This window comes from Sebastes umbrosus, chromosome 5 (assembly GCF_015220745.1).
Source record: "Sebastes umbrosus isolate fSebUmb1 chromosome 5, fSebUmb1.pri, whole genome shotgun sequence".
In the NCBI taxonomy this organism is placed as follows: domain Eukaryota; kingdom Metazoa; phylum Chordata; class Actinopteri; order Perciformes; family Sebastidae; genus Sebastes; species Sebastes umbrosus.
In genome coordinates this window covers 27,730,378-27,851,043 of record NC_051273.1, presented here as the reverse complement: position 1 = coordinate 27,851,043, position 120,666 = coordinate 27,730,378, and the positions used below count along the sequence as shown (strand labels likewise).

The following is a 120,666-nucleotide window of genomic DNA, read 5'->3' as shown; positions in this document are numbered from 1 at the left end:
TAGCAAAAAACAGCGATGGAAATCACCATGGCAACAGAATTTCTACCTGAAAGCAAGGCTGTGGAGAAGCTGGAGGAGGACGGATGGCGAGTCAGAGGGAGAGAGAATTAAAAAGAGTCTGGGCCTCTCATAACACAGCAATGATTTATAGAGGTCTGGGAAGGAACATTTACAACACATCCCCTTCACACACTGAAAGAAAAGAATCTGAGGCATTAAAGGCCAGGCAGCCATTCATCAAGATGCATTCAGTGTCTTCGCCCTTTCTTTCTGTCTCTGTCTTCCACTCTTCCACACAATTTCTCTTTTTTTCCCTCGTTGTAAAAATGTATCAAATGTTTCTTCTTCTCGGTCGCCCTGCTGTTGATGTCAGTTTTATATGTGCTGCTGACAAACTGGTCCAAATGACAAAAGACATATTATACAATGGCTTTATTCAATCTGAATTTAATCCTTTCTTATCTGATAATGTGAATAAATTACCTCCCTTATTGACGACCTCTGGGAAGCATCATTCCAGAGCAGTGGTTCCCAGACTTTTTTCTGCCATGCCCCTCTTTGGAAACCACCCCCAAAAAAACATATATTCTCATATTATTTGAACTTTAATGCCTGCAAAGTTGAAATAGACAATGTTTTTAACCTAACCACACCCCTACTCCAATGCCTAACCTCAACCCTACCCTTACCCACTGTGCCTTACCCCAACCCCACCCAAATCCCAATGCCTTACTCCAACCACAGTTTTCCATCCCATGTATTGAGCCCTGACTTGTTTAAAAAGCTAAGGAGGGTTGAACCTAATCACAGCCTGGATGGGAGTGTGATAGACCATTGTTTTATTCCTCCCCAACTAAGGCATAACTGGTATCTTTTAAATATTTTATAATTAATTTGCACCACGAAATACATCCTTGGTACGTATAGTTAAATGACTGTTGCTTGTAAGAAAAGAACAAAAAGAAGACAAAACAGGCAACTGGGTGGCTAGTTAATTTATCAACCATTAACATTAGCATGGACGTTACTCTCTGTGTCTGCTAAATAAACAGTAGCTCGGGAGCCCGGTCTCACCAAATGGCGTATGAATGACACGGATATTTGCGAGCCATTTTGTCTGCAATAACAACACTTTTGTTGCTTCTGGCGTATCATGTGTACGCCATGCAGTCTGTCTGTACTGACTGCAATGCAAACGCATCCATGTGAATTTGCTGTTGATATATTTGGAAGTTACGTTACTGAAGTTTGTAACGTGTATCCCAAAATTGTTACGTTGTTTACATACAGTACATATTTTACTTAGTTTACGTAGTTATTTCAAGCCCAACAATGATGTTTTTCCCAAACCTAACTAGGTGGTTTTGTTGCCTAAACCTAACTGTGGTTGCTACGGTAGTTTTGTTACCTAAATATAACCGCGACTGTTTCACAGTAACGATGTGGCGTATAATTGAGGAATTATTATTACTGAGGAAAAGCTGTTTCACAACGTTAAGCCCATGGGAATGTGTTATCGTGACACATGGAATGTCCTTAAAATGTCGTGCTATGTTCCATGAGGTCGGGTTGAGCTTGGTTGAACAGGCAATCTTTATAAAATGTCACGACTGCCTCAACAACTTGTCCTGCATTAAAGCCTTTGATTCTTTAGCATGTGTCCATGTTACAACAGTAGTAATGTCCTTTAAGGTGTCCTGATACAATAAAACAATTGATTCATTGGAGAGAACTCCTATGGTCAGTTATGGTAATCTTTGATTTGGCCTTAGCAATTATTTTCCTATGTTATAAATTATTATAGTGCAATACATATTATTGCTTGCCAACACTTTGTCTGCCTAAACAACATCAATTGCCATTCTAACTTTACAGGGGCTAACAGTCCCGGAGTCAACTGATACTATGTCAGAGGACTTGGGCAATGAAATCCTTACTGCAAAGAAGATGGCTGACAAGAGAGCAATGAGTGATTGATGGATTGTTCACAAAATGGCCCTTCCGTCTGATTATCAGGCTATTTCTTAGTCGGGCCCTCATTGACAAATCGGTGATTCAAAGGGTGAATAGGTCAAGGCTGTCTTTAAAAAGATCCTGGCTCTGAACTGTCCTTATATCCTCTCACCACTCTGTGTTCTTGTTTTCTTTGTTGAGTGAGTGAATCATCCTCTTCAGCTACAGTGTCGTCCAGATCAATGGAGATCTCCGCATGGTTCCTCACAAACCTCCACGCTCTTCCTCCCCGCTCTGCCATTGCCATGGAGACTCTAGCGAGTGGCCTCGCTACGTGGCGGGATCTGTCAGAGACACGCAATGCTTCCTAGTGGTCCCACAGGCACACATGGGTAGATACACTGACAGTTCTTCAATTAAGGAAATGAAAGAAATAAATTCTTCTTTTCCCTGACTGTCCAGCTCTTTGCCTCCTCTCCTTTCAGCTGCTCATCCACGTCTTTACGGTTCAACCTTTATTTTCTTGGCTTTCTGAAAGGCGCCGTGTTACAGACAGCTTTAGATTTCCCCAGTGTCTGGTGGGTAACAGGTTTTGGACAAGTTCGGACAATGACAGTGAAGTCTAGAGGCAAATAGAGGACCAGGGTGACTGCACACAAAGAGTAAGACGACCACAATAACAAAAGAATGTGACGAGGCACTGGGGAAATAACACAAGCAAACCGCGTAATTCAAAGGTCCAGGAGTAATAATTAATGCTCTGTTGTGAAGGTGTACTTTTGCGACTATTGTAGCCTCTTGAAATTCAATTATAAAGGGTAAAAACTGTGAAAAGAATGGAGGCAATTAATATTGAGGTGAAGTGAATCCAACAGATTTCAGCAGATTGTCCCAAAAGACAAATCAGTAAACACAACGCAAGAGTATGCAAGGTCAAAACGAGTCTCATAGTCCCTGCACTCATGCACCACAACCAACACATTCAGGAATTATGATTAGATCTCAAATTCTTAACTTTGGCTCTCATCTAAATCAAACGTATTTGATTTAGTTTTACCTATCTTGCAGGAAAGGATAGATATGTACTCCTCGTCTGAAATATCCTCGCTGGGACTACGGACAAACATGTTATGGCCAAAAGTATGTGGACACAGCAGTCCACACACTTTTGTGTACTTTTGGTCTGGGGCTGTTTTCCTGGTTTGGTCCTACCCTGTCTCCAAAAAAATTAGGTTCCCATACAATTAAATTGCATTCTCAATTATGTTTGGAGGGAAACGTATTTTGTCGCGGATTATGTTTGTCTTCGATGCATCACAATTCTGTTTGTAATGATGTGACGTAGTACAACAAGCAGGTAACGTAGTATACCGAGCGACTGTTATTGAAAGTTACGTGGTATAATAACAGGTATAAAAAGCAAGAAAGTCCATAAGGGGCGGGTGGGAGTGGTGGTGTATGGGTCAAACAAACATAGGACTATCCCCCAGGAGACCGCTGTTCGTGTCCCTTGTGAAACTTAAAATGTTGCGTTCACTTATTTCTGTTGCCTAAACCTAATGAAGTAGTTTTGTTGCATTTTTGTTTTGTTTCGTTTTAATATCGTAGTAATTTTTAAGCCAAACCATGATGTTTTTTTTCTACTAAACCTAATCAATTAGTTTTGTTGCCTAAACCTAACGAAGTAGTTTTGTTGCATTTTTTGTTTTGTTTCGTTTCAATTTACAATGTTAACCACGAGTTTAAAACTGTTCAAAACTGCGACCGTATTCCAGAAGAAAATATGTTTCTTTCGAAACGCAATTGAGAATGCAGTTTACTTGTATGGGAATTTTGTAGGAGACAGGGTTATTTGGTCAGTTTCAGTGCACAAAGCCAGCTCCATAAAAAAATGGTTTCCCCAGTTTGGTTTGGAAGAACTTGACTGGTCTGCACTGAGCCCTGATCTCAACCCCATCCAACACCTTTGGGATGAACTGGAATACCAACTGTGAGCCAGACTTTATTAACACCCAACATCAATGTTGGACTTCACTAATGCTCTTGTGTCTGAATTTGAGCAAATCCCTGCAGCAGGTTCTACAATCTGGTGGAAAGACTGAAACCAGAAGAGTGTAGGCTGTTAGCAGCAGGTCAATGTCTGTGTTTTGGATGCAGTGTTCAACAGTTGCATGTGTCCACATACTTTTGGCCACATAGTATACCACGACTACAAAAACTTTGATTGGTTAGCTTTGTTGCTTGTGTTTTCTCCAAATATGCTGGAATAGATTGTTGATATTACAGGCCACATTAATCAGTTTGACAAAATGCTGATTTTCTCCCTTTTAGTAACACCAGACACATTTCTATATTGTCATCAAGCAAAGAAATTTCCATGAAAGCTTTCTTCTCGCAGCAATCATCCATCTTTATCTGGTAAATATAAACTTTTTGTGATTACTTTGGGTAAATAATGACACAGTGATGGTCTCTATTTTTTCCACAAGGCAAGACAAGTTTATTAATATTGCACGTTTCATACACATTCAGGCAATTTAAAGTGTGTTACATAATGCATTAAAAACATTAAACAGGAAACGCAGCATAAACCATTGAAGCACATTTGATAGAAACCATGTTGAGTGTTTGCTTGAGGTTTAGTCCAAAGCAGCAGAGAATATAGCAGTTCTTAACCTGGGTTTAAAGGATGTCAATGTTGAAACATCTCAACAACTATTGGATGGTTTGCCATGCAAATCTCAACCCAATTTCATGGGAAGGCATGTAATAGCATGACATTTTAAGAACATTACGCGTGTCATGAGAACGCATTTTAGCCTTTTTGAGTGCCATTTTCACACCACGCAACAAAACTACGGTAACTGTTAATGGTGTACTAATGTAATCAGAATGTAATTGTTAACGTCTCTTTTCAGCTATGATACAATATATAATTTAAAAAGTAATTATTTCTTATTACACAAACTAATTATAAAATAACAAAAATGATACCATCACTAATAATTAGTAAATATTATTGATTATCATGTCATTGTTTGTTAACAGTAAAATAATTATTAACTAAGTTTAATTACTATCAATTTACCATTTATAAATGATGGTTATTATAAAGTGTTCTCGACAACTATTGGATGGATTGTTACAAAATTTGAAACAGACATTCATGTTCCCCACAGGAGGAACCATAATAACGTGATTCCTTCACTTTTCCTCTAGCACCATTACCAGGTCAACATTGAACTTTACCCAATAGTTTGGTTTATGACCAAAGACGTATTAAATGAATGACATTCCCATCTCTTTTTCTGATAATAACGAATCAATCAGCAAAACTTCTCGTTAGCAGTCCCGTGGTAACACTGACACTGTATGTCACTTCATTATAAGCGTGCTGTGCCTCTTTTGCCCCTGCCTTTGTGAGCAATTATCTCTTGTAAGATCGCCTCGTCGGGCTACTGCGATGGAGACACACCAAGCCCCAACATGACAGCGTAGTGTGTGTTAGCGCACAAATGTGTTGTGACAGCTAGTTACTCAGAGCTCTGTGACCCGGACATCCAGCAGACAGAAGAGACCATCTATACCCAGAGTTAAATGGTGCATCTACAGCATGAACATTCCCCAAACATGCTGCTGCTGCAATGTGATCCGACCCAACAGAGAAAACTACTTCTTAACTGGAGAGAGAGAGCCATAAATGGAGAGAAAAAAGGCGAGAAAAAAACTTTGACAGACATCTTCAGAGACAAGCAGAGCGCAGAGTTAAACATTAGCAGTCCAAACAATACGAGGAACAACGCTCTCTTGATAAATAAAACATTCAGCAGTTCCATTAAAGCTGATCTACAGAGGGCTCGACGGGCCAGGGTGAGAAACGACGAGTGCACTGCAGCAGAGTTCATTTCTCAGAGTCTACATGCAGTGTGTGTGTATGTGTTTGCCTGCTCTTTCTTCCCACAATAGAGTAATTTGCTAATTCTCAGAGGATGGAGGTTATAAACTATTTATTTATTTTTTTACGACTGTCACGAAACCCCCCTATTAAGAGTTTGTTTTTTTCCTGTCAGTATGCAATTGCGTTGCATTGCATGAAAAATGCGTCAACTGTCACTCAATCAGGATCTGTGATGGCAGAATATCCGGACCTCAGTAGAAATAGACCAACAGAAATAACCAAAGCAAATGAGAAGCTGCAGAGATTATTCCAGCCCATCGAGCTGCGGTGGTAAATAAACCTCAGAGGATTCCTTAAAGCTCCGACCACAGTCTCTTCAAAACCAATTACTTTTAGTGATGTGAAATGTATTCTCCTTCAACTTTTCATAAGTTACACTAGTAACAACACACACACACACACACACACACACATACCATTCCCGCAAGTATTTCATCAGGGTTTTTTTTCCCATTTCTTGTTTTTGTTACTTCGACCATAATTAACGTAATTTCTTTGAGTTTTTTAGCCAGGCTGGTGGTACGGCTCTAGGGATGGCAATGTTGGTCTGCTCAACTTATCCTCATACAGCGTTCGTATGATATCTTACGAAAAGTTATTCCTCATTGTCTGTGCGTTTTCCTACGAATGTCTGGCAACTTGTGGCGCACGTGTCAATTTCCACTCCAGTCTTTTTAAAATAAGCTTCTGTTAGGCTTAGGCAATAAAACTACTTTCGTAGGTTTAGGAAAAGATCGTGGTTTGGGTTAAAATAACTCCGGAAGCGCCGTAACTTAAGTATGGAAGTTACGTGACAAATAAATCAACGCTGAATTCTGGTTTTATACTGTTCTGGGTACAAATACCGGTTTCCAGGGCGAAAGTCCGGTGTTTTTTGAACCAGCCTTCCGCCCCGACCTCTTCCCTATGTGGCGTTTGTCCAACCCGTTCTCATTCCCAGGGCGTCAAATACCGAGGTCTTGTCACGGCCGTAGGCGTTTCGGTACCGCCGCACAAGGCACCCTTGAGCGTCGGTATGAAACGCACCGGGAGTTCCATTAATTATAATTTAAACCCATCCACGGCAACAACAAACGCTCCGGGAAAGTGCACTGGGAGTGTGGTGAATCATTTTTGTAACAGTCAAATGCATTTTGGAAGGCAGCGACTAACGATTTCATAATGCTAATATGAGCATCAGATCAGAAAACAGCTTAATTTGTCATTTAGCTTGGAAGACTTGTAGGAAATCTCCCATGTGAAATAACCAGGGTGATCATTTAAAACCCCATCACCTACAATAAGATGCTGATTAAGAAGAGAGGTTTCCAGAGCCTTGAAGGTTCATGAACTCTGCAGTCCCAGCTGATTAGCTGTGGTATGGTTAGTGGTTAGGAGTTAATGGGTTGACTGGGATGCACTTAGCAGAAACCATATTCAACAAAAAAGCACAACCTCACAGAAAAGCGATGGGGGATGTTATGGAGCCGAGCATGTGTCACTGTGTTGAAACGTGCCTTTACATTAAGACTTCTGCATGGTGAGGTGCTCGAGGCTGCCACACACACACACACACACATACACAGCTCCTACCTACCACAATGAAATTACTGCCTTTATCAGAGTGTAATCATTGTTATTGTGCTGTCTGCCGTTGCACTACCACACAGTCTCTTGCATGGAATGGATTTAGACCTTTACACTGGTGTGGATAAAAAGCATTGTTTAATATCTTGCTAGCTGCCCTCCAGCTTCTCATTCTGAGATAAAGTCTACATTCCTTGCTGTCGTTTAATCTACAAATCAGACCTGAAAAACAAAGATCTCCAACCGCGTCTGTGCTGCTTCACACCGTTCCTTTCACCATTTGCCCTGCCACTGCTAAAGGTTATTGTCTTCACTCTAGAGGCGGAACACTGAAGGATGAGTTCTTTTTGCGAGGCAAAGCTTCTTTGGGGAGGGACGTGGGCTGCAGTTTATTTGAAATGTAGATTCTGCGCTGTCTGTAGCGCTTTCATCCTGTCCATGAAAAATGCATGCTGTGATCTCATTATCCTGCTCTCCTCGTGGAGCGCTACATAAAATCAATCCGGGGCAGAGGGAGGGTGAGAACACTACAGATTCTTCTTCTCTCTTCACAATGGGTGAGAAGAGGCCCTACAAGTGGGAGGAGAAGTGTAAAGGAGTGTGTGTGTTTGTGTGTGTGTGTGTGAAGCACTACTCTGGTGGTTTGGCTTGATTTAACGCATTAACTGCATGATTTCCTACCTTTCAGGCTGCTGCTCGTTTCCATTCAGCACGCTGAAAATACACAACAGTCAGTGGTGGAAGACGTACTCAGATCATTTACTTCATTGAAAGTAGCAGTACCACTGTGTAGAAATACTCTGTGACAAGTATTCTTCATTCAAAATGGTACTTTAAGCTACTACCAGAAACGTTCATTTTGTGTTGATTTTGGCGGTCCCTGTGGACAAAAGCGGTAGTGTTTCCGAGCACCAGAGTCCCTTTAGAAAACCTCTCATTTTACTGCAGCAGGGTCTGACAGTCTGCCTATGTCGCAGTCCTGGTTCTGGTTCTCCCGTGCCTCACATCCCTCCAGCGGGTCCAGCAATTCGGCCGGGGCCTCCAGCAGCGTGGTGTCGGTGTTGGCTCCCAGCGGGGACCAGCAGAGCAGCAAGGTGAAGCTCTGCTCCTGGCCAGAGGAGGAGCAGCAACTGTCGGGCAAGGAGCTCTCCTCCTCCCGCAGGAGCTCTGACTGTAGGTCGAAGGCGGCAGCGAAGCCGGATCTGGGTCTGTCCGTCGCGGGCTGGTCACTGCCGGAGGCCCCGCTGGAGTCTGAGCTGAAGGAGTTTCTGGTGAACCCCCATGATTTCATCTGATTTCACACAGAATCCAACCTGGTGGCACTGATGACAAGCATTAAGAATAACTATATAGAAATAGCCAATCCTGTCACTGGTGGTCTTGTTTACTTATTTAGGTCACATAGAGGCATCAGAATTAAACTGAGACTGTTTCATAGCCAGTTAAACATTCCTCACAGTAACTTTAAGTAAAAGTACAAAAAAAAGTACCAAAAGTGGAATAACACATTATGACGAATGGTCCATAGCAAAACCGGTAGAGGCCTGAAGAGCAAAGGTGAAGATGTTGTGCAATGACAATCCCAAAGGGAGGGGGGGGGGATGGATTGTTTAATTTGTTGTTTTGTACTGTAGGACAATTTCCATCCAGCGTTTTAACCATAAAAGTCTTCCCTTAACTGCGTACATTGGTTATAACCAGAAGACGACTACTAGAGGGAACAACTGCACCACTAGCCTCATACTGTAGGAGGATGATGGTCAAACCTCTCCCATATAAAAGTCACACGCTTTGTTGACCCAATCATTCACCCCGATCTCCTACCATCCCCCAGACGGTTCATGACGCCGTAACAATGTCACGCTAGAGACTCAGGAAGTTGCTTGTATGGAAAAAAAACAACCAACGCGGATGTTTTACAGAATGCTTGAATGGACCACCAAAGACTTTTGAAAATGGATGTAAATTTGCAGTACAACACATGATTTTTCATATTGTGCTTAAATCAATGGAAACCATTAATAGTTAAAAAAACATGCAAAACTAACAAAACTGTCCCTTAAGTGTGTTGTTTGTGCACAAACTGTCAGAGTGTGTCTGAGTCTGTCAGTGTAGGAGGAACATAAAAATATAAATATAACTGCTTATCTTCTCTTCCCAGGGGAAAACTCACCTGTCATCTTTATTTCAGCATTTTTTTTATTTATTTTTGTATCCTCTACCGGATGCTCTCATTGCTAAATTGGCAGCAGGTGTGGAGAAATACATGTAGCTGCAGTTTAACCAATTACAGTAATGATGGGTGAGGGCTGTGTCTCATTTCCCACTGTAATGGGCTAAAGTGAACCCACCTTGCCAAGCACACTGCATACCAATGGCACACCTGTACAGATATATGTTTGTGTGTGTGTGTGTGTGTGTGTGTGTGGATGCTTTGTAGGGAATCCCAATTTATTCCAGTTATGGTTGCCATGGGAACCATTGGCCAAAGGCTAAAGTGAGCAATGCCCTTGGCCCCCTCAGAGATTAATGGCCCGTTCAGTCTACTACTGTTCGATTTATGTCCTCTCTTCACATCAATAGCACAGCTGTCTTTACCATCTTCACAGTTAGATTAATGTAGTCTTCAGCGCTCAGTATCAGCATCGACAATCTGCTTCCAGGAAATAGCCACAGCCCCGCCACCAGACACTCAAAGAAATGCAAAGTAGAAAGAAAATGGAAGCACAACATCCTTAAACAGCGTCACAAACTCACTGGAGTACTGTGGATATATTTTAGCTTGGTTTAAGCAGTGCAGGTGGCCTTATTTACCATGGCTGTATATGTGCTCACTGCAAACACATATACACTCGACTCCCACTGACCGGACTCGACTCTCATACAGACTTACTGCTTTCAAGGTTAAAGGTTCAAGACTCAATTTATTCATCTATAGAAAACATGGAAGCAGTTCTCCCATTCCAACCAACCTATGTTGATTACCAAAACATAGGAAAAAAATACCCATAAAGTACAACCATAGATTAAAACAAAATGAAATGATACTCTATAATAAAACTGTTATGAATTGTTAAAAAAGTACCATCCAAACAACAACATATAAGCAGAGTGCTTGTTAGCTTGTGGATACCACTGCTGCCTGTCAACTTTGGTTAGAGTTAGTTAGTTAGACTACTTTCACATCTTAGTGTTAAAGATATCTTGTGCACTTTTTGATCACTTCTAGCACTACGGAGCGATGTTTTGTTTGAGCGGGTCCCTGTTTTGCTTGTATTGTGCACATGCACAATGACACCCATGCACACATACACTGCCTCTGGTTTCACGCTATTACACTGATCAACAGTTGGTGGTGGTAATGCGCAAGGAAACACGCTAATGTTCCCAAAAAGGCAGTGAAGTAGAATCAGTACCCGTTAACCGACGCTTAGTCGGGACGCCTGGGCATCACTTGGGTTGGTGCCACACAACAACTTGGTTAAGTTTAGTAAAAGATTGTGGTTTGGGTTAAAATAAGTATGTTTGTTGCATAACTTGTGTTACGTAGCCTACGTTACAGACATGACGCACTTGCTTTAAGTGACTAATATTATAGTATACATTGGAATTACTTGAAAGCCCGGTGCGACACTAAAGGGAGTCTTGTGCATCGGTATTAGATGCTGAGGGCCGTGACCATAGGCTGTCTATAAGAATTGGACATAGTCACCGTGATGTAACCCATTGGTTTGTGGACTGCCGTTTTGAAGCTTCTAGTTTGGCATTTTGGCTGTCGCCTATTTGGTATTTTGCCTTTGCCATGTTGGTCTTTTGTAACCAGAAATGACACGAGAGGGTGGAGCTAAGTACAACCGTATGCTGAATAAGACATTTTTAGGCGACCAAAATGTAACAATTAACTTTCATGAACTGAAAACACACTGTGAAAGGGTTAAAGTTGTAAGACGAAACACGGACAACTCCAAGACCGGACAACGCCGTGGTAGTGACCTGTCAATCACAAGGTAGCCACGCCCTAAAGCATATCCTGCTTTATGGTTTATTTGACTCTAAATGGGATCATAATTTAATAAATGAACATCATGCTGTATTGAAGAAGACTTGAAACTAGCGATTGAGACCATAAACTCATGTTTACAATGTTTACTGAGGTAATAAATCAAGTGAGAAGTAGGGTCATATTCTCATAGACTTCTATACAATCAGACTTCTTTTGCAACCAGAGGAGTCGCCCCCTGCTGGCTATTAGAAAGAATGTAAGTTTGAGGCACATTGGCTTCACCTCTCAAACCAATGCCTAATTGAAGATTGAAATTTTTTTTAAATTCATGATGTCTGTCCCTGTACAGTATAAACACAAGGCAACTGCCACAGTGTTATATTGCTTCCAAAGGAAGCACATTATGGAGAATGCACTGTGCATGGTTGCTGCCTGTACCGTCTTATATTGACTTTGTCTTTGCTGTAATCTCATTGGGATAATGGACTGTGCTGAATACTTTCTGTCTATTTTCATCCCGAGGCTTATTCAATCATTTTGCCCCGTAACTCGGTTAGAAGAGATTTGTTTTACATCACCGTTATGGGTCACTATCAATGGGATTAAACATGCAAAAGGTGTAACGGGATGAACTGATTCAACAGGACGCTGAGTGATGTTCATGTGGGAACTGTTTAATGAGGGAGTTTGAATTGAGCTCTAACATAAACATGAAACGGTTGACGAGAGTCGCGCCCGGTCGACGCAGGTGGAGGATGAACTCTCTCAGCTCTGAGAGCACTGAGGCTGTAAATCCACAATCTTTTCTTCTGGTGTCACCGAAGCCACTTCATGTGAAAGACGACACCACTGACGCTTCCACCCCGCAAGCTCTGACTATTGAACTGGCGGGTGGAAATGTCAGGTGATGCATGTTAACTTGCTGGCATTTCAATAAACAACAGGTCTGAAGAGGATCGTGGCTCGTCATGTTCCACGTCCTCAAAATGAGGTCTACACGGCACGCACCATCGCTACAGTACGTAATGAATTCATAATTATAATTGCAGCGTGTAGGAAGTCCTCTAAAACATCACTAATATGCTCTGTGAATCCACTGATGATGACATTTCTAATGATGATAATGTGGGTGAGCATACATCGAAGCAAAGGGTGTAATTTGTAGATGAGAGAACATGTAGCATGGACTAATAATGATTAGAGAATTAGATGATTCAGAATTACAATGAGCCTAATTTACACTGTTACACGAGAGGAGGCCGGCGTTTCATCTCGTCAGGTGGTTGAATCGGTATACGTTGGATTCCTCTGTTGAACCGAGCTATCTCCTCTCAACCAGGCACCTCTCAGCTGGTGTCATTTTCTGTCGGATTGTTTGACTAATTAAATTGGCCACGCTGTCTGTCGGCGGTGGCAGACAAAGATCAGAGCCCAGAGGCTCAGAACATGGAGTGCAGACATGAAGCTCCAACCTAAAGTGACTTTGGTGAGGATATAGAGAAGTGAAAGAAAGCTGAGGCGACGGGGACAAGCGGAAATTAAATTAAGAAGATGCTGCATCGGCGAGGCATTTTGTTGAAATACAATAAGGTGGGTAAGAGAGCGGTGGTGTGTGAGACATTTAATAACACATGTCCCAACAAAAACTATGAATATGAGCATTTTGCAGGTCTGGCTCCATCGGCATGGCAAATACACACAAACAGTAAGCAAGGACCAGAAGCATCTTCAATCCAAAAATATGTCTTTAAAAACTCAAATCAGTCAACCGCTAAACACCTCACAAACACACACACCCCTGTTACATCCCCCTTGAATAGAAGGAGCAGCATTGAGAAGTTGTTACGCAGAATAAAATCGTCTCTCTTTCATTTCAAGCCCCAGTGAAAACGTTTAACTGATGCTTCACGATCCCACTCCAGATGATGATGTGTCTGTCCAGCCTCGGGCTGCAGAGTTAGTCGACTGCTGCCGCTGCTGCTACTGTATGTGTCTCTGTGGGGCTTGTTCAAGCTGCAGGGGCGACTGTAACAGCAGCAGAGACAGGAGCTCCACTGAGATGCATCTCAATGAGAACAGGGGAGGATGTTCTTCTCACTTTTTCACTGCATACTCACACCGGCAGCTACATATTTACCTCTTCAATACAATGCATTTTCCCTGCAACACTATATAGAATGAAATATTCAAGACTAAAATCATCACCAACCAGACAGAAAAACTCAAGCATAGGTAGGACCATAGAAACAGAATAGGAGTAGAACGGACATTGAATGGTTTTCATGGATATTTGACTAGTAGCTTACAACAGAAAATGGCAATTGTTGTTTGTTGTTATGGTGACAGTGGAGCTACCCCGTGGCTACCTTGTGATTGACAGATCGCTACCACAGCGTTGTCCAGTCGGGGAGTTGTCCATGTTTTCATATCAGAATTTTAACCCTTTCACAGTGTGTTTTCAGTTCAGGAAAGTTAATTATAACCTTAATTATTTGGTCGCCTGATAATGTCTTATTCAGCGTTCGGTTGTACTTAGCTCCTCCCTCTCGTGTCACTTCTGGTTGCAAAAAAACGACATGGCGACGGCCAAATACCAAGATGGCAACGGTCAAAATGAACAAACTCAAGGCTTCAAAACAGCAGTCCACAAACCAATGGGTGACATCACGGTGACTATGTCCACTTCTTATATACAGTCTATGGGTACACATAAAAAAGGCTACCGCTCTGACCATCCTGCTACATTGATTTGAATGGGAATGTCCGTACTACTACCACTCTATTTCAGTAGGTAAGACTCTCAGCAGGTGGTGCTTTAAAGAGAGTAGGGGAAGCTTACCCTAAAGAAAAATTAATACAACATTTAAATTATATATATATTTTTAAATTAACCTTCAACAAAATGATATCATAATCACAATAAACCCAAAATATTTCACATTTTTCAACGGGTGGGGTCGTCGCAGTCTGCCCAGGGGAATCAACTCGGTTGGTCAAAGACGCTCGGTGTAGGTGGATCCCCTCTCTAGATCTAATTGGAGCCTGTAGACAAATTGTTGTTAACAATCAAACAAAGAAAGAAATAATGAAAATGATTGTGAATACTTTGAATACAACATGAATACTTTCCATAATTCCCGTCTGTGAATGTTTATCTTTAAACGTTGCTACAGTAACGTAGTAGCATTTCCAACTATGGAGGCTTAAACTTATTTAAACTAATCTGCTGTTATCTGTACCACAGGGACTGAAATGAGCTTAAACCTCTTTTCAAGTTATAAGCTGGTTCATACTTCCTAGCAGCAATAAAATCATCTGTACTGCCGACAGAAATCACATGAACGACACACATCTGAGCTGCACCTTTTCTTCGAATACCTCTTGAACTGAAAGGAACCGTGATCGCTAAACCCGTTTAAGGGCAGAGCAAAATGAACAACCAGACGTCGAGGTTTCTTAAGCCCAGAATCCCTCAGCAAATCAGACAGAGCTTTTGTTCCCATGACAGCAGCAGGAGGACTCAGTCTGACTCAGTCTATATACGATGTGTGCCACACAGATGCTCTTAAAGATCAGTTTATATTATGTCGTGCCCTGTTCATAAAATTAGCGCCTTCCACGAGAGCCAAATCAGGCATTTATTTATCAGCTACAGCTCGTAGAAATTATCAAGGCGATTAGCCGAATGTAATTCTGACTCAGTGATGTGATTGCACTGCCAGTTTAGAGGCGAAGAGGGAGAGAGAGAGAAAATCAACAGGGTGGGAGTCGAAGGGAGGGAAAACAAGGATTCTGGGCAGCAACATCCCAGGAGTCTGGTTGGTAGACAGACACTGATGTTGAAATTCAGATCACACACACGCCTGCAAACCATGTTGCTCACCAGGGAGGGGAAGGATGAGAGACAGAGGGGGAGAGAGAGCAGAGGGGGGGCGGGTTGGAGGGGTGGTAAGTAAAGGACAGAGGTAAACTGTATGAGCCTGTATGACAGCGTACAGAGGAGAAGGAGGAGGAGGAGGCTGGTCCTTGATGTACATGCATATCACATTGTAGTCGGACGACTTCCAGTGGAGCCTGCATCATCCAGCTGGATTCATGTTAATTAAAAAATATATATATAATTATATTATTATGTTATATTCACATATATCATTTCACATAGTCCAGCTCATTTTTAATGGTTGGATTTGCAGCTGTCTCTGAAGCAGAGGGACTCTCTTTAATGATGATGTCGCAAAGACAAATCATGGAGCTGCTCCACTTGATGACGACGGAGTGGTGATTCAACTGAGATACTGTATCGGGGATTTATTGTTCATATCCAAAGCTGTTACATTCGGATCAAGCCCCTTTGGATGCAAAGTCTAAAACAAAAATTGCATCAGCCCATGCATGTCTGTGTCAATAGACCAAGTTGTATAACAGCATAAGTTCAGTCTTCGATGCTTGAATTTTGAGTTTATGCGTCCCAACTGACCGGTCCAGGTTAGACTGAGCTCCTACAAAATGACTTTCCCATACAACTAAACTGCATTCTCAATTACATTTTGAGGGAAACATAATTCCTCCCGGATTACGGTCACAGTTTTATACAGTTTTAAAAAGGTTGTAAATTGAAACAACACATAACAAAAAACGCATCACAGCTACTGGGTTAGGTTTAGTATAAAAAATATCATGGTTTGGCTTAAAATGACCACGACATTGAACAAAACAAAACCAAAACGCAACAAAACTACATGGTTTTGGTTTAGGAAACAAAACTACTTGGTTAGGTTTAGTTAAAAAACGCTTAAAATGACTACATTTGTTACGTTGTTAAGCTACGGACATAAATTTAAATAAGTGAACGTTGACTTTTGGTTTCCCACGGGACACAAACAACAGCCTACTGGATGGAAATCCTAGGTTTGTTTGGCCCACCCATCCACCCCGCCCGCCACCCTACATGGACTTCCGCTGACTGTCATTAGAAACGTATTTGTGATAGGTGAAAAACAAACATATTCCATGACAAAATACATTTCCCTCAATTCACAATGCAGTTTTGTTGTATGGGAACATCATTTTTATGAAACGGGGTTGGCTGGTGTTGACAGTCTGGAGATACAGTCATGCAGGGTGAGTGATTAAAGAATAATTGGCCACTAAATCTACATTTCATCATACTATTATAATTGATTCTAATTGAGTCACCCAGCCGTGTTTTGATATGTCATCTGGATAAGGTAAAATGCATGTTAACGACAGGTGTAAATGCATGCAGAATGCGGTCGAATCAGGTCTGGTCTGGCTCTCATTGTGATCAGATCCTGGCCAGGTGTGAATGGAATTAGTCCAGTGTTACGACATTCACCCATAAAGTTGAAAGGTCACCTAACTCGAGCAAGCCTGGCAAAAAGCTACATGTAGCAGTCATCCCTCCCCAAAAGTAATTTAGAAATGAATGACTTCAGTCCATGGCAGTGCTTCCATGACCTGGGACGCACCATTGGTGCATTCCAATGCCCATACTACCATACTATTTAGTATGCCGGAAAAACGATTTAGTATGTCCCAATACATAGTATGTCAACTGCAGTATGCCCAAAATACCAGGATGTCCTACTGCAGAGGTTGTATTCTGCAGTATGCAAGCCAGCATGCTTTTCTGGCTATTCTGACCCACAATCCTCTGCGCAGCGGAACATACATCACATCAACTGAGCTGCTGAGAGCACAGACGGATGATAGCTTGATGACAGCTCATTGACAGCTCAAGTGACAGAGGCCAACGGCCATATGAGCAAGAGGGTCAAAGTTCAAGGCGCAATGTTATGACGAAGTAGTACGTCCAAATTGTATGCATACTGCATGCAACAGTACATAGCCTACTTTGCAAGGGCAGCTGTAATATGTATTAAAAGTAAAATGAAAAAAGTATGAGATTTGGAATGCAGTCTATTGACAAGTCAGCCAACCCAACCTATAACTAAAATTGAGATCACAATGTGGGCACAAACTTCATAAGCAATTGCCCTGTGTGTTCCACTCACCTGATTTCCACACCCACTTACACACCTGCTCCCCATCCCCTAACTAGTCTCTTAGTATATATACCAGCCCATCTCCAGCCTCTCCTGTCACATTGGCTTTTGAGCCTTTGTGCATGTTTCTTGCCATGTTTGTTTGTTTGTTTTAACTTGCCTTTTTTCACTTTTGTCTACCTTATGGTCTTGTTTGCCAGTTTTGATCATATACCTACTTCCAACCTCTGTCTTTTTGACACAGTAAAGAGTATTTTTGACTTACCTGCCTTGTTTTCTTCTGATCCAGTCGCTGCTGGTCATCCTCTTAAAATTATTTTCAACAAGGTCAGAACCATTGACATTGCATGGCAGAAGAAATAATGACCAAGAGAGTGTCTGAAAACAGCAAGCAAAATAGTGCATGGGCCACAAGTGAGACAAATCTTATAATACAGTTCATCAGTTTCAGAGCCGGAGCTCAGATGAAATTTGGTTCATAGTTTTTGAAGTTCACTCACCTTCCGTAAGAGTTAGTGTCCTTATGTCTCCTTCTGACATTTCACATTTCATTCAATTTCAATTCTCGTTTTCTCAGTTTCTTTGCCTTTTTTAGCATAAACAATCAAGACATACAGTTTCTGTTGGATGTCCATTTCTGTTTTAGTACAGTCAAATAAGAATTTGTGTTCTGAAAGGACTTTTGCGGTCGTCAAGAGCAGTGGTTCCCAAACTTTTTCATGTCAAGGACCCCTAAACTGACACAAACTAGACCACGGACATGATAAGATTTTGTCCCAAGGTCCCCTGTCTAATAAGATATTTGCTTTTAGACTTTTTAGTACAGAAAGTGCAAGAAACCCATGACCAAAATAGTCATACATTCTGTCACTGTTTTACTAGTGAAAATAAATGATTCCCCTTTTTGCTGGGTACCCGTTGGAACCCCCTTAAGGACCCCACTTTGAGAACCACTGGTCTAGTCACTTGTCATGACTCTATAGTTGTAGTCTAATTGTTGTCCAATTGTCTTTTATAATTCTTCAGGTGTTAAATATAGACTTGTTTCTTATTGTCAAGACCAAAAAATCCTCTACATTCTGTGGGATTTTCTTTTGGCAATTTTCTTTTATTCAATAGTGATAGTAGACATTCAGACAGGAAATGAAGGGAAAAGTTCTCTATACGATATACAGAGCATTAATATAGCAGCATACAACTATTTGCTATGTAAAGATATAGAGGAGTAATGTCTACCTGAGCAGAGAATTAAGTCGCTCTCCCTCTGTGTGTGTTGTAATCTGAGCGTCTCCTTTCTTTGTTGACATAGCCACGTATGCTTTTAGTGCATGTTCGTGCATGTGAGCGTGCCCCACTGGCTAGCTCACGGCCGCTGCTCTGCACTGCACTCATACGACGATTACAGCTGATTGTTGCAGAAGCATAGCACCCATCCTCCAGTTCACCCCATGGTTAGCAGTGTTAGCAGTGTTGCCGCTGTTTTCACTGTTAGCACCATTAGCTACAAGCGGCCAGCTCAGCCGTCGCCATGTTGAGAGCTGTACAGAGGCAATAGCAGTGCTCCCAATCTCGCGTTTAGCACCTTTAATAATCTAAAAGTTTGTTCACAGCTTTAGGGAGACAGTCGTCTGTCTTTGAAAAAGAGCCATGTCCCTTTCTAAAATCATTGGAAGTGCTCTTACATGTCAAGACATTTCAGTTATTCCGTGTCACATTTTTATAATGTGGTATGTTGACAAACGTGCACATGGTGAAGGTTAAGAGCACACAAACACAGACAGGTGAGAGAATAGGGAGGCCGGCATGAATGACAGTGAGCCGGATGAAGAGACGGAGACAGAGCCTCGCGCTTCTGCTGTGCTCACTTGTTTACACACTGAGGAAAGCAGATGGGTAAATGAGTTTGGTAGTGCAAACACAAACACAGTACATACACACATGAACACACACAGGGTAGAGTTATTGGATCACCTTTTATACATACACAACATAGCACAGCAGATTACCAGCACAGTATTACCACACCTGCTTTACTGCCAAGTCAGATATATTCAAGGGTGTAATTTCCACTACCAAGGGCTGAAAAAAGTCCCCCAACTCTCATTTTCAGGTTAAAAAAACCCATCATTGAGCTGTTTTTATTTACAGATTATATTTCTAAAAGGATGCTACAACTGATTATCCATCAATGATAATTCAATACACAACAGGGCTCTTTGTAGTAAAGATAGAAATACAAACTTTTATTGAGTTTAAAGGTTCATTGTTGATATAAAAATAGATTTATTTTGTCCAACAGGCTGTTCTCATACACTGTTCGTAACTATAACTATGAAAAGTAATGCACTGTAGTTAGTATACAGTATATCCCACGGAATCTATTTGTGTGTAATCCATGTAATCGTGAACCAGGAAGTATAAAGAGTGACAAACACCACATAGAGAGAAGATTGGGGTAGATGGGGGGGTCAAAAAACACTGGACTTTCACCCAGGAGACCGGTGTTTGTATCCTGTGTGAAAGTACATGTCAACGTTGATTTATTTGTCACGTAACTTCCGTACTTAAGTTACACTACTTTCGTTGTTATCTTAACTCAAACCACGATCTTTTCCTAAACCTAACTAAGTAGTTTTGTTGCCTAAACCTAACCAAGTTGTTTCCTGTGAAGATGGAAGTTTATTTTGAAAAGACTGTAAGGATGGAATGACTGTAAATTGACACTTGCATCACGTGTTGCTGGACATTCGTAGGAAAACGCACAAAAATTGAGGTATAACTTTTTGTAAAATATTATACGAACCGTTGTACTGTATAGAGTGCTCCAGGGATGACGTATTTTTGTAGACCAACCAGGAAGTTAGCATCACAATGGTTTCGTCGACAAAAAGTCAAGGAGATTTTTCAGTTGGATTATGGATTATTGCAGAAAATCAGCTCTGTGGCAAACACAAGTTTATGATACTTGAACACCACTTTTATGATTTTTGAATTTGAACTTGTTTAAGACTTTTTTTAAGAAACATTATGGCTTCAAAATTCACAGGTGGGGTATTTACTGACGCATTTTCTCAGAACAAAACGTTAAAATCCTTTCATTTTGTGTTAACCACAGACCTTATTTCAGGCATAGAACTAAAAACCCATTGACTTCCAGACGGTGGAACTGCGTCAAGTGCTAAAATGTTAACTAATTTCTGGATTTTAGGACTCATTCCTGTAGCAGGTATGAGGATACATTAAGATATATATATACTACCATTACAATAATAAAGCATGATAACTAATTTAATTTAATTCGATTATAGAGATTTATATAAATGAAGAAAATAATATTCTGTAGGCTATTTATTTACCAAGTACTACTTTACTTTGTTTAACCAAACCTACACCCTTGCAGATATCATCTCTACTTTGATCATTCACAAAATTTGTATCCTATGATCTGTTTTTCTCACTCTTTTTGCATTTTAATATTTGTATCTATTTCCTGTCTCCTCCCCCCCCCCGTATCTCTCTGTCCATCGTTCATTCTCCAGACGCAGCAAAGCTACATGACGCTGATTGCGTCTAATCAGGCGCTCCCACCAGTCAGCATTCACACAGCGCAATAACTCAGCAGAAAAGACAGAGAATGATGGGAAGGGGAGGAAAGAAAGAAAAAGGGGAAGAGAAGGATTGTACCACACTGGCATGAGGTAGACTTTGCTATAGTTACCCACTATAGATACCATTTTGGCCTCATCCCTCACCCGCTCCTCCCAGCTCTTGTTTTTGCTTGTGCTTGTTCATTCCAATTAACAAACAGGAGGCTCCACTCAGAGCAACACTCAATGCCCTCCATTGATCTGCAAACGTGAGCAGGGGGCCAAAACACTTTTAGCCCTTCTGTCCGGAAGAACAACAAAGTTTCGAGCGCGGTTATTTGTTTACTGTCATGCAATATATGACTCTTCCTCTGTGCCATGTGTGTTTGGGCCTACATGAGATGCAGGGGCCCGGAATAAAGATGATGTAGCTATAAACAGAGCAGGGAGACGGAAGGGAGAGGGAGGTACAGTAATGAATTTCGCAAAGAGAGGCAGAATAGAAGGAGAGCGGAGGAAGAGATGATTCGTAGGTGAAAAAATAAAGAAAGAACTTGAAGTAGTAAGTTCGACTAACTGTTTCAGTTGGGCCGAACCAATATGATTTAGTTAGAGAACTAGACAAAGTGGAAAGAGGTTTAACTGTTACAGAGAGGAGCAGATACTCTGGGTCTATATGCTGCGGCTTTTAATCTGAAAGTGGCAAAAAAAAAAAAATGTAAATATTCAATTGGTGATGATCGGTTTGAATCTCAAAATTCTCAGTTCATTTTCATGACAACACTTTTTGAATTTAGGAGGAAATTCAAATAATTTTGTTCAGTTCAAGAAGTGTAGTTAAAGGCAGGGTCGCTGATCTTGAGAAACTAGCAAAAGTATACTAGATCTCTAAAAAAAGATCCAACCAAAAAACTCCCAGCCCAGTGTTGCCATCTCTTTCCCAATGAAAGTAGCTAGCAGCACTAGCTCCAAAAGTCAATAAATCTAGCAAGAAAGTCGCCAAGTATGCAACACTGACAGTCCGTCCCTTCAGGTCTCCCTCCAAAGCCACTGCCCCTATATAATGTGAATTTCAACAAATATAACAAAAATGTTTCAAACATCTTTACCAACCCGATATATTTTGTTGAATTATTTTAAGCTAATATCTCTGTTCAAACTTATGTCCGGTACAAAGCTCCTTATATAAGCACTGGTTATAAGGTTATTGACTCAATATCAACAATATGCATTCTACAAAAGAGTTTATAACCGTGAAAAGCAAATATTTGGCCTGTGGGCCAAATCAGGCCCTGCAACAAGAATATGTGCCCCCCTGATGAAAGCGGATGTTTTCCCTTTCATTGTTTACATTAAATCTTTTGCATATTTGTGATTAATCTACTATAAATAACAATGTTAATGCTCATGTAAAAGCCAATACAAATGGCCTCGTGCCATAATTCTTCCCCCCACCGCCACTATTTATCATGTGTGGATCTTTGATCTAGCAGTGCAGCACAAAACATGTGTATGCATATGATTTACTCATTTGACAAATGATTAGTAAAGGAACGATGTAGCATTTAGGGGGATCTATTGGCAGAAATGGAATATGATATTAATAAGTATGTTTTCTTATATATTGTATATCAGGTGTATGATCACCTGAAAATAAGAATCATTGTGTTTTTGTTACCATAGAGTGAGCAGTTTATATCTACAAATGGAGCGGGTCCTCTTCATGGGGTCTGCTATGCTGCACCGCCATGTTTCTACAAACCAAACACTGGCTATGAATAGGCCATTCATGTTTTCAAGTTTTTGCGTCAGCCACCGTAGGTCTCCCGGGGGAAGTTTCAGTTGGTTGCAATCTGCAACCGCCAGATCCTACACACTAGACTTTTAACATAAGCTACTTTAACTCTGTTCTGCTCTGTACAATACCCAGAGCATGAATATAGCAGCAAACAACTGTTTGCTATGTAAAGATATTGAGGAGTAATGTCTACCAGGTTACCACTGTTAGCTCTGTCAGCAGTGTTGCCATTGTTTTCACTGTTAGTACCAAGCCCCCAGGAAGTGCGCCGGTCGTTCGTAGTGGCCAAACGGCGGTACTGCAACTTCAGTGTCAGTCACGTGATGCCATTGGGCCCAAAAATACTTTTCCCCATAGACTTACATTGGGAAAGAGACGTCTGTAACTCAGTGGATACATTTTTTTTTTAGGTGAATCAACTTCCCAGTACGAACACCTAAATAGCCCTCATTTAAAAAATTAAGTTTTTAAAGTTGTAAAAAGCACTAATAGCCGAATCCAGAGTTATTTCCCTTCCTCTGTTCATTTGAGTGAGACCCAGAGCGAGGCTGGAGCGAAAGCCGTGATGACGGCGTGACGATGGCGTGACGACGGCGTGACGAGCGGACGCTACTCCGCCAATCATCTCAGACGCTATACTCCGCCAAGATCCAGGTACTTTTCCAGACGGAAGTCAAGCCATTTAGGCTTCATGCGCCAATGAGCAACTCTCATAGGAATGAACGGCTCCCCGCCTCCAACGCTGTATCCAGTTCTTTTAATACATCCATGGTTAGCACCATTAGTTGGCTCAGGCGTCGCCATGTTGAGAGCCGTGCAGAGGCAATAGAAATGCTCCCAATCTTGCATTTAGCACCTTTAAATATAGATTTGTCTCAACTAGTCATGACCCACACCAAAGAAAACTGTGGTCCAAACTGTTCCCACCGGTGGACTAATTAACACGACACATCTGGGTCGGACTGATGAGTATAAAGGTGTTGGTTTGTAAGTCAGGAACCCCTGTAGCAGAGGAGAGAAGCTGGGTCAGGCAGACTGAAAGAGGCCGGAGCAGAAGGCTCCATGTGCAAAACACACAACTCAGATCAGCTGTTAGATCTGACCAGTGGGAGTAACTCTGTTAGATCTGAGCCACACACACACACCCACACATGTAAGCACACAAACTGCTGCAGCAAAGACATAATTATAATCATTGAGAATTGTATTGTTGAAATTTAAAATACGACTGTGATTTAAAGCATTGCGTATTTTACTTGAATTTAAAAATTTTGCATTATTAGTTGCAATTAATTTAAAAAATATAATGACTATTATTTGCTCATGTACAAACACACACATGTGCGCTGCTCCACAAACACACACTTGAACATACCGTCCCCTGCAGCACCTACAGTTCACTAATCACTATGGCAACCGACCAGGTCCACATTTCCCTCTCAACCGTCTCACCTCGTTTTAGAATAACAATAATTTCACAGCATCATGTACTCCCTCTTTCTCGCTGTGTGTCTCTCTGTCACACATTATAGCATTTTTTCTGCTGCATGAATAGAGTGCTGTTGGTGTCTATACTGGTATTTGTGCTGCTCCGCGTCTGTCATCTAGCAAAGTGTAGCTATTCATAGAGGCAATCAATGCCAACCAGCGGGAAGAGTGACAAAACAAAGCTTAATGACGTGTGAGGCTGCTTTTGATAGCATGTATAAATAAACTGTACACTGCTGCTCACCAGTGAGTCTGTTCAAAACAATTAAAGAATGAGCCGTTTGAAAGGGACATGCCTCCCTGTCTGTCAACGCTGTGTTTATTGTTGTAAATGCTCAGGGGGGAGAAAATCATATTTTATTTAAAGTGTAAAAGAAAGAGGGTCATCAGATTAATGTGTACGCATTAATAAAATTCACATCGATTACAGAATATCAGTGCGAAAGATTTTATCTCAGATGAGGCTCAGAGTTGCATTCATCTTCTTTGCCACTGGGGCAGAGAAACAAAAAAAAAAAGCTGACAGATATGATTATTTTCATTATTAGTAAATTGTTCGGTCTATATAATGTCAGTCTGCAAATAGCAAAAAACGCAAGTTAACAAGAACCATCTTTATATCTTCTTTTATCAGCTGGTTAAACTGTTATCAGGTCATTAAATGGGCATTATCAGTGGTTATAAGCCTCATAGATGTGGGTCAGAAGGGGCCTATTACACCCACTAGTAAGTTTTATCATAGATTCATATGGTCGATAACCAAAAGAAGGTATAAAAGAACACAACAGTGACCTCTAGCGATGATAGTAATTATGACAGGAGCAAAAATGGAAGTCAGGCACTGTAGTATAGACATATTGAAACTCCATATAGGGTGGAGGTTGGGTGTGATGGATGGGACACAAAACACAGGGTTTTCACCCAGTTGAGGAGGGATCTCTTTCCCTAAACTTCACTAAGTGGTTGTGTTGCCTAAACCTAGAAAAAAATGTAGTTTTGTTGCCTAAATCTAATGAAGCCTTTTTGTTTGTGTTCAAAACGTAATGTTTTATTCTGTTTTACAACATGTTAGAACGTGTTGCTTCTAAGTTTTGCTTTCACTTTTACAACGTGGTAGGTGTAGCAGGCCCCTACTGACCCACATCTATGGTGCTTTTAGCGACCGAAAAACGTCTATATAATGAGCTGATAATAGTGGAATTGCATTCATCTGGTCAGTAGCCCAAAACCACCAAAAAATTAAATTTACTCATATAGGACTCATACATTATAATTATAAAAGATCAAGAAAAAAATATTTACATTTGAGAAGCTGTAACCAGTTGATTTTTGCCATTTCTGCTTAAAATGCCTTAAATGATTAAGTGATTATCACAGATACATTTTCAGTCAATCAACTAATTGATAATCAACTAATCGACTTATCATTATCAGTTTTCATCACATCTTTTATAATAATCACTCAAAATGTAAAAACTTAAAAAAGGTTTATTACAGGTTGTGGCATATAGGAAAAAAAAGCCAAAAACAAAAACAAAATGTTCTAATTCCAACTAATTTGTCCTTTTTGGGGACATTTTTCATCTTTAGATTTTGTTGGCTGCAGGCTGATAAAGTGCTGTGCAGTTTGAGACTTGCTTTGGTTCAATGCCCTCAGAGTGCACAAACAATTAAACAAATACTGTGGGGAAATAATGGCCGTATGTCCTCCCAGCGGGTGCTCACTGTACAGTACATGTGGAGGAGATGAGAAGGGCTGACGCATAGTGTTTCCTCAGGTTGAAGAAGAGTTTTAGACTCAGGGCAGGCAGACACAGAGCCACAATCATATCTGTCTGGATCTTTCTGCAGAAACAGGCTGACTGAAGTCCTTGTTTCTGTGTCTGTAATGATGATCACTTCCCATGATGTGTGTATGCCAGATCCTAATACAACGTCATTTCACTAAAACACAGTTACATCCAACACTCTCTTTTGCCCCAAGGAGGATAATGTGTCAACCACAACAACCATCGACTCACCCACACAAACACACACACACACAGTGAGCAGTCATAGCCAGTCTGCAGTCCCCAGGCTGGCAAAGTAAATGAGGTGGAAATGTATGAAGCCTAAAACATCCCCAGGGAGACATTATGTGAAAGAGACACCATTTCACTAAGGAGAGAAGCCACACGGGGCCAACAGAGACGAGGAGGAGAAACAAAGCTGAGAGGCAAACAGAGGCTACTTATGTTAAAGAAGAACTGAGGATTTACCATGTATGTGAACATTTAAGGCTGATATGAAAACCGCAAAAAAAATGTCACTGCTTTTGCCCTTAGAAGCTCAGATTTGACTTCAACCCTGTTGCCAGCAAAATTCATTTATATACTTTATACCTGGATTGGATTTTTCCAGTCCAGGAAATAAAGTTACCCAATTAAAGCTGGGGTAGGTAACATTGGAGAAACCAGCAAGAGTACAATAGATTTTAAAGATTATCCAAATGAGATACCCAGCCCAGTGTTGCCAGCACTAGCTCCAAAAGTCCCTAAATCTAGCGACAAAGTCACCAAGTCGGCAACACTGACAGCCCGTCTATTCAGGCCTCCCTCCAAAGCCACTCCCCCAAAATTATCATTATAAACAAGAATAAATCATAATGAATGTTAATAGTGAACATGGCTAATGTCAGTACTCACAACTGTCAAGAAGACAGTTAACACGTCCAATGAAATTATTGGACAGGCTTATTACAGTCCTGTGACAGCCACAGATGCCGGATTATTTTTTTTTCTCTTGTCAAAGCTTTTTATTGATTGATTGCTGTCAGGATGTAAAGCGCATTTCAACAAATATAACAAAAACAAATCTAAAATGCATCACCCATCCTAGCTTTAAGGTTAGGAAAAGATTGTGGTTTTGCATAGTAAAAAAAAGTTAAAAAAAAAAAGATTTGTCCGGTCTCGTGCTTCAAGTGAGCTTTGACTTTTTCAATAGTCTAATTAACCAAGACCACGATCTTCCCCAGCTATGCAACCCTGCAAATTACCTTCATAGTGGATGATTATGCTTCTCGCCTAACGCCAGCGTTCAGAGCCAATGCAGGAAATAGAATGACACACCTCGTAACCACAATGTCTCCCTAATCTTAACCAAGTGTTTAAGTTGCCTAACCTTAACCATATATCTTAAAGGGGAACACCACCTAAATTAAGAATCCCAATATGTTATTTCCATGGCCTAGGAAAGTTCAATAAATATTTGTGTGCATGAGCTCCTCTCTCTCAAAGCCAGGAACCAGAGGATTAAGTCTCAAACTTGTGATGTCATAGGGTATAAAGTCAGGAGTTGCTCCATGGACAATGAATTGGAGACTGATTTTATGGACCCACAGAATGTTAGTTTCCTTTTTTATACCCAAATGAGCTTTATTCTATTGTAGTTTTCTCAGTTGTGAAACAGAAAATGTTCCCACATACTCAGAACATTCCCCTGGGTGCTCTCAGTGTCATCTAGAACATCTCTCCCAATTCATTGTCTGTGTAGTAGCTCCACACTTTATACCCTATGACATCACAAAATTGAGTTTTTGACTCTAGTTTTTGGATTTGGGAAAGAGTCCATCATGTTTACTAATACTTTTGGATTGTCTTAGACCATAGGAATAACATGTATGAATTTTGAAAAAATGTATCTGTATTTAGCTGTATTTAACCAACCAGACATGTAAAATAAACATTTACAGCCTCACTGGAATCTATAAAACAATAGCCACCCCTGGACATCGGACAGAATTTCAATGCTCAACCCTGCAGCCATCTGCGGATGTATTTCTCTGCTTCCTCTGACAGTAATAAGATTATGTATTCCCGCAGGCTTTGTGAACAACATGCTTACTGTCTAACCCCTGACCCCGGTTTCCAAGGTGCTTCTATTTCACTGTCACTCATCCCCACAGAGCCTACGGGGGCAGCTGTACCTGCCAGAGCCCCATCAACCCCCCTGCTGCCCGACAGCCTGCACCTCTCACCCCCCAGCAACACCTTCCACCACCTGCTGGCATCCTGCAGCTACAGCCAAGATATTTAGGGCAGACAGAGCTGGGAAAGGGAAAAGAGGAGTGTTTGTGTGTCGCTGTGTGTGTGCGTGTGTGTGTGTGTGTGTGTGTGTGTGTGTGTGTGTGCAGTTTGTCTTACACTCATAAGTTTTAATGCCAAACCGGGAAAATAAATGTATTTATCCTCAAATGCATATAATAAGTGTGTCCTAGATGTCTTTCATAGCAATAACATGTTGTTGGAGCGAGATGAGATGGAGTAAAGCCCTCAGAGAAGGTATCCATGGCAACACTTGGTGTCAAGCATCACTTCTCGGAAGCTGTGAGCTTTTCAGCTTCACTCAGCTCGACATGAGCATCCTTCCAACACAAGACGGTTCTCGAGTTCAGTGGCATTTCCAACCTTCTCCTGACCAATCAGCTCCACATGTATCCACAGCGAGCCAATCAGATCACAGAGGGACCTGTGTTAATAATTTAAAAAATAATTAACAAGCACTCAGCAGCTGTTAATGCACCTCCTTAGCAAGCTATCCGTGGCGTTGTCTACTGGTGATGGCCTGTTCATTCTTGTTACATTATAGGACGCTACACACAGAGAGAGTTAATCAGCGCAGCTTCTCCAGAATAGTCATGGTAACACAGTTTGGCATGGATTGCACCTGCTTTCTTTCTAAAGGAGCTCTCTGCAACAACTGAGTCAGAGTCTGAGAAAAGAAGCAAAAGGAGGGTTGATATGTTGCTCAATTCACTTCTCAAACTGATTCTCCATGTTGTTCACATCATCAGGAGCCTCTTAAAGCAGAGTTTGTAGAGAGGCAGCTATGTTTTAATGAAGTATTACATCAGTAAGAGCACTTCAGAGCAGTGACTTCCAACCTCGGGGGTCGGCCCGGGACATCCCAAATTAGAGTTCTGCACAGGCCCAACACTGAGACCAAAACCCAGCCAGTACCCATATCACATAAGTCATCTTCAGCTTATAAAATGTGTTGTATGTCCGACTGAAGGAGAAGGAGTTAGTTGGTTGCCCCAAATCATTTTTGCCTTTTTGTGTGTCATTTGTATACCACGTAACAAAACTACGGTAATGGCCGAACTTAGGTTTAGACAACAAAACCACTTAGTTAAGTTTAGGAAAAACAAAAGAAGTGGACGTAATCACCGTGATGTCACCCATTGTGTAATACCGTTTTGAAGGATCAAGTTTGGCATTTTGACCGCCGCTATCTTGTTTTTTTGCAACCACAAGTGACTCGAGAGGGTGGGGTAGTACAGCCGAACGCTGAATAAGACATTTTAGGCGACCAAAATGTTACAATTAAATTTTCTGAACTGAAAACACAATGTGAAAGGGTTAAAGTTCTAAGACGAAAACACAGACAACTCCCAGACTGGACAACATCGTGGTAGAGACCTGTCAATCACAAGGTGGCCACTCCCTAAAGCATCCCCTGCTTTATGGACTATCTGACTCTAAATGGGACCATAATTTATTAAATGAACGTCATGCTGTATTGAGGCAGACTTGAAACTAGCGATTGAGCGAAATGTATAATATAACAATTAGAACCCCTTCCTATTATTGCCTTGTTTGGATTGAGACAGCGGGAGCAGTGTGGCCAGCCGAAACGCGCAATGTGGTTGCCTTTACTACTGCTGTACCAGCATCCTTAGTTGGAGGAGATCGTTGCCACGTCTCATATAAGATGGCTAGAGAGAGATTATGTTTTACTTGAAGCTTGAAAAAAAATTACATTAATAAATCTGAAAGAGTCTGGAGGCCTTTTCTTACAGATGCAGCCAGCCAGTTCCCAGCCAACTTTCGGCCGCTGGAAGAACCCCACAGGGTGTGTCTAGATTCCACCGTTCACTTGTCTGTAAATCTTTTAGATTTATGGCGACACTGTCTCTTTACCTCTCTTCCTACTGGGAATTACATAAATACTTTCAATAAAGCTATATAATAACATCTTATATATCAATCCAATCTCTATAATAACACGACATTACAAGGACATTCCACGTGTCATGAGAACACATTTTAGTCGTTTTGCGTCATTTGCATGCCTCTTTTTGCGTTTACATCACACAACAAAACTACGGTAACAGCCGCAGTTAGGTTTAGGAAACAAAATCAATCATGGTTTGGGCTTAAAAATAAGTACCTAAACATACATATTTACAATAAAGTAAAATAGGTATGGAAACAGCGTAACGTATTTATGGAAAACACGTCACGAACGTAACTTCAAATATAACTCAACAACACTTTGGTACAGAAACACTGGTTTACTGCTTGAAAATCCTGTGTTTGTTGGACCCGTCCACCTCCCCTTCCACCAGCCATAAGCAGTCTTTCACACTTTTTATTTTACGTTACTAGCTCTCAGCGTACCATATTTATTTTTTTGCATTGCAGTAAGTACAGACTATATAGTGTATAAAGGACACACTAAAAGCAAGAACGGTGTTCTTATTGCACATGAAACGACAATCGAACTCCTTCTGATTATTACCTTGTTTGGATTGAGACCGGGAGACGCAGTGTGGCCGGCCGAAATGTGTAATGTGGTTTCCTTTACTACTCTGTTATAGCTTGACGCCTCCTCCATTGGAGGAGATCGGTGCCACCATCTCATACAAGATGGCTTAGAGAGATTATGTTTAACTTGAAGATTAAAAAAAATTAAATACAAATTGAAGCGGAACGCTAATAAATCTGAAAAAGTCTGGGGGCCTTTTCTTACAGATGCAGCCAGCCAATTCCCAGCCAACTTTCAGCCGCTGGGAGTCTCCCCCCTCCCTTCCTGTTTCCTGACAGGGTATGTCTACATTCACCGTATCAAATCAAAAATGTAACTATTGTTTATTGTATTTTTCAATTTCTTAGTTTTCCTTTTACAGCAGGGCAACATTTCCCATTTTTCACAAGTTTGGCCTTTTTCTGCCTTTTATTGGTTTCTGGGCCCCATACTACCAGAAAAATAGATGAAGATATAGAAGCCCGTTATCCCTGCACTAGCTGATGTGTAATACATTGTTATACATACATTGGTTAACTGCTGCAAAACAATCTGGGCATAAAGTGATGCTGAAATAGGCTTTGGAGAGTTGAGACACTCTGCATCGATACTTGTGAAAGAGTGACAGAGGGAAGGAAAGACAGACAAACAGATACAAGTAAAGACAGACAAACAAGAGGTGTAGAACAGAATAGAGAAATGAGGAGAATGAAAACAAGCAGCCTGTCCTGTTGGGTCGCCATGGTGAGCATCACGACAGCTTGCGAGCTCCCGCTGTAACTCCTTAGAGGAGCAACACACCTCCTTTCTGACAGCAGCACATTTAGTTCACTCCTGCACACTCGGTCCCCGCTGATGTCTTATTCTTGTGTTCGTATGTCACCTCCTGTTTGTATACCGTGTTTAGAGCGAGGTGCATCAAATCTGCTATACCGTATGTGTGTGTGTGTTAGCTGCCGTCATGTCTGCAGTGGAAATCTAGGCAGGCAGGCAGGTCAGCAGGCAGATGGCCAAACAAACAGGCAGACAATCGGTGGTGGGGATTGGATTAACATGAGGATCTAATTGCATTTGAGAAACCAGAGAAAGCACATAAGGAAAAATTAAAAGTGGCATCCAAATGACGGCTCAGTTACATAGCAACACGGGCACAAACGACTTTACGACAAATTTCCTTTGTAGGTTATTACAGTAATTAGGCCTCATAATGCAAATGAAAGTCATTCTGGCCCTTTCAGGTCTTCTGCAAGGAAAACTGCACATCCATAAATAGGGGAAATTAGTTTACTGAAAATAAACTGGAGAAAACAAGTTTAAATAATCATTTCTCTAGAAAATGTTCAGAAAATCTCATAAAGCCGAGGGGCTGAGACTGCTCTCCAGGCCAAAAATGTCCCTCGTGTCCCTCCATGAAAAATTCACTTAATTTTATTAAGTATTACCTATTCATTAGATGGGGGCAGTAGCTCAGTCCGTGGGGACTTGGCTTGGGAACCGGAGGGTTGCCGATTAAAGTCCCCGTAGGGACCAAGAATAGAGTGCGGCCTGGTAAGGCACTGTCGAGGTGTCCTTGAGCAAAGCACTGACCCCCCAAAATCTGCTACAGGGCAGCCATACTATGGCTGACCCCTCCGAAAATGCATGTTGCATGTTGACAAATAAAGCGTCTTCTTCTAAAACTCCATTACAAACATGTTAGATAGGAGAGAACGGGGTTGGTTGTCACATTCATTAGATCTCGCTCCCTAAAAGGTGCTGTTAAAAAATGTTGGGACTGAAATTTTCAGAATAAGACACTTGACATTGAGGTGAGAGGACTTTTTGTGTTTTTCAAGTCAATATGTAAATATCCAGCTCTTCTGTGTTTCTCTTCTGGGCTTTTACACATTGGGTTTACAATAAAACAATTATTAACATTCAAAATTATGAAGGAAGAGCTATAGCTCAGATTTTTTCTTAGCTAGGTTACAACATGTGGTTGTTGGCTTAGTCGCTAGCAAAAAATCCCAGCTGGGGATGCTGGTCACATTCTCTCCGGGGTTGGTTGTCACATGTAACTGATGGTGAGTGATTGACCTAAGGATGATTTGATTATTTTTAGGGCTGTCAAAGATTAACGCGATAATAACACATTTACACAAATTAGTTTTAACGCCACTCATTTCTTTAACGCATTAACGCAACTTGCGATTTTTAGGTAGTACGAGGCTCAGTATTAAAGCCAGAGTGAAAATACTGGTATCATATGAAACTAGAAAACCTAAGGAATCCATTGGTGCCAACCATGTCATGACCATTTTCAAAGGAGTCCCTTGACCTCTGACCTCAAGATATGTGAATGTAAATAGGTTCTATAGGTTCCCACGAGTCTCCCCTTTACAGACATGCTCACTTTATGATAATCACATGCAGTTTTGCCTCATAGTCATAGTCATAGTCAAGTCAGCACACTGACACACTGACAGCTGTTGTTGCCTGTTGGGCTTGAGTTGGCCATGTTATGATTTGAGCATATTGTTTTATGCTAAATGCAGTACCTGTGAGGGTTTCTGGACAATATTTGACATTGTTTTGTGTTGTTAATTGATTTCTAATAATAAATACATACATGTGTTTGCATAAGGCAGATTTGCCCACTCCCATGTTGATAAGAATATTAAATACTTGACAAATCTCCCTATAAGGTACATTTTGAACAGATCAAAAATGTGCCATTAATTTGCAATTAATCTAACTATAGACTATCATGCAATTAATCATGATTAAATATTTTTTAACAGCCCATATATTATTATTGGACAAAAAATTGCACTTATAGGAATGATTTTTTCTGTTTATGTTCTCACGATGCATGAGATTTGTTTGATTGTTGCATTTCAGTGAAATTAAACTTTTTAAAATTCATTTTTAAGATTGCCTCCATTTTTTTATTGTTCCCCATTAAAATAACAAAGGGACAACCAACCCCGTAGTGTGTGACTACCTACCCCCCGATGGGGATGGTTGTCACAAGGGCACAAGACGTATTTGACAGTCCATATCTTTTGGACAGAATAAGTTTAAGGAGAGTAAGGTCACTCCATTCCTACCTGACACGTTAGGCTCCCATTACACATTGAAAGGGAATCTATAATAGATACAGAACAACCCCGTTCTCCCCTACTTGAAGGAACAAGAGGAACACCTCAACTAACAGCCTGACTACACGTTTTTTAAAGTTGAAATTAAGGTTGTAAATTTTAGAAGCAATTATGATATCAAATTGAAACCATTATTCAACCTTGTGTCTCAACAGTTTCTGTCCCTCTCTTTTTCTTTTTTTTATTTAGCCACATATAGATATGTGCCCAATGTTTTTCATCTAATCATTATTTATTGTTCTGTCCACTTTAAAAAGTGTTTTCTGTTTTTCTTTTCTCTTGTATCCTTTATCTTTTTCTTAATTTCTGTAGTCCATACATCTCGTTAGACTACAACATCCTTGAGTGTAAGGTCTTGTGTCAGGGATACACAGATGTGTTGCATTTGGGCTAATTACTGCTCTGTCTATATATGAAGCTAATTGTTCCTTGAGTCTGATTTTGCTCTGTGTGTCTGAGGACAGCCTGTGACTGAAAGCTTGTATGTAATTAAACAAAGAGAGCAAATAGAGACCTTAGTGTGTGGAGGCTCTCCTATTTGCATACTACAAAATCACATCCTGTGCAACAGACGTTATTGGAATTTTCAACCACAAATTAAAGGAAAACGTTAGTAAGTAGGTAAAGGTCCTCACAGTAACAGAGGGCCAAGAGCCTCTGCCTCTTAAAGTGTTGATTTCACGACAGGCATTTTAGGCCCTGTCCACATTTATACAGATAATTTAAAAAAAAGGATATTTTCCTCTATGTTTTGGCCTCTCGTCCACACGCAAACAGAGTTTTGGGTCACAAAAACGGATACTTTAGAAAACACCTTCTAAAGCGCAAATTTTTAAAAACTTTGTATCTGCGTGGACGTGTAAAACGAAGCGTTTGGGAAAAGATAACGTCCTCTCCTCATTTTGTGCGTGACCATGGTTGCTTTGTGTAATGGGCATGTGCAGGAAACAATAACAAAGATGACAAACTACCGTCTTTTTTACGTTTTGTTAGCACTGCTAGGACTAATTTAAAAAATATTACAGTCACAGGGGGCCAAAGCAGGGAACACATTAAACATGCCAAGGCCGAATGGTGATTGAATGTGCTTTTGGCCGATTGAAGGCGAGGTTTGGAGCACTCAGAAGGGCAATGGACATAAACTTGAATGACCTCCCTTTCATCATTTATGCATGTAAAGAGACAGCTGATGACAGCAGAGTGATGACAGTCATGCAGTTCGTCCAGGAATCCCAGCCCCTAGCCGACAATAACGATATCTGTAATGACTGTTGACCGTTATCTAAACTGACTGTAATGAAGCCGAAGGAAAGGGAGTGGGAGGGCTAGTGACAAAAATCCTTGACCTTTAACTTGTGATCTCACTTGTGGTGACGTAAATATTACGGCAAGTGCTTGGAGTCATTTTTGCGCTTTAATGTGGACGGAGAAATTTTGTAAAACGAAGGTCGTGTGGACAGATTTTTTTTTTTTTTTTAAATATCCATTTTAAAAAATATCTGTTTATGTGTAGACAGGGCCTTAATCATCAGTGCAGATCCACCTGCGTTATACCTCCTATATGTTTACTGCCCCTCCTCCCATGTATTGGTGGAGTTGAACCTTATGAGTGTTTATTTCCTGCCTTGGTTTTTTCTCCTGTAAAGCTGCTGATTCTGCGTTTCTGTGAAGCCTCGGTAATAATGCTGTGGTTTCCCTCTGCCTCCTGCAGTGGAGCACCCTGAGCTGAGCGGTGGAGGCTGGATGGATGGAGACGGGGGGAGGGGGTAGGCGGGAGTGGATTGTGGGGCTTTGCTTTTGAGGAATGAGCCCTCTCACTCTTTCTCTCCCTGGAGCAACTGGGGTGGAATAATTACATAGCATGTGCAAAATTGAACTCGAAAGGATAGGATGGTGAAAGGATAGAGAGAGTGAGTGATGAGAGAGAAATGAAGCAGGGGGGAAAAAAGGAAAGATGGCCGCCAATTCCTGTGGATAACGCTGAGCCCCGCACAGGAGTTATCACATTATTTACAGCCGAGGATTTAATGCATTGTTCGGTAATGAGCAGCCAGCCAATGGCCTGTGATCTGAAGCTCACTCATTCACTCGCTGTGCTGGACTGCAGGCAGCTAAAGGCTGGAGGAGTCCCCCCAGATGGAAACAAAGCCAGCTGCCATTTTTCACTTTTTCTTTCTTTTGCACTCAGGTCATATATCACGTGTGTGTGTGTGTGTGTGTGTGTGTGTGTGTGTGTGTGTGCATGTGCGTGTGCGTGTGTGTGTGTGTGTGTGTGTGTGTGTATTACTCATGTTGTGGGGACATAAATCTGTTTACTGACTTTCCTTTAGGGGACAAAATGCAAATCCCCATAACGTAAATCATTTCATTTTAGGGTGAAGACTTGGTTTAGGTTTAGGTTTAAGTTAAGGTTAGGGTAAGGGTTAGGATTAGGCATGTAGCAGTTATGTTCAGGGTTAGGGTAAGTCTCCAGGAGATGAATGTAAGTCAATGGAATGTCCTCTAAAGTGATGGAAACACAACGTGTGTGTGTGTGTGTGTATGTGTGCGTGCGTGTATTTCTCATGTTGTGGGGACCTAAATCTGTTTACACAGTCACATTATGGGGACTCGCCTTCCTTTTGGGGACAAAATGCAAGTCCCCACAATGTAAATCGTTACATTTTAGGGTGAAGACTTGGCTTAAGTTTAGGGCAAGGTTAGGTTTAATTGAATCAAATTTCAAACCTGCAGGATCAGTGTAATTTTTTCGGTCATCTGGCTGAAGTTTCGCTACATACTGAATTAAGCTGGAAAGTCCACAGTCATGTGCAGCTCCATACAACTGATTTGATGCATGAAATACACTTTTTTTATGTTCAGAACACATGCAAGTCTATATGGATGTTGCCCCCTCCTCTTCTCTCATCAGGGAACCAAACCAGCCGCCTTCAGTCACATCTGTTCATCGACTGCAAAAGCTAACACTGACACCTTGTGGTCACCCACTGAAAATACACCCCCTCCAGTTCCTACAGCATTGGACTGTTCTGGAGTTAATGTTAGGAAGCTCCACTTATTTTACACATCAAGAGCTGTCTACAGGTGTCACTTGAGTTAGCATCGGGGACTGAAGACCATTAAGTTTGAAAATCAAAACAATCTGGAGGTGTAGAGTAAAGAAGTGAGCTTACTAGACCCCTGTAGCTCCTCATATCTCTGCTGCAGGATAGAGGCTCCAGGCTACATCAGCTGTTACTAGCATAACACATCTCAATCCCTGACCAAACTGACAAGGAAAAAAAGACAATATCTCTGCTGCATCAATTTTTACCCCCTTTTTTAACTGTCTAAAGCAATGTTTCCCAAACTTTTTTTCTGGGGACCCACTTTTTTAAAATGACAAACTATCGTGACCCAATTCACATTAGGCCTTGTCTATAAATTGTGAGAAGAGCGAATTTGTGCGTAAAGGAACGTTCCTGACCAGTTTTACTGCCATTTCCGCATCACCCATATTTTTTTGAATAGGTAAACCAGCCATTTCGAAGAGATATACCTTTGATAAATCACAAATTTGTTTTTTTGCATGTGTTAATGAAAACATATTAATGTTAAATATTTTATAAATGTGACCAAGTAAATGCATTTAAGCAGAGTTAACAGGCTCTCTTTCCATTGACTACAATATGAATCCATCCATAGCTACAGTAACTGGAGTGGCTGTGGTGATGTAGTTTTAAGAGTGAAACAACGATGGGTCAAACAATCGTCTTCGGCTTTCATCCAGGAGACCGCTGTTTGTGTCTGTGCTTTATGTTTCACTTTCACGTTACAATCAGATGTTTGTTCGTGTCCCGTGTTCACAACGTCCAGTTTCATTTTCACTGTACAAACATAGTAGTTCTAAGCCCAACCATGTAGTTCTTTCCTAAACCTAACTATAGTCGTTTTGATGCCAAAATAATATGATGCCAATGGACATGACAAAACAGCTGTATGTGACAAGTTGGGATGAGAAAGTGTTGGGAGGTCTGGTTATGTGAGACTACTTGCATTCTAAAAATAAAACTGAAAGACAAGTGAGACATTCTGTAGTTGATGAAATGGATTTATTGCATAGCTCCAAGTCTTCAGTTCCTCAGCATCGTCTGAAAGATTAAAAAAAAAAAAAAAAAAAGAGAGAGTAAGAAATATTGACAAGCCACATAAAAATAGCAAATAAACAGATTTCCTCTGCGGGCCTCATGACTTGACTGATCTTTCATTCTCTCCAATACAGACTTGGAATACTGAGGCTGTTTTGGACTCTTTAAAACACGTTTTATGTTGTTTTTTTCTTTCATTTGTTACCCATCTGTACGTCACATGGAACTGTGCTTTTTCTGGAAACTTACATCACTGATCCACTTGGTGAAGGAAGAGGTGCGAGTGAACACGGTGGGCTTCCTGAGAGTGTTGCATCCCCGAGATGAGACGAAGCTGGTCACCCCCTGCACATACCACCTGCCATCAACGCCCCTGCAGTTCAGAGGACCTCCTGAATCCCCCTGCAGAGAAAAAAAAGACAGAAGACAAGTGAAGGCGACAGAACAATACAGTGTGAACCTGCAGTTATTATCGTGTTGTGATGAAGGGAGCGTTGCATACATGGCAGCCAGAGCGGATGTCACCACCACCACAGATCATTGTGGGTTTCACAGTGCCCCCCCACCAACTGCTGCCGCTGCAAACGCTGTGGCCGACCACAGGAAGGATAGCCTGCTGGAGCTTAGAGGCCAGGGGACCGCCACCTGCAGGAATACAAATTAAAAACCTAGATCATCGTCAAGGTGGTGTTACATGATGCAACCAGATGGCTGCTGCTCTAAGAGACACCATCACGTTAGTTTACAAAAAATATTTGTTTACAGCCTGTGGACTTTCCCATAGTTCTGCTGTTAAAGTAACTTTGTAAACTGAGATGACAGGGGAGTTAATAAAAAATGATTTTGCCATCAGGATTTTTATTGTTCTCATTATTGTAATGTTTACTATGCATGGCTGTTCACATCTAACTCTCTGCAAAAAGCAAATGAGCGTATGTCCCAGAATTTCAAACTATTCCTTTAAAGCATCCTGTGACACAGTGCAATATGATTCCTCTTTAATATGATCAATATGTTCAATACTACAATCCCAAAAAGTAACTGTAAGATATAAAAGCCTTGACGGTGAAAAGATGCTGCATTGGGGACAAATGTGTTTAATTTGAATGTAAGAACACAGGGAAATCAGGCAAAAGTATGTTTTAATCAAATTTTGTTTGAATATTTACAGTTAATATTATTCTGAAAATTTGGTTCCAGTGTGTCATAGAGCCACGATTTCAGGCCCGCCCAAAATATACTGAACACAAAAATGGAAAAAAACAGTTTAACGGTCTAACTCCACAACTCAGTATTCTATAGTTCAGTCTTTTCAAATTATTTCAGCAATTATTTTCTCAGATTTGACTTTACCCCGACTTTAAGTGGCTGAGATTAAGCAAAGTTTATTAACCACTGCTAAACTACATAACCATTCATTTTATTGGATCAGTAGAGTCACATGGTAGCATTGAGAATGGGTTATAGATCAGCATCGGTGTGCTGTGACATTACAAACACTCACTGTAGATTCTTCCCCAGCCGGTGATGTAGCAGGGGTCGTTGTGAGGAGCGATCTCTCCACTCTCTGGAATACAGGCGGGCTGTACTTTGTCGTCCAGAAGAGCAGGTGAGGACAGTTTGATCATCGCAATGTCGTTACTGAACAACAAGAAAAAAATTACGTTGAAACACAGAACTCTAACTTTCCATGATGAATTTAATCACAAACTTGAAAACCTTTTCCCCAAACGGCGGCGTGTCCAGAGTTTTTTGGCTGGGGTGTCCGAAGTGGGGGTCACACTGTGGCATGAAATACGTGCGCTACTCTTATCTACTTTAATTACTAACATTGCAGTGTTTTACAGTTACTTATATTGCTCTGTTTAAATTTTTAATCTTAAAGATAAATAGACCTGGGGCGCCTGGTTAGCTCAGTTGGTAGAGCGGGCGCCCATGTAACAGGCTTCAGTCCTGACCACGGTGGCCCGGGTTCGAATCCGGCCTGTGGCCCTTTCCTCATCCACTCTCTCTCTCTCCCCCTTTCCAAGACTCTATCCACTGTCAATAAAATGCTTAAAAAATGCCCCCAAAAAAATAAGTTTAAAAAGATAAATAGACCTACCATTCACAACAAAACAAAGTATCGCTCCAAATCAGACTAAAATCGTGCTCTTATATTCTTATTCTTGTTTTTTGGCAGGATAGGTGCATACTCAGGTGCACTGCTGCCTCTCAGGTTCAAGACTGAATTGCACATATAAACATATGAAGTCAGGTTTATTGGCAGATAGCCAATCATAGCTTAGGATAATGGGGTGGCATCAGGGGTAGCCAATCAGATTTAAGGTGTTTTTTATCCATTCCGACCTCCGCCCTAAGTGGCATTTGTTGCTTTTTATACTTTGTGGTTCACGATTACATGGAATACATACAAATTGATTTTGTGGGATATACAGTATATACAAATTACAGTACATTACAACAAGACCTAACAGCCTGCCCCAAAAACAACTCAGCTCAATAAGTTATATTATAAGTATTAGACAAGGGCACCAAACTTAAGTCCATTTGCCTCCAAGTAACCAAAACATCAATCAATTCAACTTCAAATTTGAAACACAGGAGGAAAACAGCTGTATGGAGGAGTTATTATACACATACCCACAAGACAGGCAGTTATCATCCCAGTTAGGGTGAACCACGATCTTCTCCACACCTTTAATCTGCTCATAGATCTCCTGTCTGGTGAGGTCATACTCGCCCACCACGACACGGTAGGTGCGAGATCTAAAACACAGATATGTTTGACGGACACAAATACACGGTTTAGATTAAACCTTCATTTCACATCATGTGATAAAACAATACAGAGAGTGAGAGTAAACTGTGATCTACCCAATGCAGTGACCAGCAGTCATGACCCAGTTGGGAGCGATCAGAGTGCCTCCACAGGTGTGATGGTACCTGGAGCCGCTGCGATACTGCAGAGAGATCTGAGAAACACACAGAGAGACGGCTTTAGTGCCAGCAGAGTTTATGCATCACTATAATAAGTAACCAACTAAATACATTTACTCAAGTACTGTACTTAAGTACAATTTTGAGATGCTTATTTGAGATAGAAGGATAGCTACTTTAAGAGATGTGATAGAGTAAAATGTGAAGCAGTTGGCAGATCTTTATCACCTCATGGTGTGTATTATCTGCCATACTGCCAAATTATCAATTATTATTATTATCAACTCACCTGCCAGGGCCAGCTGTAAGGTTGAGCATCTTCCCCGTTCACAACACGGCTCACAATGGGTGGATAGGTGGGCCTGCCGCACCCGTGAGCTGGGCCACAGAAAGAACGGGAGATTACAAAGGCTGACACAGCTCAGCTCTGATCCTGAAAGTTGTTACTCTGCAGCACTGCGTACATTTCTCAGTTTTTCTATGCAAACTTTCAATTTGCAGTAGGAAGTTGCATATTCAGAGGTATTGCGAAGGTCTGAAAGATTAACACTGTCTGCCTGGAATGATAAAATGTTTGCTCGAGGCGAAACCCAGCTTTGGCAGTCCGGTGCAGTTTGAGGATATTGGTTTCTGGGCAGAGAGCAAACATCTGTAAGATCACAAAAACATTTTCAAAGATGCAACTCTATGCTGGATACAAGTTAGAGAGGGCTGAGGTCACACATGGGGCTCATTTTGGCTCAATCCCACACAAACCATCCTGCCAAATACTCGCTAAAGCACCAAATGTGGATTCATACGCCGCTGAAAATAGGGCGGAACAAATGCGCTATTTCCTCCTTTTTAAGTAACATTTGCTAAAAAGTACATTAACCAGCTAATTTAGGTAATTAAAGAGCCTTTTCTTTTTTTTTTTCTTTTTTTTTTTTATTTAAGGTTAAAGGAATACATGCACATACTTGTAAAAGGGACATACAGACAGCAGCAACAACATATATAAAACAAAAAAAGAAACATAAGAAAAAGAAAAATAATTTTAAAAAATACTACCCGTTGTAATTTTCTTTTTTAAATTAAACTATGTTTATTTTTATTTTTCAGAATTTGTGTCTTTAGTAGGAACCAATAGGCTTAGGGCTGAGTGCCACAGACAGGGTCGGGTAGTCAGAAAGTACGAACAAACACATTGTAGATGTTGGTCTTTTCATGGGATATGTTGATAGTAAGAAAAATACAGAATAACTCTATCTAATCCTTTAGCTCTAACCCTTCTCGAGGTAGAGATGCCCCTCTTTAAATCAGGTAGACTCACCGTAGGCAGCAAACAGCAGGACAAGGGCCGCTTTCATCATGATTCCTCAGATTGGACTGTCAGCGTGTCGTATGGCTTTTATACTCTCAAAACTGAATCGTAATCAGACACAAACACACACGCACACACACACACACACACACACACACACACACACACACACACACACACACAAATACACTCAAATAAACACACGTAAGGCCAGTCTTTGACTTGGGAATCTATGTTCCCTGCTGCATCTGTTTCGATTGTCCTTACATAACCCCTCCAGAGCCAGGGCAAGAACAAGTCAGCACATGTGTACAGAAATATAACAAAATATTTGACTTTAACATTAACAGGGGGTAATTTATACTTGTACTACAGGGATGGTAGGAGTGTAATATATGATAATTAATGGAGCATTTAATCAATCAATCCACTAATTTTTGGTCTTCCAGTTAACTTGTATCCTCCAACACAGACTGTAACAATGTATTTACTCTCTTGGGAGACTCAGATCATCTGAAGCAAACACACTGATTCTGTTATTTTTCCAATCTACAATACAAAGTGTTAGTATGGACTCAGCAGTGGTGGACTGTAACTAGTAGCCTACATTTAATCGAGTACCGTACTTACGTACAAATTTGAGGTACTTGTAGTAAATTCAATTTTAAATTTAATTTTAAGCATTGTGCAATGCAATATGAAATGTTTTTTCACAGTGTGGTATTAGTACTTTTACTTAAGTAAATCTGAATAATTCTTCCACCACTGGTAATGTCTGATGTGTTAATATACTGCATGTTTGTAGTATGTGTTTTGGTGTGTAGACTATGTGAAACAGCCTTGAGACGCAAGACACATTTCAGAAAAATATCCTGATAATAAAGTGAAATCAAATCAAACATCATTAATAATTCAAAGATCCTTTATTGATTGCGTCTGTTGTACTTTTACAAAAACTCAAAAAGTGTCATTAGATGGCTTACATCTTTTAATTCACAGGGTTATTATATAGTAAGTGTGTGAAGGAGCGCTATCGCAGGTCCTTCCTTCCTGCAGCTGTCAGACTCCACAACCAGCACTGCTCCCGGTAGACCACTTACACACCAAAAACTGACAATAACCTGATATTTTCAGGTGGAAGTTCATTTCATTCTCACTGTGCAATATCATTTTCCACTTGTGCAATTTTGTTAATGGTCTGTTTATTGTCAATACTGTATATACTGTTCCTATTTTTATACTTCCTTCTATTTAAACGGTTCATATTTTGTTACACTTTGTTTAGCTCTTTTTTACTGTGTTAGCTGATGCATCTTGTTTTTTTGCACTATCCCCTTTGCTGCTGTACACTGCAAATTTCCCCCTGCGGGACTAATAAAGGAATATCTTATTTGATCTTATCTTATCTTAGTATCAAAGTACATTTTAGTCTTTGCAGGATCAAGAAACAAGTTATTCATTATACTGACAATTTCAATTTAAAACTTTCACAAGACAAAACACGTCAACCATGTTTTGGTAATTTTCTACAGAGTCTGTGTCCTTGACACTTCTGTCAGGGAAATCTGTCCAGCAGGCGCAGGTGGAAAGAGCGAATTCGTGCCAAGATCTCCTCCAGGGTGGCAGGAGGAGCCAAAACACACAGCCTGTGAGGGGAAAAAAATATAATCAAAAACAACAAAATCATAATATGGCAAACTGCAGCCCAACAGTCAACAACAGCTGTCAGTGTGTCAGTGTGCTGACTTGACTATGACTTGCCTCAAACTGCTTGTGATTATCATAAAGTGGACATGTCTGTAAAGGGGAGACTCATGGGTACCCATAGAACCCATTTACATTCACATATCTTGAGGTCAGAGGTCAAAGGACCCCTTTGAAAATGTATTCTCCTTTGCAACAAACTAGTATGACATGGTTGGTACCAATGGATTTAGGTCTTCTAGTTTCAAAAGATACAAGTATCTTTACTCTAGCTTTAAAACAGAGCCTGTTACCACCTAAAAATCACAAGATGCGTTAAAGAAATTAGTGATGTTAAAACAAATTTGCGTTAACGCGTCATTATTGCGTTAACTTTGACAGCCCTAGAAAAAGTAGAAATAAAATAAATGTCAAATTTGAGTAAAAACAGATAAAAATGCAACAAAGGCTCTTAAGTACCCTGCTCAGCGAAACGTGTGTTTTCAGTTATTCCCTGCTTTACAAAACGTCTTGATTTTCATCGACTGAACTCTTTCCAAAAGAGTCCTCGAATTCCCCACCTTCCTAAAGTTACATGTTTCCCAAATATCCTCACTTTCCGAAAGTGTCCTCTCATATCAAAAATGCTGTAAAATTTCCTGATTTCCCAAAAATGTTCTTGCGTTCCTAAAGATCCTGATCTTCCTAAATCCTTTCATAAAGTGACCCTTTTCCAAAATGTACTTGTTTTCCCAAAATATCCTCTTTCCAAAAATGTCCTCATTATCCAAAAATGACTCAGTTTAAAAAATGTCCTCTCTTTCCAAGAAAAAATGATGTCCTCTCTTTCCAAAAATGTCCTCACTCTGAAGGTCTAAAACTCAAATTTCTTACCTGATGTGGTAGTTTGGTTCTTCTTGTCCGTTCTCACAGCCGGCTCCCAAACACACACCTTCCTCCTCCAGTAACCTCTGACAGTAAAGCACATCGGCCTCCACTCCTAACATCTGAAGTTAATAACAGTGCCCAATTCAAATTACTGCTAAAACTACAGCTTTGCATGCATAAGATGAGATTTGAGACACAACAGTAATCAATGTTAAATTGTTTCTAATCACCAATGACATCTGCGACTTTAGAAATTTAGAATGAAATAAAGCCCTAATTGTTTAGCTTTTTAACTATTACACTGCCTGTTTGTTAACACATATTACTGATGTAAATAACATCAGAAAACATTTATGATACAATGATTATTTTGTTGACCCTGTAAATGACGCATATATTCACACTTTCTGTGTTTTTTCAACTGATCATAACTGAAAATATTTGCTTTTTTACTTTTGGTTTACAAACATTATTGATGTAAACAAATACATTACAGCATCAGAAAATATTAATGAGTTACATTAAAAGCACCACATCCATAAATTGTAGTAAAGCTTGAGAACTTAAGGCCCAGTGGAGATGGTTTCTCACCTTGGCCTCTTCTATCATCTGCGGTGGTAAATGCAGACAGGGATAAAGAAAGACACCCCCCATCCCTGGTTGGCAGTTGATACCTGGTAGATCATTCAGGATCTCACAAGCACGCTGGGCATTCTGGGACAGAGTTGACTGCGAGTGAAGAATCTCCTTGAATTGAGAAAAAAGGACAAACACTGGTTACCAGTTGTAAAAGCACACAAGCCATAAAATAAAAAATAAAATACATAAAATTCCAAACTTGCACAAAATTTTGGTGAGGAAAAACTGTCATGGCCATATTCAGAAGGGTTTCATGACCTCTGACCTCAAGATATGTGAATGTGAATGGGTTCTATGGGTACCCACGAGTCTCCTCTTTACAGACAAGCCCACTTTATGATAATCACATGCAGTTTGGGGCAAGTCATAGTCAAGTCAGCACACTGACACACTGACAGCTGTTGTTGCCTGTTGGGCTGCAGTTTGCCATATTATGATTTTGTTGTTTTTGATTATATGTATATATATATATAGGAGGCAGACATCTGCAAAGGCAGAGCTATTTTTTGAATTAGTTTGATTAATTAGTTAATAATAGGAAATACTTCTAATCTGGATCAGGATTTGCATCAAAATACACGCAGTAATAAACAATGATGGAATTAGTATGCCAGAATTTTTTATTTAATTATTGGAAGTGCAGTAATTAATGGGAAAGTTGTAGAAACATTCAAAACTAAAAACAAATCCATCTAAATAATAATAAGTGATAAAACATTAATAAAATCTGTTTTCCAGTTTTTTTAAATACTGAGCACTGTTCCCACTTGGCTAAAAATATAGTAGAAATACATAGAATTATTAATGTGGTGCAGTTATGTTACTGTTTACAAGCAGCAGTATGTAAGAGACTTGGTTTTCCAGTCATTCTTTTTGATGAAATGGTGATTTCCCTACCTGTGAGTATGTTTTATAGGAAGGATCTCCAGGCGTGGGTGGGTTGACCATGACCTCCAGAGCGAGCTGTGGTAAAACTGGAGGGCTAAAAGGGTCCTGAATATGTTTTAAATAATATTCCACTCCCGGGTCCAAGTTAACTAGCTCCATATATCCTCCTCTCTGACCACACCTAAACACAGGATGAGCACAATTCATCTACAGTCACCTGAAGGCTGATTGTTTTTATAGCCATATAACTAGGGCTATGTATTGGCAAGAATATGGCGATACGTTACATACCATGATACAGGGGTTACGATTTAATATATTGCGTTTTTTTTAAATTTAGTTTTAGGAAAACTGTCATAGTATAAAGAACACAAAGCCGTGTGCATAAAATCTGAGTAAAAACCAAGTTAACTTTGTTTATGCAATCAGAACAGGGAAATCTGCATTTGCATTTATCACAGTTCCTGTAACATCCAACATCATAGCACTACTGTTTGTGCAATCTGAGCCACAAATCATTGCATGTAAACTATTAATTAAAAATTGACACAGTGTTTTTGAGAATCGATACAGTATCACCTAACATAATACTCAAGTGTATCGATATTTTCCTATACACTCCATGTAACCGTGTTTATTTGATTCACTTGCAACATTTGATACACCTAACGTTTACATCTTTCAATGCCAAGAATATTATGTATTCGGCTTCTTAAAATGTCCTTGCAATTGCCATTAATGGGGAGCAATAGGCTATGTAGTGGAGTGTTGAGTTTACATATTTGGCAAAGGAGAGGTATGTTCTTAAAGATGCTAAACATGAAATTCAGAGCATATCGTTTGCCTCCACACGGCTCTTAACATGGCGATGGCTTTGAATATCTAACAGAGAGCCTTTAAAGAAGCAGTGATACTCACTCTCCCATGCAGGCGCCGGATAAAGAGTGGAAAGAGATCAACTCCACTGTCTCTGAGTACTCTTTGCCCATCTCAAACAGCACTCTCTTATAGGAAATAAACTCTTTCTCCTGTCCATACACGCTGTCCTGGTACACCTAGAAGGTTCAAGAAGACACGAAGAGAGGGAGCTTGTTTGAGACTGAACATTGATGAGAATAACTTTTAGATGCCGGTTTCTTCATGTAGCTTGTAATGACCTCTTCAGCCAACAGGACGAGGCCCTCGGTTGCAGCAAAATGAATCACTTCTTCTATTGATTTCCTGTCTTGCACATGACCTACAGAAGGACATATAATAGTGAGATTAGAATGGGGAGATCAGTTAATGTATAGCTACTGTATGTTGTTTACCTGTGGGGTTTCCTGGGTTGCTGATGTAAATGGCTCTGGGCTCGCAGCGTCCCTTAGCTGTCTTCAAAGCTCGGTGCAGCTCGTCCAGGTCTACAGCCCAGCCTCGGTCCTCCATCAGCTGGTACGGCACCGGTGTCACCCCGGCCTCATCCAGCAGCATTGGCAGGGTGTGTGGGCATGGCATCGGAGTCAACACGCCTGTCCGAGTCTCCCCCTCTCCGCTGGCCATCAGGTGCAAAAACAGCTTAACACAATGAATAACAACACAATTAAAGAACATGCAAAAATGCATGCTTTTATTCCACATTAAAGTACTTTTTGCATTGAGGATAAGAGCGTTGAACTCATTTTGTTAATCCCTACATCGACATGGCAACATTGAAACATACAGGTGTGACCCGACAAGCTACGACAAGACGATCACAATTTCTAAACCGCAAATAATGAAGGTGGATACATCAGTTGACAGTTCCTTATTAATAATTAACAGTTTGTGGTGAAGTAAAAATATGTTGCAAATCTTTTGCCAATAAAGATTTCGATGGAATTTGCTTTTGTTTGTTTTTTAAATGTAAGTGGTTGTTATGCTAACATGCTCATGGTGACAGTGTTTAACATGCTGATGATGTTCAGGTAATGTTTAGCATTGTTACGGTCTCAGAAGTGACCGTTCGTTATTGTTTGTATTGTTGTATGTTGCTGTGCGGCGCTCTCCCTGTGCTCTTTTCTTTTGGTGCGCTCTGCTGTCCCGTCGCTCCAAGACGACGTCACGTCGGAACACCCTCAGGTGGATGCCCTTCGTTTCCCGCCTTTTGTGGTCCTGCCTCTGACACGTCACATGTGATTAGCCAATCACCAGCCGGCTGGGGCGCGTGGAAAGAATTAAAGGCCAGCTGTGACTAGACCAAGGCGGGCAGTGATTTCAATTGATCTGTTCCCCGTGCCTCTCGATTGTTAGTGTTGCGTATAAGTTCTACTGGAGTCAGTGGACTTTAGATAGTGAAGAATTGTTAACCTGAATGTTAACTAGTTGAGGTACTCGTTTTGTTTGTATTTCAGTGTGCATAGAGCAGTGGCATAATTTGTCTGATTGTTAGGATTGTGCAGGGCTAGGGTGTGTGCCTTCGTTGTCTCCTTTTCGGCCACCCTAAACCCTCGTTTTCATTTAGTATTAATTCAACCCATTGTATGTTTTATTCAGCTTTAATTTCAATCACCCATCAATAAACAAGTGATTGCCTGATAACATCGGCTCAATGTTACTCCCTTTACCCATACACCAACTCCGGGTTGTAACAAGCATGTTCACCATCTTAGTCATCCTAGTTTAGCTTACTAACATGTTATGCACTCATCACAGAGAATGTATCTGAGCCTGATGGAAAATATCATTTTGGAAGTATTAGGCTAGATATTGATATTTCAACTTGGCAATGGCACTGGATAAAAAGTAAAGGGATGGCAAAAAGTTGTTACAATTGACCGTACGCTAAACTCCTCTTAGACAGTCTGTCAAGCTTTGGATGTGCATGCATAAGAGCAAAATGACATTATTATTGAGACAATACTGACATTTGCATGTCTAGACTCAGTTCCTATACAGATTAATGGATGTTTACTTGTAATACACAGTGCAGATGTGTGTTCTGTCTTACTTATCATACTCCAAACAAACATTTTCATCGTACCGACAAAAGGTTCTCAGAACCACTACTGATGATTATGTCTTCTGGGTGTGAACTCACTCCACCATCTCGCCTCATGATGAATTCTGCAACACTTTTGTGGACATATGGTATGCCACGGGAGGTAGAAGAGTATGAGCCTGTCATGGACAGAGTGGGCAGCAATTAGAGCAGAAGTGCCAGTCAAAGGAATTCTATGAACCATTTTGGGTCAAATGTTTTCAAATCTGTACAAATGAATGCATTTTATTCATTCTGACCTACGCTCCCTCCACTGCAGACCCCCAGAAGCTTCTGTGCCCTCTGCCTGACATCCAGAGGAAGGTTTTTTTCTTTGAGGAGCTCAGGGTAAATACACACTGCCAAGACCTGAGAAGACAAACAAACACAGACAGGTTCAGTTTGTAGCCGTCTGTCTTTTTATATGTCACTGATCCCCTTGGGGGCAGGAGAGCAGGTATGGCAGATAGACAAACACACACACACACACACATAAAATATTAAACACCAACCTGGCGAATAAATGAGATGGGTGCCATCCCTGCCCTTTGGGGATCCCCTGAACTGACATCAATCACCTGCTGGAAGGGTTTCTTCGCTCCCTGAGAAAAACAGCGTGGGTTAGACACACGCTCAGGTGGGTATGTATTTTTCAACCCTGACACCCAATTTCCGTCTTTTATGTTTTTTAAGGTTGTTATTAGGGCTGTCAAAGTTACCGCGATAATAATGCGTAAATGCTAATTTGTTTTAATGACACTAATTTCTTTAACACATCTTGCATTTTTTTAGGTTGTAGTGGGCTCTGTATTAAAGCTAGAGTGAAGATACTGGTATCATATGAAACTAGAAAACCTAAGGAATGTCATACTAGCTTGTTGAGAAGGAGGCTAAATAACGTTACAATCTTAAAGGAAAAATTGTCATGGCCATTTTGAAAGGGGTCCCTTGACCTCTGACCTCAAGACATGTGAATGAAAATGGGTTCTATGGGTACCCACGAGTCTCCTCTTTACAGACATGCCCACTTTATGATAATCACATGCAGTTTGGGGAAAGTCATAGTCAAGTCAGCACACTGACAGCTGTTGTTGCCTGTTGGCCAATGGCCCCTTAGCCCCCCCACTTCTGGCATCCATGATTTAATTCATGTCAACCAGTGCTGACCAGTGATCAGTGTTCATTGGAGTCATCATGCAACCAATGATACCGGTGAGGCATCAGTGAAACGTTGATGGTGTCAGCCTTAGCTAATGCTAACAGCCAAAAGTTACGGAATGCTCCCTGGGTCATTGTTAGGACACTTGTAATATAAATTAAGTCATATGCTATTAGCATTGGTGGAAGGAGTCTACTTAGATATTTTATTTTTAGTAAAATAAGTAATACCAATCATCATTTCGCTTAAAGGACCTGTGGCGGTACTGAGTTCCCCAGACTTTAGTTGTTCAGTCAGAAGACTGAAAAACAGTTCCCATCCACATAATAATATAAAATAAAATGCCTTCTTAATAATAATAATGAACAAATGCCTCTTCAATAATGAACCAATGCCTCTATATTAACAAACAATTAAGGAAACTGAAATATTGGTTTGTGTTTTTCCTTTTACCCTCCTTTAAAGTTTTCCCAAATAAAATACACTAAAAGAAATGGGTATAAAGGGTTTCATTGAAAATCAACAAATGAATAGAATACAAAAATACAGCCTGCAGGCGTTAGGCTATTGTAAGGCAAGCCAGATCGTTGCACAAATAGTACCTAAACGTCCCAGTGCAGGTAACCCAATTGGTTGGCACTTAACTTGTTTCCCCAACTAGGAGAGTCAACACTCTCAACAAACAAAACACAAAGATCACAGAATCCCAAAAGGGCCCAAAACAGACCAGAGTTTCTGATAAAACTGATAACACATGTTGCATTGAGTGAAGGAGAGATCAGAATGACACTGGGTGTGCAGTTTCCCTCCTCTTTTAAGCCCTACTGAAAGGGCGTCGTTACACCCTGATTGGCCAAGAGGGGAATGCACCAAGCTGCTCTCAACTATCATTTAAGAGCCAGTACCCACACCCTGCGCAACAGGTGAACTGAATAACCCTCTAATAACTCAGCAACTCAACCAAAAAAACACCAGGGAAAAGGGAAACAACAGCAAGCACCAGAGAATTGGCAGCTGCCACAGACCAGTGTGTATGATTTAGGGGGATTTATTGGCAGAAATTAAATTAAATCTAATATTCATAACTATGTCTTCATTGGTGTATATCCTAATCACCTGAAACTAAGAATTGTTGTGCTTAGTGGCCCAGAACGGACAAACCAAACACTGGCTCTAGAGAGGGCCTTTCACGTTTTACATTACCTGAAGGTCACCTTGGGTTCTCCGATATGCTTGGAAAGAGGGGAGGGGTGCACGTGATTTTGTGTATTTTATTTTATCTAGTTCTCACAGCATACCCTGTAGTTATCCTGTAACGCAATGAAACAACAGGGAATGAACAGTGCTTTATTACGGCCCTCATTCCCTTAACCTGTAACTTTGCAGTGCTTTATTTTGTTACAGGTTAACTACAGGGTGTGCAGGCTGTTCTTCTCTAAAGCACTGTTAGTTCCCTCCACTACAGAGAACAATATGAGAACTCTTTGTTTTGATTTCACTTGCCTCATAACATGGAAGAACAAACTAAATTAATTGCACAGTTTGCTGTCAAAAGAGTACATTAACCATATACACAGTGTGATTCATAGTTTGATCTATTCATTTTCTGGGATGAAAGGAGGCTGAGCACAGAGCTGAAAAAGGGTAAGCTTGCACCTTGAAGAGCCAATTGCCAGAAAGACTGGTTATTTTAAGTACCCCAAAATTATAAAGGAACAGTGTAGTTTGCCCATTTGTCTGTAATAAGGTAATTTTCTAAATAAAATCAAACCAGATGTACTGTATTAAGTGATGCAGAAGTCACCAGTCCATCTTCCCTGAAACGTCCAGATTTATGCTCAGTTTTATGGTCATACCACCCTGTCATAGTAGGTATCCAGTAGTTGAATAATAACTACAGTATAAATGATCTCGAAATTCTTGACAACCGTCCAGAGATCTTGCAGATGCCGTTAGAATCATAATTAATCATATTTGTTCCAATCTTGCCTACTTCAGCTTTAAAATGACTGTTTGTAACTTCTTACAGGTATAAATCTACCGGGTCGGGATTACCCGACGTTACATTATTCCGCACCCCCCGTCAATGGACAACAACAAATAAATGGAGTGCCCTCCTAAGCAGTAAACACAATATGAAACTGCCGTTTTTTCTGGCGCCATAGCCGAGCGAAACGTGCAATAAAAGTCGACATTAAGCGCAAAAGCAACGGATTCCCTAATGAAATCCCTGCAGCAGCTGGAGCCAGCAGGACTGATAAATCCAGTGATTGTGACTGTCTGAGAGAGTATTTCATAATCACCACACCTTCTCCCAGCCCTTTTGCACGTTGTGCTGCTGCACATACAGTACATGAACCAAAATAGAAGGCGCGCAGAGAGAGGCCCACACAGTCCGTGCGTCTGGAGCAAAATATTAAAACCGAGGGTGCAATGCCTCGTAGAACCGGTCCTGTTCATAAGAACAGGTAGACATGAAAACAATATGCAACAGCAAGACAAGCATCCGCCAGAAATGGTGACCTCATGTGTTGCTGGCTCTCTGCGGTCACAGATTTCGGTACAACACTAGCCCAGTATATATGTAGGCTCTGGGTAGGCCTACATACACTGTTACTGTAAAATTAACATTATTATACTGTCACTGAAATTTACAGCTTTGTACTGTTAATGAAAAATACAGTTTGAACTGTTTTTTTTTTATTAATTTCACAGTATTTTACAGTTAATTTACTGTTTAAAGATACATTGTATAGCTGTTTTTCACCTTTCTTTTACATTATCTTACTGATTTGTTTTAATGCACTATTTAGGTTTTTACATACATTTTAATAAACGTTATTTTTTGCCTAGATGAATAGACTTAGCAGGTTACAGACATAGGAATAGTCACACTAAATACAATGAAAGGCACTTGTTAGGAAAAAGGCTATAATAGACTTGTTGACACTTTTCCCAAAATATCTGTCTATAGCTGGCTACAAGCACAGAATGCAAACCATAACAACATGTGAGTGAAGAACAATAAAGCTAATTCACTGATTTTACAATCATGTACAATGTACAAGCCTCACATGTGCAGATCAGGTCCCAGAATTAAAAAAATATTGCATGTAACTGTTACTGATGATACTTTAGACAGTTGATCAGCAGTAAAGTGCTTTTTTTTAAGAATGCATTATAGTTCAGTTAAAAAACAGCCTATGAGCGTAATTTAACAGGTTTTCCTTTGTATTAACAGTAAAGCACTGTTTTTAGCAATAACAGGTAAATACTGTTGAAATCCTGCTGTAAATTAACAGCAATTGTTTACAGTGTACTGAACTGGTACACTGTTAGTAGGCTACAAAAGATTAAACCATAACGTGTAATTATGAGGTAGTTGCGTGCTGCAATCTAAAGCGTTATAAAAAACTTCCCCTTGGGAATAAGTCTGCTATATGTACAATGATATCACACTGACAGGTTCATACAGGAGCAAACTAAAACAGCCATGTCGCACAGATCAGTTCACCTGGGACTCACCTGTGTCATCTCCTGTGTGATGCGTGCAGCTAGACTCTGCAGGATCTTCGGGGCTCTGATCCCCCTCACCATGGGGTTAACCTCCTGCACAGAACTCATCTCTGTCTGACTGAAGATGTCTTAATCATAAGCCTTACCCCTGTGAAGTGAAACCTGTTTGATGGTGCGATAGTGGGAAGACCTGACCTCACACAACTCTTGTGACACACCCTAAGTGAAAGAAGTGCCAAATAAAGCCGGGCCTAATGGGAGATGTTAAACCTGCACTCATGTCATTTCATAATACAAGCTCTGATAGAATGTGTGAATATCGTGATGCATTGAGGAAACACAACAGCCTAGTAGAAACACATAAGTGGAAATATCAGTATATATGAGGGTTTTACTTTTGATTTATACTTTTAGGCAGCTTTGGCTGGGATTGTCCCAGAAAAAGTGCTTGAAGTAGATAAATAAGAGAATAAGAGAAACTAAATGTTGTTAGAACACCAACGAGGGATCTTTCTAACCGTAGTAAGGTAGACAACTGGTTCAGGAAGTGGTTCAGATCTTCACTGGTTGAACCAATGCCACTTTCCAGAAGGGACACAGAACACTAATATTACCCCTCCTGCCATTATTATATTATATTACACTACACTACAATACAATTACTGACCAAAGGATTGGTTTACACACATAAGATGCATTACTCATGAAACAATTACAGTTTATTATACATGTATGTTATATACTCGTAATATACTTACTAGAAAATAGACATTATATTATATATTATATAGATATAAATGGATTACATGGTAATATATATTTTTTTCATTGTTTATAGTCATTCCCAACAGCCTTTACTGGCGCAAAATACAATATATCACAGATCACATGGTTAAGATCATATCTGCCTGTTCTTTGAACATCAGGTGGTTTCGTGTGCACATGAAGCCTCGAGAAATGGACCCTTTTCCGAACCAATTTGCTGGAAAGTTTCAATGCTTCATGAAGCTTCAGCTCGCCATCACATTCACCAGGGTGTTAATTATCTCCTCATTATTTAGGATTGCTGATACTAGATTTCGTGCTGACTCGCTCATAGTGACACACACGTCTAGCAGCACCAAGATCTGCACGGATAATGACCTAAAACACAAGACGGCAGCAGCACCGGGATGAAGACAAATTTCATTCCATATTCTCAGAGTTTCCTTCAATATAGTCAGTGTTTCATTCAATATATTCATAGTTCATTCAATATATTCAGGATTTCATTCCATATATTCAGGATTTCATTTCATATATTCAGGATTTCATTCAATATATTCAGAGTTCATTCAATATATTCAGAGTTTCAGTCAATATATTCAGTGTTTCATTCAATATATTCATAGTTCATTCAATATATTCAGGATTTCATTCCATATATTCAGGATTTCATTTCATATATTCAGGATTTCATTCCATATATTCAGAGTTTCATTAAATATATTCAGAGTTCATTCAATATATTCAGGATTTTATTCCATATATTCAGGATTTCATTCAATATATTCAGAGTTTCATTCAATAGATTCAGAGTTTCATTCAATATATTCAGAGTTCATTCCATATATTCAGAGTTTCATTCAATATATTCAGAGTTCATTCCATATATTCAGAGTTTCATTCAATATATTCAGAGTTTCATTCAATATATTCAGAGTTCATTCCATATATTCAGGATTTCATTCCATATATTCAGAGTTTCATTCAATATATTCAGAGTTCATTCCATATATTCAGAGTTTCATTCAATATATTCAGAGTTCATTCCATATATTCAGGATTTCATTCCATATATTCAGAGTTTCATTCAATATATTCAGAGTTCATTCCATATATTCAGAGTTTCATTCAATATATTCAGAGTTTCATTCAATAGATTCAGAGTTTCATTCAATAGATTCAGAGTTCATTCAATATATTCAGAGTTTCATTCAATATATTCAGGATTTCATTCAATATTCTCAAATTTCACATTATATACTGTATATAATAATTTCCTGAACGGCATGCCATAATATGTGTATATATATATATATATATATATATATATATATATATATATATATATAAACAAGAAGGTTTTTTTTTCATTTATAAAGATTTGTATTTGCATTTTGCAGAAAAAGAAGAGGCTTTTGCATATTTCATGCCTAAAAGGAATACATTGGCCAGAGAAGCCTACAGTCAAAGTTTGTGGGGGAAAATGTGTATCAAACTGTGAAGCAAAGAAACAAAGCATGATCTGATCTGCAGGCTGCTTGAGCCTTTAATGCTCTCAATGTGTTTGACAAGTGGCCTTCCTAAGATTGGCACTTGAGTTGAGGATCTGTCCTTCTCCACAGAGGGCTACATGTTGGGTCACAAGATTTCCCCCTGCATGTCTCCGTCCTTCACACCTCTGTCAGGCTGAGGAAGTGTGTCCACGAAGGTGAAAGGAGCCCAGGCCATCCAGGACCTCCTCTAGGGTGTCAGGAGGAACAAGGATACATAACCTGAGAGAGAGAGAGAAAAAAAACACAAAACAGTCACTTTTTGAGGAAATAGAGCATACCTGACTAATGTGTAAAACTTCATGTCTCTCACCTCAGATAGTGGTTGCCAGTTGTTTCACCATGCTGACACCCTTCTCCTAGAAGCACACCCTCCTCTTCTAGTAACATCTGACGGTACAGAACATCTGCCTCCACCTCCAATATCTAAAAGCAGAATTGTGAATATTTTCAGCATCTTCATACTGATGTACAGAATAACTTCATAATATTTTGTTTTTAAATTTTCTCAGAGCTATACTGGTAGCTGGAAATACTGATGATATGTATGTTTTAGTGTAAAACAGCAATCAGTCTATGCATTGGGAAGAACAACAGGCTGTTGTTTGTTTATATAGTATCTTTATCATATCTGTTAACATTGCTGAAGAGTCATTCCAGTGTTTATGCATGGTTTAGCTCAGTTAACAAATTGTACAGTGAACACCTAACTCAGGCATGTTAAGACCGGAAACCCCCCCTTAAGGGGGTTTCCGGTCTGTTTAAACAGGACCCATATGTCCTGTTTAATTGCACCTATGGTGCACCTTAAGTGCAATTAAACAGGCTTTACTTACCACAACAGGTTTGGTACACAGGAAACCAGTCAGGTAATCAGGCAACCAAAGCTGGCAAGGAAACATTCGAAAAGAACGTTTGGAACGCTTGACTCAGAGGAGAAAAGATGAACCGGCACAGAGACAGGGAAATACACAGGTGAGGTGAAGACAATCAGGATGGGGTAGACAATCACACAGGCAAGGCCTATCGAAGGAGGCTGAGACAAGAGCAGACACGGGTCTTGGGGTATGGGGTACCTCACATGTGCAGTGTAACTGAAGCTGCGGTCGTTGCGATTGGCTCAATTTCGGCGAGTGTAGACCAGATTTTACTGTGCATGTATGATACCCCAAAGATATGACGCGTGACCCAGCCTCTTTCAATAGGCCTTGCACACAGGCAGGAAGCACACAAGGGCAGGAAGTGAAGTATCTGATACGAGAGGAGAGGTGAGTAACACAAAATAAGACAGGAATTGATAACTGAATACTTGAGTAAAACATAACACATAACCTAAGGAGCAGGACGAGACATGACAGTACCCTGAAACACAGCTGGAACGTTGGTGAGACCAAATGCTATGCGCTAGGGGTGTCTTCCATACATTCCCCTCCCTTATCCTTACCAAATGATGTGCATTTCTTCAGTCAAGTTTGGTAAAGGATCTTGCAATAATTCAAAAGCAGATGAAATAAGAGGGAGGTGGAGAGGTAGAGAAGTGGCACAGGCTTTGTTGAACACCTCCCTAATGTCGAGGTAACAGGAGGGAACACCAGAAAGATGCGGGAAGTCAGGATCCTCCGAGGCCGGAGGAGATGGAGAAGCAGGGAACTCAGGAAGTGCTGGAGACTCAGGCAGAGCAGGAAGCGGAGGATCCGGGGCTAAGAGTGCTCCTTGGCAGAAGCTGACAGAAGTCAGGTAGAAGAACAGTCTACTCCCAATCCCATTACTTCCCCAGTAGACCAGTCCATATGAGGATTGTGTTTCTTGAGCCAGGGAAAGCCCGAGATGAGCAAATGAAGTGGGGAGGAGAAGAAGTGAAAACTCAGTGTGATGTTTGGCAGCGATGAGTTTGACAGGTTGAGTGTGATGGGTGACAGCACACAACACAGGGATTAGCCTCAATCCCCTCAGCCCCAGAATCCACCAAAGCCGAGTGAGAGATAGTCAGGAGTGAGAAGACGAGAGGAGTAGGCGAATAAAGTGGTTTGGCTCACCAGCGCCCTCCTTCTCACTGGCGAGCCTTGTGTTTTATTGGACAGGATGACAGGAAGTGGCCCAACTGGGAGCAGTAGATGCACCTACCCTCCCGAAGGCGCCCGCTGTCGCCCCTCCGGAGTAAGCCTGGCTCTGCCTAACTGCATGGGCTCCTCGGATGCAGTAGGGGGCGCTGAGGAGTCAGTCGAAGAGGGGAAACAAGGAAGAGAGTACAAGGACAAAGGTCGGCTGGCCATACGCTGCCCCCTTTGATTGGGCGGACCCACTCCCACTCTGGCTCTCTCCTTTTCTCTTTCCAGCAGACGAATGTCCATTTTAATGACAAGAGCGATGAAGTGAAGGTCCGAGGGAAGCTCTAAGGGGGCCAATTGATCTTTGATGAACTCGTTTAGCCCACACCAAAAACACACCATCATCCTTCCCCATCGACCCCCCCACCTGCACTCAGGATCTGTGAAGAGGATATGTATCGGCACTTCAGAAGGAGCCCCCCTACACTGCCCCATCACCATTCCGAACAACACTGTGTCTACTGTGGAAGCCTTCAGGTTTCCGGGATCCATTTTTTCCCAGGACCTAAAGTGGACGTCCAACACTGACACCATCGGGAAAAGGCCCAGGAGAGGATATACTTCCTGCGCCAACTCAGGAAGTTCAACCTGGCTCAGAAGCTGCAGATCCAGTTCTGTACTGCAATAATCAAAGTCTGTTCTCTGCACATCCATCACTGTCTGGTTTGGATCAGCCACCAAACAGGACAGGATCAGACTACAACGCATAATCAGAACTGCAGAAAGAAAATCATTGGTGCCATCCTGCCTTCCATTTAAGACTTATATACAGGCTAGTAACATCACTGCAGACCTCAAACACCCCGGACACAACCTGTTCCAACTTCTCCCTTCTGATAGGTGGTGCAGAGCACTGTCCACCAAAACAACCAGACACAAGAACAGTTTCTTCCCACAGGCCGCCACTCTGATGAACAGTTGACATCAGTTAAATGACACTATGTATTTGATATTTTATCGTTTAAATATACAATGATTTTTGGTAGCATGTACATATCATTGTCAAACAGGCCTATAAATCTAAGCTGCTGTATATACTGTTAACTGACTGATACAGTACATGCATACACTGTATATATCTACCTAAATCATAAAGCAACCTGTTACATTAGTCATTGCAATATTTATTGCAGCATATTTGCACCATTGCACTACTGCATCATTGTTTACACTGTATGTATGTCTTGTTTCACCTACTGGTATATATATTTACTCTTGTTTAGCTTTGGTGTCCTTGTTTTTATCTGTATTTCTATTTCTGTGTTTGTACAATGAGAGCAAAATAACCTGAGTCAAATTCCTGGAATGTGTATTCAAATATAAAAATAAAAAAACAGTAAAAGTTAATTTTGCTGTGATGGATTACAGAGCTCAAGAAATTCTGTGCAAGTTGATTTTTATATTATATGGAAATGGATAGAAAATATGACATGGTAGGCTGCAGAGAAGGTCAAAGGAGGACCAAACTTCTACGCTTTAAAAAATAGTTGGCAGTAATAGGAATTACATTATATATAGTTCTTTGTGAAATTGCTAAAACATGCAAAACATTTGGGTGTAGTTCTCCACGTCACCACACTGCACAACATTTTGTTACATGAATATAAAGGTTCTTGTAATATTTTCCCACCTTGGCCTTCTCTGTAATCTCAGATGATAAATGCAGGTGGGGATACAGGTAGATTCCCCCCATCGCTGGCTGACAGCTCATCCCCGGTAGATCATTCAGGAACTCCTGAGCCCGCTGAGCATTCTTGGACAAAATGGTCCGAGTGAGGAGAATCTCCTTTGGAAAAAAAAGAAGAATAGAGAACAGAGATTTGATTGTAAGTAGTAATACAACACAGAACAGGGACCTATGCTGTAGGTATATATGAGCGTTGATGCAGGACTCTTTAATCAGACGTGTCACCTGTGTGTATGTGTCATAGGACGGGTCTCCAGGTTTTGGCGGGTTGACCATGAGATCCAGAGCAAGCTGTCCTGTGACTGGGGTACTGATATCAGTATCTAGCAGAATATCAAGAAAATGTATCACCTCTGGGTCCATGTTGACCAACTCCATGTATCCTGCCCTAAAACCACACCTGGGACACAGAAACAGAAATGTATTTGGTCACTTGTTGCTTGCTTCTGACTTTTGCGGAGGAGGTTTGCCGTTCAAGGCTCAGCCATGGTGCTGATGAGTGTTGGGCGATTTACTTTCTCTTGGTTCTAAATGCAAAATTAAGTGATTTTTGTTTGTGTGTTTGGCTATTATTGCTTCTGCAGCAGCATCTTGTTACTATTTTGTTCCATTTTCTTCATTGTTATGCAACATTTTTCATTTTAATTAACTATTATTCAAATTATGTTTTTCAAATATTAATACTTGTGTGTGACATGAGCTGTAGACAGGGTAGGTATGTCAGAAAGCATTGAGCGACGGACTAATGTATGGGTAGTTTTACTATTTTCATGGGAATTGTTAACATAAGAATAACGGTAAACTAGATTTACCGCCTCACAGTTGTATGCCTCCGCCTACCAGACAAGTTGCAGTTTACATCCATAAATATCATCACTTCATCATTTTATCCTATTAGACATTTGTTTAAAATTGTCGCAATTAGCATTTGTGAGTTATGGCCAAAAAATGTGTTTTGTAAGGCCACAGTGACCTTTGGCCACCAAAATCAGTTCCTCCATGGTACATGTCCACAGGGGCATTTTCTTATCGGGAGGGATCGCCTCGCTTCCCAGCATTGGACTCTTGATGGGCTGCCACTAGACACAGGGCACTCGGCACTCGATTATACGTACGCTTTCCCTCGTGGGCTGCTGTTCCCAGCTTTCAAACCGGAACTAACATGGCAGCTCGTTTGGAAACTTTCTTCTCTTATATCATGAAAATAGTTCATCCAAATACGTTTCTGAAAACATTTCATGCAAAAAATAAGCCACTCAGTTACTGAATCTGTTTTTATTTTGGATCGACAACGGTTACTTTAAAAGTTTTGAGTCGTGCAGGACGCCCCTGATTTGCATAAAGTAGCCTAGACCTTAACTTTATGCCAATGATGAGCGGCCAATCTGATGCTCCATCTCTCGAATTGCACCGTCACATTACAAGAATGCATTGCACGGCTGCTCACATAGACAATGAATGGGAAGCGTGGAAAGGACCGCGGCTGTAGACATGAACCATGAGTCTAAGTGGACGTTTGTGCCAAATTTGAAGAAATTCCCTTGAGGCGTTCTTGAGATACCACATTCACAAGAATGGACTGAACGGACTGGACGGACTGGACGGACTGGACGGACGGAGAGACAACCCGAAAACCACATCCAAACCTGTCGCCGGCACAGACGCATACAAATATTAGAACGCCAGCCTCATCCTATGGATCATTGGGATCCTTGTAGCAAACACTATCAAAATTAAAGATATGCAAGCACACAAAATGCAAGTATAAGAGACAGAACTCACTCTCCCATGCAGGTGCTGGATAAAGAGTGGAAGGAGACCAACTCCACCGCTTCAGAGTACTCTTTGCCCATCTCAAACAGGACTCTCTTATAGGAAATAAACTCTTTCTCCTCTCCATACACGCTGTCCTGGTACACCTGGTGTGCAGAGGAAAGGAACTGATAGATAATGAGAGAGTGTGAGCAAAAGGTTGCCAGTTACTGTATTAAATCCCAATCTAAAGATATACACTTTGTGATTACCTCATCAACCAATAGTAAGAGTCTTTCAGCTGCGGCAAACTGAATCACTTCCTCTATTGATTTCCAGTCCTGCACATGACCTAGGAGGACAAACAGCAGCGTACACACAATGGTAAAAGCAAGGAAGTTTAAACAAGTGGCTCTAATGTAGCTACTGTATGTTGTTTACCTGTGGGGTTTCCTGGGTTGCTGATGTAAATGGCTCTGGGCTCGCAGCGCCCCTTAGCTGTCTTCAAAGCTCGGTGCAGCTCGTCCAGGTCTACAGCCCAGCCTCGGTCCTCCATCAGCTGGTACGGCACTAGTGTCACCCCGGCCTCATCCAGTAGCATTGGCAGGGTGTGTGGGCATGGCATCGGAGTCAACACGCCTGTCCGAGTCTCCCCCTCTCCGCTGGCCAGCAGCTTCACAACCACCTTAGCACAACAGATCGATACACAACTTAACTTATTTTGGAGTTTTGGCAAATACGTCAGTTATGACGTTTTACACACGGCAATAAGGCTATACTGAGATCTGTGAATTCAGCGATATCACTGTCGGACAGGGCAAGAAACACAAGCAGTCAGATGATCATACTGTTCGTTGTAAACATCCATCACAGTGTAGTCTACAGCCTGACGTCCTGGTAAGTAAGGTAAGTGGTTTAGGTCAATCTTTTTGTGAAAGTCTTTGAAAGCTTTTACTGGTTGGGTTTGACTGACCGTTCGAGATTCAAATGCATAAGGCTAGTGAGCGATAAATAATAATAGTTATGATAAGAGTAAAAAAACAAAGATTATGGTCATGTAAAACAAGTGTAACATGCTGTAGTGTTTATTATCCAGTCATGTAGGTAGGCTGTACAATTTGTCAGCATATTGAAATTTTACTTTTTATTAAAGCAGCAATAGTTGAATAAAAAAGTTATTTTCATAAAACGGTCATTATATCCTGACAGTAGTGCATGAGACAGGTAATCTGAAAAAAATCATGTGTCTCTGAGTCTTCCGGTGTCCTCCGGTGATCCTAATGGCATCTGCAAGATTTCACAGACAGGAGGAAAACAACCAATCAGAGCCGAGAAAACTCTGCCGTCTCTGAGCAGCTGTCAATCACTCGCAAACTCCGATCAAACGGTCAAACTAGGCAGCGCTGATCAAATATGAATCAATATTCTGTTACTGTAATGCCTATTTCTCGCATCAAATGTTTTCAGAAACATCTTATAGTTTACTGTTTAGCTGTAAAATGAAAAAGTTTGTGACCTGGCAGCCATGTTGAGATCAGTTGAGGAAATACCAAGCACCGCCCACCAGCTGGAATAAACTTTCTCATGTTGTTACTGAAAACATTTTATGCAAGAAAGAGGCATTACAGTAAGAGAATATTTATTCATATTTGATCAGTGCTGCCTAGTTTGACCGTTTGATTGGAGTTTGCAAGTGATTGACAGCTGCCTCCGTTGAATGAACAGCCAATAGGAACGCTCTCTCTCCGAAATGACCTGTGATTTGCCAAAGTCTCCCGTCATGAGCTAGATTTTTTTAAAGCCTGAAAACAGAGCCATAAGGAGTTAAAGAAGTCTAGTTATGTCTCAGAACACTTGAATTACAACATGCTAAAAGGTTATTCTGGAAACTATATTGAAATATGCAGGATTCATAGAGGACAATATGCTAAGGCCAATGATCTACAGAGGTCAAGTTCACCCTGAGGAAAGAAGCTTTTTCGAAATCTCTCCGTGTTGGACATCACCAATTTTTCTTATCTTCCCTCTCAAAACTCTGTTCATTTATTATTGTCATTTTGCTGTCTGAGCAAATGTTGCTAACCTGATAACTTGTCAGAATCAGAGCACTTAAAATCAGTCTCATTGAGCTTAAGTTCTCGATGAGTACGATGTTACCAAATGTCCAGAATCGTCCATATGCCTGGGATATTATTTCAGAGTGTATCTGGACAATGAATAGTGGTGAATAGTGGTATAATAATGACAGTGTGTTTATACCATCAGGGCCCTTTGAGAACCAGCAGAAATGAAGATGTCTTTGGCGTATGAAGGCACTCCACCATCTCGTCTCATGATGAACTCAGCGATGCTTTGCTTGACATGATGTATGCCGGAGGCTGCTGAATAGGAACCTGCGGAGGGATCAATCATTGGATATGATACAATATTTACTGACATTTGTCAATTACAATGCCAGTTTGTATTTTTAAAAGTTGGACACATTATACAGAAAAGGCATTGTTTAATCAGTCCTCACCCACACTTCCTCCAGCGCAGACCTCCAGGAGCCTCTGAGCCCTCTGCCTGACATCCAGAGGAAGAGTTTTTTCTTCCAGCAGCTGAGGGTGCAGACATCCTGCCAAGACCTGAGGAGGCCGGATTTAGGACAATCAATAAACTACAGAATATTTATAAATCTTTGTTTAACCAGGAATGTGCCTTACTGCATTTTTTTTTTTTTACGAGTGTCCCAGTAAAGAAATCAGCAGCACAGAGAACATGGTTACAAAAAATACAACACAAACTTATTTATAACATACGTAGATAGAATAGAAGAGAGTAATCAAGCACAACAAAACGTGTGAGATCAGAAGCATAATGTAACATTTATAACCTAAAAGCAGTCAATATACCATTGCAGTGCAATGACAACAAAAAAAAGATATGCATGGATGTAATATAATTACAGATAGAATGGATCAATAAAATCATAACACAGATAGATCTGATGATCACCAAAATTATCCCCAAAAAAATATTCTAGAAATCCTGTGAGGAGAAAAAAAAAAAGCTCAAACGATAAAAACTAACCTGGCGAACAAATGTGATGGGTTTCATTCCTGCTTTGTGGGGATCACTTGAGCTGACATCGATCACCTCTTTGAAGGGTTTCTGAGCCCCCTGAGAACATTAATGCAGGAAAGGATCAGGTCCAGTCTGGATTGAAGACCAGATTGAACACCACCATAACTTTTACAGAAATGACTTTGTTACTTTGCTATGAATCGGATTTTAATGATAAACTAGATATTCGCGATGATAAACAGGTATTTCATTGGTTTGATAGAAGTTTCTTTGATGCCTGGACTCTTACCTTTATTAGGACCACAATGGAAGTAAAACTTGGACTTCCTTGCATTTGCAGATGCCCAAAAATCACTTTTCAAATTAAAAATACTATTTCTACAGAATATACACAGATTGAGTGTGAAGCTAGATGAATAAAGATAAATTACTTGCACTTACCAGTGTGATCTCTTGTGTGATGTGTGCAGCCAGACTCTGCAGTCCATTGAGTGGTGACACTCTGATCCCCCTCACCCTGGGATTCACATGTTGCAGGGAAGACATCGTCTTTTTGCTGGAATGGTTTTATTTGGATTTCCAAAATACTCACTTAAAACGACCTTCTATAATCTGAGGAGGTTGGTCAGATGGAGAGGTTTTAGTTTTAGAAATGCACCCTTCTGCAAAACTCTTCTTGCATGCACAAGAGAAAGGTGAATGGCTAACTGGTCTATCACTGCCCTGTCTGAAAATGTCTGTGTCACCCAGCTCCCTCGTTTGATGAGTAATCCACACAATGCTCATTTTCTGCTGCACTTCAGTACAAACATCTGATTTCTAAGGTGGACTTTGTACATGTGAAACCTCTTGCATTTCTCCAGAAACACAATGAGGGTGTCAAATGCTCCTCCACTGATTTTTTTTTCAGATGTGACATTATACAGAAAGGCTTTGATATGCAGGCATTTGTTGTGCTCCATCAGCAAATGTTAAACTTCACACGTTACTTTGGACATTTTGAAATAAATAGAAAGGACCTGTAATAAACTGTTGTGAAAATAAGCTGATTGTTATGATTATTTCATTTCATATTCTTTTTAGACAGAAATGAACTACTGAAAAAACAAGTAGATCATTAAAAGTGAAAATTGCAAACTAAATATTTTTATGGGGGAAAGGTGGGGGGGTCAAAGACATAAGGCAAACATATTAACATATAGGCATATATAAACAAACATACTGTGCAAGCGCGACACGGTGACGCCTCACAGCAAGACAGCAAGAGGGCCCTTCTGTGTGGAGTTTGCATGTTCTCCCGTGTTAGCATGGGGCCTCCCACAGTCCAAAGACATGCAGGGTAGGTTAATTGTTGACTCTAAATTGCCCGTAGGTTTTAATGTGAGCGTGAATGGTTGTCTGTCTCTGTGTGACAGCCCTGTGATAGTCTGGCGACCTGTCCAGAGTGTACCCCGCCTTCACCCAATGTCAGCTGGGATCAGCTCCAGCTGAAGTGAAATATATCTGTCACCACTTTAGATTTAATATGTGAGGGTTCAAGTCGTATCCACGCAGAACCTCCGTTGTTTTGTATTTTCTCGTTGCGGTCAGCTGCGGTTTGTTTTGGTTGACGGATACGGAACGGATATGACGTCATGTTACTCAGACAACAACAATAAAAGCGGTAACTTCCTTCTACCTCCGCATAGACTCAAATGAAGCAAATATTATTGTTTCTGGCATTAAATAAATTGATTTTGAAATCGTAAAAAAAAAATCACAATACATAGGTGAATCAATTTTTTTTTTCCCATCACTAAAAATCTGTAAATTGGCTGTTCATCTGTCTCTAAAAGTAATAATGGCTTTTAATCACTCTCCTTACTGTGTAATTTCCTACTTACTTGCTGAGGTTTTGCCTCTGGTTTTGCGTCACATGTTTAAAAAAGACAGTGCAGACAGGGGTACATAAAAGAGCTTTATTAAATGGAAACTTGCACAGGATTTGTAATGCAGAGTAATAATACTGGACAGTTAGCATAGATACGGAGAGAAAACAACTTGAGTCAAACCGCCTAATACACAATGGCTATAGGCCAAGAAGACGTCCTTTGCATAGAAGTCCCCACCCAGTGCAACTGCAGCGTAGGGAGAATGAGAGAGGCTTGTGTCTATGGGGACATTTAAAGGGACACAATATTAATTTCTACATAAAGTTACAGTATCTTCAATCTGAAGTCCATTATCATTCTCCTAGTATGTTCTGTCATCTATTAAAACAGGATCTACACCAGTTTGATAAATAAAAGTTATATACAATGAGAAATTTGACAGGGGGATGATGGGAAGGTAAAGTCACTACAGGGAGGGAGAGGGGCATTAATAGATATGAAGCCATGCAGTGGGTCCATTTGAAGCTGTTTTTTTTGGCAGATCCAGGATCAGTTGAGCCACATCTGTTGATTAGAGCCAGATGATGGGAACTGATCCTGGTCGGGTGGTTCAGATGTGAGGCGAGAAGTAAAAGAGTGCTTTGCCAGTTTTCTGTGATAGCCCTTGTTTGTCATGTGTGTGTGTGTGTGTGTGTGTGGCCGACTGTAACAAACACACCTGCGTAGTGTTTGTCACCTTGTCCCCTATGAAGGAAATATCCAGCGGGTGCTGTGAGAACTGTTCTCGTTGAAGTATAGATACATTTAGAGCCCTTTGAAGAAGTTTTAAAAATCTTGTCTGTGTGGTTTGGTGAGGAGTTGTTTGTCCACATTGTGCTCTCCTGTAGAACAGGAACATGTGTGTCAGGAGCCCCTCGCCACCTGGGGTGTAGAGTTCATGTGATCGCCCAAAAAAAAAGACTTGGTCTTGATTAGGAGGAACAGACTTCAGTTTTAAAATCCCTTTAAAACCCATTTCATGAGTAGTGGTCCGAGCCAAAACGAGTGGATTCCACCTCCAGTTTGTTAGTAGTTCTCCCTTAAAGGGACACTATTCCAGTTGTAGAGAAAGTTTCATTTTACTTTGTTAAACACTAGAGTAATTAAACTCTAAAAAGCACAACATCAAAGGCACATACGTGATATTAACTTGCTACGTGTGCACACTGCTCCCTTTTTTCCCATCCAAATAGTTTTTTTAATTCCATCCATTTGTGTAACCTGAGTTTTCTTCTCCCTTTTATATCCTGTATTTCTTACTAAAGACCAAAACACAGTAAGAGTGAACTTGATGAGCTTCAGTTCAGTTGTGTGTGGCATGTTATACCACCATCTACACTAAAAAGTTCCAGTTTCTAAAAGGTGGCATCTTTAAATAGCTTGTTCTTTCTGACAAACAGTCCAACATTTATGATCACATAACACAAAGAAAAGCAGCAAAAGTTTGGTATTTTTGCTTGTAAAAAAAATTGTTACAGGTAAATTTTCTGACTATCATGATAGTGAAATTCAGAATTCTGACCCTTCACCTCTCCTGTCTGTGTGAAAACATCAGAAGAAAGCCATCTCCAGTTTGCTCTTAATGTGTTTCAGCCGTAAGTCCATGATTATTTGTATAGCTTAGTTTTGTGAGGTTTTATTTTGAGTCCATGAGATGCTTCGCTCTGTAACTTTTTTGCTCTGCTGTTAGTCCAGCATGGTGCTATAAAGTCTCACATCTTATTGTGAAAGAACATGTTATTTCCAGTTATAAATGGATAGCATGTCGCTGCTGTAAAGAGCCTGCTGTCTTCTCAGGCTGTTGCTGTACAGCTCTGGTTTGTATCGGAGTGTAGCGCTCCCTGGTGAACGGGAGGATTAGCTGCGCTTTGCTGTCACCTGCTGCCTCAGCTTCTCCCTCCTCTTCTTCTCCATCAGCCTGGAAAAGCAGACAAAAAAATATATATTTCGTGTGTGAAAGGTTCTGTTGTATGTACGTGTGTGTTCTGCTGTCATACAATGTCATCCCAAGCCTGCATTTGTGGACATTTATCAGTCTTCAGATGAGAAAATTCTTGTTTTAGGATTACATGTCGATTGTTACAATGGAGTGTTTAAATCAAGTTTAAAGTTAAACCTGCAACAGGCGAGAGAGAGGTAAATTTAAAGGAGATGCAAATATTTGAAGCAGTGCTACTGTAATAATTAAATAATAATAATAAACAAAAAAGAATGAGAAATAACTAAAAATAAAATATTATATTATATAGATACATATGTATACTACTAGTAATGCAAAATTATAAAATAATTTAAAAGAGCTGAATCAAGCTCCAGAGCGTTGTAAAGTCCAAAAGTGAAAAATTATTGAAAAACAAAAGATGTAATCATTTCCAAAATTCACAAACAAAATATTCTGCTTAAATCCATATTTGTTGACCTTTCAAAAACGTTCCCACTGTGATACCGGTTTGCTCTCCCGCTTGCTGCACACAAAGGGAGGCAGGCACTGACAAATCATATTCAATAAAGGAATTTAATTTAATAAAAACATATTTAATCCGATCAATTATTTTATTCAAATTGAGGATTTTGTTTGAGCATTTTTTTAGGGTGATGACGTCTAAAAATGTCTAAAAAGTGAAGCCCTATGATTAATATTCTGGCACGACTAATTAATCTACTTATCGTTTCAGCATTAACAACAAATAACGTACTATAATAAATTAAACGTGGAATTTAAATGTCTGCCTACACAAATTAATCAATACATGCTTCTTTTCTAAATTTTTTTCCTCAGTGTGTGTGTTATGTGATCAGTGACCTGCGGTTTCGGGCCTCCACCAGCTCACTCAGCTGGTCCTGAGCCGCTCTGAGCTCCTCCAGACTCTGCTGGTAGCCGAGATCTCCTGAGCCCGACCTCTCCAGGAGGGAAACCTGGTTGGACAGCTCGCTGGTTCGATCCCGCAGCCGCTGGATGGACATGTACAGGTTCTCATCGTCTTCCTCCTGCAGCCACAGTGAGGAAGGGTGAACGGCAAGACAAATGTAAGTTATGATCATTTATTAACTTTCAGTAGAATTTCTCTGTATCTCTCCGTGTGTGTCCTCTTCCCTAAACACTGGTTTACCTTTGCATTGACGATCTCTATATGGACCAGAAGTGATGCCAACTCCAGCTCTTCACTGTAGCTGTTCTTCAGAGGGATGCTCCTGTAGCCTGACAACATAACATAGTATGGTATATACTGTAAGTATATGGTAGTTTTAGTCTTGGCCTCCTCCCTCAGACCAACAATTACTGTTGGCTTTTTTAAATACTTCACCATGACATTACATGTAAACAAGGATTTTGCAGAATCAGCCAAAATCAGTATGAGTTATTCCACATTCACCTGTTCGTAGCAGACGGACAGGGTAGGTCGCCTGTGCCAGGAAGTTAGGATCACTGAACATGTCCTCCTCATAGACAGTGAGGCGCAGAAAGGGGAAGGTGGGGTTGTGGATGTCAAACACAAACTGCTTCTGCACCCACACAGGATTCAGACCGTTATCAGCTGGGAGGGTCAGGAGGAGACAGTCAGTACACAGCCAGTGAGCACTGCACTCCCAGTGCACATATTACAGCATGAATGTTAAATCACAATGTGAGTCAAATCAATTGTGACCACGAGGCATCAGCTGTCTTACCCACAACATAATATAATACGATTTTTTATTACTTTTTCAGGACATTTCTATGACACTTTTTAAAGATTTTTTTGAAATGCTATACTATGACTTTCTGGCTTTTTAATTACATTTCTATGGCATACTATACTCAGACTTTTCGACATTTTTATGACACTTTATGACTATTTTTAAAGACTAGTATTTTTTTTTACTTTTTTGAAATACTATACTATGACTTTATGATTTTAGTTGTTTAGTTGTTTAGTTAGTTAATGACATTTTATGGCATACTATACAATAACTTTAATTATTTTTTAATTAAATTTTTTCGGCATACTGTACTATGACTTTTTTGACATTTTATGACACTTTTATAACTTTTTTCGACATACTATAATATGGCTTTTTTATGACTTTTCAACAGACTTTATGTTGTGACTTTTTAATGACATTTTTATAGCATACTATATTATGGCTTGCTGACTTTTTTTTATTTTTTCGACATATACTATGATTTTTTGTCATACTATACTATGACTTTTTTCCGAGATACTATACTATGACTTCTTTAAAAAATTTTCGACTTACTATACTATGACTTTCCATGACTCTTTTTATGGCATACTATATGTGTATAAAAATGTGAATCAAATCAATTTTGACCACAAGGCAGCAGCCGTCTTACCTACGACATCCGTCTTGCATTTGCAGCTGTCGTAATCAGCTCCACAGATATCCACCTCCACAAAGGGACAGACAATGCTGCGGCCATTTTTAGGCAGATGACGCGCTCCCAGCACCTTATCCAGGAACAATGGAAGAATGTGAAAAGCAGGTACAATACTGAAAATGTTTAAGTGTGACAAGACTGTCTACCAAAATGAATTTCACTAGTAGTTCAATACTTGTCCTTCTATGATCAATCTGACCTGTAACTGGATGGTGATTGGCTCCACATGTAAGGTGTCCTTGTCGAAAGGGTCAAAGGTGTCGTCTCTCATGACATCAGGCTGGGGAACAAAGCCGCTGGCACCTCCCAGCATGAACAAAGCCTGGTTCAGCTGCATGGGTTTATCTACACATACACACATAGTAACTTTCATATTCATTCGGTACAAATTTGTTTTTGTCTTACAACTGACATCCTCAGTGTTAAGAGCCTGTTGCTGCAACATGTGATGGATTTTGGTCCAGGGAACCTGGTTGTCCTCCCCAAAAGAGAGTTTAACCTCAGTAAGACAAAAACTGATGATGCGTTTGGGTACTCCTTGTCACCTTTTAACATTACATAACGTAAACATTTTAATGATTACCACCAGGAAATTGCTATTTTTTTTCTCTCACATTGTTTGATTTGAATTTGTTTTTTTCCCCCAAGTTTCTATTCTGTTAACCATCCCTTGATTGTTATTATACAATATAGTATATTGATCAGTCTTCCTGGTGGCTACTTTATTGTAGGCATTTGAAACTGGAGGGAAAATGTGATGATTAGGGTTAACTTAATCACCTAATCAGGAGATGGACACATTTTTAATATAACACTGTAAATGCATCTTTAAGTTACAAAGACAAGCAGAAAATGTTGTCAGTTTTGTGAATAAGTTAGCGCTACTTAACTAGTATTTAGCAACTTGCTTAGCTTCAACACTGCTAATTTCAAATTCTAATATTACAACAGTTTTATAGTATCTCTTTATTGGTTTATTTTTTCTCATTTCTGTCAGTTTTATGAATATGTATCTGAGATGAGTAAAATAAAATACCTGCTGAATCAACTTAACACCTTACCCTGGCTCTCTGTAAAAGCCTCTAAGCTCTATCTCTGTGTGAAATGACTCACTCTGTGCAGAGAAATGTTTATGTCTCTTTGTGTACCTGATTGCTACTATGTGTACTTCTCTTATTTGCTTTGACTTTCTCTAAAAGTGCACATATACTTGTACACTGACCTGGGGTCTGGAAATTGAGTGCAACCAGCTGGGAGCCACAGAGCCACATGGGGAGCGGATCGTAGTTGGACGAGTCCAGCCTCTGTCCTCGGGGATAAACTCTGGAAAGCTGACGGTGGTTGTACCGCAGGAAGCGTTTCCCTCTGCTGCGTGTCGCAAACTTCTCTGCCTTTGTCTCCGGGAAAGAGGACATGTCCCGGTAACATGCCCTCTCTGTCCCGATCTCTGGAAGTAGCAGCAAATAAAAAAAAAAAATTGAACACACAATTAATCACACCATTAAAGTGAGGCAAGAGGAGAAGAGAGAGCAGTTTGATGCTTACTGTCTTCATTGAAGGGGACGGGTCTGCAGTAGACCACGAGCTCAGACAGCTCCACCGCGATCTTCTTCCTCCTCTCCATTTGCTTCTCCTCCTGCATCTGTCACCATGGAGATAAGCCAATATACAACGTATGTTACAAATATTGGTTGAGAACGCACCAATAGTCACAAAATTAAATTTGGATTAAACTTTACATTGTCTTTAATAAAATGTTATAATAAATTAAAGTTAAAAAATTCAGATGGAAGTGTTGCTATCAGGAAAATTATTTTCAGGATTTAATTTGTATCACTTTGGTCGTACTGACCCGTGCATCAGCATTCTGTGTGGCCTCTCTGATCTTGCCAACCCAGGTGGTCACGTCTTCCATACTGTCGGCTGCCACATCCAGGGTCTGAACCGGTTGAGACGACAGCTGCTGGGACTGGATTGTGAACACGTAGGGACGAGAATTCTTCCCGTCCTTATGCACCACTGGACGGATGCAATACATGGAAGTCGAGATGATGGGAGGAAGAGGAAGGGTCAGAGAGAGTTTGATGTGAGAAGGCAGTTTTTGAGAATTGATAATTAGATGTTAGCCTTTAGGCAGTTTCCTACGAGGGCCAACGGATAACAACAAAACACTGTGTTGATCCACTAATAGAATTTAAATATAGTTTAGCCCAAAATAGTGAAGTTTGCAACATTTTGTATAACTGCAATAAATTAAAGTAGAGAGTCTGAGGGACAAATGTGAGTATTTAAAGTGAAAATATTGTACAGTTTACACAAAAATGGAGATAAATAAGTTTACAAATTTGTTATTATTCTTGAATTTTGTTAGATTGTAAGACATTGATAAAGAATTCCTATTTGCTTTTACATAATGTGCAGCTTTTGGTAAGATGTCTGGGTTAAATTGCATAATTTAAATAGGCTAGTCACACTTAAAAAAACATGATAATTGGCCTAAAGACAATCTGATCAGTCCCTCCCTAATCATCTGACAGAACATACCTCTGGTTCAGAAACAGGTTTGTTTATGGGACTCACCGACACTGCAGGTGGGTACATCAATGAAGCCCTTGAGGAATGTTCCAAGAGGACTGTTCTCTGTGGACTGAGACAACAGAATAATACAAAACAAGATTTATTATGATTGAAAAAGCAAGCTGATCATTTGACATTCTTACAGCTAGAATTAGAGCTCACTGCTTCATCCAGCTCTCTGGTGGGAGAACTGGGAACCTCCTCCACGTAGTTTGCAGGAAACCACAGCTGTTTCTTTCCTCCGTAGTCACCTCGCCACCTAAAGAGACAACACAAGGTTCATGACAAGCTGCTCTCAATGTGAAGGAGGTCACATGTACACTGAGATTCACTCACCAGCCGCCCTCCTGCTTGTCCACGTTGAGGATGAGCGCCTGTTTGGGGAAACAGAGCTCGTCTTCCCTCTGAGCTCGATAGTCATACAGAGCTTTGACCGTACACTGAAACACACAGCAGTAAAGGACACCATCAGTCCGTCTGCCATAGTGTAGTTTGAGATACGACCACTGGGGGGTGCCGAGGTCAGAAAGATTAAATGCTATACATGGAGGCTTTGAGGGTTTCCATTTCCACACTCAAAAACATCTCTTTCCTCATTCAATGTGTCTTTCCTCATTTCATTTTGTTCTCTTTTCCTTTAACTAATCTGAAAGCACAAAAATCTAATACCAATACTTATATTTTATAGTACAAAGTTGAATGCAAATATCTATTGTACTTTGTACTTGTACTGCAATGGATTGTGTAATTTATTGCTGATGATTATTTTAAAAAGTCTACCCATATTAACTTTCAGGGTAATTGAATCTGCTAATAATATACTAGATGATGAGATAGATAATTATTGAATAATCACTGATTAAAACTGGAGGTTCACAGTACAAAAAGTCTCACTTACCCGTGCTGTGGGCATCTTATTGGCCTCCACGTAGAAATGAGGAGTGCGGACCTCATACAGCGCGCCGTAGTCAAGCTCCTGAAAAATGAACAACAAATAATAGTTACTCCTGTAGTTTAATGCTGCTATTAAATTGCTAACTGGACATGTATGAAGGTTATACAACAGCAATCTTAAACATAACCAGTCGTGATATTTATGTGGTGCATGTAAGAATTACCCTTTACTGCTACATACATATTATTGTCATAGACAAAGTATAGTATTCCGAAAAAGTCAAACTATAGCGTGTCATAAAAATGACCTTGTAAGGTAGATCATAAAAAAGTCACAGTATAGTATGTAAAAAACATGTCTTGCAAAATGTCATCGTACAGTATGTCTAAAAAAAGAGTCATAAAAAAGGCACAGTATAATATGCCATTGAAAAAATAATAATATTTTATCTCTTAAAATAGCCTTAGTAGTATGCCGTTAAAAAAGTCATAGTATAGTATGCGATGAAAATTCATGACGTAGTGTATTGAAAAAAATCAATGTACAGTATGTGAGAAAAGTTCATATTGTCATGCGTCAAATTTTTTTTAAATGTCATTGTATATTATGTCAAAAAAGGTCATAGTACAGTATGTTGAAAAAAAACTCATAGAAAAGTATGTCGAAAAAAACTAAAATGTAATATAGTATGTCAAAAAAAGTCATACTATAGTCTGTCGGAAAAAAAACTTAAAAGTATAGAAGGTCGAAAAAAGAGTGAAAAAAAACACATATAGCATTCCGAAAAAAGTCAAAACAAGTCATAGTTTATTATGTCGAAAAAAAGGCATAGTATAGTATGTTGAAAAACAGTGATATTATAGTATGTTGAGAAAAAAGTCATGTATAGTATGTCAAAAAAATAAATGAGTACTAGTATAGTATGTTGAAAAAATAAAAAAGTCATAGTATACTATGTCGTAAAAAAAGTCATAGTATAGTATGTTGAAAAAATAAAAAAGTAAAAGTAGAGCATGTAAAAAAAAAGTCGTAGTATAGTATGTCGAAAAGAGAGAAAAAAAAATCATGGTATGGTATGTCGAAAAAAGTCCTGCTATAGTATGTCAAAAAAATTTAGAAAAGTTGTAGTATAGTATATCGAAAAAATTAAAAGTCATAGTAAAGTAACTGAGCCTGCTACAACCTCCAAAAGATCAATGGCAAAGAAATTAGTGCCGTTAAAAAGAATTTGCATTTGCGTTAACTTTGACAGCCCTATTGGAAACCACTGGATGTTTGTGAAACTGACAACAGTAATGTAGACTTGTAATATGTGAGTCTTGAGCTGCGTCAGACTCACCGTGGTGCCCATGCGGTCCAGAGTGTCCTCGTTGATGGGGTAACGGAGCCTCATCTTGCGATACAGAGGATGTTTCTCATAGTAGCTCACGAGATCGACGAGACTCTCAAACTCTGCCGAGCTGCCCAGCATGAAGAGACGGCCTTCCTGCTGAATACGACAGTGTTTGATCTTCCCCTCCGCCCTGCAGAGAGATGAACAGAGAAAGAGACATGATTTAGTTTTGGTGGGTTTTAAAATGAAACTTACAAAACAGATGAGTTAATGTTGTCGTCGTGTAATTGTCCCTCGGTGTGCGTTGGTTTTCTACCTGAAGGAGATGGCGAAGGAGTTGTTCTCGCTGCGTTTTCGCACCAAGAAAGCTCCATCTCTGGGGACACGCATCAGCATGTGTTCAGCCTGAACCCGGGACAGACTGGAGTGGTACCACCTGGAGAAAACAAAAACCATCTATTCAGCAACTGATGAAGTGTTTTCTCCTCCACTTTAACACAAATCAAAAGAGAGAGAGTGCGACATCTTTGCAGATATCGATCACTCACTCTCTGCTCTCGTGTGCGTTGGGCTGAGGCACGGGGCTGCCCAGCCTCATCTCAAACTCGTTGCAGCGCAGAGGCGTGTCTCTGTAGTGGCAGATGAGGCGGTAGAGGCTGTCAAACACCAGGTTGTCAGTTAGGTAGAAGCGGGTGGAGCCGGACTCCTGACGGGAATGGATCCTGCAGTGCTGGACTCGACCGGAGCGCCTGGAGGAGGAGGAGGAACAGGAGGCAGTTATCGAGATGATCTTAAGTCTGTCATAAAACTCTGTCAGGCTGGAGACAAGAACTGATTAAAACTTTCAATACTTCTATAATTTGCTCATATTTCACCCAAATTGCAACAAAAAAGGAAACAGCAGCTTTACAAATAAATTATCTCAAACTTACTTATTTTAAGTTACTTTTTTTAAACCAGAAGTGACACGAGAGGGTGGAGCTAAGTACAGCCAAACGCAGAATAAGACATTTTTAGGCAACCGAAATGTTACAATTACTGTGAAAGGTTTAAAGTTGTCAGATGAAAACACGAACAACTCCCAGACTGGATAACGCGAAGTAGCGACCTATAAATTACAAGGTAGCCACGCCCTAAAGCATACCCTGCTTTATTGTCTATTTGACTCTAAATGGGACCATAATTTACTAAATGAACATCATGCTGTATTGAAGAAGACTTGAAACTAGCGATTGAGACAATGTTTACTGAGGTAATAAATCAAATGAGAAGTAGGCTCATTTTCTCATAGACTTCTTTTTGCAACCAGAGGAGTCGCCCCCTGTTGGCTATTTGAAAGAATGCAAGTTTAAGGTACTTCTGCATTGGCTTCCCTTCTCAGAACCGGAGGTTGCCCACTGGTAACAACATGTAAATCTGACTGCTGAGAACATTTATGTCAAACATTTACCTTCATAATAATATCTAATCTGATTATTCTGATTCATTGTTGAAATAAAATGACAGCTGTAACCGATGACTTATGGTGCATTTAATCCATTTTTATATTGAAATTTACGATATTGGTTAGTACCGTATTGATTTCCTAATAAAAATGTGTACATTTTTCTTAATGAATTAAAAATAGAATTTTTTTTAATACTATGAATTGTGAATATTAGTTTTTACTTCTGATTTTATGGAAAATGATCAAATTTGTAAATTACCTTTATTTTCTCTATTTATTTCATGTGCAGTTCGCTTCAGATTGACTTTTCTAACAGAAAAATGTTAACAAATACTGAGACTTTTAAATCTCTTTTTCCTTTTATGATTGGAGCTGGGCTGCTGTACTGCTGGTTGCAGCTATGATCACACTTCTCTAATCTCTAACCTCTTCTCTAATTTCTTTTTTTTCCTTTCCTCTACTGAAAAAAAGCCCAAAGAGAGGTAGCTGAGATCACTTTTAATGCGTCGTCCTGTTAAGTGTTACTGACCAGAACGAGAGGGTGTAGTCTCCGACAAACGTCTCGCTCTCCCGAACCAGGAAGGTGCCGTCTTTGGCCCCGCCCTCGCAGTACTCCTGCAGGAGCTTCTCAGCCACCTGTCGGCCATCGCGACCTCCACCCAGCTTCCCGTGGAACCAGCGCTCCGCACAGTGCTGCTCGTTGTTGTTACACTCCTGAACAATCACAGGAAAGAGGGAGTGAGCATCTTTACCTGATTAATAATACCTCCTTTTTCCTTATTTATTTATAATCACCTCCCTACCTCTTTTCCTTCGTCGTCCTCCTCTTCCTCAGCTGTCTGGTAGTGAGACGTCTCCTCTGAGTAGTAAATCTTATTGCTGGTCAGGACGAAATAGTGTGGAGTCCAGGTCTGTGAATCACACACCAAAACAAATTTCAGTAACACTCTACACGTGACACTGACTGTATGTTTGAGGTATAAAAGCACTTAGACACGCACGTGGTCGACGGGGTCTTCCAGATAAAGGATGCCGTTCTTCAGAGAGTTGCTGATGTCGTTTTCAGAGTAGCTGGCTGACGTCACCTCTTCATAAAGCGTGCCTTCCACCAGCTTCTTGTGCTGTGACACAGTGATGAAACTTGAGACACACTGATCAACGTAGGAGCATTTCACTGCATGCATGCACCGTGTTGGGACTTCTGACCAACTTTCTCTCATCCAAAATGTTTTAAAAGGAGGTCAGGGGTCTTGCTCAAGGACATTGTAACTTGAACTTGTGTCAGCAGAGTGATGGCTAGTTGTAGACAGCCAAACCAGACAAGAGCTGCATCCTAATTCAGTGCCCAGTATGGCTGGGCATCGGTAAAATCTGTGTATTGCGCACAACGATTTGAGTCGAGCACTTTTGAGCTGGGGAGCGGAGGGAACGAACAGCCAGTGGGACACACTCATAGCCCACAGAAGTGGGTCCTTTGGGTGGCCTGGAATCTACGCTGAGCCTGCACCTCTTCTCCAAATCACATGCTCTAGCCCAGCGGTTCAGTGATGCTGGCTGTGGTCAGAGGCGCAACAGGGCTGAAACCTTCAACCAGAGAGGTCGGCATGTGTTTGCCTGTGTACCTTGATGAGGATCTTCCTGCGGAGCTGGTAGGGTGAGGGAAGCTCCTCTGCGTTGTTATCAACTGGCTTGGTGAGCAGCAGATCTCCAAACACCTTCTTAAAGTGCGTGGCCATGTTCCTCTGCTGGACCACGCTGCAGTGGTCCTCGATGGACAAGATCACAGGATACCTGCACAAACACAACAGCAGGGAGGTCAACCTGTTGCAAGTTGTGCCATTTCACTGTCACCCGGGAAGGAGTGATCTGACAAACCCAGTTAACATTTCTCAATACTATGAAAACCATCTCCAAACATACTCTGATGTGACGAAGGCGTGTTCTTTGATGGTGTGCAGCACATCCAGGAATTTGATCTTGGAAGTTAATGTGTGGCCGTGGTAGATGATCGGCAGGTCGTCAGGTCCGTCCCAGCAGTCCACTGAAGGCAGAAAACACAGATTTAGGTACAAACTCTGCTGAATCTTGAGGCTTTTACCTGTGCATACCCCTGACTGAAAACACCAAAACAGCACTGCCATTCCATATGTGGCCAGTATTTAAAGGAGTGTTTCAGAAGACATTTGAACGAGCAGAAAAATATCCACAATTTCACCAGCATTAAGCCACCGTTTCACTTTCTTGTGAGTTAGAATCAAATGCTGGAGACTCTTACGTTCGATGCAGCGGCAGCCCATCCTGAGGCAGCGGGCGTAGGCTTCTAGAGACGATTCACTGGAAAACTGGTCACCTGTCAGGTAGCTGAGAGAACAAGCACATGGAGACAAACTCAGAAAGTCATTAGAGGGAATCGGATTTTCTTGCTGTCTTACTGAGAGTAAAATTTTCATTTCATTTCCAGTTATGTGCATTTAAGAGCTGCAACAGACAGTTTCCACTACTGATTAAAAGGGACAGTGTGTAGGATTTGGCAACGTCTAGTGGTGTGGTTGCAGAATGCAACCAAATGAGTACCCCTCTGCTCACTCCTCCCTTTCCAAGATTTTGTTAACGTGAGCCACCGAGTGCAAAACCGTGGTGACGCCGTTCGCCTCGCTCAGAGGCCATCCTTACCATAATAACACTACTTTAGGAGCAACGGAAGTCAGACGGCGGATAGCGGTACCACGGTTTTGCACTCTGCGGCTCACGTTACCGCAGTTTCACAAGCGTGTCGGAGAACTACGGTGGCCTTCAGGTAATGTAAAAACATGAAAGGCTCTCTCTAAAGCCAGTGTTTGGTTTGTCGGTTCTGTGCTACTGTAGAAACATGGTGGAGTAACATGGCGGACTCTGTGAAGAGGACCTCCCTATGTAGATATAAACGGCTCATTCTAAACTAACGAAAACGCAACGATTCTTAGTTTCAGATGACTATACAATAATGAAAACACAGTTTTGAATATTATATTCCATTTCTGCTAATAGATCTCACGATAGTGAGTCACTGTAGCGTCCAGTCTGCCCTCAGTCCAGAGAATGGAGAAGTAGAGCTGCACCGAGGGATTGTCAATCACGTTGAAGGTACAGGGCCCGTGTACGTTTTGATAGTTTGTTTGCTGGATTGGTTCTGGGGTGGCGAAGGCGAGGGGGCGTGCCACCGGGAAGAGAGCAGGCACGGTTAGCAGCTGTGGTAACTTTAATTCAGCCAGCGCACACCCCAGCGCCGGGGGTTTAATCTCAGACCGGCCCGACTCCCCGTCGGATCAGCAACCTTTCCTGGCGCTGGGGTTTGCGCTGGCAGAATTTGAGTTGCTGCAACCGCTGACTGGGGTGTGTCTCCCGGAGCTGCGCCCGGTCTCCTCCCGGCAGGGTGGTCTACCGGCAGCAGGAAGGAAGGACGCGATGGGGGTGCGGCCAGATTTCTTGTTTTTGCTGCTTTGGATTTAGTCCAGTAGACAGCCCCCAGTTAGCGGCAGAGTAAACACAATATAGGCCGACGCCACAAGTGGAGATTAGAAGATAGCAGCGTTATTTTGACTAGCTCAGAGTTTCAGCAGTTTGGCGTAAATTTAGATTGTGTGGACCCAGTAGTAGAGGTGAAATACTGACCCATATTTGTTTAGAGCATATAGCCAGGTATTACACATTGCACCTTTAAATACAATAACACTTCTTATACAGTACGGGGACTCCTGGGACAAATAAAAGATATGTACATTTAGGAACATTTGAGACACAGATGTTGAGACCTACGTGTTGTGTGAAGAGGAGATCCAGTACTGAGACAGCGGCTTTTTCATGTCATCAGCAACGACAGGTGAAGGTCGAGGGTCACAGACAGAATTCTCTTTAGAGAACAGGAACGTCAGGAACTAGAAACGTAAAGAAACACAATCAGACTGTGAGGAAGAAAAAAAGCAAGGACAAATCTCCACAGTCTGTTTCAGCTGTGTCACCTCATCCAGTTGTAGCATGGGCTCAGGCTGCGGTCCGCCCCTCATGTACCCCGCGAGGAACTCTCTGACACGACTCAGATCCGACGCCCAGGACTCCTGAGACGAGCCGGATAAAGAAGTGAGCACAGAGCAGTTTTTTAAGAGAGCATTTTCTGTGTGCTGTGCCGACGGGCGCTGAATCTGCTCAGTACCTTCTGGTCCATCTGTAAAAACTTCTGGAAGTCGTAGAGGGAGATCTGACAAAGCTCCGGTCTGTCAACATTCCTACAAACACAACGGTTTTCAAGATGTCAGACAGCAGAGGAGTGAAAGGTAAAGAAAGGTTCAACTAAATGAGAGAGGAGTCACGATACAGTACATTAACATGGCAACTAACCTTATTACTCTACCTATGCCAATTCTAATTATGCCATTTTTAAAAGTTAATGTTCCATAACGTTTAGAAAATGTTTCACATCCACAGAGCCAAGGAAAAAACATTAAAGTGCCATTAAAATGGCAAAAACACATGGAAATGTTTCACTGTCCTGAAAGCCAAAACCTCCCTTAAGACACTGATAAATGAAGTGTGTGTTAAAGAAAAAACTGGACAGGTAGAAGGACAACAGCGGGGGGACAGGGGAGTGGACAGTGAGGAAGAGGAGGTGGTGGAGGTGGAGGTGGAGGGACTCACCGCAGAGGGAAGGAGAGCTCCAGCTGCTCAATAATCTGGGAACAAAAGGGGAGGAACCAGGTGACGGACAGGTGGGAGGGAGCCAGGTGAAGCATAAACAGTAAGTGAGCGTGGTGAGTGCAGAAGTACTCAAGTACAGTACTGAAGTGTGATTCTGATGTAAACAAACTTTACTTTTCCATTGTGGGAGACTTTAAACTCACATCCACGACTACATTTCAGAGGGAAGTGACTTCTATCAGATGGATGTTACTGGCTGTGTGGTGCAAATTCAGACTGTACAGTAAACATGAGACAAGATCCTATATATTGCTGTTGTTGGGTACAAGTCTTGTATCTCCAACATGAAATCTGAAAAAACAGCATGTTGTTGCAGCTCGATGGAGTATAAAGTTTTAGAGAATGTTTAGAAGAGCATGTAATGTTCCAGGTTCCAGCTGTATCTCCAATTTGGGGATTATATTTCATCATTATTTGTTAAAGGACCATTGTTTGTGGTTTCGCATGTTTTACCACAAATCCTGCGTACTTAAAATCACAGCTAAACAGTTTGAAACTTGCTTGAGTTGCATAAATCCAGCAGTGAACGTTAAGTCTGCATTCATTTCTGTCAAAGTTACATTATTGTTGCTCGGTAAAGCCGCTTGAAAGGCGCTAAATGCGAGATTGTAAGCATTTCTATTGCCTCCGCACGGCTCTCAACATGCCGACAGCTGAGCTGACGGCTCGTAGCTAGCGGTGCTAACAGCGCTAACAGTAAAAACAACGGCAAACACTGTTTACAGAGTTTGGGGGGGGGAGGAACGGGAGGGAGGGTGCTACGTTTCTGCAACGACGCTGTTGGTCGGGACGGCGTTATCAGCTGTAACCGCCGTATGAGAGCTAGTGGGGAACGCTCACATGCACTAAAAGCACGCCCGGCTATGTCAACAAAGCAAGGAGAAGTTCGGATTACAACACAGAGGGAGAGCGACTTCATTCTCTGCTCAGGTAGACATTACTCCTCTATATCTTTACATAGCAAACAGTTGTTTGCTGTTATATTTATGCTCTGGATATCAAGTTTAGCACTTTTAATTGCATATTGAGTTGCACTGTCACGTCTGCTCTGCTTTACTCTCAAAGAAAATGTTGGCAAAAAATGAATGCAGCCCTGTGAGGGTTCAGACAACTCTAACACTTTTCTAGAGTCTACCATTTGATTGTCATGACCTGTTGAACATAAATGGAAAGCAATGGCTGCTTGGAACAGAAGGAAAATACATTTGAAAATCTAAAATTACAAAGCACTTAAACCATAAATGTAAAGTGTACATGATAATTATGGAGCTAAATCTGGCAATAACAGGCGTATATGGTCCTACTCTTCCATTGTGATGCAACTACTTTTATGTAAGTAAAGGATTTGAGTACTTCTTCCCCATGTGTATGTGTGCAAACCCAAAACTGACACTCACACTCTTTTGTGCGTCAAACATCAGTGTTCTGTAGAGCTGTGAGAAGTTGGGGTACGACAGGTCGCTCCTGGCCTCCACCTCCTGTGTAAACAGGGAGGATAAGAGTTAGTGTGTTACTAAGCAGTGCTGTGGTCAAGTCCCAACATTCAGAAGAGGACATTCAAAAAGGCGCAAGAGCTGCAGGCGGAAAAACAAAAAATGTTAAAATAGGGCTGTCAATTGATTAAAATATGATTAATGATTTCAACCCTGGACCCAATCCAGCAAACATTTTCATTCACATATCTTGAGGTCAGAGGTCAAGGCACCCCTTGTGGACAGTTTTTCCTCGCCAAAATTTACCGTAAATTTGTAGCGTTATTTTACCTCCTTCCCCACAAGCTAGTATGACATGGTTGGTATCAATGGATTCCTTACGTTTTCTAGGTTCATATGATGCCAGTGTCTTCACTCTAGCTTTAAAACCCACTAAAGCCAGCTACAACCTAATGTGTTAACTTGGACAGCCCTACATTAAAATAAATCAGACTTATAATATTCTGCTCTGACCTGCAGCTTGTCTTTGAGAAAGCGCATGTTGGGGACTCTGTAGTTGACCTGAGGCAGCAGAGCTTTCACATCCTTCACTGTGATACTGAAAAAGACAACAAGAGAGGGAAGGTGCATTAGAAACATTAAAGGACCAGGAGATGGCGCTGTATGGTTTAAAGACTAGAGTCAGTGTCAGGGTTCTACATATCTTCAGGCTGAGAGTGAGGTTTTCATTGTTTAGGCTCAAAGGGGATGTCTAGAAGGTGACATGTCTTGTCGTGGACACAGAGGTTCAATTCAATTCAATTTATTTTTATATAGCGTCAAATCATAACAGAAGTTATCTCGAGACGCTTTATATATAGAGCAGGTCTTAGACAGTACACCATGATCTAAGGCTGAGGTAAGGCTGGGTACAGATTTATACACTTTTACTTTACTCTGTTTCATCGCTTAAAAGATAAACCTGGTGTTATTCTAGCACCAACTCCCCAGAATCAACTGCAATAAGTTATGTGCAAAAATACCTTTTCATTAAAAACTAAACACCAGTTTTTCAGGACTTCCAGGACATTTCAGGGCATCTATTAGCAGAAATGGAAGAAAATATTCATAACTATGTTTTCATTAGTGTATAATCACCTGAAACTAAGAATCATGTTTTCGTTAGCTTAGAATGAGCCCTTCATATCTACATAGGGAGCGCTGTCTGACTTCCGTTGCTCCTAAAGTAGTGTTATTATGGTAAGGATGGCCTCTCAGCGAGGCAACCAACGTTATCTGCGTCTTGGAAAGGGAGGAGTGCACCACTAGATGCCGCCAAATCCTACACACTGTACCTTTAAAAGTTATTGCCAAAATACTGTAACCTTTAAACCACAAGGTGCATTTAGTAGCCGTTCTGGAGCTATCGATCATATCACACACTTCTCAACGGCAAACAGAGTTTTCCCAGCTGTCAGGGAATTGAAAATGTTCAAATTTCCATTTTTTCCTGAGCACATACTCGTCCATGTTGGCTTAAAAAGTTTAGCTGTTTCCAAGGTAAAGAATGAACCTTTAAGCCAACACAGAGTCCTTGACAAGCTGGCAAACACCATCTGCTGATATGATGAAAAGCTCCAGAACAGCTAATAAATAAAAAAGAGCATTTTTGGTCTATTTGCACAGAAGTTGTTGCAGTTTCTTCTGTAGAGTTGCTGGTGTCTTTACCTCTACATCTTTTTTTCTCTTTGACAAACAGCACATGGATAATCACTTTTACTGATTAACAAAACACATGCAACCATCAGCCATCAGTGACAGAATGAGGAAGAAAGCGAGGTAGAAAGAGAATCCAGGTCAATGCCCTGAGAGGATCTTTTGGGGTCAATGACCGCCATCGCTGCCAGGTCTGATTCGTCCCTCCGCCTGCTTCCCTCTGTCTAGCTACTGTTACTATTTTCACAGGAGACAGGAAGTTGCCCTCTCCCAGCCCATCGCATCACTTCCTGCTCCTTATCAGGCGCTGGCAGGCTGTTTGTCCTGGAGCGGCTTCCACCCAAACAGAAGCCTGTACTTATTAAAGCGAGCACGAGAGAGAGACAGACAGAGAAAGTGTGTGTGTGTGTGTGTGTGTGTGTGATGTGTGGAGCCTCAGGGTGTGGATGTGTGTGGAGGTTAAGGTCAGAGGTGCAGCACGCTCTTTTGATGACATCTGGATCTGGTTTCACCTCCACGTTCCGCCTGCTGTGAGAGACCAGCCAATAAGCATCCATCACAGGCTGCTGTGAAGGCTCTGATTGGGTGTTGACGTGTTTGTGGCGAGTCACCCACCTGCCCTCGTGGCTCCTGTCCATGACTTCAAACTGTTTCCTCAGCCACCTACAGAGGGAGGGACGGAGAGAGACAACATGAGACTGAAAGAGTGATTATTACAAGAATCCTGCTGAAGAAAAAAAAAATAGAAGTCACACATGTTCCCTGAAGAAAATGCGAGCGATCACTTACAGCTGAGATACTAGCTGGAAACTAAAAGTAAAATACATGTCTGCTAAGAAATCTGAATAAATATTCTCAGTCTTCTTTTTGACTTCCTTTTGTACTTATTTGGTCAAAATTGTAATCACCAAAACAGAAGATTTTTTTCGTATTATTTACTTTTCTACAGGTCTAGCGCCCCCTACATTAATGTTCTCCAGTGGGCGTGAATTTTTGACAGTCAGTACTGTAGTTTGATTGGTGCACAATCTATGTGGGCGCCAGCCACCGAAAACAGTTTGTAATGTGACTCACCTGTTAAGCGATTCTGTTTTTGCGCTTACTGTATGCGGTTTACTGTGATAACAATAGCAGATTTACCACTTGAAATTCTTTGTAATTTTTTAAACAATTTGTCCCTGATTTCAGACAAAGGCATGCTTACCATTTCTAGCCACGAATTGTATATAAGAAGTGGACGTAGTCACCGTGACGTCACCTATTAGTTTGCGGACTGCCGTTTTGAAGCCTCGGCTCGAGTTCTTGTTTTTTTGCAACCAGAAGTGACAGGAGAGGTTTGAGCTAAGTACAACGCTAAATAAGACATTTTTAGGTTACCAAAATGTTACAATTAACTTTCATGAACTGAAAACACACTGTGAAAGGGTTAAAGTTGTAAGACGAAAACAGGAACAACTCCCAGACCGGACAACGCCGTGGTAGCGACCTGTCAATCACAAGGTAGCCACGCCCTAAAGCATACCCTGCTTTATGGTCTATTTGACTCTTAATGGGACCATAATTTACTAAATGAACATCATGCTGTATTGAAGAAGACTTGAAACTAGCGATTGAGACCATAAACTCATGTCTACAATATTTACTGAGGTAATAAATCAAGTGAGAAGTAGGGTCATTTTCTCATAGATTTCTATACAATCAGACTTCTTTTTGCAACCAGAGGAGTCGCCCCCTGCTGGCTGTTAGAAAGAATGCAAGTTTAAAGCACTTCCGCATTGGCTTCACTTTTCAGACCCGGAGGTAACCCACTGATTCTAGCCAGCAAACACTGAATTTGCTGACTGAAATGAAGACTGTCCCAAGATGATTTAATCAGATATAACTGTAGCTCACTTTTTAAGCCAACGTTGGGTCCATGAGTTTGTTGACAATGACGACGGCATTTCCAGTTGACTTTTAAAACTCTTAAAAATCTTTTAAAAAGGGTCCTAAATATGCACTTGCTAGCTACATACATGATATTGTTTAAGACTGAGGCTAACGCTAACAGATATCAGTCAAAGAGTCACCATCCTTCAGCTGTAGAAGACATGGATATAAAGAAACAGCGTTGTTCTTGTACTGCAGTGTAAAGCCAGTTAGTCCGAGCATTATTAGCATGATAACCCTGTTTGAATGCTTAGATTACATACTTGTTTGTATATTTTCAAATTGTTTATTTGTACTTTTAATGTTAAAGGTGCAGTGTGTAAGATCTGGTGCCATCTAGTGGTGAGGTTGCAGATTGCAACCAACTGAAACTCCCGTGTGCAAAGCGTGCAGGAGAACTACAGTGGCTGACGCAAAAACGTTAATGGCCCTCTCTAGAGCCAGTGTTTGGTTTGTCTGTTCTGGGCTACTGTAGAAACATGGCGGCTGGCTCCGTGAAGACGACCCGCTCCCTATGTAGATATAAACAGCTCATTCTGAGGTGATTTTCAGGTGATTATACACTAAAGAAAACACACTTATTGATAAAATATATTCCATTTCTGCCAATAGATCTCCCTAAATGTTACGCACTGTTCCTTTAAAAGAGTAAAGTCCTTTAGGATGAGGACTAACATGGAAGAATAACGTGGAAACATTGTTTTTATTTCCTTACACAAAAAGTGAGGAGGATTCAAATTACAGTTCAACTTTAAGCAACAGTTTGTAGTTTAGTTAGATACACAGTCTGTATTTGTCGTACCCAGTGAAAGCTAATGAATCTACAGTTTACACAACTGTCATCGACAGACAAAATTAGCCATTTCATTTCCTCTGACCATTTCCAAACATATACCGCTCACATTATGTCGACAGCCTCCGCCTGTTCTCCTGCTCGCACCACAGAAGCCAAAACCTGCCTCCGCATATTCATCTGGAGTAAATATTTTCATCCCAAAACAAATATTTGTCCTCTCCTCCGACCGGCACCTCCCTTTCCCGTCCAGGTCGCTGCTTCATTTGATGCAACCAGATATCATTTAATCACACATACAGGGGGTGTAGGTGCTTTATAAACACACAAATAAATAGTTCAGTGATGCATGTTTATGGCTTGGCCTGTAAAGCTAATCCCAAATTAAAGGAAAATCTATCTTTTCAGAATCAAAACACTAAAACACTAAGGAAGTTGTTTCCAATTAATTTTCTGTTGATCAACTACTCAAATAAATCCACTGTTTCAGTACCGGAAGTACTCTACAAACTACTCAGAGCCCGCTTCAAGCCTACCTGAGGTCAGTTTTTATTCTCAACATATTCAGTGGCGTATTCCTTTAAGTCGTGACTACATCCAACAGTCGGACACACACCTGTCTATCTGCTGTGGTGCGGGCGCTCTCTGAGTGTCGACCATCAGCCAGTTGAGACCAGTGATCCACATGTTGACCTCCTCTTCACTGAACGCTGCAAAGACACAAAGAAAGACAACACAAGAGAGACAAAACCGTGTAAAAGTGTCTGACTGGCGACCCCATAATCCTTCAAATCTCAGGGAACAAGTTAAGGGAACAAGCGGCTAAAATAAATGTTTATTTGAAAGCTTACTTAAATGCTAATTAAAATTTATTGGAACTTTATTTTTGAGGATTTGTCCATTACTTTTTATGCGTTGTGATAACGCTGAACTCACTAGAGTAACAAATGAGACCTGGAAACACGGAGACATCACTACAACGAAGTCAACAGGTTATCTGGATTATCTAAACCACTTTATTTGGACATAAATCCAAAATAAAGCTCATCTGAAATCATGGTAATAATCCCTCATTCCACACTACGACAGGGAATTTAGGGAATAATTGATCGTGCGACTGCTCGTTTTTCTCGAGATGTGTCTGTGTTCCATGTAGGGCTGGGCAATAAGATGATATATATCGTCAAAACGATACAAAAATATCTATTGTATGTATTTTTCTATATTTATTTCTTTTTTCTCTATAATTTAACTGAAAACTGTTCATGTGTCAATGTTCATTTTGCACTCAGGTTTTACCATATGGTTATTTCATATAGACTATTTATATATGAAAATTACCAGAAAACTATATTGTGATATATATCGTTATCAAGATATGAAATGTCCTATATAAGGAGATTTTGGCCATATCGCCCAGTCCTAGTTCCAAGATCTCAGAAATAAGCTTGACTACAATGTTATTGTAACTGAGAGAAATGACGGCCAAAGCTACAAACATGATACCCAAGGTGTATTATTTGTCCTTTAAGTACATTTTTGAGAATGAATAAAGTAACTCATAGACTGCGGAAACTCACATCTGGAATTTTCTACAAACTAAATCACATAATTTAACTCTTAGTGGAAATATGTTCTGAGAAAGTGATAGACGGAGAGAAACAGAATGACAAACTAGATGTTGGTAAAATGAAAAAGGGATGTAGTGTGACCTTTAACAGACGTGCCTGTGAAGGAAATCTCCAAATGTGACAAACAGTAACAGAGAAAGTACATTGGGAATCACACACACACACACACACACACGCACACACACACACACACACACACTGACCAGCCACACTGAGCGTCCTGAGGCGAAACTCCAGGCCGTAGAGCACGATGAAGCAGTGGGCGGCGTCCAGCTTACGGGCCTCCTCCGGGTAGCGCTCAAAATCACGGGAGCCCTTCCCCAACCGCAGCTCCCGGATCTCTCGGATGTCCACTGGAGGAGGGAGGGAGGGAGGAAGGAAGGAAGGATAGTGTTGCATGAACACAAATATGCACAACCATAAATCACAGTTTGGCACGTTGTTGGTTTCCCTGCCAAACACACAGAAATCTGCTGCCGGACAGCTTAACAAATGTACTTTGTGTGTGTGTGAGAGAGAGTCGACAGAGCCAAAAAACAGACATACAAACATTTCAGCTGTCGGTGGCAGGATGCTCCAAAAGTCTGCGGAGGTTTTTAGCCGCAGCAGCCAAACAAACAGACACTTTTTGTAACTTAGCCTTCACGTATTTTAGGAAAAAGAATCCCTAAACCTTATTCCATCCAGGTTTTAAGGGACTCCTGAGTCACTTTAAGTGATAAAACAACTGAATTTGACCCCCAAATAACCGTAGCGAAGCCCTAAAATGTTGCTTAAACTCCTCAGTCGGCTCTCACATTGATGATTGAGGGTCTCAGTTGTACTAAGTTTACTAAATAAATATGTTTATTGAGGCTGCTTTTCCCTCGCCCCAGTGTGTGCCTCTCATGTGGCACCATTACATTCAAGTCACAGAGCTAAACCTCTGTTTTTCTGAAAAATAAATACCCAGAAATCTTTAAAATAAAATCATTAAACAACATTTACAACAGTTTTAAAGTTCTTTCCAGAACCCTCAAAGACTCTTCTGTCCATCTGGATAGTAAATTAAATTAATTTCGGACACATAGTAATCATCATCATTTTAAATTGTCACTGACAGCTGTAGAGTCGCTCAACGGTCATTTTCGCATCTATAAAACGCAGCACATTGCACTGCGGGATTGTTAGCAGAAAGACACTAAAATAAACTGGCACACAGTAAATGTAGTGCACCATTTATAGTAAATAGGGAGTGATTTTGGATACAGCCTTAGTCAAGTTCAGAGGTCGCTGGGTATTTATTTTTCAGAAAGGTAGTATTTAAGGCTGCAAATAACAATTATTTTCATTGTCGATTAAACTGTTGATTATTTTCTTAATTAATCGATTAGTTGTCTGGTCTGTAAAACATCAGAAAATGGTGAAAAAATGACGATCAGTGTTTCCCAAAGCCCGAGATGACGTCCTCAAATGTCTGCTTTTGTCCACAGCTCAAAGATAATAATCAATTATCAAAATAGTTGCTGATTAATTTAATAGTTGACAACTAATTGATTAATAGATTAATAGTTGCAGCTCTAGTAGTATTACGTTTAGATATCTAGAGAATGGTGAGGTTATATTAAGGGGTATATGTAAAAGCTGTATAGGTTATAAAATTACATTTGTTTACTACCTAAACAAAAAGGTGTTTTTTAATCACAAACGCATGGCACCAGTTTTTAATTTTCTACCCAAACTTAGCGCTCGGTCTGCCTGAAGCTCTGCAGCCAATGTCTGCTTATTCTGTACGTGTAGAAATATAGCTCCAAATATTATTTTTATCAAACAAAATTTAAAATATAATACAATATATACAATATTTGTTTGTGTGACAGGATTCTATTTGCAAACCAAATTTTCCCAAAGACTCTACCTCATGTTAAGATTTAAATAACAATAAAAAGATGTGAATCTGCACTATATTTTTTTATTTCATTGACTAAACATGCATTTATTTGAGCTAGCTGTGCCCTAAGCTCGCAATTTGAGCGAAATCGGACACATTAAAATCACATATTAAGGAACTGCAATTTATATTATGGAGTATTTGTACAGATTATAGGATGATTGAGGTATTTTAAAGTTTTTAAGGGATATTTGTCCAGTTGATTATGTTTGCCATTTGTTTAAAGCAGGAATTTCCAGCAGAAATACAGCTCTAGTTTTGTTTTATCATTTTGGCAATACCACTTTATCCTCTTACTGTAAAAACAGCATTTAACTGCACTTGTAGCAGGTTTTATCCACTTATTTCTACATTTAATAATTAATCCATACATAAATGAGGAGTTACTGGAAGTTTATGTGGCACCAGAAGGGTTAACAGAGTGGCGAGTCAGGCGACCGACCACAGAGTCTGATGTAAACTCTGGACTCTACTTTGACACTTGCAGCAGTCGACACACCCACAAAGAAAACCCCGGCTTATTGACATAGCAGATGTCTTGTGCAAACACACATAAACACACACTCATAGATGCTCCGGCATTCACACACCAAACACAGGCCTACTGTAGCACACACACAATTGACCTGAATGTTACTCTTGTTAAGCCTGGATGCTATTTTCCTTCAGCCAAATGAAAACAGGAGTAAAGTAGAGAGAAAAGAGACATTCTCCCATTTGATATCAGAACTTCCCACAAGGACAAAGCAACAGGTAGACAACAGGGGACAAAGAGGACAGAACAATCAAAGCCTGTTGTTGGTCTTTATCGGGTCAGAGCGAGCCATCCTCAGCAGGTTGTATATAATCCTGAATCAAAGAGCCGAGAGGAGATATCTGGTTCCTATCTGGGCCTCCTGCATGTGGAGATGACAGGGAGCATGTTTGGCATGAGATTAAGAGAAAAGTCCATTATCCTCAGATGGAAATGTGTCCATAATTTAGTGGGAGAGGGGTTGAATCTGTCTGAGTTCTTACCCAAAGATGACCTGCTTGGATTTAAACTTTTAAAAAGGAAAATTATGCAACTTCGGTACATTCCTGTTGCACAGCACAATAACTACCTGATGAATTAAATCTGATGATATTCTATATTCTTCTTGTTGTCAACAAATCCCACTTTAAAAAAAAAGAAGCAAAACCAACAGTGAATGTATCTATCAACAAGTATTGTTTGTGTATCAAAGCCTGATATCTCTTCTTCCTCTGTGTCACAGAGCTCCATTGTTGTCCAGAAACTATTAAGAACACATCAATGAGCCACACTGTTACTCTGGGTGACATGATCCTTCATTACCATGAACACACACACGGTAGTTTATTTTGACTCAATCCCACATACACCGTCCTGTTGCCCCAAATGCTCACTAGAGCACCAAATATGGATTAATCCACCGCTGAAAATAGTCCCAAACAAATACACTAGGGCTAAGCCCTTTTTGGTCGTTTCCAGTCGTTTTGGTCTTAGTTGACTAAGCTTTCTTTAGTCGTTTGGCGTTTTTTATGCTGAATGACTTATTTCCAAGAAACTTATGAGCACATCTCTGGTTAACACAAGATTTAAAGAGGTGCTTTTCTGTGATTCTTTGTTAAGAAACTCAGTTTTACAGATCTGTCAATTAAATCAACTTATGGATCAGTCGCCAAAATCAAGTGTTGGTCGACTAAGAATGCTCTATTTCCTCCTGTTTGAGTAACAGTAAGCATCTGTTTTAGGAAATGACAGATTTTTTTTAAAGATGAAACTATATATCTGTGGTCTTTCTAAAGATTTATGTGCTTGGGGCGAAGACCCACGGACGAGAAGTCAGAAAGTACTGAGAAATGGACAAACACATTGTTGGTTTTGGTGTTTTCAAGAGATTTGTAGACCATAAGAAACATATCAAATAACTCCAGCCTTATTCTTTAATCAGAAAAAAAACAAGGAATGAATGGACCACTAAACTTCTGGGGAAAAAAAGCTGCAGAGCATCTGGACCGAAATCCATCCAAAGTATTAACATTCACGCCTGCAGATGTCCTATCACTGAGTATTCCAAACTGTCAACTACCAAAATCAGCATCAATTTCTTACTCCGATTCTTGTTTGCTCACATTTTAACTGGATATTTCTTGATCAAAGTTATAATTTTGTAGCCTGACCAAAAAAAAAAAATCTCAACACACAGTTCAACTTGTTGGATGACAGTGGATGACTCCCTCTTCGGCAACAACAAGTAAATTGAACCTTGTGTCCCGATTTCTTCTGTGAAGTTGCCATTTTCAAGGGCAAGAATAAACCTTGAAGCTCGATAATTTAGGTCGTTTTAAGCCTGCAGTTCTTTCACGGCTGCTTTGTGTTAAACACTGAGACTATTTGAGAGGTTTTGTTAAATAGAAAAAAAATGGTTTTGTAGAGAAAAGTTTCAGTATTGGTACTGAAACTCAGTTTTCACATCGACACTGGTGAGTTATGTTAGTAGAACGCTTTTTACAGTCAAAGTTGACTTATTTTCCACCCAAACCGATATTAAAAATACCCCAAAAACTGGTATTTGTTTTTCTCTGGTCATTCCCTTTATTACTTCCTGCCATGTAGTCTGGACGTTGGACACACTCCCTGCCAGTCTCACTCCACAACACACACACACACACACACTGAGAGCAAGATTCCTCCCACTGTGGCCTTTAATCCTGGTCCAGACTGTAAGCATGGTTGTGATAAAGACACTCACAACGGCTTTAAAGAAACGCTCTGATGTAAACTTTGATGAACGTAACAGGAGGGAGAGGTGAGAGGAATCAACACAGTGGGCCAACTGGAGATACATCAGAGCAGAAGATACTTTCAACAGTCTCATATAGAAAGAAAACGACATAGATCATCACCAGAGAAGCTCGTAAACTAACCGTCTGTCTTTCCTTAGCCAGTTCTCAGTGCTCGCTGCTCGGACTGAATGAAAGTTCCCTGAACGCACCGCGAGTTGTGTGCACCGCTGACCTGAAACCACCAGCCGTGGATAATTGCAGTGCATTTTCAGTCAAACAAACTGTTCCTGGTACAGCTGGTGACATCACTCTCTACCAGATGGCAGATGTGGAGATTATAAATCACAGGGAGGCAAAACGATGGGAGACGAGACCGAAAGTTAAGCTACAGGGCAGGTTATAAAAAGAAAAAACTAATGGATAGATGGGATGCCGATCGAAAAGCGGTTAAATAAAGTTGCTGATAAATAGAAAGGGGACAGTACAGAGCATGACGGAGGGTTTCACCAACTTTGAACTTTTCATTCGAATGTGGGAAAAGATGAAATATTCAAAACTTTAAAGTTGTTGACCTTTGAGAAAATTAACTAAATCCAAACTTAATTTTTTTAGTAAGTGATAGCCCTAACCTGGATTAGTGTCAACTCTGCTACACATTTGAGCTACACAGAGCAAAGAGATGCTGAATGGAATGAATGAAAATCCAATGGAGGTTTATGCGTTTTCGTCTTTTAAAGGGATAGTTTGGGTGTTTTTGAAGTGGGGTTGTATGAGGTACTTATCCATAGTCAGTGTATTACAGTAGATGGCTGTCGGCATGCCCCCAGTTTAGAGAACCAGACAGGAGTTACCACACGGAAGCAAAGCTGTGGACGGGACCGGTAGCAAAACGTATTTTAGTCACCTAACAGAGAGGCTCAACTAAAAGAAAAAATAAATGTATATTAGTTTAAATGTACGCTATATTTAAAATATTTTCACCGGTTTACCTTGCCATGACACAGCTACACAGTCTATGTTTCTGACAGGGAAGTGAATCACAATCTATGTTCCTGCCAAAGCAACCAGACTCCATTGAAAAAAACAGTAATTTTACCTTGCAGAATACAGGAGTTGCTGGTCTACCTCTGCCTCAATCGGTTAGTTTGTTTGTGCTATTGTGTGACTTTGGTTAGTTTGGATTCACCAAAGTCACACAATAGCACAAACAAACTAACCGATCGAGGCAGCAGTAGACCAGCAACCCCCGTGTTCTGCATGGTAGAATTACAGCTTTTTTTTCAATGGAGTCTGGTTGCTTTGGCGAGAGCATAGATAGATACAACGGCTTCAGTTTCCGTAAGAAAGGGCTGTCTGACGGCAAGGTAAAGCAGTGAAATAATCTTAATATAGCATACAATTAACAGCTGATAGTGATTTTTTTAGGCGGGCCTTTCTTTTTCGTGGCTAAAATACGTTTTGCTGCCGGCCCCGTCCACAGCAGTACATTGCTTTGCTTCCGTGTGGTAACGCCTGTCTGCTTCTTCAAACTGGGGGCATGCTGACCGTCATCTACTGTAGGTAATACACTGACTATGGAAGTACCTCATACAACCCCACTTCAAAAACACCCAACCATCCCATTAAGGACCATATCAGTGTGTTTTCTAAAGCTTGCAAACACACGGATACAATCCTAAATCACGCTTTAAATCAGGGGTCTCAAACTCGCGGCCCGCGGGCCAATTGCGGCCCGCAAGACGATATTTTGTGGCCCCCACCTTGATATGAAAGTTTAATGTTAGTGCGGCCCGCAAATTATTTATTTTTTTTTTTTTTTATAAAGTTTTTTTTTGGGGGCATTTTTTCATTTTTATTGACAGGACAGTGGATAGAGTCTTGAAAAGGGGGGAGAGAGAGAGTGGATGCGGAAAGGGCCACAGGCCGGATTCGAACCCGGGCCGCCGCGGTCAGGACCAAGTCTTGTTACATGGGCGCCCGCTCTACCAACTGAGCTAACCAGACGCCCTCGGCCCGCGAGTTTTATGTGAATGGCAGTTTGCCGTGGAAGGTCCCTTTGTTGCGCGAGCCCGAGCTGAACGAACCTACCAATCACAGCGGGGTATATGGCTCCCGGGGGCGGGCAATCGGCCGGGCTTGATGCAAGCAGAGAAACATTTCACAACAACTATGGCGGCGCCCGTGTAACATCGCATAAGCTTGATTAAAGCTTGATTTATACTTCTGCGTTGACTCGACGCCGTAGCCTGACGTGCACCTCTCCAGAAATGTAACTACACGTCGCGGCGACGCAGACCGCAACAGCTGTGATTGGTCCAGTCTCTCAGCGATGCTGAGCGGCCAGGACCAAGTTCAACTTCTCTCTGCCTCCATCTTTTCAATGTTTGTTCACACAAATCCACTCAGATATATTTTCTCTTTTCGGCGTTGCAGTAATGTCAGTAAAAGTTCTGTGGTTCAACAGTTATTAGCTCCAACTCCGCTCAGTTTCTGTTTGTAGTACAAGAAGAAGAAGGAAACTCATAGAGACGCCGCCGCCAACTAGCGGTTTGGTGGTGTAATTGCAGAGCAACACAAACACAGCAGGCACAACTTTATTGCGGAGTGACACCAAGTGGAATGAATATATATCTTGTCACACAGCCCCAATCATGTCTTTTTCAAAGCCTGCAGTGAAGAGAAAGGTTGGTGACGAGCACAGACAATTTCAGGAAAAGTGGGAGACGCAATAGAAGCCATGTTCAGAAGAACCGTTCATGTTCTTCAATGTTCCATTCATGTTCAGGACAGTTCATGTTCAGGACAGTTCATGTTCAGAAGAACCCATTCAAGTTAAAGAACTGTTAATAATGACGTTTGAGAAGATTGTTTTTTTTTTAACAAAGCTTTTTTTGTGGAATACCTGATGCGGCCCAGCCTCACCCAGACTCTGCCTCCAGCGGCCCCCAGGTAAATTGAGTTTGAGACCACTGCTTTAAATGATTCCCTATTGGTGCAAACCACCAAACCAGCGCCTCATTTGTGGTCCATGTCTCTGCTTCCTGCAGAAGATGCTGGACCTTTTGTTTTCCTGCAGCCAGCCAGTCCTTCAATCTGAGACGGGAAGCGAGACACTCCCTGATAACCCCACACTTCCTGTGCCTCAGGATTTAATACCTCCACTGTTTGCCAAGGCGCTCATCTCAAAGAAAAACAGCAAAGCTGAGAGAGAAACTTTATTTTAAAGCAAACAGTAGAAAAAAAAAAAAAAAAAAAGTACGAGGCAACAAAAACAAAGGAAGAAAATCAGGAGAGAAGGGGGAGGTGAGAGGAGACCGAGCTGGATAAATATGAGTGAGATTTCAGAGAACAAAAGAATCAGATGAATGACCTTGAACATCAGAATGAAAGTGAAAGAAAATAGACTGAGAAAGACATGGGAGGTCAGAGAAAATCTTGAAAATGAGAAGGGTGTTTAGGTGGGTGTGTGGGGGAAGGAAACTGGGAAAGGACAGCTGGAGGAGGAAAACGGAGAGAGAGGAGGAGGAGGAGGAGGAGGGAAGAAAAGTGGGTAGCTGAGAGATAGAGCTGTGGGAGATAAAGTGAAGGAGAGACCCGCTGCGTTCCAGGAATGTACTAGTGGGTTTGTCCAGAGGGAGGTCGTTCGTAAAAAGGGCCATTTGTGGGTTATGAAAGTGGTTTCGTGCATGCTCAGACACGTCGTTGTTGTCTCTAGGATTTATCGAAGGTGCCGTTTGTGCGGTTTATGATTATGGATAAATAATTGACAAGGTTCCCTGAGTAGAAACAACACCTACATGTGTGCAGCTGCCATTAGTCCCTGAGCTTTTGTAGAATGACTGGTGGGGGGATGGCGGTTACTGGAGATGGAAAAGAAGAGAAAGCTGTAGTGGCCCTGAGAGCATAGCGCACTGTAACACACAAGCCAATAGATAAAACACAAGCAAATGAAGAAAACATCTTCCTCAATCTGACAACACATGCAGAGACGCGCTACAAATACAGAAACACCGCAAGTTGCACAGAAGAAAACGGAACTGAAACTTAAATACGTTTACAGAGAACAGAAAGTGATGAACTCACCTGGACACGAGAATTGGGGCCATGATTTGTGACTCATAGCGTTAGTGAAGTTGACTACCTGTCGATGGTGTTGGCTAATGGGTTAAAGACTATGTTTGTTTTAGTTTAAATCATAGAAGTGGACGTAGTCACCGTGACGTCACCCCATTGGTTTGTGGACTGCCGTTTTGAAGCCTCGGCTGTCCCCAAGTGACACGAGAGAGTGGAGCTAAGTACAACCTGACGCTGAATAAGACATTTTTAGGTGAACCAAATGTTACAATTAACTTTAATGAACTAAAACACACGGTGAAAGGGTTAAGGTTGCAACACAAATATGTGGACAACCGGACGTTGTAGTAGCTACCTGTCAATCACAAGGTAGCCCCGCCCTAAAGCATACCCTGCTTTATGGACTATTTGACTCCAAATGGGACCAAAATTCACTAAATGAACATCATGCTGTATTGAAGAAGACTTGAAACTAGCGATTGAAACCATAAACTCATGTTTACAATGTTTACTTAGGTAATAAATCAAGTAAGAAGTAGGGTCATTTTCTCATAGACTTCTATACAATCACACTTCTTTTTGCAACCAGAGGAGTCGCCCCCTGCTGGCTGTTAGAAAGAATGCAAGTTTAAGGCACTTCAGCATTGGCTTCACTTTTCAGAACCAGAGGTTTCCCACTGACTTAAACATCCTGATTGCTTGACAGATGTATTGCAGATAATATTGCAGATATTTTCTACACTGGTTACTAGCATCCAAATGAACTGATGAATTATGCACAATTATTGACTTAGAGGCTATGTTAGTATAACGAAGTATAGTCAGCTTAAAACTCGTGTGTTCGTCAGTTTTTAGTGTCCCCTGAAAACTTCTTTGTCTTTCAACTCAGTTATTTTGTTCAACTTGCGGCGTTTCTGTATTTGTTTGTGTTTTCTGTGTTTCGTTATGATGCACACATGTCGTCCAATTGGGGAATACGTTTTCTTCTATTTCCATGTTTTCTCAAGTTACGGCATAAATAATCACCTTCAGCGGGGCCGATGGAAAAACAAACGTGACAGCAGTAGACCTACTCCTATCTCATAGGGGAGGAGTCTTTTTCCTTTTCTTTTTTACTGGGTGCTACCATAAAGTCTGAGAGTTAGAATAACACATGGCAGACAGAAGGAAACTCTATCATGCCAGTTGTGAATGCCATGAGTTTTCTCGGTGCTAACAGACACTGTAACAAATCCTCCCCCAGGCCACAGAATCCAGGGCGCAGACAATAGCCTCCACACCCCAGACAGGCAGGACAGTAGAGCTCCAACGGGCCGATTCAACAGCACAACAACAGCCTGCCGCTTTAAGTACACCGCTGCCACTTGACTCCTCTCCAGAAGGCTGCCACCGCCGCCTCAGCCCACCGCCAGTCAGTCAGTCAGTCAGTCAGTCAGTCAGTCAGTCAGTCAGGTGGCGTGTCAGGCAGCCAGACAGGAAACTCTGAGCTGTACCAGGACTCAGGATTCATGTGGCAGCAGCATGCATGCTACTTTGTCTGAAGAGTTACTGGCAGGCTGACATGGAGGAAGCAGAGGTCACAGGGTCGTGATGGGTCTGTCCGCTGAGGCAGCCATGACAGCACCTAAGCTGCAAGTTGGGGTCAGGATGGGAGGTGTGTGTGTATGGGGGGGGGGCTAGCCTACGACATTACAAGTGTTACTCATTCTTGTACCTTTACAGCAGGCACACACAGAGAAAAGATTAAAAACAAACCTGCACAACTTTTTTTTTAAAGGGTCACTTCACCCAAACTACAAAAAAACATACTTTCTAGCAGCCCAAGTGATGTGCAGACACGGAGAGAGTTTTGGTTTTAGGCACTGAGGTTTCAAGATAACCGTCATTGATCTGTCATTTTTTTTTAATACTAATGCGGATACGATACCAGAGTTAGTACCAAAACAGAAAATCTAAATATATTAATCAAGTATCGCGATATTATGTTTTGTGATACTGTTTTGATTCTCAAAAACACTGTAGCTCAGTCAATACTTTATTTAATTTAGCAAAGAGATGTGCCCTCTCAGTCTATGTGCCCTCTCAAAGTAGTGCTATGATGTTGGATGTTACAGGGTCTGTGATAAATGCAGATCCCACTGTTCTGGTTGCATAAGAAAGTACACTTTTTTTATTCTGATTTTATGCATCTGGTGGTGTGTTCTTTATACTGTGACAGTTTTCTTAAAATTTGATTAAAAAAATAAAAAATAAAATCGCAATATATCGCCTTACTTACAGTATCGTAATATATTGAATTGTTACCCTTGTATCATGATAGCTATAGTATCACCAGATTCTTGCCAATATACAGCCCTACTTGATCGGGACCTATTATGCTTATTTTCAGGTGCATACTTGTATTTTGGGTTTCTACTAGAACATGTTTACATGCTTTAATATTCAAAACCCGCTTCATTTTTCTCATACCGGATGTGCTGCAGCGCCTCTTTTCACCCTCTGTCTGAAACGCTCTGTTGGACCCGTGTTGACCCCGCCCCCTCCTAAGAAGCCCAGTCTGCTCTGATTGGTCAGCTGGCCCACTCTGTTGTGATTGGTCAACCAAACCAAACTCTTCTCCACTCCACTCCACTCCAGCTCTGCTCTAACTAGCTCTGTTTGAGGGCGTGCCAAACTAGCTGCCTAGCAGGTATTATGCAAATGTGTTACTTGGTGACATCACAACGTTACGGAGAAAAAAAGGCAGGACTTCAAGCGAGGCGTTTCAGGCAGTTCAGGAGCAGTGTTTCTATGGGAAATTATATTTGCAGACCTTTTACATGCACAAAAAGCCATACAGTATAACACACTAAAGGAAAGGGGAAAAGCACAATAGGTCCTCTTTAAAAGGGTCACAAGCCAAAAGGTTGGGAACCACCGCTATAAAAACTGCACACGCAGAATAAGAAGAAACTGTCCCTAACGTTCGGTTTATGTGTTTGTCAGCACGTTCTCAGATACTTCAGCCTCAGCTGACATTTCATCATCTCCTGATACAGAACCTGTGACTGGCACTTAACGTAAATGATGTGAAGAAGGAGAAACGAGGGTATACGGGGCCTGAACGTGAGACACATCAGGGATGCAATGTACTGCTTGTATTCTATGCATGAACGGATTACGAGCCCAGTAGGCCCACTCACTGCTCTTTCACATCAACACTCACCCTCTCCTTCTAGTTTGTCAGGGTTTCGGCTCCACACTATCTGCCGCATGTCCTGCCTTATCTGGAAGGTTCTCCTCTCGGGCTTCTGGGACTTCTTCTGGTAGAAGACGGTCATCACCGTCCCCATCTCCAGGCTGTGGAGGATGCGTGGACCTGCCTCTGTCCAGTCCAGCATCCTGGAGCCCGTGACCGGACCAGCAGCCCCAGCAGCGGCACCACTGGCAGCGGCCTCCTCGGCACAGCCATTGAGCAGGCCACCGAACCTGGCTGCACACATCTTTACTGCATAGCTATACAGGGGACACCTTGCAGGATTTACTGTGCTGTACTGGTTTTGAGGGTGAGGATGTCCTTTAATCACTTAATTGAATGCAGCAGTTATCCAACATGTTCAAAACCACTGGGTGCCAAGAGGTTGTTATGAACCCAAATTGTGCCGCTCAGAGCAAGGCAGAGGTTTTTAAGTGCCAGTGTGATTAAACCACATTAGAAACACAAGCTGAAAGACACTCAAGGGCTGAAACAACTGAAATGTCTGAGATGTGGATTATCCTCTGGTCCTCTGGAGGGGGAGTGTATACGCCTGTGTTATCCTTTCCAGATGCTTCTGGCAGCACACCAGTGAAATCCTCCCGGAGCGAGCTCTCATCACCGCTGGACTCAGGTTTCCACCCTTTTAAAGTGTCCTCCTGCTGGTCCTTCAGTCCACGACAGCAAAGAAGGCACCACAGACTTTAAATCCACCACCGCCGCGTCGCCGACTGCTGCCGCTTGCGTCGCCTGCTGCTGGAGCGGCAAACACGACGCGTCTATCTATCTATGGTCCTGGCTTTTTTGGGTAAAAATGAAGTCAGTGCGAGCGACAAAGAAGCCGAGTTATGTAACGATGAGTCGGATAAATACCCGGAGGTGAGTGCAGCTGGGCGGCGGAGAGGAGGAGAGGAGGACGGGCATCGGAGGGCGCTCTGCGGCGGCTTCACGGACGCGGAGAGACGCGGATTGGAGCGCACGGAGCGGCCGCGCTCCCAGACGCAGAACCATTACTGCTCTCTCCTCAGACACTTCTCCTCTTTCACGGGCACATTACACCGCCGACAGGATGCATTATCCCCACGCAGGGGTAACCGTACAGTACAGAGGAGTGCGGGGTTGTTGGTGGCAGTCTTTTGCTCCAGTTTTCTCCTCGCTGCTGCTCCTCGACCAGGATCTCTCCTCCTTCTGCCAGTGCGTCCGCGCTCTGCTCTGCTCTGCTCTGCTCTGCTCTGCTCTGCTCTGCTCTGCTCTGCTCTGCTCTGCTCTGCTCTGCTCTGCTCTGCTCCGCTCTGCTCCAACTCCAGAGGTCTTGAGAGGAAATTAGGGGCTAGCAGACCGGAAAAGCTTGATCCGATTTTTTTTTTTCCTCCTGTACTGTAGTATATCTGAGGGAGGATGAGGGGAGGGAGAGTTGTAGTGAGAGGAGAGGAGGCAGAGAGAGAGAGAGAGAGCAGAGCGACCTCCGTGGGTCTCCAGGAGATCTGCAGCCTCGAGGAGGAGGAGGAGGAGGAGGAGGAGAGGAAGCACGCTGCGGGGGATGAGGCGGGTCAAGAGGTCAAGTGGGGTTCAAAAGACAAAAGGTCACAACATGTTAGACAGTCATCAGCTGCAGCAACAAATCATCTACAGCTCAAGCAAACTATAGTGATTTAGTTTGGGAAGCAAAGTTTATTTTCCTTGTTTTTCCTTTTTTGTGCCAGGTTAGATTACCACAACATGATAAGAAACGTTTTCATAATAACAATAATAATAATAATAATAATAATAATAATAATAATAATAATGGGTCAAAAAAATAATAAAGAAAATATCAAATATAAACTCAAGACCTTGAATTTAAATTTGTTTTTAGTTTTTTTGTCAGACTGTTTCCAAAGTCAAAAATGAACTCTGCACTGAAATGAAATAGTTTATCAATCAAAAAGTGAAAAACTTTAATATCATTGTAAATTGGAAATGCTTTGGGTTTTGGACTGTTGTTCAAACAAATTTAGGAGTTATTTTGGCTCTGGGAACGTGTAACGGGCATCTTTCTTTAATAATAATTTCAATGAAAAATGTATTTTTCATTCTGCTGTTATTTTTCTTGATTAAAACACACACACGCACGCATCAATATGGAGAGATGTCACATTGCAGAGTGCCCCGAACAGTTAGGTGCCTGGCTCAAGGGTTCCTCTGCACTGCCCAGGAGGTGAACTGGCACCTCTCCAGCTACCAGTCCAAACTCCGTACTTGGTCTGTGTGGGACTTGAACTAGCTACCCTCCAGTTCCCAAGCCAAATCCCTAAAGACTATACTACAATTTTTTGACATTTTATAGCCTTAACAATCTATTAATTTAAAAAAAATTAACTGATGGAGCAAATGACAATGAAAATAATAATCATTATTTTCCCCTTATTAATTATAAATATTGCTCTTTTTACTCCACTACATTTATTTTGCATTTTGCAGTGCTCTCTCTATGGTGCCCTTCCAGTGGAGAAAATGTGATGCAGTGCCCTATATAGTCTACATGCTAGAAAACTTTCTGCGGGCTGGTGTCCCACCACATGCAGCTGGTGCCCTTTTTATTGTCTTTCCAGTGTCTGCCACCATCATGAACTCAAATTCATAAAATATGAATCCACATATATAATAATAGAACATTATTTAAGGGGCCACAATGAGTATTTTTACTTTACTTTATTTAAGTATATTTTGCTAATAATACATCTGTGATTTTACTTTTAAGTAAAATGCAGGAAAGCAAAACTTTTTGTTGTAATTGAATATGTTTACATTGTTACTGCTACTTTTACTCAAGTAAACATTCTTCCAACACTGATGATGTATATCAGTTACAGTATGTTTCCTAATAAATCAAACTTCAGTAATGAGCAGAAAACATTGGCTGAAGGCTCTGAGTTTGAGATATTCTGTGTCGCCCACCTCAGTGAGATGAGACAGTCTTGGATGACATCACAGCCTCTCCGTGTCTAATCAGCTCCATATGTCTGCTGGGTGTATCTGCATGTCTACTACCACTGGTCAGCAGGCAGCCAATCAGAACTCAAGGAAACACTTCTCACATGTGCCGGAGCAGAAAGGAAGGGAGGCCGGAGGGTTGTGTAGAAAAGAGTTTTCATGAGAGTGGAGAAAGGATGAAGAGTTGGATCACTGAGCCCTCCTGAGCCGGATCTCAAGTCCAAATAAGTCAAACACAAACAAGACAAAAGCAAATACCACACACAGGACAACCGCACACGATCAGGATGATTTGTCTTCCGCAGTTGCCGTTAAAACTCAAAATGTAGCCTGCAAATGAACGGCAAAGAAGTTTTATATTACATTAAAGAAATGCACCTTGATAGTGACAGATAGTGACATGTGCGCAATAAGTAGAACTAATTAAATACCACTATCTGTAGAAGTTACATGTGATGGAAATTGTTAAGATAATCTGATGAAATATGTTTTGTTTGAAGAAAAGTAGAACATCCTGGTGAAAATGAGTGCAGTTTTTTTAGCAGATTGCATAACAATCTGCTGCAGTGAGTTGGAAAATGTAGCGATTTTCTTTTATCCCAAATTGTTTGTGCAATTAATTACAGACAAGATACATTTCAATTTCAATTTTACACAACCACTGGAAGGCAACAAAATTGAAAAGTTTCTAATTCCAGTGGCTTTGATACAAACACTTTCTGAAAACTACACAAAAAAATAAACATATTGGCAAGTCATCAACTGCAATTATAGTGGTATTATTTCAAATGGTTTAAAAATTGGTATAAAAATACAGAATACCGGCAGAAATTAAAGCTGCATTTATCAATTTTTTGGTCACTATGCGGCAAAAAAACTCAAAACAACCTGAGAAACACACTGGCTATTGTATTAGTAAACAACTGCCTATTTACACATCCATCCATCCATCCATCCATCCATCCATCCATCCATCCATCCATGATTAATGTTACTCCAATATTCACTCTACTTTTAGCTCTTATTTTGGTCTCCACCAACTCCTGAAAACAATATCTGTCTCTTTAGCTGCTAAATGCTCAACTATGTTCACAAGCTAGTTTCTAACTGTGTCTGACAGCTGGTTGTCGCTGAGCAGGCAGTGTGCAGATTTTTTTAAACCTATATTTTGCCAGATTTATTCCAATTATCTCCATAAACATTTTGACAAGTCAGCAAAAATGAAAAGTTAAAGATGTAAGATGGAAGATATGGGCCTTTCTTACCCCAACGTTCACAGACATTACTGAAGTACGACAGCAACTCAAGGTCTAATTACTACCTTTTTCTGTAGTAAATCTCAAGTAAAAGTTAATAAGTGAATCTTGAGTTAAGATTTCATTTTATTTTTTGAACTGTTTTTATTTGTTTTACTCCCATTACTGATGTAAACAAACCTTTTACAGTAATCGTAAAAACATTATAGACTTAGTTTTAATAGTTGTCTAGTATTAGCACCAAATGGTTCAATTTAAGAGAAGGGAACAAGGTAGACAAAGAGGGAACAAAGGTCAAAGTTTCACAGTTTCAGAATAAAAGTCCATTAAATTAGACAGATGCTGTGTTTTCATTTGCTTCCATCTGTCCCCGCTGGACTTTCCAAAGTCTATTTCTGTCCATTTAAACCCTGTTTTATAAACATTAGCTTTAAATGGCAAAGCCCACAACACATTTATGTATATTCTTATATTTGGAGAGTATGTTGGGGTTCATTGGGACCGTGATATACAAACGTATGCACTTCTTTTACCGTAAGGCACTTTGGAAAAGAGTGTCCAAAAAAAACAAAAAACAGGAGATGACAACAGTCTGGGATTTTATTCAGTTGGCTAAAAGAAAGTTGCTGTTGTTGGAGCTTCCTTTTTTAATCTCTGTGACCAGGTTATGGAGTTTCTCTGAGAGCGCCACCTGGTGGGAGAGAACGCCACAGATAAGAGAGTGTAGAGTTTGTGAGATCCTGCTCTGTGTCTGAGAGAAGGTCTGAACGTTTCTGTATTCATTTAGTATGCATCCAGTACAGATTTGTTTGCGTGTTAAGCTCACTGTGTAAGACTCTGGCTCCTGCAGCCTCTTGTGTCGATGATGCAGAGTCTGGAGGGAACTCTGGACCTTGGCTCTTGTTTCTGCAGCGCTGCACAGAGGGTGTGTGACCTAGAAAGAGTGGGAGACGCATTCGTAAAGACTTAACTCCTACACAGAAGAGTACGGCAATATTGTCTTCTACACTCAATGCCTTCCAAAACAAAAAATCTGTCTTTTTATTAAGTATGATTCTTTATTTCTTATCCCGTATATATATATATATATACATATATATATACGTATATATATATACATATATATATATGTATATATATGTATATATATACACACACACAACATATATTTAATATTTTTGACCCCTATCAGCATCTATAACCCCATAATTTATTATATCTTCAACTGACTTAACAGTACAATATTTAGTGCAATAATTCAGCTGTGCAATAATCTGGTTTACTCTGGCATTAACACTGCATTTATTCATACAGTATTTTTAAACTAATATTCATATTTATTTATACTATTCTTGAATTTTTACACACTTAATGATAGATCCTATTTTTTGGGCATTATTATTTGCACTGTTGTTATACATGTCCCTCCACCACGGAGCGGGAGCGTGTAGTGACCAGATTGGAATTGGGCCAGAGTGTCTACTGCTGTCCAATATATCTATAAGTATATATATATATAAGTCCACAAGGGAGATAATGCACACTTTATACAGACTTCCAGTTCACTTCTAGTGTAGAATTCACCAGACTTTTGTTAAGATGATATGGAAAATAAAAATATGGCTGCGATGATGGAAAGGAAACAACCACAAAAACAAGCGTCACGAAACAGCAATCCTCACCTGTCCTTTGGTAAACACTTCCTGGCGCAGACAGGTGACCTGAGCTGGAATGACTGAGACACAGGAGTTATTATCATCACACGTCAGAGGGTAACAGCTCAGAGAGACTCCGGCCTCTGGAGGAGACTCCACAGCGAGACACACCAAATCCAGAAAAGGATGGCCTGCAAGGGAGAAAAGAGCGGGAAGCTGTGAAACCTACCAACCTTTCCTACATTATTCTGGTAGTAATATATATGATTATCATTTTAAATTAATTTTTTATTAGTACCCAGGCAACACAGTTGCAAATTAGTTTTAGTTTTTCATAAAAGGATATATTTTTCAGTTTACAAAAAAATATTTTCACTGCTTATTTTCATTTTAGTTCAGTTTAAGTTTTTTTAAGTTAAGACATTAAAGGGATGGCTACCAAGACCGTCTTGTGGTGTATCGTCATATCACCCACTCCTTGTTAGCATAAGAATCCCATTACAGACGTTGCCCTGATGTAGCTATTAGGATGGAAATGTTGTGCAGAAAAAAAACTAAAGTAAAATGCTGAAAACATAGAGAAAAATAAGTGTGTAGGAGTTGGGGTGAAGAGAGATGAAGATAGAGATGCATTCTCACCCTCAGCGTCGACGAGCCTGTAGACAGCTTTCCTCCCAGGGACAGTGCTCTTCTTTGGGTCCTCACTGATCTTCATCCTGGGCGTCCCCCTCACCTCCACCAGCTAACACACACACACACACAAATGGCACCATACAAATGTTAATAGGAGAAGTGAGTTTGAGGCATTTGGAGAGACAACCCATTTTTGTGTTTAACACTTTACCTTGTACACACAGCCTAGCGAGGGTTGTTGTGTGCAGGTGACCAGATGTGTCCCGACACCGACCGCATCGATCTCATTCTCCTGAAACAATAACACACAGAACATCAGAGAGAAAAAAACCTTCTTGTTCATCATAAACAATCCACATGTTCAGTCACAATCTACCTTCTTGTTGAGCTCAGCCATGCTCTGCTCTGTGATGTTATTGCTCCCGACGATGATCAGCGAGTCAAAGGCGGAGACGGAGAAACTGTAGAGATGAAGAGAACAAAAGGAACAACAGACAGTCAGGCATGAACCACAAAACTCTGTAGGAGTAAGATATATTCTCACTTAACGTTTTAAAGCTGCACACATACAGCATGGCACCTCACTCACTGCTCGCTGCAGAGTCTGAAGACACGACGGACGTCAACCGACTGCCTGCAGAGGTCCCCGCTGTCCAGACGGATTCCTACAGGCCTGTAGTCCAGTTCACACAGAGCCAAGGCCACGGCGCAGAAGTTCAACAGACCACTACTGACAAATCAGATACACGCACACATTTCATCATATGAGCATGAAGCATGAGTTATGAACTATAACATGAACTGTTAAAATGAGTAGGTAGCCTTGAGTTCTAGATAATTATAATTTTTCACTATTTTCTAAGAATTATTGCTTAAAAAATGTCCTGTTATTGATTAAAATAAATATGATCAAGAGGGGAATCAATAACAAAGACGTTCGTTAGTTGTTAGTTGTTGTCACAGTGAGGATCGGTGCAGTTACCAGTGATGGTGAAATTAAGATTTCCACCAAATTCTATGACAAATAGATTCATTACGCCAAACGTGAGTTAACTCAGTGTACACTAGTGACACCTGCTGGTACAAACTGCACATTGCACTTCTGCTGTAACTAATAAAGTACTGTTCTGATATCTAAATACTTATTAACTCTGATTATTATTCCTGCTAGGCTAGGTATGTTGTTGTAATTATCTTGTTTTCATAAATAAATGATGCAACATCAGTGGTGGAAGAAGTACTTTGATACTTTACTTACATAAAAGTACTAATACCACAATGTAAAAATACTCCAATACGAGTAAAAGTCCTGCATTTAAATTCTACTTAAGTCAAAGAACAGAGGTATTATCAGCTAAATTTACTTGACGAATTAAAAGTACTGTAAAAGTACTCGTTTTGCAGACAATCGGCCCCTGGGATTTTAATAAATCTTATTATTAAATTAATACTGATGCATCAATGTGTAAGCAGCATTTTACTGTTGTAGCTGCTTGAGGTGGAGCTGGTTTTAACTACTAATATACAGTTGGATGGTTAATAGGAAAAGAAAACACTTACACTTACACTCTTATAAATCATTGCGGCTCGGTGTTTCCTATGTGCGCTCGCGTGTGGCTACGCTGTTCCAACACAAACTACACAGAAGCACCAAAACCGCAAAGTTATATCCGGTGAAGCACGTCTTGCAAAACAGTGTCGACTCTTCCTGCTCCAGCCCCCCCGACCGCGGCCAGAAGACACAGGGGAGACCGTAACCCTGGTCTCCAGGGCCGGAGTCGACGCTGCACTCTGCTCCTCGGCCTGCCTGCCTTCACTCACACACCGCGATCGTTCTCACTCGCTCCACCTCTCACGTGCATGCGCGCACACTACACACTGCAGAAGAGTAACGTTATCGTCTCCGACCAAAACTCCGGTGTCTCCCCTGTTCCCTCCGACCGCGGTCGGGAGGCTGAAGCAGGACAACACTAGTATCAGCATTGATTCATGGAGAGACCTTCATCTGGTCAGCTAACATTACTGCCAAGCAGGTGAAATATAGAGTGATATTGTGGTTTCAGCTGACGAGTGTCGCCTCACTGTGTTGATCAATGCTCATTCATGTCTATGTAGAGCGAGCACAAGCGCGAGCAACAGGACGTTGACTTTCGGGTTTTTTTTAACGGCCACAGGTGTCGCTGTTAACAAGCAATTTCTGATTCTTACATAGAGTCCCTTTAATACTTCAGACTTTTCTCTAATCTTTGCTTTTTTTTAGTGAAATATTGGATACTTTGACCTCGTTTGGGTCTGGAATGGTTACTAAAATTAAACCACATGAGAAGTTTAGTGGGAAAATCAGTCTTTGGTGGAACTCTGAAACATGTGAAAAATGACAAGTGACCCCAACTACATACTGCTTTTTTGTAAGAGCAAAAAAAGATTGGGGACCACTGGTTTCATATGTAACAATGTGTTGTGTTTTTATGATGTTATTTTTTAATCTGAACTGTAAAATAAATGTAGTGGAGTAAAAGTACAATATTTCGCTCTGAATTGTAGTGGAGTAGAAGTATAAAGTAGCATAAAATGGAAATACTCAAGTAAAGTAAAAGTACCTCAAAATTGTACTTAAGTACAGTACTTAAGTAAATTTACCTAGGTATTTTCCACTATTGTGCAACCCATAGTATGCTGTATATATTATTGAAGTGTGAAAGTGGGTAAATAATACACCTAAAACAGGAAGCCTGAATTAGAGAGATTCTACAGAAAGTGAGACGTTTGTCAGTCAGTAATCACATCAATAGCTATTTAGTATCAAACGTAACACCTCTACTTACCAGCCAACACTGTAGCTGTCAATCACAGGGAGGAAGTTCTGAGGGTAGGCGATGGCGTAGGACAAAAAGGCAGCCAACTCGCCCTCGTGGACCTTCCCGGGTTCGGCTCCCAGGAGCTCACAAACACGACTCAACCAGCCCTTCGTCAACGAGATGATGTCAACTGGATCGGGGTCCCCGTTCAACGCCACGAGAGTCTGAGAAGAAACATGAGACAGGGAAATATTATTATTAATGACATATGCGATCCTTGTCACTGTTGACGACATGCTGCCTCCAGCTCCTTCTCATGATCACTGACAGAAATTCTTGAGCCACTGTTTTCCTTGAGAGACCGATGACACTGAAACTACCTTAGGCATTATGCATCACGACGATTTTACACCTTGCCACTGTGCTCTAATTTAACATTATTTGTACTGAATTTTTCTGATGTCTGTTTCCATATATTGTAAATGGTGAAGCCACAATTAAGTGCCAAACTTACAAACTAAATTACTAAATCTGTCCGCAACTGACACTTAAAGGGATAGTTTGGGTGTTTTGAAGTGGTGTTGTATGGTGTAAATGGCTCAAATGGGAGCAAAGCAATACAGTGCTGTGGACGGGGCCGGCAGCAAAACATATTTTAGCCACCTAAAAGAAACATCAGTTTAAGTGTACGCTATATTTAGTATAATTTCGCCGGTTAACGTCACCGTCAGGCAGCCCTTTCTGATGGGGAACTGAACTGAAAGTGAAACTTATCTATGCTCTCTTCAAAGCCACCAGACTCCACTGAAAAAAACAGTAATTTTACCTTGCACAGGGGGTTTCCTGGTCCACTACTGCCTCAATTGGTTAGTGTGTTTGTGCTATTGTGTGACTTGAGTGAATCCGAACTAACCACAATAGCAGAAACAAACTAACCGATTGAGGCAACAGTAGACCAGCAACTCCTGTGTTCTGTGAGGTAAAATTACTGTTTTTTTTCTCCCAATGGAGTCTGGTGGCTTTGGCGAGAGCATAAATAACTGGTCGGAAAGGGCTGACGGCAAGGTAATGCGGAGAAAATATTCTAAATATAGCATACACTTAACTGATATTGATTTTCTTTTTAGGTGTCTAAAATGTGTTTTTCTGCCGGCCCCCGTCCACAGCAGCACATTGCTTTGCTCTCGTGTCGGTACTCCTGTCTGATTCTCCAAACTGGGGGCGTGCTGACCGCCGTCTACTGTAGGTAATACACTGACTATGGATAAGTACCTCATACAACCCCACTTCAAAACACCCAAACTGTCCCTTTAAAGACATTTATAGGGTTTCCAAAGATATTAAATCAGTGTAATTTAAAGTGTGTTGGTCTTTAGTTTGATATAACCGTTCTTGGTCAAATTATTGTAAATTATCTAAATTATATGATGTCTTATCAGCGGTATACGACTGACTGAATCTTCTGATGTGTGCATATTACACCACTTACACTGTATGTACAGTAGACAGCCGATTGCACTCGGCAGTACAATGTTCACCGTGACGGACGAAATCAATCCATCAAACTTATCGTATGCTTTGGATAACGATTGACAATAAATGTAAGCGCCCACAATTTGTAGTGATGATGAGCTAAAAATGTGCAAAATCATTGGAATTGGTCCTTTAAGGATGATTGGAGGAGAGAACACATACTCACTTGTGGCCAGACCTCCTCCAGAGAGATGAAGGAAGTGACGTACGAGTGTGCCATGGTCCCTGCGACTGGAATCCCAAACAGGAAGCCAGCCTGAACGTTGCTGGTGAGGTCAAACCCTGAAAAGACAGGTTCTTTCAGGACATTCTTTGTACATTCTTTCAAAGGTGATAAAGGCTCTTTAAGTGGATCCATGTCCATGTGCCTCCTCTCAGTGAGAACGCCGACATCTATGCATGAGTTTTGTTGGGGAAGGCAAGCTGCTGTAATCCTACCTCAGAGAGACATGGCCTGGATGCTCCACATTGACATGAGTAAAATAATATTTATAGACTATATTCAGTATATTTATGTATACACTTCTGTGTTAAAATGATTTAAGATAGCTAACAAAAGCACTGAAATGTGAATAAGAGCTGTACAGAATTTTGACACAGTGGATGTCAGAACATGAATGTTTGACAGACCACACAACATTCACCTCCAATGTGTGTGTATCGTGAGGCGGTGAGCCCTCCATCTGGTCCCTGAGCCCTCCTGAGGCCCATCTCCAGCAGCTTCCTCTTGGGGCCGGCTGCTAGGCGGAAGCGGGCTGCGTTACTGCACACCAGACTGACAACAGAGAGGAAACGGAACAGAAATAGGCTGCTTTAAAAGGCTATCTTCGATATTTTTAAACCTGGACCATATTTTCATGTCTAACCTACCAATAGGGACTAGAATTTCTGACATTGGTCCAGTACTGAGGGAGAGCACTGTAGACGGCAGCTGCTCACGGGCTGCAACATGGTGCTATTGGGGCAAGCTGGCGTTATGGAAAGAGTCTCGCTCAAGGAGCAGAAGTCTCGTTCTGAAATCTGGCGAGGTGATGTTTTGCCGGAAGACTACGGTGGAATAGAGGAATATATCCATGGAAGAAACACGAATGCCAGCCGAGCAGTTTGTTGTGTTGGAGTACAGAAAGCGTAGCTTAGTGTTATCTAAAAGACGTTCAATGTCATGGCTGAATATTTAGATTATTTCCACAATGTGGATGAGGCCTTTGAATTTGATGGCCGCCCACATTTATTTGAGCCAGAGTATACAGAGTATATACAGTATATATATATATATCGATTTCACAACGAGACTTCTCCTTGAGCGGGACTTGGACACAACAACAAACAGACCGGATCAAGAGAAAAGTAAAAGGTTTTATTTCTCTGTAAGGTCCCTTCCATAATGTTGGCAGACACTTATAACAACAATCTGAGCATGTCAGTGGCAAAAACAAGCACTTTTAGTGAACGTAACACTGACGCTGCTCACTCGCAGTCGCAGCTCATGAGCGGCGGCCGGTTACAGTGTTCTCGCTCAATGCTGGACGAATTAAAAAAAAAATGTTGTCCTCATTAGACTCTTAGACGCAAAACATGGGAAAATAGAGTCCCGGTTGAAATACTGTATGCCAAAGTTACCCTTTAAGTCTCATGGTGGAGCCAAACTTTTATACAGTGTTATAAAACGTGCACTTTGGGTAGAAAGCTGTGGCTGGCTGACTCCAGTGTGAAATACAGTACAGCTTCGACTTTCACTTCACTTTTTTCCCTTTAATTTGGTTATTTAAATTAAGTGTGTATATGCTTTACATGCACCCCTGTGTCTTTATTTTGAGGAAATGTAAAACGTCTCGCACTCCCTCTGAGTTTCTTTACATGTAGAAAAAAGGTTTATACACAATGTATACTTTTTTGCATTTGCTTGTTCCAATGAGTGAAATATTTCAACGCAAGATATCATGTGTTTTAATGGCTGCACCATTCTGTGAAATACAAACATTCTAGATGTCCTATGTATCAATTTAGATACATCTCCTCATAATTCAACTTCACATAATGTATTATCTTTGGATAGCTTTAAATCTCATTCATTCATCAAGCATAAATGCCAATCTAGGCTGGTTCCAGCTTCTCAGATGTGATGATTTGCTGCTTTTGTCTGTTTAATATCATTAGATATTGATATATTTGTTTTTTTTCTTTCTTAAATATTATTTTATGGCATGGACAGTATACAGTGTACAGTAGAGTGATACTGGAAACAACGGGAGACAGAGTGATGACAATGTGGCAGTGGTCCCTGCTCTCGATCTAACCTGAAATGTCACAATCATGTATGCATCATAGGCCCACTGGTCGCCAGGATTAAAAATTAATCAGATAAAGAAACAACAGATTAATCAATAGTAAAAGTCTGTGTGTGCGTGCGTGCGTGCGTGCGTGCGTGCGTGCGTGCGTGCGTGCGTGCGTGCGTGCGTGCGTGCGTGCGTGCGTGGTCACCTGGCGTAGTTGACCAGACACAGTAAACTGGTCTCCAGCAGTTGAACCACAGCCAGTGGACCTGCCACCTCCATCAGAGGCACCTGCAGATGTTTTAGACATGTTGCAGACGTTACTCCCTCTGACCCCCCTTACAGAACCCTGTATCTGACCTTTGACCTTCAGTTTCACCCCGAGAAGCCGCAGCTCACCCTGGCAAACACAACAGTGCCCTCTGGGACGGAGCGGAGCGTGACGCCGGAACAGTCCAGGCCTCGCAGGAACTGGAAGAAGGCGGGGTCGGTGGCCGGGGGCAGGACAGAGCGCAGGAACTCTACATCTGGATCCACAAAAAACACAACGTTAACACAACAGCTGGAGGAACACTGTCAGAGAGACCAACAACAGAGGGCATCCTTCATCCTACAGCAGCACATGTGCTCTCTTAAAAAAGTACATGTGTACTCTGCGTGCCCTCACATGTCCTGGCTCACCACACACACACACACACAGTGACATTAACAGAGCGAAATCTAATAACTTACTGTAAACTAATCTGATCCAGCAGCTACCAACAGACCTCAGAGTCATGACTGTGATGAAGTTTAGACTAAACATGTTTGACTGTGGCCATGACAACTTGTACTTTACTTCAGTGTTTTCTTTTTATGTAGCTTTATACTTCTACTTCACTACATTTCAGAGGGAAATATAGTACTTTGTGTTTCACTAGATTTATCTGACAACTAGAGTTACTTCTAAAATGCTGCTTCCATGTTAACTCATCAGAATAACAGATCCCATAATATAATACAATAAGTATAAGATAACAAGGTGAAAAGCGGGCAGCTCACTCTACATAATGAATGTATAATTGCTGATTATAACTAAACTACTGATGTGCTTTTACTGAAGGGGTGACACCCCAGGTAAATAGGGTAAAAATGTTAACTAATAGATGTCACCATGAAACTTCCCCAGTTGATTACTTACATTGAGGCAATTACTTTTTGTATTACAAGTTTACTGAAATGTTATATTTGAATATGCAAATGAGGCATTATCTTCTTAAATGTGCGCTTATTTGCATATAGAAATCTGGACATTGGATTAAGCCGGGTCCAAAATTCTTGTTCCATTTTGTTGACATATTAGAGTCAAATGTTTGTACAGTAAGATCATTTTGGATATCTCTTTGTATCACTCCATAAATCAGAAAATACTGTCAACAACAGCCATTAAAAATCAAATTTTTATCATGCTGTAAGGAATAAAATGTTAAAATCATGACTATGTATGAACTATAATTGAACAAACCTCTGTGTGAAAAACCTTCAGAATATAGATAGGAATGAAACTGGAAAGTTTGGTGGATGTAGAGTGACACTGATGTGGAGATTTCTGGCTCAGAGTGAGGAAAACCTCAAACAGCCTTTAAAGACATGGATAGTAAAATTCCAGACATTGTTAAGACACTACAGGTGAATGAGGTACAAAATGTTAACTAATAGATATCACCATGAAACTTCCCCAGTTGATTCGTGACATGTCATGCCTTGTCATGTTCTGGCTGAGGTCCAATGTTGGAAAAACTTTTATTGCCTAAAATGTAAAAAAAATGTAAAAGCACTGCAGTCAACATGCAATAAAGTAAAAGTGCAACTAACTTGGCAGAACATTTACTTTAGTAACAAAACCAAACTGGTGTTGATCTGTCGATGAGTTCATGTGTAAGAAGCATTTTAAAGTTGCATCATCAGTTTTTTGGTACAAAATGTTAATTAATACATATCACCATGAAACTTTCCCAGTTGATTGCTGACATTAAGACAATTATTTTTTGTATTATAAGTTTTCTGAAATCTTATGCTTAAATATGCAAATGAAGCATTATCTAATGCTAACATTTGGTGAATTTAGGAGAAATCTACAGACGCAAATATACAAAGTAGTAAAATAAACACCTAAATGTGTATTTTGGATGTTTTCTTTCCACTAGTCTGAAAGAAGACATGTTATGGAGGCAAAATAGCCCAAAATCTCAAAGTTGACCTGTGCATGATGTTTTTGCCTGTAGTGTTTCACCTGAATGCACCTGAACTTCTACTTGCAATGAAGCAAAGTATACGTAATGCAAAGTATTATTGACTATTATTATTATTATTATATTATTTATTTAGTATTTTTACTTCTCATGCGTTATAATGTTGAAAATAATTGTGAAATACAATATTTTGTATTGTTTTAGGCTATAATTCATTTGGATTACATCTGGATTACGTCTAATTATCTGTTGATATGTTTAGATACATTGTCTTCTTTTTCTGTACTGTTTTTTGTATGTATGTCATTGTTTTTATTGGATTGTTCTTCCACTGTTTGGTTAGGTTTTCTGCACATTTTGTGTACTTCTTATTGTTGTTTAACTTTTGTTGTATTTTTAAAATTATGTTAGTTTAGATCTTTCTTCCTTTTTTTGTATTGTTTTTTTCTCCTGATCCTTTGTATAAGGCTGTGGCTCCTTGACCTCTCCTGGCACATTTCTTGTTTTTTTTTGTTTTCATTGACTGGATTTTGTGCAGTTTTATATATGTGCAAATAAATATGTTGAAAAAAATCAGCTTGACCTCGAATTTGAACCCAAAATCAGATAATCCCTTTACATAGCCCATACATGAGGACAGGCAGTGTTTCATTAAACTCTCTTGGTACAAAGTAGTAAAATAAACACCTAAATATGTATTTTCTGTTGTTGTTTTCTTTCCACTAGTCTGAAAGAAGACATGTTATGGAGGCAAAATAGCCCAAAAATCTCAAAGTTGACCAGTGCATGATGTTTTTGCCTGTAGTGTCTCACCTGAATGCACCTGAATTTCTACTTGCAATGAAGCAAAGTATACGTAATGCAAAGTATTATTGACTATTATTATTATTATATTATTATTTATTTAGTATTTTTACTTCTCATGCGTTATAATGTTGAAAATAATTGTGAAATACAATATTTAGTATTGTTTTAGGGCTATAATTCATTTGGATTACACCTGTTTGACCTCTAACTTGACCCCAAAAGCAGATAATCCCTTTACACAGCCCATACATGAGGACAGGCAGTGTTTCATTAAACTCTCTTGGTATGCAACATGTTGTTGAGTGTACTGATCTTTCCAGTATACACCCAGCATGTTACTGCGTTTATACTGGGTCTTTACAGCACACAGGAGATTACACATTGTTGTGTGCTAAAGTTCAGATCTAAACGTCAAAGTTCACAGAATTCCTCCAGCAGCATTCACGGTGTCTCAGTGAAACCCTCCCTGTGGTGGAGGAGGGGGTCGCACTTGGAGTTATTGCGCAACCACACCGGCGTGCTTAACAGGAGTTTTGGAGGAAAAGCATTGACATTTCAGATCTGATTGATAATAATAACAGTTGTTAATTAGATTTGGTCATTCCAGTGCTGTATAAACGGATAAGTCCAGGTTGACTTCCTCACCTTGGTCTGTGAAGCGAAAGCTGCGCAGGAACAGCAGACAGTCGTGCAGCCCGGCGAGCAGCGAGAAGCCGCCGCCGAACGGGTTGTCCCTGAAGAAGAGCTCGAACACGGCGGGCTCCTGGTGCCGGCCGGTCCGCCAGTAGGCGTAGGCCATGGTGAACTGGTACATGTCCGTCAGCAGCGGAGGAGCTCGCTCCCGGAGAGACTGCTCCATAGCCCCGACGCATGGGTCGCTGGACGGCGCTGCCATGTTATTCAACTACTGGTTGTCAGTTCACTGATGATCTCTGGGACTTGCAGTTCTCCAAAGCTCCACACTGAGTCCTTAAACTGTGGTAGAGACAGAGCAGAGACAGGAAGGAATGCAGTTAAACTATGCTGCAATTTCAGTTTCAGATTACACTTCATTGTAAGCAAATATTTCATTAAATGGTGTGACAATATTGACTTTTTACCTTTTTCCAGGGAGATTTATTATCCATGTTTCCTTGTCATGTTCTGGCTGAGGTCCAATGTTGGAAAAACTTTTATTGCCTGAAATTGAGGCAATTCTTTTTTGTATTACAAGTTTTCTGAAATGTTATATTTGAATATGCAAATGAGGCATTATCTTCTTAAATGTGCACTTATTTGCATACAGAAATCTGAACATTAAGCCGGGTCCCAATTCTTGTCCCATTTCGTTGACATATTAGAGTCAAATGTTTGTACAGTAAGAGAATTTTGGATATCTCTTTGTGTCACTCCATAAATAAAAAAAAACCCTGTCAACAACAGCCGTTAAAAATCTAATTTTCGCCATGTTGTAAGGAATAAAATGTTAAAATCATGGCTATGTATGAACTATAAATAAACAAATCCCTCTGTTAAAACCTTCAGAATATAGATAGGAATGAAACTGGAAAGTTTGGTGGATGTGGAGATTTCTGGCTCAGAGTGAGAAAAAACCTCAAACAGCCTTTAAAGACATGGATAGTAAAATTCCAGACATTGTTAAGACACTACAGGTGAATGAGGTACAAAATGTTAACTAATAGATATCACCATGAAACTTCCCCAGTTGATTCGTGACATGTCATGCCTTGTCATGTTCTGGCTGAGGTCCAATGTTGGAAAAACTTTTATTGCCTAAAATGTAAAAAAAATGTAATAAGCACTGCAGTCAACATGCAATAAAGTAAAAGTGCAAACAACTTGGCAGAACATTTACTTTAGTAACAAAACCAAACTGGTGTTGATCTGTTGATGAGTTTATGTGTAAGAAGCATTTTAAAGTTGCATCATCAGTTTTTAGGAGCTATAATGCATCATCTTCATCTGCAAAGTAAAGACTACTATCAGTCAGATACATGTAGTAGAGTTAAAGTATAAACCAACACAAACTGGAAATACCTAATAAAAGTATGCATACTGTAATGGAAATTCTTTCAGTATTCCAAGATGAGTCCTAATAAACGTTGAAATCAAGATCCAAAACAGATGAAATGTCTTTGTTGTATTTTATTCTTGCAAGAAGGGGCACTCTTCTGCAGACTTTGTGCGACTCTGTATAACCAGTGCCTCTTCTTGCAAGAATAAAATACAACAAAGACATTTCATCTGTTTGGGATCTTGATTTCAACGTTCATTAGGACTCATCTTGGAATACTGAAAGAATTTCCATTACAATACCTTAAAAGGGCAGTACTTTCAGGGAGACACTAAAACATGTCTTGTCAAGAATGTAACATAAAAAACGAAAACAAGACATTCAGAGTATCTTGCTTTATTAAAGAAGTATCTGACTGTACACATTCAGTATATTCTAAAATGCTTCTCAGGAGTTTGTTGGTTTTTGCCACAGAAAATGTTCCTGGTGTTATTCACATATAAATAAATATTTGTGTAAATGAGGTGTTTTCTTTCTGTCGTATTTCAAGAACATGA

At 40.8% G+C, this 120,666-nt stretch overlaps 5 protein-coding genes and 1 long non-coding RNA gene across 9 annotated transcripts; 1 reads left to right on the top strand and 5 right to left on the bottom strand.

The window, feature by feature from the left end:
- Positions 1-38,158: 38,158 nt before the first annotated feature.
- On the bottom strand, positions 38,159-42,534 carry LOC119489013 (proproteinase E-like). The gene is made up of 8 exons (XM_037771117.1): positions 42,466-42,534; positions 41,443-41,531; positions 41,091-41,188; positions 40,857-40,982; positions 39,718-39,854; positions 38,716-38,858; positions 38,463-38,615; positions 38,159-38,216 (listed from the first exon to the last, which is right to left on the bottom strand). The coding sequence occupies exons 1-8, from the start codon at positions 42,503-42,505 to the stop codon at positions 38,199-38,201; spliced, it is 804 nt and encodes a 267-aa protein (XP_037627045.1). The 5' UTR covers positions 42,506-42,534; the 3' UTR covers positions 38,159-38,198.
- A 1,234-nt stretch (positions 42,535-43,768) lies between these two features.
- Positions 43,769-54,569, bottom strand: LOC119488518 (alanine aminotransferase 2-like). The gene is made up of 11 exons (XM_037770253.1): positions 54,234-54,569; positions 50,062-50,151; positions 49,810-49,918; positions 49,553-49,689; positions 47,865-48,108; positions 47,712-47,791; positions 47,473-47,609; positions 46,564-46,735; positions 45,619-45,774; positions 45,034-45,146; positions 43,769-44,102 (listed from the first exon to the last, which is right to left on the bottom strand). The coding sequence occupies exons 1-11, from the start codon at positions 54,330-54,332 to the stop codon at positions 44,012-44,014; spliced, it is 1,428 nt and encodes a 475-aa protein (XP_037626181.1). The 5' UTR covers positions 54,333-54,569; the 3' UTR covers positions 43,769-44,011.
- Positions 54,570-56,328: 1,759 nt separating this feature from the next.
- Positions 56,329-65,930, bottom strand: LOC119489012 (alanine aminotransferase 2-like). 4 transcript variants are annotated; one of them, XM_037771113.1, is made up of 11 exons: positions 65,594-65,930; positions 65,159-65,248; positions 64,605-64,713; positions 64,346-64,479; positions 62,528-62,771; positions 62,359-62,438; positions 62,117-62,253; positions 60,560-60,734; positions 60,278-60,433; positions 56,853-56,965; positions 56,329-56,761 (listed from the first exon to the last, which is right to left on the bottom strand). In XM_037771113.1, exons 1-11 carry the CDS (start codon positions 65,696-65,698, stop codon positions 56,671-56,673), a joined length of 1,434 nt encoding a protein of 477 aa, XP_037627041.1. In that variant the 5' UTR covers positions 65,699-65,930; the 3' UTR covers positions 56,329-56,670. The 4 variants fall into 4 exon arrangements, with proteins under 4 accessions (XP_037627041.1, XP_037627043.1, XP_037627042.1 ...); XM_037771115.1 differs by having other exon boundaries at positions 65,225-65,248; XM_037771114.1 differs by having other exon boundaries at positions 65,159-65,239.
- A 1,166-nt stretch (positions 65,931-67,096) lies between these two features.
- LOC119488024 (1-phosphatidylinositol 4,5-bisphosphate phosphodiesterase gamma-1-like) lies at positions 67,097-103,153 on the bottom strand. The gene is made up of 32 exons (XM_037769174.1): positions 101,907-103,153; positions 90,111-90,260; positions 88,893-88,986; positions 86,170-86,217; positions 84,373-84,457; positions 83,824-83,904; positions 82,367-82,401; positions 81,885-81,957; positions 81,694-81,789; positions 81,491-81,609; positions 79,971-80,056; positions 79,616-79,736; positions 79,318-79,486; positions 78,697-78,816; positions 78,499-78,606; positions 78,225-78,409; positions 76,797-76,997; positions 76,565-76,684; positions 76,255-76,438; positions 74,919-74,996; positions 74,357-74,460; positions 74,183-74,279; positions 74,024-74,090; positions 73,296-73,462; positions 72,989-73,085; positions 72,666-72,890; positions 71,643-71,788; positions 71,399-71,513; positions 70,437-70,598; positions 70,173-70,261; positions 69,866-70,050; positions 67,097-68,980 (listed from the first exon to the last, which is right to left on the bottom strand). Exons 1-32 carry the CDS (start codon positions 102,181-102,183, stop codon positions 68,920-68,922), a joined length of 3,945 nt encoding a protein of 1,314 aa, XP_037625102.1. The 5' UTR covers positions 102,184-103,153; the 3' UTR covers positions 67,097-68,919.
- LOC119488027 lies at positions 93,282-112,517 on the top strand. Its single transcript, XR_005206852.1, has 3 exons — positions 93,282-95,414; positions 109,574-109,577; positions 112,498-112,517. It is a non-coding gene; the product is annotated as an uncharacterized LOC119488027 (long non-coding RNA).
- On the bottom strand, positions 106,290-119,063 carry naprt (nicotinate phosphoribosyltransferase). Its single transcript, XM_037769175.1, has 13 exons — positions 118,741-119,063; positions 115,457-115,584; positions 115,266-115,348; positions 113,429-113,559; positions 112,951-113,066; positions 111,279-111,475; positions 109,043-109,183; positions 108,830-108,914; positions 108,665-108,745; positions 108,460-108,562; positions 107,848-108,011; positions 106,992-107,099; positions 106,290-106,856 (listed from the first exon to the last, which is right to left on the bottom strand). The coding sequence occupies exons 1-13, from the start codon at positions 118,988-118,990 to the stop codon at positions 106,770-106,772; spliced, it is 1,674 nt and encodes a 557-aa protein (XP_037625103.1). The 5' UTR covers positions 118,991-119,063; the 3' UTR covers positions 106,290-106,769.
- Positions 119,064-120,666: the final 1,603 nt, after the last annotated feature.

Excerpts from the sequence above, each read along its gene's own strand:
- LOC119489013 (XM_037771117.1), bottom strand. The coding sequence starts at position 42,505 with ATGATGAAAGCGGCCCTTGTCCTGCTGTTTGCTGCCTACG. Across the intron at positions 38,859-39,717 it reads CGGCTGGGGAAGAATCTACA|GTGGCGGTCCCCTGGCCTCT; the intron begins GTGAGTGTTTGT and ends GTATTCCTGCAG. Across the intron at positions 38,616-38,715 it reads ACATCCGCTCTGGCTGCCAT|GGGGATTCAGGAGGTCCTCT; the intron begins GTATGCAACGCT and ends TTTTCTCTGCAG.
- LOC119488518 (XM_037770253.1), bottom strand. The coding sequence starts at position 54,332 with ATGAGTTCTGTGCAGGAGGTTAACCCCATGGTGAGGGGGATCAGAGCC. Across the intron at positions 50,152-54,233 it reads TCACACAGGAGATGACACAG|GGAGCGAAGAAACCCTTCCA; the intron begins GTGAGTCCCAGG and ends TGTTTTTCTCAG. Across the intron at positions 46,736-47,472 it reads TCCGGCGCCTGCATGGGAGA|GTGTGGTCAGAGAGGAGGAT; the intron begins GTGAGTATCACT and ends TCCTGTGTTTAG.
- LOC119489012 (XM_037771113.1), bottom strand. The coding sequence starts at position 65,698 with ATGTCTTCCCTGCAACATGTGAATCCCAGGGTGAGGGGGATCAGAGTG. Across the intron at positions 62,439-62,527 it reads CAACCCAGGAAACCCCACAG|GTCATGTGCAGGACTGGAAA; the intron begins GTAAACAACATA and ends TTGTCCTCCTAG. Across the intron at positions 56,762-56,852 it reads ACTGGCAACCACTATCTGAG|GTTATGTATCCTTGTTCCTC; the intron begins GTGAGAGACATG and ends TCTCTCTCTCAG.
- LOC119488024 (XM_037769174.1), bottom strand. The coding sequence starts at position 102,183 with ATGTGTGCAGCCAGGTTCGGTGGCCTGCTCAATGGCTGTGCCGAGGAG. Across the intron at positions 86,218-88,892 it reads GCACCACAGCAGATAGACAG|GTGGCTGAGGAAACAGTTTG; the intron begins GTGTGTGTCCGA and ends CTCCCTCTGTAG. Across the intron at positions 68,981-69,865 it reads GTGGAGGCCCGAAACCGCAG|GCTGATGGAGAAGAAGAGGA; the intron begins GTCACTGATCAC and ends CTGCTTTTCCAG.
- naprt (XM_037769175.1), bottom strand. The coding sequence starts at position 118,990 with ATGGCAGCGCCGTCCAGCGACCCATGCGTCGGGGCTATGGAGCAGTCT. Across the intron at positions 109,184-111,278 it reads GACAGCTACAGTGTTGGCTG|TAGTGGTCTGTTGAACTTCT; the intron begins GTAAGTAGAGGT and ends CTGATTTGTCAG. Across the intron at positions 108,012-108,459 it reads CAGGCTCGTCGACGCTGAGG|GCCATCCTTTTCTGGATTTG; the intron begins GTGAGAATGCAT and ends TCTCCCTTGCAG.